This window comes from Coloeus monedula (assembly GCF_965178545.1).
Source record: "Coloeus monedula genome assembly, chromosome: 2".
In the NCBI taxonomy this organism is placed as follows: Eukaryota; Metazoa; Chordata; class Aves; order Passeriformes; family Corvidae; genus Coloeus; species Coloeus monedula.
In genome coordinates, this window is record NC_138782.1 from 73,436,791 (window position 1) to 73,571,116 (window position 134,326).

The 134,326-nt window shown below is 40.4% G+C and overlaps 2 protein-coding genes across 2 annotated transcripts; one reads left to right on the top strand and one right to left on the bottom strand.

Moving 5' to 3' along the window:
- Nucleotides 1–225: 225 nt before the first annotated feature.
- METTL24 (methyltransferase like 24) lies at nt 226–45,567 on the top strand (the record flags this gene model as incomplete). Its single annotated transcript, XM_082276979.1, has 5 exons — nt 226–519; nt 20,203–20,301; nt 23,988–24,127; nt 29,752–29,980; nt 45,253–45,567. The coding sequence occupies 5 exons, from the start codon at nt 226–228 to the stop codon at nt 45,565–45,567; spliced, it is 1,077 nt and encodes a 358-aa protein (XP_082133105.1).
- An 8,881-nt stretch (nt 45,568–54,448) lies between these two features.
- CDC40 (cell division cycle 40) lies at nt 54,449–91,895 on the bottom strand. Its single transcript, XM_082299498.1, has 15 exons — nt 91,700–91,895; nt 82,950–83,036; nt 81,553–81,682; nt 72,491–72,574; nt 70,386–70,525; nt 69,707–69,803; nt 67,892–68,031; nt 66,204–66,278; nt 65,506–65,551; nt 64,074–64,175; nt 62,709–62,824; nt 62,492–62,625; nt 57,763–57,839; nt 56,167–56,311; nt 54,449–55,416 (listed from the first exon to the last, which is right to left on the bottom strand). The coding sequence occupies exons 1-15, from the start codon at nt 91,892–91,894 to the stop codon at nt 55,239–55,241; spliced, it is 1,746 nt and encodes a 581-aa protein (XP_082155624.1). The 5' UTR covers nt 91,895; the 3' UTR covers nt 54,449–55,238.
- Between the last annotated feature and the right edge of the window lie 42,431 nt (nt 91,896–134,326).

Sequence of the window (134,326 nt, forward strand, 5' to 3'; positions counted from 1 at the left end):
GAGGCGCGGAGCACCCCTCGGGCCGCCTGCGGCCGAGCACCGCTACGTCCCGCAGCCCCCGCCGGGCCGGGACAGGGGCATCCCGGCCCCTCCCCGGCCGGCCCCGCTCGGGGCGGGGACTCCTAAGTTTCGACGGCGGCGGCCGCGGGGCCCGGCCCGCCGGCGGCATGAGCCCTGCGGCGGGGCGGGGGGGCGGCAGCACCGGGCAGGGCAGCCCCCGACGCCATGCCCAAGGAGCGGCCGCTCTGGCGGGGCGCCGCTTTCCGCCTCTGCCTTCTCTCCGCCGCGCTCTTCCTCTGCCTGCAGCTGGGCATGAGGCGAACCTGGTGTCCGGAGGAGAAGTCCCGGGACTCGGCGGCGGCGCGGGCGCCCGCCCCGTCCCGCGGCGCGGAGCAGCGCCCGGGCGCGGCGGCGGCGGGGGGCGGCCGTCGGAGGGTCACCTACGTGCGGAGCGGGCGGCGGGGCAGCGCCGCGCCCGCCTGCTGCGCCCCGCAGCCCCCGGGCGGCCGCCGCAGGAAGGTAGGGCGGGCTCGGAGGGAGCGGCCGCCGTGTCGCGACAGGCGACCCCGGCTCCCTGCGAAGGGCTGAGCGTGAGCGGGCACCCGGGGCGGAGATGGGGCTGGTACCTGAGAAGAGGCGGCCGGGTGTGCGCTGGTGAAGCGAGGTGGTGTGGTGTCATGACGACTTCTTGGGAAGTGGTCGAGCGACTTTTTGAGCAGTGCTGCTCCGCTGCAGGGAAGGGCGAATGTGCTGGAGCGGGGCTGGGCAAGGTGAGAGCTCGGTCTGAGAAGGTGGCAGTAAGCCCGAGTCACCAGGTGGGCTCCGCAGGCTGATGCATCCCCAACAGGATCAAACTTGGGCAAAGACCATGGCCTTTGGCGTTCTTGGCATCTGAGTGCCATTTCATTCTCAAAAGGCTATCAAGAAATGGTCCTAAGACCTGGTCTGCGTGAGAATTAGTGAGTTAGTGAATGAGCTGGTAAATGAACCTGTAACTAGGTTCCTATGTGACAATGACTGTAAAGCCTTTTGGGGAAGTGAGGACCATCATTAGGATCTGGAGTTCAGCAGGAGTGAGGAGTGCCAGTGCTATCTTTACCCCGCAGTCAGCTGCGTGTGTGGCCAGTAGTGGGATGTCGCCTTCTTCAATGATCTCCATGTTGTCCTTGGTTTTGGCAGATGCCACGCTCTCAGGAACCGCTTAGAGGTTCAAATATTTATTTTGCAGAGTTTTCTTTGCAGTCTTTCAGGGGGGGAAGAGCCAGCTTTGAGGGCAGTGAAGGAGTAGTTTGTCGTGGGTTTCTCAGTAGTTTTGGGGTCCTGCTGTCAGGGTGCAGTAGTGATGGTCTGTGCGGGTTCTTAAAGAAGCTGGAATGATCATGAGGAGGAGCACATGGGATTTTGCTAGAAATGAGACCACCTTCCTGGTCAAAGTAAATAACTGTTTCTGATCTTTGCCTCAACAAGAATAAAACCAGTTTTCTGCAGAATGGCTAAAGCTTGTCCTTACTCCCTTGATGAAAAGACTACTTGCTAACGTCCAAACCACCATCTGACCAGATGTTCTGTGATTGTGGGGTCTCAACTGCAAATCTGCTTTCTTCTCTTTGCCTGTTCCCCCCCAGTAATTAATTTTCTATTTCATGAGGAGATGACAATGAACTCATGTATAAATTGACTTCTAGGTTCAGCTCATCTGGGAAACCGATGGAAAAAAACTGCTACTTTCTGCCTCTGGGTTCCTGAAAGGTTTAGAAGAAATGACATAATCCCTTGCTTCCTTCACCACTGTGGCAGTGATGAGGAACAACATTGCCCCATATTTGTTCAGAATAATGACTGTGTGATGTTCTGTTGTGCTGTGGTATTGATACCACATTGAGGTACCTAGGTCTTGCAGTGTCAGTTTTTGTGATTTTTGTTGTCAATGCTCTGCTACTTGGCATTATCCTAAACCCCAGCTTTTAAATTATTCTAATTATTGAAGAATTTCAGCATTAATAGGGAAAAAAGCTATAATCCTGTGGATTCAAAGAGTTTCTTGAAAATATGCTAAGAATGGTGTCAAAAAACAAGAGGCAAAAGTAATGCACATCCTAATTTAGTTAATGATTTTTGAGGCAATCCTAGTGGGGAAGCAGAGGAGAGGCTGCTCATTTTACCTGAGAACTGGCAGCACCTTGCAGTGTTGGAGAGCTTGAGGCTCTGGAAAGCCCAAGTGTGTTTTGGTGCATCTCCAGGTGACGTGTGTGAAAGAAACATCACTGCTCTGGTTTGTGGTGCTGGCCATGTTGCTGCTGAGGTCTCATTTGAATCCCTCAGTTAAGTCAAGGGAAAAATATTAGTATATATAATAGAGGGTGGAGTTGTTGCCAGGTTAGGTTTGAGACCATGAAGTGCCTTCTGTGTTCAGCTATTTGACTTGAATATGTTGCTTCAGGCTAAGAAAAATCTGCTTAAAGATAGGGTTTTGGGGATAACAGGACTGAACTTCCAGGGATTTCTGGTCTTGAAATAGAGCTCTTAAATAAAAATATAGGGGGAAAAGTAATGGTAAAATAAAGTGAAAGTGGTCTGAGGTCTGTCATTTTTTCATGAGAAGAAGCACAATAGCTAAAATAAAATTTAATGGGTGATTTTTTTTTTTTTTTTTTTTTTTTTTTTTAGTATCAGGAAACATGGTATTTCACATCAGACTATTGTAAGACAAGATAGGAGCATTTACCAAAAACGTCTGCTTAAATTGGTGGTCTGTGGCTTCTACTAGCAGCTCTGGAGAAAGGCATCAGGGTGCAAGTGCTGTCAGTGTGCTGTGCTGCTGTGTGTAGATGCTGCCTGGAGGAGAGGGACAGGCTCCTTGCACAAATCTGTGCTATATCGGGGTGGGATTGCTTTTTGCTGTGTCTTTTATGTGTTTTCAATGTCTTCTGTCTGCCTGTAAACTACTGTCAGTCCATTTCTAAAGCCTGCAGAGGCTTTCAGGTATGGGAGTTTTTTCTCTCCTGGTGTTTATAGGGATGGTGTTGGACAATGTTGGGATGTGTGAGCCAGCAGGATGGCAGCAAGGAAAAATCAGCGAGGCCAGACTTTGCTCTGTTTGCCTCTAGTTATATACTGTTTGCCTAGTGCCTCTAGGTTATAACTCTGCCCACACTTACATCACTGAATTAATGCAGAAGACTGATGAACAGAGTGTTTCCATAGATGAAGTTGAATATCCTACTTTGTAGCTGTATAAAAAAATAAATTGCAAAAGCACACAAGGGAATTATTTGGTGCCTACTTTGAATCAACTTTAAAGTTTCCTGAAGCAGGGTTGTGTTATTTATTTCCCAAGCACAACTGCAGTCAAGCAACCAACACCACCAAAAGGGGAAAAAAAAAGACACAGACAGGATGGGAAAGATGGAGACTTGTCCATAAATGGCCCCTAAGTCTGCAGAAAACTGCCTGTGCTTTTCCTGACCACTGGTGAGGCTCTGTCAGCAGAGACCATGACTGTGCAGCCAATGGGAGCGTTTGACCACCGAGGTTCCAAGTGTCTGTGCCTAAGGATGCATACATAAAAAATGTTAACTGAAAGCAGCAGGGACTAAAGTAATTTAGCTATGTGACATCTCTGGGAGCTGCTGGAGCTGCCTGTTGTGGTGCTTCAGAGAGCTGTGCTGTTCCCAGCTGTTTTGCTCCTGGTTGAGCCTATGAAAGAGCAGATGCTGCTGCTCTTGCTGACGAATAACAAGCAAGATTTGACACTGACACGATATGATGGTTATCTGAAGAATGGGAAGAGTTTTGTTGTGCTGCAAGTGTAAAGCAAATGCAAGTTCATAATCCCACTTATATTTGGTGGAGCACTTAAAGCTGCATTGTTGCTAATAAAATTATGTTTATAAAGTGTGATTCTAAGCTCTGGTTGTGTTAAGCACTGACCTGGTAACACATGAAGCAGATAAAAACTCCAGCTACATGGAAACACACAGATTTTGCCCAGTGTACCTGCTCCTGCAATAGATATTAGCAGGGTGTGCACCCACAGAGCGTTGCGGACATGTGAGGTGTGTTTTAAAAGGTTATTCCAGGGTGCCATGGCAAAAGAAAAAAAATACTGCACTTGGAATTTGAAATAACAGCAAATTCTTGTCACAATAATTGCAATAACAAGGTTATGTTGGCTCTTGTGCACTGAATTTGGGAGGAGCCCTCTTCAGGAGTCTGGTTGAGAAAAGCTGGAATTTCTTGCCTTCTGGGCAGATTTATTTCCATGGAGGTGGGGAGTGTGGTATGCTGCCAAAGTTAACCTGATGTTATTTTGGATGCTCTTTCATGTCGTACCTAGGAATATAGAAGTATTTACCTTCAGTGATTAAAAGCAAAGAGTAAGATCTTGCTGCTGGGCCCATTTGTACTTTGCCTGGGATTATAACATCTTTTGTAACATGATGTATTATTGCCTAAAACCAAAAACTCTTTTGAGATTGTATGTTTTCAGGTGTTACTTACACTTGTATAAATTTGTCTTTTGGTTCATTATAAATGCAGACTAATTGTCTTTTGCTGTTTCTTGTTGGATTGAAGGTTTTGGTTTTCTTTAAATAGGAACTATTTCCAAGAGGTTACTGCTTCTCTGCAGTGATGACTGATAAGAGTCTCATCTTTAATTGTCTGCAAATTATTTTGGAGTTACAGCCTTGAAATTATGTGGAATAATTGTTTGGAATTTAGTAATACAGCAGGCTCATAATAACCTCATTTGATTTAGCATTACACTAGTGCTAAGATTTTACTTAAATTTACATTTGGGTTTTAACTTTGGAATGACAATGCCGTTTATATTTGTCAGTGCTTGTAAGTGTAGGGCTTATGCCAAGAGTCCTTTTTAATTCTTCTAGAAATCTGGTTAGAAAAATGTATCAGATGTTTTCATTGCCTAATTGCATCGTAGTGTTTTCAAGCTGGCTTCACATCTTTAAAAATATGGTGAGTTTTGAGTACTGCTTTTATAGGAAGTTACTCTGCCTCTTCATGAGGAAGAGCCAAAATTCTTGGAGGGAACTTGGTTATTCTGAAGTTAAATCGATCCGTCTGTCTTTCTGAAGTTAAATTTATCCATCTGTCTTTCCACATCCCGTGGTGTAATTGCTTGTCTGTTTTGGATCGAGACTTAACTTTTATAAGTTTATTCATTCTGTGTGCCTGGAGCAATGTTTTAAGATTACACCAGAGTTTGACAGGACAGGGCTTTGGGAGCTGTGTAGGGGGTCCCATCAGGCTGTGTTTGCAGGGGCGGATTTGCCCTGGCTGAGCCAAACCAAAGGAGCCACATGGGTTAAAGCGGCCTCTTGGATCTCCAAAGATTATTCCGGTTTCTCCACCTGTGTCCCAGGCGTGACGAGCTTTACAGCGCTCATTGCTGTTCCCTAAGTGCTGTGTTGAGGTGTGAATAACAGCCTGGCTTTGAGGGTTGCGAGTGGCACGTGGGATGCTGCTGCAGAGGAGTGCAAAGCTGAAGAGCTGGATATTGGTTATTCCTTGGAGTGTGTTAACTCTGGGCGCCTCCTTTAATAACAGGTAGACAAACTGGAGAGAGTCTCATTCAGAGGAAAAAGGTGCTAAGAGATGCAGGAAGGCAAGCCTGCAGGCAAAGCCTGAAGTACTGGTACTTGTTTTGAATGGGGAAAAGTAGGTTTTGAGGGAATGTGCCAAGACTCTCCAAATTAAAAAAAAAAAAAAGTTTTTTTAAGGACATAATGACCGATTGTTCCCTAGGTCCACTGGAAGTAGGACAAAAAGTAACTGGCTTTATTTTCAGGCAAGATATTAGGAAAATCTTTTAACTCTGCAGTTGGTAAGGAATGGAAAGACTCTATAGAAAAATGTGAACTGTGGGTATCCACACAGGGAAGGTCTAGGTATGTTTTTCATTGTGCTTCCGGGCAACCTCCCGAGGTCCCTCTGGCTACATTTACCTGCTTTGCAATTAGAGAAGCAGTCTGGCAGATACAATGTAATTAGCCAAACTGGAATTTAGCCTGAACAATGATCTAACATCCATGGGATAAGGAGAGGTAATGGGGTGTTCTAAGACTATAATAAGCAATATTTGCCATGGCTTAATACCTCCCTAGAGAGACCAGACCCCACCATAATTGTTCTGTGTGATGACTTAGTGGACCCCAGAGTAGGGGCCAATAGTTGACAACTTTTTTCCCCTCCAGCACTTGGAGGTCTCTTAGCAAATATAAACTGACCCAAAGTTGCTTATCTGGTAAGATTAACTCAATATAGGAGTTTATGGCTTCAATATGTTAGTACCTGGGGAACAGCCTTGGTCTGATTTTGCTCAAATATTCAGGCTAATAGCACAGACTGAGTGAGGTTATTGTCCTTGGAAGAAAAGAATAAACTTTTATTGAAAGCAGTTTTCATCAGCTGATAACCGAATCTGGGGAGCATCAGCCAGCTCTGCCTGTAAACAGTTGCAGCTGAGGTATCAGAAAGTACCCAAACACAAGAATCCTTCTCCAAGTAGTCAAGGAATAGCAATACTGGGCTTTCATTGTATTTTAACTGCAGATGAAATGCATTTATAGTATACCATAAAGAGGAGATGGTAATGTTTTTTCTGACAATGATGTCACTTGCAAACTTGTGAGGTAAATGACCACTAAGAATAACCTTGATTCTTACATACTTTTTATTACCTGAAATAGTTCTTCCTTTGTGAATTTTTGAGAAGCAGATGGGTAATATTATTCTTCAGAAAGTCATTACAGCATTATGAGACTTTATATCCAATACCATAGATTTCTTTCAAAATCTTTCAAATACCTGCTCATGGCTTTCTTTTGGCATATAAAGACAAGAGAAGTTCTTCTAAGTAGCTGTGGCATGGGAAAAAAAAAAAAAAAAAAGGGTGTTTAAGCATTCTTAAGGGACCCAAGGATCGAGGTGATAATTTATTCTGCAGATGCCTTGCTCTGTGGTGGCCATTACAGTTGTGCCATTGTTTCCTTGAACCCAGAGAGACAGTTCACAGGCCTTGTACAAAATGTGAATCTTTTATGACTGCAGTAGCAGGTTGGAAAAAAAACCATTCCTGTTTTCTGTTTTCAGCTCAAACTGTTTCATGGGGCTGCTCTGGGGGCCAAGTGACCTGAACTGCCCAGTAGCAGTGGCACAGTTAGTGCCAAAAATGGTCTTTTGTCACATTTCATGTTTTGAAATAAGAAGTGAGGACAGTTTTGAGGAGACACAGCTTTCCTTGCTCAAGCAGCAAGGAAGGTGGCCAATATTTCTATGTTCTTTTCTAAAATTTCCTTCTGTGGAGACAGAAGTGTCCAGAAAGAGAGATTTGAACAGGTAAAAATTCTCCTTGATAGCCCTAGGGTTTTGACTTTACATTGCCAACCTTTATCTGCCTTCTTATGAGACAAGTGTTTAACTTCATTGCTAGTAAGGTTTTCATCCCAGTTAGTCCAGTCAGTTCACATCAACATTTACTCAGCCAGCCAGGCAGCTAACAGAGACGTGTCTGCTTGGGGGCTGCATGGTAGGTGCCAGCATGCCAGATATCTCTCTCTTGCCACTTTTACTGAGCTATGGCCACGGTTCAGACTGAGGTGCAGCTGGGGGATCTTTGGTGTGAGCCCAGAGCAGAACTCTAGTGGCCCCTGACAAGGGGTGCAGAACTGAAATCCTGCGGTGAGGAACAAAACCCTCTCACAGCTGCCTTGCAGACTCGTGCAGACAGCGTGACGAGTGCATCATCACTTCTTACAAAACAGATGTAGAATTTGGAGATTTAGATAGCATTAGGGAGGGACCTCCAGCCTTTGCTCAAGCAGTCTGGTTTGGTTGTCAGGCTGTCCTCCAGCCTGGCAGTGATGGCTGCCACTCGTGGCACAGATTAGATAAAAGATTTGACATGTAAGTGAGAAAGTCTGTGTGAACCACCACTAATCTTTGATGGCATCTGCAGCACAGCCCACTCTTATCACTTGTTCTAATATTAACCTTGAGCTGAGTTTGTCTTGGATGGCTGTTCAATGCTCCAGATCTGTGTGCAGTGGACATGAGTCATTTAATCAACTTGAGTGTTTTTGTAGCTAGAAGATACGCACCAAGATACTTTTGTGCATGATGAAATGTTGTCCAGAGCCCTTCTGTGTTTGTAAGTCTAGGTCAAATGACCTGCAGTTCAGTGGAACAACTGAAAGAGGGGAAAAAGGTGTGAATCAATTTTTCTTTCAGTTGTGGTATATGGCATATGTATCATGCAATCTGTATGCATACACTCACCCTAATGCTGTTTATTTTAGTGGTTTTGCCTACAAAAGTGGCAGGGTGATGTGCTGCACTATTTTGAGTTGGCCAATCTCTCAGGGTAATAAAAGCCATGTGCACAAATGGACTGACGCCTAGGGTAACAGAGAGATGAAAGCCATGATTTTGAACTCACTCTCGTGGCAACAACTGGGTCAGTTTCAGGAGATGGCGGAAATGTTCCCAGCTGTTTATGCAGTGCTAAGTGGAAGGGCTTGGATTTTCAATGATGTGTTGTTTCCCCATCTGATCTTCTCTTCCATCTTCAGTAGTCTTGCTTTTGAATGTGCCATCAAGCTCAGGTGCCACCAGGAAAGGCTCTGTCTGTGATTGCTCATGAACTGCACTGTCAGAGAATGGGTGGATGGAGTATCCTGTGGTCACTGCTGACCCTTTGAAAAGCACAAGTCCTGAGTGTGGCTCTGGGGGAACCCCTGGGTGGTCATTTGGCTCTCTTATTAATTTTTTGCAACATTTAAAAACTAGTGCTGTAATTTATGTCCACGCTGTCACATGTATAAATGAAATAAATAAACCTTCCCTTGTGTCTTTGTGTAATGATAAATGTAGTGGTTCCAGCAGCTATTAGAAGACAGAAATCTTGCTTCTCACCAAAGTCTTCTCAGTTTGCTTTGCAGACTGAAATAAAATGGCTTTTCAGAGTTCTTTGAAAGTCAGAACAGAATTGTTCTGGCTTTGCAAATTGCAAATCTGGGGTACTTGTGAGAAACATCATTCCTGATGCCACCTCTCCCTGTCATGCAATGGAGGCTGCTCTTGTCTCTGGCAAAGGACGAGGAGGACTTTGCAGTGGATCATTGGCTTTTGAAGTCTCCTGGGACTGTCAGGCCAAGCCAACTGCTTCAGATTTTATATGAAGAACCTCTGGGTTTACATTCTTGTGGAAGAAAGAGCTAACCAACAGCTCATTTAAGAAGTGACCCACTGAAGTTTAGTTGGGGTTCCACTTTCTGATAGATTTCAGATGCAGCTTCAGGTGCAGGGCCGTGAGTTCTCCTGGAAGAGACAAAATTCTGTGTTCTTTCCAGGACTGACCTTGTGGCTTCTGCAAACTGAAGGAATTGAAACCTCTGCCCTTCTTTGTATGTGGAAGACAAACCTGTGGGCCTTGAGAGCTTAGCAAGGAAACATCTGCAAGACCCTGATAGGCAACTTGTCTGTCTTAGGGATATTGCTAAAATACATTCTTGCTATTAGTTTTGATGAGGTAGGGTCACTTTTTGTGTGTGTGTGACATGGTCTGCTGGGGAAAGTTAGCCAAGACAAAATTATGGCAGAGAAGCAAATATCAGTGATGTGCCAGGGGCTGGACCTGGTTGGGAAATGTGTGCATTTGAAAATGATGTTAGAACCAGCAAACATTAACATCACAGAGTTGCTGTCACTGCTTTGTCCTCCCGCTTTTTGCCTCATCCATCCCCAGCCCTCTTCCGCATTCCTCTCCTGGCAACTAGCTAAGTCAAATAATCAACTGGGAGCTTCAAAGTCAGTGCCCTTTATTTAGCATCCTCTTTCATATTTTACAAAGAGACACTGTTTGAAATGCTAGGGGGAAGAGATGGTAATGTCTATTGATATGGCATGTAATGTTAGAAAACATCTGCCACTTAGAAGCCTAAAAATTATAGGAATCAGTTCCAAATCTTTCTTGCTCCCTACAGAGTAGATGACAGCAGTGGGGGAGTGAGATTCATCCCATAGATAAACACCACGAGGTAGGAGCTGTCTGAAAAAGCCCCCAAATTTTTAGTACGGGTGCCGTGTCTCTTTTGGTGTTTTCCTCATGGTTGTTCTGCAGCACTGAAACTTTCAAAGAAGTGAACTTTGTTTCATCCTGAATAGGGTGAAGCAACAACATCATGTTCCTTTTCCCTCCCTCTTTTGAGAAAATTAAACAAGAAGCAATTATGTGTCAATTGGTTGCTGCTGAGCTGAAGTGTTTCTTCTTCGTTAGATGTCTTGATTAATGGTTTGATCTTGCAATTATTATTCATTATGAAATCTGTGGGAATTCTGGGTGCATCGTGAGTTCAGGGTCAAACCATGTAGTTTTTCAGTACTGTATCTGTATAATGCTCTGAATTAGTGATAAAATATTGGAAAATATCCTTGCTTAGAGAGGATGGTACATATTTGCCCAAGCCCATCCTCCATGGGCTTATGATGCTTGGGTCTATACTTGTTTTGAATAAAAAATATTTCAAATTTATGGGCTTTGAAATGAGCTTGATTTTCTTCTCTATAGACTGGAAAATAAATGTATCAGCTTGTACTTAAAATCCTAACAATTTGTAAGCCAGCTGTTGTTCCCTTTCTAGACAGAGTGAACTAATTGCCCAACATGCTGTTTTATTTTATTTGGAAGACTTTTACATAGCTCTAGACTAAGGGCACTAATCCATAGCCATATTAAAAAACAGGAAAGGGAGTATGTTTAAAGCTAGAATACGTTTCATTCTGTGAAACTGCATTATCTGGTTTTACTGACTAATGCTTTTATGAAATAAGGAATTAAAGAAGAAAAAAAGTTAAGTTTGGCTTTTTGAGTCTTCCCTGTCTATCCAGTAAAACCCAGTATGACGAAGTGAACTGATGGTGGGTTGAAGGAACAGTACCCTCAGTACCTGTTTTAAATACTCTCTGTCTTACCTTAGGGTTTTACACTCTGAAATCTAAATACCAGTAGAAGTTCCTCAGCCTTTTGCTTTACCCATGGATAAGAGATGATATTTACTTGCTTTATGAGATTATAGACGTCTAGTGACAAATACTGCCCTCTCTTGCTCCCCAGGCACAAAAGGTTGCCCTGGTACTTACCCAGGAGGGGAAGATGAAGAGGAAGGGGTTTTCTGATCCTTCATACCTCCCTTTAGTTTGGAAGGTGTGGTGGACCATTTCTGTTTATACATTTGCATTCCACTTGGATTAGAGAGACGGCTGCACAAGTGTGAAATGCTCCTATTTGTGTGAAAGCATTGGTTTTACTCTAAAGCACCTTCTTTTTCCCCAGTTCTTAGCCTCAGGCAGAGGCTCTGAAGTCAGTGGGTAGGCTGCCAGAGGCATCCCTATCTGTAAATCACAGTTTTGTGTTGGAACTTGCACAAAATAAACTCAGTTTATCTGGCTAGCTATGTATTTACTGATGAATTCTGTTTGTTGTATGCTGTGGTTTAAATATTGAAGTGAAGTCAACCTAGAGGAAAATAGCTTTATTCCCCTATTGTATGGATTATGACATCTCCATATTTCTCAGCCAGAGCACTTCAACTAGAGCAGTTATGAATACAGGCTGAAGCCACGGTCTTGCCTCTGCCTAGCAGAAACTGAATTTGACAAGCAGTGACCAGTAGTTGCTGTATCTGTTTCTTGCTGCTATCCTTAAGTGTTGGCAAAGGCATACGGGCACTGGAAAGAATTCAGCTGATTGAGCTGCTTAAGCAGTCTTGTGAATTTACTTCCATAAATTTCCATCTGTTCTGGCTCCTGGTTTTATCTCCATTAGATATATTATCATGCTGACAGCCTCTGGATAGCGCTGGAATGCTGCCGCCCGATTTATTCATTTTATTTTAGAACCATAGCAAAGAAATCTCATTTGGCTATTTTCAAAGCTGTATGTCTCTTAGAGTAAAATCAATCTCTCTTTTAATAAATGTCTATTTCTCCCATATGTTGCTGGGATTTCCAGTGGCAGAGCTGTTAGTCTTTGGTGACCTTTGAAGGTCTGAGGAGAGGTTCCCCAGTGCAATACCGCCCTTTCCTACCCCTGCAACCCCCAGATTCTTTGGCTGCAGTGGATTTATTCCTCAGAGTTAGTGAGGAGTGGTCGTTACGCTGTGTAAGTTATAAATTAGGTGTAAAGCTTCCTGAATACATAAATACCTACAAATTAATATTTTGGCAAGTCTTCTGAAACCCTGCTTCCTGTAAGTCCCAAACTGGCACTCAGGGTGATGGTGAATTTACAGGGATGTCCACAGTGGCTAATGTAAACCTGGCAAGTGAGTTACCAATACCCATTTCCTGTGGAGTTCAGGGTTGCGATTTGAATTCAATGGAGCATTAATCACCTAAATTCCTCTACAGATCTGGCTTCCTCATGCTAATTTTGGAAGGTGCTCTTAATTTTACCAAATCAATTTCTTGATTCTTAAAGTGATGTAAATTCTGTCACTTGAAGTCAATGGCAAGCATCCTTTTGTCCTGTGCATGCTTTTCTTATGAGACACTTTTTTAGGGGAAAAGACACAAACCTGCAAGAGGAGTTGGAGGAAGCTTGAGTGTGGGCTTTGTGTGTGAAACGCAGAACCTCCCAAGGCACCGAAGTTTTTGGTGTTCTGCACGGAGGTCGCTAGTGCAGCTCGCCTGCAGGTAAAGGCAGCAGTTCCCCCCAGAGCAGTAATTTGTATGCGTGTGGTCGATTTCATACCATCAGATGGGAAATGAGAAGCAAAAGGAGCAGAAAATAAACCTCAGTATTAACAAAAGGAAAGCAGAGGTGAGATGCTTGATGATTGCTGCCTTTCCAGGGGTTGTTACGTATTCATGTTCAGACTGATTTACTCTACAAAAGTAAAGACTCTTGGTTTCAGTTACCATGCAGTGACTCAAAGCTTGTCTAATGAGAATTGAAGTCAGAAAATAGTTTTCTTCATTTCAATGTAAAACTTTGCCTTTTTTTCCTTTTCCCTGCTAAGTTGAAGAGTTTTACTTACTGGTGCAAACTGCAGCCTTGTGAAGCAAGTGCTGATAAACTGCTTTTAAGTGGAGCCCTCGGCGTGATGTTTGGAGCTTCCTAAATTGACTCTTGCAGCACTCCCATCCTTCTCTCAGGCAGACAAATGTGTGCTGCACTGCAGAGACTTGGAAAAGATGATGCGCAGAGAGTGAGGAGCTGGGGGAGATTTAACTGCATCCTAGACGTTCCCTCTTCCATAAAATAAAAACACACACGACCAGACATAGAATTCTCCATACACAGATCATGCTGGAAACCCATTTAAATTGGAGATACACTCATTAATGTAGAAAGCACTCTTATCACGGGACTGGTTTCCATGGGCAGCATTTCCTTTCCTGAGCAGCCTTCCTGTGTGGGAAAGCCTGACTGTATGTGTGACACGTTGCTTGCTTTTCTTGGCACGAAGGTATTGTTCCTCAGCCTATTGTTCCAACATCAAATCTTTGGATAAGATCATGGAGTGGATCCTCCTAGAAGACATGTTAAAACATGCTGAAGACAGGGAACTGTTTAGGTACAGCCAATATCTGAACTGGAAAGATACGGATTTGATGGATGGACTGATAGATGGACAAGGAACTGGTTATAGTCAGTGGATCAATGTCTAAATGACAACCAGTAACAAGTGGTGTCCATCAGGGGTCTGTACTGGGGGTGATACTGTTTGCTTTGGGCCACCTGACCTACTGGAATGTGTGCCCCATGGAAGTGGGTTGTAGTAGGTGATATTTAAAGGTCCTTTCCAACCCAAACCATTCTGTGATTCTGTAACACACTGCAGATTTTTTAGCTCTGGAGTTTGCCTGTGGGAGAGACTCCCTTTGTGGCCTGCTCGTTGCACTGCACCCATGTGGTGCATGCAGAGGACAGAGCAATCCGCTGGTGACTGGGTGTGGAGAAGGCTGTGTGCGTGTGTGCAGTGGTGTCAGAGACATCTCTGCCTTAGATAAACTCAGGAAAGTAGAAACGTGGAGAAAGAGAAAGATTTCCTGTATTAATTCTTTTTTTTTTTTTTTCCAGTTCATCATGGACTTTGAGCAATGTGGAAGTTTCACTGTTGGAGTGGAAATTCCCAGTTTAGGTGACTGCAGGACTAGGTGTCAGCTGCTTTTCCCTGTGATTCCCTGTCCTGGGGTGACTTTATGATGTGTATCCCCTATTGCTGCTCTATGCCCAGAAATTAATAATAAATAAAAATTAAATAAAGCCTGATGCCTCAGAGGGAACTCACTGCTTTTCTCTTGATACTGGCATGCACATGCAGAGGAGGAGTGTATGTAGCAAGTTTTGCACTATGGTTTCTTAAGAGAAAACCTGATATGTTCAAGAAAGCCAAACTGCAAAGAAAAGTAGAAAATAATAGTAATATGAAAGAAAAAAAAAGGAAAGAAACAGTTCAGACATACATGGATGGAATATCTATAAAACCAGCTGTATTGGAAATTAATTCACTCAAAGCTTTAAATATGAGTCAGTCACTTTGTAGGCCTGTGTTTTAAATTACAGCATACTGAGCCTGTGTGTGTGTCCCTGCTACTCCTAAATTAATGATGTAAGGTAGCAGATTTTTACGAGTGTACGTCTTGTGAGCCCTTGTGGTGCTGGTTACATTTGGCTGAAGGGGACTGTATGAATTGACCTTTCTCAAGGAGGTCTTTGCCAAGGCTGAAGGCATACTTGTTCTTTCCTACTGATACCTCCGCTTTGAGGTGGAGTTTGTTTTACTTGTGCCACATACTGCTGCTCCAAACATAAAATATTTGGAATTACTCCACCTTGCTGAAGAATAAAGTGCAGCTGAATGTTGCTTTAGGCTCACAGCTAAGTAGTAGGTTCAGCCCTCTAAAATGCATGTTTTTCTGCAGCATGGGGTGTGTGAATGTCTGGTCTGGGGTTTCTCTTCGGTGATGTCAAGGGTCTGTGGCCTAAGTGTTCGTGAGCCCATCCTTCAGGCTTCCTTTGCAGGTCCTGGAGAGACATGGACTTTTCCAGTGCTTGACTCACCTTACTTATTTTAGATGTCTACTCTCTAGTGAGATGAATCATTCCCATAAAGAGCCTGTCTGCCTCATCGGTCCTGTCAAATAACTTAGCTTCCCAGCCCACTGTGGGAGCTTCCTCGATAGCTGTCTGCATGCAGGAGTGTTTCTTCCCTCCTGGCTCTCCCTTGGAGTAAACCAGCTAATTACCTCTGAAACTAAACGTGGGCGTTCATGAGGGATTCTTTGCTCCTGGAGTTGTCAGCAAGAGGAGCAGTGTGCCAGGTTTGGCTGCCTCCACCCTCAGCAGCCCTCCCACTCTCCTTAGCAGGCTTCGCGCTGGTCGCGTGTCCCTCATGAGGTGTCAACACGTGGCTGTTTGCATGTCCTGCAAAGCCAGGATTTGGTGTAAGCACCTTTCACTATGTAGGGTACTTTCGAATTGAGGGAAAAACCCCAACCAGTAAGACCACAACAAACCATTATGCTTAAGGCCACAGGTGCTTGAGAGGGACCACAAATAAAATTATGTCCAAGCTCTGTTAATCATATGGGATCAATCTATTCTCACAAAGGCAAGCCTTCTGTAGTACAATCTAATAAATTTGCCATCTAGATGTCTGAAGTTTTGCAATCTGAATCTGAATCCCATGCATTGCATTTCAAACTGATAAAACCCTGCAAAATTTCACCCATGAGCAGGTTCTGTTCTGCTGAGTGTGTGGTACACAGGATACAGACAGAATAATTGGAGATGAAGATGTGTATGTCATTTGTTTCTATGGATAGCAAATATTTATGGTTTCTGATGGAATTTATTGCCACAAATTATTTCCACTCACATTTGGTCCTGCCTCAGATGTAAAAAATTAAACTGTTGCATGATTTAATCAGAGATTTTCTTAAGACATCTGTGTATATATTGACAAGTCTTTTGTTTCTTTGGAAGCAACAGACTGTTTGGCAGGGTAATGGGATTCCCAAACTTTGTTTATAAAAATGGCTAATGTGTTTCTGTATTTTAATTGACTGTTAAAGAGGAAGGACATTAAATAGGGGGGAAAAACAGGTATTGAGTTTAAAAAAATGAAAATACAAAGAACTTTCTAATTCCCTTTCAAATGTAAGCAGAAGGGAAGGAAGGGTTTGGGCTTTTTGAGCTAGTGCACTGAAACTAGGATTGGTCTGGAAAGAATTTAATGATTTGTGTGTAAATTTAGGCTGGAAAACCCAAACATTTTGCAGACCTACAATTTTAGACCTGCTGGTTTGTGAGCCCTTTGCACATTTTGATTTAAATTTTATATTATGATTTCAGATTTTTAGGACAGATTTTAAATAACAGTCCTTTAAAAGTACATCACATATATACTACAGGTTATTAAGGGATTATCAAATGACTATCACAGATGGCTATGAGGGAGAAAAAATCTGGGATGAAGTGGTCTGCAGAGAGAAGTCTCTGCAGATGACGGTCAGGTTGGTCTGAAGGAAACATCAGTCCTTATCCTGAAGTGTGAAGTACCTGGAAAAAAATCAGACCTTCAAATGCAGCCTAGTTTTCCTAACAAAGCCGTGGCATCACTTTTAAGATTTTCTTTACTCTGTTGGTTATCTCATGTGGTGAAAATTTAGACATCACTCTGAAAAACAGTTCTGGATATCCATTACCCTTCAGGAGTAGCTGAAGTCAATGTCCAGCCAGTGTTTGTGATAAAGTCTTGCTGAAGATTGATTTTTCTTACAATGCTGATTTCAGTTAATGTAAGCATCTGTAAGTGAAGCTATATACAGAGGGATACTTTAGGATATTCAGTATGATATTTTTTAAGAGGCATTGTAACTTTCCAGGTACTGTCATCTCTTTGTATTGCGGAATATGGATATGTTGATGTTTGGGAAACACAGTCATGGTGTCTGGTTGGATGAGTCCTTCCCTAGGGAGAACACACCCATTGGTAATAGGCAAAAATGCAGATTGTCTAAACCCATTTTCTGGCTCGTCCTGGGCAGCCTTGGCGATGCCTGTCTGAATTTCATATCCGGAGCTGGATAATCTGGGCTGTAATAGCTCCTCTGCTCCTCTTGCTGTAAAGCCCACTGTGAAAGGAGCTGCTCCTCAGCCTCCTCAGTTTGTACAGCAGCCACAGGGACCTGCTCTCGGTCATTCTAGAGATTTCCACAGTACAGGTGAGAAAATCCAAATCACGATGCCACAGACAGGTTCACTCTGAGTAAGTAAAATTGCAAAGTCAAGAGGGGGAAAAACTTCTCAAATAAGGATCGTTTTTTATCAGGGATAATCCTGATTTTCACAAAGCACCTGTAGAGTTTTTTTGAGAAGGCTTACATGGAAACACTATGGAACAGACTGAAAATTACCTGAAAAACTATAAACAAAGGCTACCAATGTACCTATGGAACGGCTCCTTCAAGAGGATGTTTTGTATTCCTGAAAGTACCCAAAACGCATCACCGACATTTGTGAGTTACCCTCTGGGGGGGGTGCACCTGGTCCGAGAGATGTGTTGGATTTTCACCCCCATTCATTGTGAATCTAATTGTAAGGCAGCTATTGAGGCGCCCTGTAGGGGTGTTCGGGAGGTGTTAGGAGCAGGCCCCTCTAATGTGTTCGTTAGTGAATGGAAATAGGCTGTTGCTTCCTAAGGGGCCAGGGACTAAGTGTGAAGTTTGAGAAGCTATTCAAAAGCATTGTCGTCAAAAAGGAGCCTCGGGTCTGATATCTGTCACAAAAGTAGCATTTATGTAGTGCTGCTAAATTTAAAGAACTATATAAAAGTTTGATCTCTTTCTGTTTTTTCCTTCCCCCCCCCCCCCCCCCCGTACCCCCCCGCCATTTTTTAGTGAAACTGCATTAGTAAGTCACTGGGGTTTTTATTTCATTTTCATGTGTTTATCAATAGTTTGGAGTCAGTGGGAAGGCTAGTTTATCGTCTTTAAGATTTTAAGAACCCGAGTGTAAGCTGCAGTGGCTCTTGGATATTGCACTCTGCTGAAAAAGAACCTCATTCACGTGGTTCATTATGGAGATTTTTTTTCCTTCCCTGTCAACTCTGTGCAGAAGGAATTCTTGCTGAACAGTACCACAATGGCCACCCTGCCATTCCTCTACTTAATGAGCTACTTCTCACACAAATAGATTTCAAAATAACTGGGCATAGATGTGTAGGTCTCTGGGTGGCTTTTTTGGTTTGGTTTTTTTTTTTTTTTGTTTGGTTGGTTTTTGGTTTTTTTCTTTTTTTTCCCCCTGAAAACGATTGTCAGTCTTCATTTTCATTTCAGCTTTCAAGCCTGTTGAAACAGCAGCATTCCTGTCATTGCAAACGTTATTCAGCCGTGTGAAGTGTGACTCATTCTGAAAGATTACACGAATTTCCCTCCCTGGTGTGCACCTATCCTCCTGCTGTTCGTTGTTTGCAGGCTGCCTGCTGCAAGCAGAGGTCAGGGGGACATGCTGCTGCAGAGCTGGCTTGCTAGCTTGCTTCCAGGATCCTGCTGTGCAGGGTATAGGAGTCCAAGTTTGCTGCAGGCGGGAAGTCTCAGGGTGAGAAATGCTACTTTTGTCTGCTTCTGAGGGAGAAAAAAAAATCTCAATATCCTTTTCAGCATCTCTTTACAGTAAAAAACAAAAACAAAACCAAAACAAACAAAAAACCCACAACAAATCTGAAAAATAAACCCTAAAGGAACAATAAACCTCATACAAACCTGGCTTACACTCACTGTAGACTATATTTACTTAGGCTGCAAAAATATCAATTCGTGATATCAGCTCAACGCAAATGCCATCTGGTCTGGTGGTCCTCTTTAATAATCTTTCTTTTCTAATTTTACCTTCTCTTTCCTGCATTCCTCTCTGGCATCAGAGGATCCCTGCTGTCGCCGTGCTGGCTCTTCTGGTGCCACAGACCAGTCCTGTCTGGGGGCTCAGTGCCTCACCTCTCTGATCTGCCTCCATCCTCTCCAGCTAATTGCTATTTCCTACATGTTTTCCAGGGCTTTGTTTGAAATACAGCCCTGTGGGAATCCCAGGTGGGGTTTCTGATTGTATTTTATTGAATGTCAGCATAAGCCTTTGAGGAAGAAACCCCATCCTGTCCATCATGGAAACTCAGTTAATTGAGGATGATTAAAGGGAAGCTTGATACTACCTGCCCAACTGTAGAAGTGAGTTACAGAGCCTGAAGATGAAAAGCCATGAGGAATCAATCTTAATTTAGTACAACTTAACACTGTGCTTGTATTTTTATCTACTTGAGGGCAAGAGATGACAAGTCTAAACTTCCCAGCGTGACAGCGGGCAGAATTTGGAGAAGGTGGCACAGATGGGAGCACAGAGCCCCGTTGCTCTGCAAGCACGTGTCTGAAAGACCTTTTCTGTCCCACTCTATGTGGGAAGTGTTTCTGGAAAAGCTGACAGGATCCTCCAGGTTCAGAGCTGAGGGGCCTTGCAGGGAGTGCAGAAAGCACCCACCAAAGCTACGGCTATGAAAATACAGAGTGGTAGGGCTACAGGCAGCCACACTTATATTTTTCCAGGGAAACAAAGAATTCTTGTGTATCTGTCAGGCAAGCGTGGGAGAGGAAGAGGACTTTTCTCAAAGCCCACTAGAAACTTGTTTTTCATAAAATCTAGATCTTAAAAAAGAAAACAGGTTTCTTGCAGGGGTTTCCTTTCGTGATCAGTGTTTGCAATCCAAGTTCTTGTTTCAGTGGATGTTCAAGCAGAGATACTTGATAAATATGAAATTAAAATTATATCACCCTTTTCAGATGTTTTGCTAGAAGATTTGGTTACTCAGATCTTGTTTTTCTTCATGCATTTCTCACAGCATACTTAGGTGTCCTAAAATAACTGGGTTAACACGTGTGTCCTGGATGAGGAGCACTTTCTTTCTGAATTACCAACATCTGCTTTCAAAGCTGATCATTACAAACCATAGTTAGATGCTTTTTCACTGTAGCTGAAACCCTGCTTTATTCTGAAATGTTTTTCATGTGTAGACAAGCCCCCAGGAAACTCTTTTTGTTTGAAATTAAATCTCCTTAGTTTATTAGCTCTCGTAATCCATGCTTGCACTGCCTTTAAGGTGTTTTCTGGTTTGCTTTGTTTTACAGACAGTAAGATGGCACATTGAACTACAACCATGGGCAAGTCCAACCCCTTCCCTCAACTATGAGGCCTTGAGGTTCCTAAAGTACATTAGCACTTCTCAGGTAGGTTTTTTGTTTCAGTCTCCATTTAGAAAACACTTTTCCTGGCACAGATTTTTCCCTCATATCTGAGGAATTAACCTCACACCAAACTTTGTTTGAAACTGCTTTATTTCTAAAGTTGCTTAACTTAGCAGATGGTCAACATGAAGATAAAGGTCAAAACACAGGTTAGAAAGAATGCATTATTTCCATGCTATTTATTTCCAGATGGGTTTGTGTCCTGACAGGGGTATGGTATGACTGAAATTCTAGATGTGGTGTTTCTCTCTCTCCCCTTTCTCCCTCTCAGATGGAAAAATACAGAGCACTCTGTATCAAGAGAGTGTATTCAACCACTCCACCTCTCAATAATAATATGATAACCAGGTTCATTTTGCTTCAAAAGGAGGCATTCGAGGTTCCCAGTAAAATGAGAACAAGGCATCAGACCTTAACTTGGACAAGTTATATCAACAATACCAATAGAATCTTGATATTTTCAGGGCAAAAACAATGACTGTGAAAATTACTTTATGTGCTTCTTAAAATATGGCATTTCCGAATCCAGATTTTGTTGATGGATACTTCCAGCATTCAACATATATGGATATTGGGCCATCATGTCTTAACAGAGGCATCACTTATGCATAGCAGCATTTGCATGTGCATTTCGGGTAATAAAAAAATGGAAAAGATGCTGGATGCTCACAATTCCAACAGGGCAGCTGCTTTTGGTACCCAAGTCTATCAGCAATTGACCCTTGAATACAGAGTTAACAGCATCATTACTTGCACTGAAAAACAGCAAAAAGCCCCAGGTGCCAATATCACTGAAATGTCATTCATGTATGAAATTCTTTGTTAATGCAGTGCTTTTGAGGCTGAGATTAATTTGAAACACCTCTAAAAAAGAGGATAGCAGAATGTTCATGTATCCTCCAGCTTGTGGGTACCCCTGGCTAAATTCTCAATAAAATTACATCTCTGCTGCCACTCATGCCAGCACAGAGAGGGCAGGATGCAAGAAGATGCATGTGGGGACAGCAAGAGATGTGTGTAGAGCTGCTTGATTTGTTGTACAAAAGTTTAGACTGCGGCAGACATATTAAGCTGAAAACATCCTTCATCTCAGTGACTTAATAAACGGTGGCAGATGCTGCTAAACTCCACTAGTTGGGTCAAAGCCTACAAGGACATCAATTAACAGAGAGTTTATTGCTTTTGACACACTCAGCCAGAAGTTTCGTTCCCAGAGTAACTGACCCTGGTTGGGGGAATAAGCATAAGTGAAAACAAAAAATGAGAAGAATCCCTGTTCCTGACTTGGCAGATGTTACAAGATGAATAACTGATGGGATAACACCATGACTGGTATGAGCACTTCTGAAAATGGGAACCTGCTTATGTAGATGAGCATGGGATGTCATTTTCCTTATTTGCTGAGCAAGTGTCTACTAGTTACTGTGCCTGAGTTCAGCCCCATGCCATTAGCATAGAATGGCTCAAACTGCTGGAGCAGGAAGGTGCCATATCAGCAGGGTCAAGGTGTGGCCAGAAAAAGCTTTTTCAGTGCTGGTATTTGATGATCAGAAGAAGCATCTTGCTTTTGCTATTGTTTGTATGATAGGAGTGAGCAGAAGCCCAGAACAGGATGTGAGCTTGGTGCCTCAGTAAATCTTGCAACAGACTGGCAGGTTCAGGTTTTGGGGTTTTTTTGTTTGTTTTGGGGAGGGTTTTTTTTGATAGCAAGACCTATTAAGTAGCAAGAGCTGTTAAAATTGCTCCAAACTCTGGCTGTTGTAATTGCTCATAATGCCATGAGTCAATTAAGTGGCAGCATTTCAGAATCTTAGTTTTCTGTAGAGAGTACATTATTCTTCTGTGTCTTAAATTAGTGCTTATTACTGCAATGCCATTTATTCCTTGATTGTTATGTGACTGAAGGTAAATAGATAGAGGGGTGCAGTGCAAATCATTGCTTAAAACTTAGTGAATCCTGAGAACAGCATGAAGAGATGCTGTATTTGCTTTTATGAATTTTCCATGGGAATTACGAGCCAAGCAGGAGCAGGGAGGTGGTGATTTAGTGTGCAGCTCTTTGAATGTAATGCTCCAGGTAATTATCTTTCAGAGCATACACTTCTTAAAGAATGAGTGTTTTATTTACTTATTACAAGGTAAATGGTGGAGAGTGCCTACCACATTAAAGGCTGAGTTCCAGGTATTACTCTCACCTCTGTGTAAAACTGTTTCATTTTTGTGGTTCCAGGTGGGACCAGAGCTGTGCTTTTTAGTTTGGCTAAGACTGAGAACTGAACCTCTGCAGTCTGCTGTAGAGGAAGTCTCTACTACTGTCCTTTCCACCATTTCAGCTGTTGCCTTTCTGACAGTGCCAGCTCCCATTCCTGCAGCTAGGGCTGGCACTGGGCCCAAAGAACAACTTTTTATCATGATGGCTCAGCTGGGTTCCTGCAGCTCTTCTCGATCTTTGCTTTCTTACCTGCATGTTAGCAACCTGTGCCCTGCAACATCTGACTTTGATGGCTGGGCTGCATGGTTTGGAAAGCCCTTCAAGAACAAACTGTGGATGCTGATGCTGGTGTAGAGCAGTGCAGCCTTTCCTGGGCAGAAGTAGCCACAGCTTTGGTGCTTCCTTCTGCTTCCCCTTGCCTCCTATCACTGCTCTGGTGACAGCTGTACGAATTGTACCCGCTTCCATCGACTGCTGTGCTCCTGTGTTCTGGAAAGGGTGCAGCACTCTCCAGCCCTGTGCCTGCCTTTTCCAGAGTGGCTCTGGAGGAAGAAGGGGGGGTGGAATGTTGTGGCCTGGGGGTGAAATGCTGTCCTGAGCTGCTGGATGGACAGGCAGAGCTGGTGCTGCCGGCAGGGGCTCCTCCTTAGGGTGTCACTTACAGGGCCATGGCTTTGCTGGCTCAGTCACTGTGGGTTTGGCTGTCTCAGGCTGCTGCTCAGCTGCTGGCAAAGCTGACTTCACCCGTCAGTGATTTTTGACATGTCCAGGTTTCTGGCGAATCCAGTGCATTTTCAGTCTTTGCTTTCTTGGTCTGTACAAGGGCTTTGACTTACAGTGTTCCTCCCTGAAGGGTCACTATCTCTTCTTTTGCAGGGTTTTTATCCTGGCTTTAAACTCTAGATGTCTAAGCCAGCTCATCATAGACACACATGCTATGATTCCTCTGTTTAGTTAAGCACTTGCTTAAATCCCTTTGTAGTTGGAGAAGGCATTGGGGTAATGATTAAATCCCTTCTGGAGCTGAGATCCAGGACACTCTGGGTGAGGTACACATTGCAGAGACACTGCAACTCTGTAATTACAATCTTGATTTTAACATTATTCAGGATGCAGAATTCACTGCAAGGTTTAGAAAGAAAAAAAATTAAATATGTGAATGTTGAAACATCTTTTCCTCATGGAAAAATGAATCTGGGTACAGTACTAATGCTTAATTATCTGCTTTTCTAACTGCATTGCTCTCTGGGGAATCATGTAAGCCTCAAATTTCACCAAGCAGAACAGACAAACAAGGAAAAAAATAATCACATCTTTGTAGCCATGTATCAGATTGACAGTAAGATTTAAATTAAACCAATGAACATTTTTCTTTTTTCCACTTTTTCACCAAAAGGCAAATTACAAACAAATTAAAAGTCCTATCTTAAAATGATAAATCCTTTGGTTTCAACAGATTTCTTGTGAACACACGAACCTGAACAGCTTGAAAGGGTACTCCAAAACGGCAAAAAAGCCCTGGTCAATCTGTCTTGATGAGAGGTTTAGCCTCATCCATCGAATCAGAAGCAAGCAATGCCGTCTCTATTCACTTGGGTAAGTGCTCTGTTTAAAAGAAAGGAAATTGTTTCACAACAAATAGCTTCAAAAAGCCCTATACATACAACATGGGCTGCAGCAAGGTTGTCTTCCAAGGTATAAACTTAATTCAGGTGTTCTTATTATGTGTTGATGTGCTTCTGTAAACTTTATTTTTAGGGAAAAAACCTTTCTCCATGAGCGTCTTTTTTTTTCCTTTGCCTTTCTAATATTGGTATGAAAACAAATTGCTTAATGGTGAGTTGTGAGTGGTAGTTCATATAGAGGAAGATGGAAATCAAAGGGGTAAACTGAGAAGCCTACAGCATCTTACTTGAGCAGAGATTACTTGCATAATTGCCAGGTATTTCAGCAGCATTACTCATAAAACTTCATTAACTACCTCTGGGACAAAATAGTACATTTCCATGTGAGAGTGTTTTTGCTCAGCACTTCAGGGGTGACACGTGCCAAAGTGATAGTGATAAAGGCAGCTGTGGCTTTACTTTAAAATGTTTGCAGTGTTTATGATATTTACAACACTTGAGAGTGAAGTTTTCACTCTTCACAGAACAAGAGCTTTCACAGGTAGCAAAACCACACATGCAGCCTGTTTTCCTGCTAATAAATCATTCTGTTTCCCAGGAGGATGAAGGAAGTCTGTCCTCAGAGTGCATCAGGCCATCAGCACACCGGTGCAGTAGGAGAACCATCAGTGGGATCTGGAGCTCATTTCACACAGATCACCACACAGAGCTGCCTAACAAAACTGTACTTGCTGTCCTGGGAGGCAGCTTTAGGTTAGAGCTGTATTGTAAGGCTCCATCTCCCTTGAACCAGGGCAGTTTATTCCTGTGCTTTTGCTGCTGTGGGTTTACAAAGGGTGGATAGCAAGGAACTGCGCTGGGGTGGCATTCCTTAGCCTTGGTGTGTAACATGCACGTACATGGCAGGTAACACCTGCAGGCAGTGTGGAGGTGAGGCAGGGTGCCTTGTAGTCACAGAGAGTGGTTTTGCTTCATTTGGGTGCGTTTATATTTCGACTGAATTTATCTGAGCTGTAAAGACCAAGGTCCTCAGAGAGGGAGGTGCTCTCAGGTTTTGTTCAGCAGCACTGCTTTGTGGCAGAACAAGAGCACGCCCCTTAGAGACAAATCTCCCATACAGGAGAGAAGATTTCTCTTGACTACTGTTGCTTCTTGTTTTCTGAATGTTCTTTGCAATATATTTCAAGTTATACTTATGTGACATTAATGCAAGATATAGGGTTACATGATTTTTTTTCTTCTCAGCTTTTCATGTTCCTATAAAAGTTAGGAGAGATGCTGTGTTACCCCATGCTCAGTTCCAAACTTTAATTATTTGACTGTAGTACTGGGTTACTGCCTGAGGGCCCTTCCAGTAGTCAGTAGGGAGAGGCAGGCACATTCAGGTGGAAATCAGCTAAGCTAAATAGCATTCTGGAGGTAAGTATAGCTTTCCTTTGATTATAGTGGAAGCCTGGGATAACTTGGCTGCTGATTTTAGATGTCTTGGCAAAGTACTCAAAGTTCAGTGGAATTAACCTAGACCTTATCCTTCAAGCTGCATGATCATTACTATTCGACCTGAGGTCCTGTGTTAATGTCCTTTTTCCCTATTGTTAAGGATCAAATGTGGGTTGAGAATGGTATTTTTGTTGAATTGCCCAGTAGGCACAACGCAGAGTTGATTTCATCTGTGCTAGGAGGTGCAGATTAGGCATGAAGCTGACCAGCAATGAGATATTTTGCTAATGGTTTTGAATAAAACTGAGCTAGTGTGTGTATACCAGTGCTTTATATGTGGTACTGTTTTGTGTATGGTCCAGGGAGCATGAGTGCCAGATTTTCTGTAGTCATGGAACACTAGGGCTTAGCAGAGATTGAAACTGATGTCGGCTCTCCCATTCATCATAAGATAAACACATACAGGAAGTAACCAACGAGGATGCATCACATGAAGCAGCTAAAAAATAAAAGGGAAATATTTGAGGTTACAGAGAAGCAGTCTTCAATCCACCAGTTTACTTCTGCAACCTTTGGAGCTCATTACTGCATAATTCTCCCCCTCAGACTCACTTCCTTTAGTTTATGACAGACAGAAAAGTAATTTTGTTCTAAGGCAAAAATCCCCTTTAAACATTTTTGTTATCTCATATGTTTCATAAAGAGCAAATGGGGAGCAGCTACTTCCAATGAAGAGCATTCTCTGTGGAGAGGACGGATGGAGGACAAATGTGAAAGTTCAGTGGGAGTGTTACTGGGAATCCTGAATTAAATGCATATGTGATTAAAGCTGGAATAAAACATGCTGCTTAGGTTTTGCCTTCTTGAATGCTATAGAAGAGGTTGCTTGTGAATGGGAGTGAGCAGCATCTGGAACATCTGGGGATCTTTTTAGATTAATATTAGTTGCTTCCACTACTCGGAGACAGCAATGCTTGTGCTCGGGGGACAGGATTTCCCAGTGCAAAATATAATTGCAATATGCATTAGTGAGCTCTAGTTATTAGTGCTAAATCTGCTTAGATTAAGCTAAATCAGTTACAAACACCACAGGCAGGCACTCAGGCTGGGATAACATAAATGAATAGGATTTCAGAAACTTACCAGCAGAGGTTTAAAGAGTCTTGCCACAACACAGTGTAAATGCCATTTCAGGTGCATCCTAAAGTGTATGTAGGAGCTTTAGGATCCAGGCAGGGGTCCTTCTTTTTTTCCTGAGCTGCTTGAGCTCAGTTGTCTTCCTTTGAAAGAGAAGGGGAGGAGGGGGAACAGAAAGGGAAAGCTGGACCTTAACTCGCATGTGCTTATAGCTCTGTCCTGTGGTCGCTGTGGTCGCTGGAGCACCCGCAGCTTTCAGCTGGATCAGCTACAGGTGTCCACTAGAGCTGTGCTGGAGCAGACAAAGCAGCGTTTGTGCCGCTCGGCTCTCACTGTGCTCCCTCCCGGGTGATGCCGGGCCCGGTGTGATGCTTCATTCAGCGCAAGCTGCAGCGCAGTGTCTATTCTGAGTGCAAAGCTCTGTGCACCGTGACCCTCTGTGAACCCTGGGAGCAGGGCACAGCCAAGGGACACCGCTCCCCGCTGTGCTGCGCTCTGTCCCGGGTCAGCGTCGCTGCCCTGCTGCCGGCGGGGAGCGGTGCCAGCGAGCCCTTCCTTCCCTGCGCTCGCCCGCAGCCGGGGAGAGGCGGCCCCGCGGGGCTGCTGGTGCTGCTGTGAATGCCCACCTTACCCCCACCGCAGGGCACTGCGTGGAACTCTGTAACCGAGCTCTCTTCTTCTTTACGGGAAAAATGGGTCAGTTTCTTCGGCATGTTTTATTTTGCTGTTGATGGCGGCAGCAGCTGCTCTCCCCTGATGGTGAGGAAAGGCCTCGCTAGTCTTCCGTGACCTCCACACTTTTCTTTTAAAATCATGATCCCTTTTTAGGTAACTCATCTTTCTTTAAGTAACTAAATCTTTCTTAGGAGACCTAATTTGTTTATCTTTTTCGTGCTGCATTATCCCTTTATATGATCACATGCGGGCCAGGCATTTTTCAAACCAGTTCCTTTGGAGAAGACCTTATGTTCTCTCCTATATATTTGTTGTTGTCTAGATCTCTCTTCAGGCATAAATTTGAGCTGTTAACTAGAGTGCCAGAAGACACATCATCCCTTGTCTTTACCCTCATCTGTATTTTTTTTTTCCTGTTTTCCACCACTGTGAAGTTCCCTTTGCAGTCCACATGAGCAGCAATCTGTTGGGAGGCAGCCTGAGGTTAGTCTGCACCAAAAGCATCTGGCCCTCTGGATTGTACCAGCTGGTATGGTTAGAAGTGTGTCACGGACACACGTGGCCATCGGTCGCTGGTGGGCTCATCACTAATGCTGTAACTATCCTCAACAATTCCCATGCTGTTCACTTTCAGCTACCTTCTCATTCCCAAGGGATTACACTGGTCTTTGTCCATCACTGTCCCTTCTGTAGAAAGCCACATGCAAACAAACATGTTGATTCACTTGGTTAACTTCTGAACTTTTTTCCTAATGTGTGTTGAATGCATTAAAAGAAATCTCCTCTCTTTTCCTCCCACACAGCTGTATGGGTTGGAATCCTGTGAATTAGGGCTGCTCTTAAAAGCACACTAGGCTATTTTTGCACACCCTGTCTCCTGTTTTCCCAGGGAAAGGGAAGATGGTTGAGGAGAAGACAACCTCCTAGGGTATTGTAACCGTGTGCTTAGCCAGTGTTACAGCAAGTGTCATACCATATTGGTAACTTCCAAAACCAGTGCTCTTCCACACATTGTTTCACGAGTTGAATTCATTTTAGCCTACCTGTTTGACAACTATGTAGAACATAGTTTTTAGTTCTGGCCTAACGTTGTACCATTGTGTATGACATGATTTAAAATGTGTCATGTTTTACATATTGATGCAAATTGCCCAAATTATTTCAGACCCACACTGTTGCTAAGGATAACTGTGGTGTGGTGTAGCAGGTGCTCTGACAGTACATCTAAGAGTACTGTCCTGTCATGGTCTGTGCACAACAGATAAGTGCTGTGCTGTTAGTACAGAGTGAATAATCTCAGCTGTACAATTTACAGCACAACTGATTTAAAAAATCTTGATTCTCTTCTTAGTGCTACATGTGTGTATATCAAATTGCATAATTTTGTTTAAGTTGAATGTTTAGTGCATGATTTGAATCACATTTGGAACAAACTTGGAGGAGTAGGAATAAAGAGAACATCTTGTTTTACAGAGTAGGGAAAGCCTGTGGTTCAGATGTGTGATTTTAAGTGTAAATACCAGATATTTTTAGTTTTAGTGTACCCTGTGTGAACCACTGGACTGTAGGAGGTGGGAATATGGCACAGCCTTGTAAAATACATCTTCTCACAGAGGCAGGGACTGAGACAATACTTCTGTACAATGGGGCTATTATTTTTTCTTCTTCTTTGGGATCTTCACCGAATTAGCAGCAATCTTTCTCTCAAGTCAATATAACAATTTTGCTGCTGTAGAAAAGTGCTTATTTTTAAATATGCTTTTTTTATCTGTGTCTTCCTGTCTACAGAGAAAGAGAGGCATTTGCTTCTTGTGTCTTGTCTGTACTGGTGGTCACTGTGGGTCACGTTTGTAACACCAGGTGACAGACATGGTGTGAAATATGACAGATTTTTACAAAGTAGTATTGCATAAATTTTAAATGTATTTTCTCTTCTGCTTATGGCTTGGTTATTGGAAGTTTGCGCAGCAAGGACTAAGAAGAGTACCGTAAACTTGTCAAGAAAAAAGCAAATTGAAAATAGAGAAATATGTGTAAACATAAAAGATGAATAGGAATAAGGACAGCACAAATATTTCAATGTTCAATTTTACTTTCATATAAATTTTGTCAACTTCTGAATTAAGGGAGAAAAGGAAAACTTCTTTGGGAAAGTTATCAGCCTGACTAAAAGTGGTTTAGTTCTTGCCTAGAAAGGAGCCATTCCTTCTAATCATATTGCATTGAGCTTGAATTTTCTGGTTAAGTTAGCTCATCCTCAGAACATCCTACCCAGTAATAGTTCTTTTTGCTGCAGTAATAGTTACATCGCTTTTTTTTCCCTTTTTTTATTTTTTTACATAGGCTAGGCAACGATGACAACCAGTTTGAGCTCAGCATGGCCAACAGTGGATGTGAGGTGCATCGCTTTGACCCCAGCATCAAGTCAGCACACATTCAGGAGGGTCGGCACCTCTGGTACCATCGCCTCTCCATTGACTGGAGGGATCCCAACCCAGCCATTGCAGCTCATAAAGTTCACAGCAACACAAAGAAGCTGGGCACAGTATTGAATGAATTTGGGCATCAGAAGGTAAGGAAGGACTCGGGTGTCTGCTTTCTGACTGCAGGATTAGGTGTTGGGAAAGCTCCAGATCTCCCTTCTTGCTGCCTGAGGACATCATGCACTTTCCAAGGTTTTCTCCTGATAATGGGTTTTTCTTCAGCAGTACTTGTAATGCATTTCTTGTAGGGCTGCCTTTTCTGTCTTGCTTTTTCTGGGTGCTCATAACAGCCACCATAATTTTAAATCCCTAGCCGTATACCAAATACTCTCTTTCTCCTCCTCACTTCCTTTTCTCTTGAACTTACTGGTGACATTGGGTGGTAGCACATTTAGTCCTGTGGAAGTTCTGGTCTTTGCCTGAGCATGAAAACTAAACTACTCACACAGACAAGTTTATAAAGAGGAAACAATATTTGCAACATAAATTAGAAGAGAAGAGGTAATGGATGGTCTGTTTACATTTTCAAGGTCACTGTTCCTAATTACAGTCCTCAAAACCAAAAACATCCTGTTTTGAAATTGGCAGCAATCTGTGGGATGTTTTTTAGCATTTCCCAGCTTGTTTTTAAGGAACTATAAAGACATCATGAATTTTCAAATCTCAGATAAATGTTGCCATAATACATTTCAGGAAGTTCCTTAGGTTGCTTTTAAGAGAGTCTTTCCTTCAGAGGATATACAAACATGAATTCAAATGCTAATATACTTCATTGCCTGCAGCTAATTCTGCTTGTCTCTGTTTTTTCAGAAATAGGCTGCCTGGGCTAAGGAGGAGCTCTTCTGTACGATTTGCAAAACAAACAGTGCAATGTTTGTTTGGCTTGTTATTTAAAAATGCAAGATGTCCTTTTCAGTTCACTTTTTACTTTTTAAAAATATTTTCTTTTGGTTCAGCTCTACTGATTGGAACATTCTGAAGATAAGAGCAGAGAAAGGGAGCCTTTTTCTTCTTCCAATACATGCTGTAACTGTAGTAGGCTGTGCATTAGTGAAACATCTGGGGAGATAGAGAGATGGCTTTTCTTTGATGTGTGCCTTGCACTGTTTTGATTTTACAAGAATTAGTCACACAGCAAAAAATTGATGACCCTATCCAGAAAAAGTGTACAAGTCTTGTGATATATCAGACCTGCTGAGATCAGTCTCAGGTTATCATGGTAAAACAGAGTGGTGTAACACCTGTGAATGAGCAAGATGTCAGGGAGAATTCTGAGTGTGTAACTTTCTGACATGAAAACAGTAGGCTGGATGGCAGCCAAGAAAACATAATGCACACATAACACATGCAACCAGGCTTTCCTCTAGCTGTGTACATAGGACATGGGATTTGGTTAAGTGTTTTGGTGCATTAGGAACAGTGTACACAGCCTCTTGCTCTGGTAGCATTTGGGGAGCTCCCCTGTGCAAAGCTAGGGCTTAGTGAAGTCAGGAGCTGACTTTCTCCCAGTGAGGATAAAGGTGTTACACACTCTGCAACTTTCTGGTGCTTTATATTTGTGAAATACCTGAGTGGGCTGACTGTCCTCACACTGTTCTGTTTAGGTTTTCTTTAACTTAGAAGGAAGGCAGCCTGAGAAGTTGTGTATTGCGTGGAGACATCATTCTTCTGGTGAATGTGAGTGGAATGTTCCCTCAACTGAATAAATAAGTTAATTCAAAACAGTTTCACAGAATATTTTCCGAAGCACTTTCTTTCAATTAGAAAATGAAAACGTGCTCTTCATCCCATTTTTAATTTAAAAAACCCTTCCGCCTACCCTCAATGTTGTTGTGTTCCCACTTCAAGGCAGGAATTCCAGGCAGCTGCATTTGAAGTTAATGCCTCATTTTATCCATGCTTTTATTCTTTAAGATTTGGGACTTGATCCAAGACCCTACAAGTGACTGAAACTATTTCCACTGATGTTAGAAAATCAGGCTGATGAAGTCAGCATAGACAAGATCTCCTGGAGTTCTTGCTGTTGTATTATTGAAAAGAAAACTTGAAGTTTGGGGTTTTTGTGTGCAAGAGAATCAAAGAACTTGGATGGGCTTGTTTACACCCTGACTCAGATGAGAGCACACCTGCTGTTCTGTAGACAGTACTGGGACCTCATCCACACAAGGGAAACCCATCTCGATATTTTGGCAGGAAATACAAACACTTTTTGGTGTCAGAGAGGATGTGAGAAAAGATTAAAAGAACTTGATCTTTCTAACTGGCTATGTGGCAAAACAGCCCTCAGTTCTCTGAGTGTAAATATCCTGGAGGCAGAGGACTTATCCAGTACTATATTAGGATGTGGCTGACAAAGGAAACAGGTAGTCAGAATATATTTGGGAACTCTTAGAGTGTGAAATCTCTTAAGCTCTGGAATAATCTCCAAAGGATATCATGGGAGTCTTATTTCCTGGTATACAGATCGAAACTGAAAATTTACTGGTGTATCTTCTGAGAAGAGTAGTATTTTATCAGCCACAGGAAAGGATGAAGGTGTAAAAATTGATCTTGGTCATCCTGTGTTCCCCTCCCACTGCCCTCAATTCTTTTGCTGAGCATGCACACTCTGTAGTGCATTCTTGATGAACAGTGGGGAAAAAGGGAGAAAGCCACTGAGGGCCCAAGATTCTCTTTCTTATGGCAGTGGTGTTCAACTTCATGAAACCTTTCACTTTCCTATTCTCTAATTACCTACTGGGGTGAGGATGCTACAGTGCTGATGTTTCCCATGGATTAGTGATAGGTGAATGGTGCGCTTCCTTCCTACAGAGTTGTTGGATAATTAAGTCAGAAGGGACCTTGAATGGCTTGTGGTTCAGTCCTCTGCTCAAAGCAACGCCAGCTGTGAAGTCAGACCAGGTTGTTCAAGGATTTATCCATTCTGGTCTTGAAAAACACTGAGTTTTCTCCAGAATAGAGACTGCCCAGCTTCTCTGGGTCAGCTGTTGTCCTGCTGGACTGTTCTCATCATGAAAATGTTTCTCCTTATATCCAGTCTGAAAGTCCCTGATTTAAATTCATGCCTGTAGTCTCTTGTCCTACTTCTGTGTACTGCTGAAGAGCCTGTCCCCACTGTCTTGATGACTCTTTGTGATCTCTACAGGCTGATGTTTTTCCTCCCAACAAAGCATCTCCTGCCTAAGCTGAAAAAGCCCCATTCCCCCACTTTCTCCTTGCAGTCACCTTGGTGGCTCCCACCTGACCTCACCTCAGTTTATTATCATGTGTCTTGTGTTGTGGGAACAAAAACTAGATGTAGTATCTAGATGCACTCTTCCAAGTGCCAAGTTCAGCAAGATAATCACATTCCTTGGTCTGTGGACTGTGCTCCTGCTAGGATGCTGTTGGTCTTCTTTGCACCATGATCCCCAGGCCCTTTCTGCCGAGCTGCTCCCCAGGCAGGCAGGCAGGCAGTCCCCAGCTGGTATCACTGCAGGCAGTCCTTCCTCCCCAGGTGCAGGACTTTGAATTTCATCAGGTTCCTGTCAGCCCATCCTTCCAGCCTGTCTGGGTCCAGAGCAGGGGTCTAACGTGTCTTTATTGGCTGGTCCTGCCAAGGCAGCAGGAGTGCCAGGTGACACCTCCTCTAGTTGACGGTAAAGGTGTGGAACAAGATGAATCCTGGTGTAGGCCCTGTGGCACTCAGCCTGTAACTGACCTCCAGGCAGAGTACAATCCACTAACCACTGCTCATCCAGACTGTAATGTCCTGGCTGGGATGCAAGTTTCTGTGGGAGACAGTTTCAAGTATATATCCCAGTGCTCTTCTGGACCTGTCACAGCCAGTTCCATGGTCTTGCAAGGGGATCATCAGACTTAATTTCAGCTGCAGGAGGGCTAAGTTATCTGTCCAAATGAACCCTTCATCTAGTCTCAGTATAGACTGTTGTTGTTTATGGTATCATCCTCAGAAGGTTGCTATGTAGTCTAGATTTTAGTATAGAATAAAACCGTAAGGGAAAGACCGTATTGAAATGTGAGCTTACTCTTCCCACTCTATCTCCTCTTCAAAAAAACCTAACCCTTAACCAGAAATTCAAACCAAGCTACTATGTGTGTTCTGTATTCCAAAGATTGTGCTGTGAAGCACAATTAAAAACCTTTGACAGAAAGGCCCTGAGCAGCAGAAACAAGCAAGAGTTCATGCTGTCCCAAATGGGCATGTGTGGTCACACATGCAAATTCTTATTTCAGTAATAGTTTTCCTCCCTCTGGAGCTCTGTAGGACAAGTCCCTTGTTGTGCCCTCAGTAAGTGCTATGAGATTGCATTCCTTGGCAGTATGGCTCAGCAGTGGATGAAATTGTTTCTTGTAAAACAAATTAATCTGGAAAGGAGAATCTGAGAATGCAAAGTAAAACCTTAATTTAATCACGAGGTACTCACAGCTGTAACTTTCAGGGGACAGCAGAGCTGTGTTCAATTCCTGCTATTCAAGTTATCTCCAATTGTGTAAGAGACCAAACTGTGTCTTTGTTTGTTATGAAAATAAATGCAAAGCAATCTTTACATCCTGATTTTGATTTGAAGGCTTTAATTTACACTCTCTCTTCATGAACATTATTTTTTTCTTTAACAACTTGGCTAATTTTGCTTCGTTTTATTGAATAGGCTTCAATTTAGGATTTCAAAAGGAAAAACCTCCTTCCCTTCACCTGTTATTTAATACTCAACACAACTTCAAAACACTACACCCTGAAGTCATTTTGATTAATAACATCATCTCCTCCTAGGCAAGTAATTTATCACTTGCTTTTCTCCTCAAGTAGATACAATAGAATTTATTTCATGTTGCACTTCCAGTTTTGTGAAGGCTGATGTGAAAGGACAAGTATTAAAGAAAAGATTTACCATTTTTTGTTTAAAATCAGCTCTTTTGGAAGTACACAAATAGGTATAAAATAAAATTCCAGAGAAAATGTATAGCAGCTTAGTTGTGCATGGTGATTTTATTAACAAAACAAAAAATAAACTCTTCAGGTTGGGAAATGTCCATGCTCAAGTTTTTCAGCAATGAAATCCGTGTAATTACTCTTTACTATGCATACCTTAGGGCTGTAGGGGCCAGAATAGGCTTTTGAATTCTTGATCCTGCCTAGACAAAATCATTTAACTTTGGTTATCCCTTGCAAGGCTAGCCTTAGGTATTGCCCAGGGAGCCTGGGGGTTGCTTAGTGTGAGTTGTGTTCACTGAGGGGCTGCTGTGTCCTAGCTGGGTGTGTGGGAGCCACATTCAGCTCAGCTGTCATCTTAACTCACAGCAGGACCTCAGTACCAGCTGATGAGCACCTGCAGACTGGTCCTGATGTGGAATCCTGAGCTCAAGGTGAGAAGCCAGGAGCTCAGAGGCCCAGGAGCTCTTGCAGAGATATGAGTCCTTGTTGCTGTTGCTGCTGCAGCCAGGCAACAGCTGGAGTGGAGGCACAAGTTCAGATCTGCTCTGCTACATGTGGCTTAGTGTCAGAAAGAAAAAATGAGACCAGGTATTTTGAATTGTTGCATCACAAATCTTGAAGTAAAGGTTTGGGATTCTGTCTTGAAAGGCCTAATTTTTTCTTTGTTTTTTATGCTTATTTGGGGTTTTTCCAAAATCTCGGTTCTAGGAGGAAAAAACCCACCCGTCATCTGATTTTTAGCCTCATTATTTTCACATCCAATTTTTCTTGTGCAATCAATGGTCTTTAGGCTTAAGTGGCCCTTTTTCTGCAGCTGTTATTTACCATTCACATATAGCCGTGAAGAACAGCCTTTGCGTATGTAGGGTGATCATATTGGCCTTTCTAAGATTTCTCCAATGTGAGAGAGCCTCTATTTCCTGTAACATCTTATTTGTGTTGTGTTGCCCCTCCTGCAGCTGGAGCATCAGCAATCAGTGCTATTCAGAAGTCCCAATGGTGTCACTGCTAAGGCTCAGGCTGTGACTGCCTTCTTCCTGGAAATGTCCTGACTGTCCTTCCCTGCAAATGTCTGCACTGTTACTGCTTATCATCTTGTTTGCTTTTTTGTGACTCATCAGACTGTCTCCTTGTTATATCAGTTTCTGAATGGCACAGTAGAAAGAGTTTTGTCCCAGAACACAGATTTTTTTATACAGTGTAAATGGCTGGTCATGACCTATTTGCAGAAGGAGTAATTCTGCACAGAGAAGTCCCATTTTAGTACTGCACCCTTTTGCACCAGGCAGATGCAATACCATAGCATTTAGAGCTTATAGTCTAAATAAATGACCTGCCACAGGATGGAGGAGCATGAAACTCACCTCCATTAACTTAAATTTCTACATTTGAGATAGCTGTTGATGTCCTTATAGACTCAAGCTAAACTGTTATGGTGCAGTTTGTCTCATTCAAGGGCAGATATTGCTGCAGTTTGAGCACTAACTGGTGCCATGTGTGAACCTTTCGTTTGGGGATCTCTCAGAGAGCTGGCAAATCTTACTCCACTTGCTGAAAAGAGGCAATCAAACTAGTGCAGATGTTTCCAGGTGCAGTTGGAAATGCTGCCTTCTGTAGCCTTGTAATAGTTGCCCCTGAGTAATCTACAAGCTCTTGGCACACAGTGTTTCTTTCCTGGATGTCTATATTTTTTCATTTTAGGGATAATGAAATCAAGGTGGTGATAGCTCTGTATTTGCTTAGTCAGCTGGGGCTGCTGCTGCCTAAAGTATTTTAACTGTAAGTAGATTGAAGAGTTTGGCTGCAAGTGAAAATGGGCTTGACAACCTCATGTTTCTTGAAGCAAAGATCTTTGGACAGTGATTTACTGCTCACCACCTCTTGCTCTTGGTGTTGTGTGCACAAAGTGCCTCATGTACTTTCCTTTACAGGGTTTTGTCTTGGTCCCTTACATCTCCTTTTGCCTCATTTAAATTCTCTCCACCAGGAGCACTTCTCAAGACATTGTTAAGAATATTGGTATTTCTAGGGAGCGACCTGAAGGTGCTGTTTAGTATGCAATTGTCAGGCATGGAAGAAAGATCTTTTTAATGATGCCATTGGCTGAATATGGTGCAATCCATAGCCTTTTCTTCCCCTAGGAAAAGGCCTAGTGCAATGCCTGAATTGTAATGAAAGAGTTGAAGTATTGCACTGTTGAAGCAGAACTTATTCAGGTCATCTTTCAGAAAAAAATAAAGGCACTTTCAAAGCATATTATTGTCTGCTAAAAATTAGAAGGGAAGGACAATTCTTTTTAGGGTTTTATTTTCTTTTTTTTTGTTGCCTTTGTTGTGGTTGTTAAGACCTTTCAGAAAAAAAATCGGGTAATAAAAATCTGCTTTCCCCCAGCTTTGCTAGAGGGCTGTGCAAGCAGTGTTCAATTCCACCTTCCTATTTGACTATTTCAGTGTCAAAGAGTTGCATTCAGAGGAGCACGGCACTTGCTGCAGGCACCATGGAGTCAGCATTGCTGTGTTGCTGCTGTAAGAAACCAGTCAGTCTTGGTTCCCTCCTCCTGCCAAACCTGGAGCTCGGCAGGAGCCTGGGACACTTGCCCTGCTTCACAAGGTGGTACCAGATGCAGGACACCTGCTGAGCACAGACCTGTATGCACATTGCCCAGCTCCTCAAGCCACTAACACTGGCTTAAACACAGCAATGTGAATCTTACGGTTTTAATTTGGCTGAGGTTCTGAATATCTGATCAGGGTGGTGGTCCATAACATGGCATGGGTTTAATGAGAATTGAGATCAACCCCTTTCTATAAGCATCCTGGTTTTTCTCCACTAGCCATCTTTTTCAAAATTTCTCAGTGTTGTTGACATTAACAAGCTCTTTAGATAAATGCCCTATCCAGAGCACCTGACAGCTTTCTAAAAAGATGTACTTTTTTTTCTCCTCACATTTGTCTCTCCTTCTGTCATGGTTTACAAATTGTCATTGGAATTGGCCATATCTTGTTTAAATATTTTCACCTTAGTGTCTGTATCCTTTCTGGTCTTGCTTTTGATCTGACAGCAGTTTAAGGTATCCCTCCATTCTCAAAAATTTGAAATCCAGAGGTCAAAGATTTAGCAGCTCCTTCTGCCCCTCTTGAATGCTTGTCCCAGACGAAATCTGAGTTATGCAAGCATTTTGTGGTGTTTTTTATTAATGTTTTCAGGAATGTACATGCAGGTTTCTTCTTGTCATGGTTGCAGGCGAATAGCAGGGTGGACAAATAGTGAAGCAAAGGGTGGCAGGTTGGCACCTTGGACCAGAAATGGAAGGAAACAAATAGGTCCCCATGGAGGGCTGTAGTCTCAAAGGACTTTATTGTTTTGGCAAGTGCAGATGGGAACCAAGTCCTCCACCAGATTTAACTGGAGCTACTTGGATATAACAGGGCTGCAGATTCTCATCCTCCGAGAGATGTTCTTTCAGGTGTGGTGGACATGTTTTGAAATGAGACTCTGATCCCTTTCTTCAGTCACTCACATTTTCAAGGCCCCCACGGGCACTGTGTTAATAAACCATAGAAGGTCTTGCAGCCAAAATGCTCTTTACTCTGAATGACTATTTTACAGTAGCCTAAGCCCTCTGTCCCTTGCTCTGCATGCACACACTTGCAGGTCTTGCTCCTCAGGGCTTTGGAGTCAATTGCTGCTTCACCGTTTGCCTTCTATTGCAAGCCTCCTGTGCCAATGGCCCCCTCATCCCCCCTCAATGTGCTTGTCCTACCGCTGCTGGCTTTCACCTTTAGCCAGACTAGGATAATGTGGCTTTTTGCAAGCATGGAGCTGTGTCCCACCATCCACGCTTGGTGCTGGGGCAGCACAAACAGACTGCAAATGTTTGTTCCCCTCTAATGAAGAGACTTGAGGGTCTCGCTTACACCGTTTATTCTTTTGAGTAAATATCCGTTCCCACAGGCATCCAGCATCGTCTGGCAGAGAAGATCAAAAGAACAGAAATGAAAGGGTTTACCCCCCTTTGTGGGGGGAGTGGGCAGCAGGACATCTCCTGCAAGATTAGATGGCTGAATGTGCGTTTTGCAAAGTGACTCATGCACTCAGCCAGGGCTGTGCACTGAGTGGCTGCGCTTCCAGCTTGGCTGCTGGAGGAGTATATGCAGTATTTAAAATGTCTGTGTGCAGCATGGGCATTGGCAAGAAGAGCTTTTGCAGCTGATCAGGCTGTTAAATAATTTAAAGTCAGGGTTTCTGCAGATCCCTTGTGGGATTTTTCTACTTGGGCAGTTGTAGCCATTGCATTGAAGGGCCAGGTGAGGGGACGGGGTTGTTTTCATCTTTTAGTGTACAACAGGAGAGCCATGCAAACTGGAAAAGGTGACAGGGAGCACAGTGTTTCTGAGCAGAGATGCACACTTGTGAGCTGCTGCCACTCGGAGTAGGTGAGGAGGTCACTGTTTGAGGGCTTATGTCCTCACGGTGACTTCTACCATTTCCTCTGAGGAAGCGTCATATTGAGGCTTCAGCTGGTGGTGAGGTTCCTGTTGCCTGCTCTGGAGACTGGTCTCAGTTTAAAGAAATGGGGAACAAAGATCTTTGATGCTCAGTTTTTCTTGTGAGGGGAAGGTCTTCTCCCTCAGCCATGTCTATGTACAGTGTGTGCCTTCTCCATGTAGAACCTATTTTCTGGGTCACTGTACAGGAACCTTGGTCTTGCTGGGTAACAAGCTAGACAAGATGTCTGGCTTTAAGATCATTATAGTGTAGAGCTAGTTAAACCCATCAAACCTGTCTGAAAATCAATTCAGGCTTGGAGATCTGTATTATTTTATGACCAGAAGATGATTAACAAGTGAGCTGCTGTCTCTGACTAGTCCAGTGCCCAGCATGAGTTGGGATGGGAATGATGCCAAGTACTAGTCCCATGACAAAGAATGATGTTTGTGGTGACAGAAGCCTACAGGTGAAAACCTCTGACCTCCTGACCAAATGCAGCCAGGGAGAAAGGATTTCAGGCCATGCTGATCTTGTAAATCAGCTGAGGGTTGTTTGTCCAGAGATTACTTGTCCATTGGTAAAGTGTTGTTAAAAGGAGCCTTCTGCCAACTAAAAGGCCTCTTCTTCTCTGCCTGTCCACTGGAGTAAGAGGCATTGCTTAACTGGTCCAGTTAACTGGGCTGGAGGGGGTCTATGTATCTTTTATTCTGTAATGGGTCCTCAGAGAGAAATTGTTTCTAGATGGAGAGAGTACATGGGAGATGTCTCGGCATCAGAGACCAAAGGAAGAACTGGGGAAATAAAGTGCCAGGTTGCCCGCAGACCTGGGCTCTGAAGCTGTGGGAAGGAGATGCTTGGGGTGCCTGCATGGATCTTTCCTAGGAACAGTTCCCCATGGAAGAGCACAGGCAAAGTGCTCGTAGTGCTCCTGAGCACGCCGCTGAGATTGATGCCTCCTGCATGTGCTGGGTTTGCTTTCTGGATGGGTGCATTTGTCTGGGGCCATTACTGCATATGGCAAGCTGTTGCTGTACTGACAGTTGGCTGTGAGAAAGTTAAATAAGTTTTTTTTAATATGATTTTGAAACATTTTCTCTGATTTAAGTGGTAAACATAGTATTACTTAATATCCTGCTCCTGCTGTGTAATGCATTCATGGAAATACATCACCAGAACTGGGAGAAAAGACTGTCACTTGCAAGGCTGTGGAGAATCAGTGGTGAGAGCAGAGGAAGGAAGCTTGCCTGCCCTCACTGCAGGTTTTCTGTTTCAGTGATGTGTATATTGTATGAGTAACTTCAACTAGGCTGTTGCTTTACTGTAAAAAAAGACCAAAGACCCTGTGAGCACCCAACTGTGCAAATCGTCCTTGTGACTTGGATGCCTTAAGCAGATTCTTGAAGATGTGCCCGACCTGTCACATTGGGAGTGAATAATCTCAAATGACACATTTGTTCCAGAGCCAATTTGAAACTGGCTGTACAGACCACCACAGAGAGGTGTAAATGTGAGCAGGAAGGAAGGGAAGTAATTTGCAAGAGAAGTGCTGCCGATTGGAGCTGTACATCACTGATCTGTGGTGATTGACTTTTCTCCTGATTTCAGTGTCTGTGTTGCTCTGGCCAGGCCCCCAGCAATCCTGGTCTCCCCGGTGAATGGCTCAGAGAGAGGCAGGATATTTTCCCCTCCCACCGATCACAGGGAGCATGGGAAGAGACAGTCACAAGCTGCTGGGAGTGTAATTTGCTATTAGGCTATGTGGCATCCTGTCTGCCATCAATTACAGCCTTTGCTCAGAATAAGAGGCAATGAAAGGGACTTTATATCCAAGCCATCTCCTGCTGGTGAGGATGGGCTGTGGATGCATTTTGAGAGGAAAGAAAATGAGGAAAGTATCATGCTGAAAATCTGCATAGGAGAAAAGGATAAGAGGGAAGTTACATTTAGACAAAGCACACCCAAGAAGCTGCTGTTACCTGCAAAGACGTGCTATCAAAATGTAAATTAAACAACTTTTGCTAGAGTTTTGTTTTCTGAGAATAGAGAATTGTACTTAGGTGGAGAGGGGAAAACTGATGCACAAGTTGCAGATTTTTTCTTGCTTTACAGCTGATATCAAAATGGTAACCTGGTATCACAGGGAGCCAGAGCAGAGGAATATTTTTCTCTTGAAGTGTGAGAGCAGCCCTGCAGTTCAGGAGGCTGGGGTGGTTGTAAGCTCTGTCCCTGTTCCTGAAAGCTGTAACCAGCTCTCCTTCCTGCTCCCAAGCTTACACTGCAGACCTGCTCCCACAGAACTGGAGGGATCCTCTGTACCTGACCTGCATTTGCTGGTTTTGCCTTTCCTGGCTTCCACTTCCACATGCTGAGCTCATGCTGGAAGTAATACAGCTAAATTGCTTCCTCCAGCTACTCACTCTCAATTGACTCTTCTCCATGGGGAGCTTTAAATGATGCCCATGGGGCAGCACAGAGCCTGAAATCCCCATTAACCCTGGTATTTCAAAAGCGATCAAGGCAAACAGAGCTCAGATCTCTGCTTTAGGAAATGATGCACACTTGTAACAAGTCATTACCCTAAAAAGAAGAAATGAGCCTTCATACAGTATGTGCTGACCTTCACTAACTAAACCACAATTTCTTCAGCTGTTTTATATGCTTGGTTGTGCATGAGCATGGCCCCCTTTTTATTTTTTCTCCAAGTGTAAGTGGTACAATGCTGCAGTGCTTTTTCAAGGGAGCTAAGCTGAGAAAACATTCAAAAATCCACATTTTTTACTTTTCTGTGATAACCAGTTAGTTCATGGAGGATAAGAGGATTTGTGGAAGATAAGAGGAACCAGCCTTTGTGAGTGCTTAAAGCTCACTGCCATACTTTACCTTCAGGCACTGTAGATCTTTGCCCTCCAGGATTTATTCACAGCAGCAGATTCCAGCTGGGCTCCCAGGTCAATTAGAGCTCTAAATTTATAGATTTGTCCACTAATCCTTTCACTGGCACTTTGGATCAAGGCAACTGGAAGGGGGTAGTGCATTTCTTATTGGTAGCGCGCTGCTTATCACCGATGGTAAATATCTCCTGAGCTGTCTAATCATCACAAAACTTGCATTTGGTGTCAGTAGGATGCTTGTAAATTTGCTCAGATACTCTGAAACGGAGCTGTTCTGTCATTCATTTTGCACTATCCATGGAATGAAATGGAGACTGTGGGCAGAGAGGGACACCTTGCCTGGAAGGCAGTCACAAAGGTTGGTGGGTTGAGACAGGTACTTTCCTCCCTCCGGGCTTCTGAGCAGTGCAGGGCACTGAGAGCAACAAAGAGCCTCTCATTTGTGTATGCAGCACATCCCCACTATTTTCTGGTCATTTCATTGTGTGTTCAAGCTGTTATGATGGTAACTCATTTTCTGCTACTGAAACATTGGTTAGCAGCCACTTTTCAGATCAGTCTTGCAAATGCAGCACAGAGCATGCAGAGTGCCTGCTGAGCAGCCAGAGCAGCAGTTAGTGTCACAAGAGAAAAACAAACAAACCTGGAGGAGGACTGGAAACATTACCATGGAAAAAAGATGTCCTACTGATGCCATAAAGTAAGATCATGGGAAAACAAACACCTAGAAACATTTCTTCCCCTATCCATCCATCCCCTCCCCCCAAGAAAAAAAAAGGGTTTGAATAATTTGTCTGCTTTCAAAGTTATGTAAGTCTCCCAGAGATAAAAATCTGTGTTTTGTTAAGTGCAGTAGTGTGGTCCTGTGGCAATTGCACCTACGTAGAACCAACTGCCTGCAAAACTGCATTACAGGTAGAGATATGAGTTAGTATTTGCAAAATAAAAAACCCATTTAAATGTATGAAGGAAAACAAGTGCACTCTCCCATGATGTAGTTCTCCCCTGAAATGTCATGAGCTGCATCATTTACATTCAGCCTCCCCTTGAACCCAAAGGAGCGCTGTGTTCAACTGTTTCACTGACCCGCAGACGGACAGACTGACAGGCTCTTTGTTAGAGAGGCAAGTTAGGAAATACCAGAGCTAAGGTTGTCTGTGCAACCTTCCTTTCTGCTCCCCATGTGGACATACCACAATATGGGCTTTAATTCCATAATCCCTCAGTCATTTTCCACTGGCCCCCTGCCTCCTACAGTGTGAAGGAGGCACAATGCCTCCTTAATGAGCAGACAAGCGGTGGCTTGGCTTATTATGATTCAGTCTGTGACCATGGACCTCATTCAAGTCCTGCTCTGAAAATGCAGTGTTTTGTTTTCAGCTGTTTTACAGCTTGTTCCACCCAAGTCTCACTGGCCCTTCACGTGCTCAACCCCTGCACTCTGCAGAGGGTGTTCAGTGATTAGCACCCTTGTTTTACAGATGGAGACCAGAATGGGCAAGTGTCCAGCACCTACAGATTCCTGCCATGTCATGCCTGTCCATAGTGCTGGTGCACAGCCCCTGAGGAGGGCTGCAGCTCAGCACCTCAGTCCCTGGCATCTCCAGTCAGCCATCCATGGTACAGCAGAAGGTAGATGTGGCCACCCCTTGCCACGGCCCTGCGGTTTCTTGGCTGTGGGCCATGCAAAGCACAGCTCTGGTTGTACTGGAGACGTGCTCGCAGCACAACCCCTGCCCTGTGCCCAGGGCAGAGGGGTCTGTGAACCCCACGGATGGGGCATGGCATTACACCAGCCAGGCGCCCTGGGATGGGGCAGCTTAGGAGTGGCATTGGCAATGCTTTTACATTACCTGCCCAAATTTCTCTCCTGTACCTGCCCAGGTGCCTTTTTTGATACTGCCACAATGGTTAGGGCAGATTGCCAGAGAGAATCTGGGGGTTTTGTTGGTTGTGTTTTTTTTTTTTTTGCTTGGTTTGATTTTTAGGTTCTTGGGGTTTCTTTGGTTTTTTAAAGTATTTTTGACTAAACAAAGTCTTCAGTTTTCCACTTCAAACCCATCTTGAGTGTGAGCAGATGAGCAGAAGCATCAGCTCAGGTGGAACTGGCATAGGCAAACCCTACTCTCAGGGTGTGGGACTTTCCCCTGCCAGACTCAAAAACAAGCTGAGCTCTGCAGCTTGTGACCACTGCTGCACTGTGATCATTGCTTTCTACCAGATGTGAAATGGTGATGAAATGCTCTTTTTTTGGTTAAAACATACAGCTTGCCTCCCCCAGCTAATCTCCAAGTAAAGTCAACCCACCAAGCAAAGTTGTGTTGGGCTATGCGAAACTGGATTGCTGGATAGCTCACTACAAAATTAAACAATGGTCTAAAACTAAAACAGGGCACTTTTCTGTTAGATCTGTTATTCCCTTCAAATACCTTGATGTACTCTTTTCTGCTATGCCTTTTTCTTTGGAGAAGCTGCCCTTAAAATCCTGTAGACTCTTTGCATAATTATCTTTTGTTTTGGTCCTCTTCTCTCAGCATCTGTAGTGACGCCTGCAAAAGCTTCAGCCAGCAGCTTGGCCAAGGGCAGCTGGTGGCCTGAGCTGCTCAGTGTTCATTTTTTGCTTTTGGTCTTCTCTTGCACTTGTGTGGTGCATGTAGCATGTGGCTCACGAGCACCCCACTCAACTATGGTGCAGGTAATCACTGTTAATAGGTTTGGGTCTGTCGTTCGGATCTGTTTCTTTTTTCATAGCTGTGATGCCACCCAAGAATTGTGAAGGAACCAGTAACATGCTTTGGTTGTAGGAGGAGCTTGGAATATGTAGCTTTTCCAACCAGGAGTTGGAGGCAGGAGGAAAAGGGATGTGAAGAGTCAAGTGTGAAACATCATGTACTGCCTGTGTTAGTCCTCTGAGACTTTTTAATTTATTTTTTTAGTACAAAATGAATAATTATGTGTATTTAAAAATGGTCAACCTTGGCCTGAGATGTTACTATAATTGCAAAGTTTTCATTTTCACATAGTAATGGTGCTTTTGTTGCAGATCGATGTCCTCAAGGCAGACGTGGAGAGCGCCGAGTGGAAAATTTTGGAAAACCTGATCCTGGAAGATGTTGTTGAGCAGATAGGACAGCTGGTCTTTGAGGTGCACATCCACTGGCCTGGGTTTGAGGTCAGTGGCAATGACAGCACCGTGGTGCGGTACTGGTACAGTCTGCTCCGGGAACTGGAGCTGAAGGACTTCAGGCTTTTCCATACCTACAAAGACTTATCAAAACCACAGATGTTTCTGAAAAAGGAAGCTTTCAACGCCAGTAGCTGTTACACACTGAGCTGGGTAAATACAAGATGGAAATAGCAGAAAGGAATTTATGATGTGTGACTGTGAGCCATCTGGGCCCGTAGCGTTATTGAAGAGGATTTTGGCGTCACTGGCTAAAGTTGCTAAATATGCACGCAGTGACTGCTAGCAAAATGGACTGGCTTTTATATTTATATGTTGTCAAAAGAACTGGCACTAGGAGAAGATATATGGTGCAGATTTGTATAGCAATATATTTGCCAGTGGGTACATTGTCCCAGAGGACAGAGGCTTCTGTAAAGGTTTGTCTGGGGGAGATAAGAGCATGGTTTTTCCAGGCTGCCCCATGTTTGAGCATGCCAGCAAGGAGGGCATCCCTCTGGGGCTGCCCTGGGAAGCTCTGCTGGCTGAGCTGTGCCAGCCCTTGGGCAGGAGAGTGCTTGTGACAAGGTGTCTTTTTAAGAAAGTGTCAAGTGTTAATTCTCTGTAAAGTGATCATCTTTGATTTGTACCTTCTTTACTTTGGCCTTGTTTCCTACAGAACAAATTTTAGGCAAGAACAGTATATTCTTGAACCCACTGGCAAATTTCAGCTGAATTTGGCAGAGACAGAAATCACCACCAAACTAAATTTCTACCTACTTCTTTGAGCAGCTTCTGAGTGCCCTGACTTTGGTTTTTTAAGCTAGCACTCGCCCTCCTCACCCTCGAGAGCCTTCAGCCACAGAAGACAGGGCATCCCTAGTTCATCTGCTCAAAGAACAGCTTGGTTGAAATTATTCTTGCAATGGCTGCAGCAAGTGGTTTTTCATCTAGTGAGATACATGTAAGAGATGAAAGTGAAACCTGGTCTTTTTTGTTCCTTTTGGGGTTTTGTTGAACAATTCCTGGTGCCTTTTCCAGTGCTGTGCCTGGATGCCTGCCACCTCCTCACCACCTTGCCTCTCCCTGGCATGAGGAGGCGAAACACTGGATCTGCACTGATGCTGGCAGAGGTGGTGGTCCAGGCAGGTGCCCTGGACTGCAGCTGTGCTGGGGCTCAGCAGCCTGGAATGTGAATTGTCTGCAGTGCCCCTGGGAGCCTTTGACATTCCCCAAGGAGCTAAGGAATGGGGGGAGCTAAAAAACATATAGCAGGTAGGGTTTTTTCTTATCTTTAGATGAATTTTGACATTAAACTTTGCATTAAAATACAAGATGTCACCACTGTCATATCTTTGGTATGGGGACTTAACTGCCTTTGGTTTCCGACTTCTTCAAGTCTACAACTTCCTCAAGGGAGGTGGTGAAGGGGGAGATGCTGATCTCCTCTCTCCAGTGACCAGTGACAGGACATGAAAAAATTGAATGAAACTGTGTCAGGGGAGGTTCAGGTTGGGTTTTAGGAAAAGGTTCATCACCCAGAAGGTGGCCAGTCACTGGAACAGGCTTCCTAGGGAAGTGGTCATGGCACCAACCATGTCAGAGTTCAGGGAATCTCTGGATGGCTCTCCTAGTAACTTGGCTTAGTTTTAGGTCCTGTGAGGAGCAGTGAGTTGGTCTTGATGATCCTTACTGGGTCCCTTCCAATTTGAGATATTCTATGATTCTATAAAAGTAGCTCCTGTTTCTGCTCCTACATGTCCCACCTGGACCAGGGCTTTGCAGACACCCAGAGCAGGGCACTGAGAGTGCCCACCATGTCCTCAGCTCTGCATCAAAATCAAGATTACCTGATGCAGATGCATTGAATTCCCCATGTCCAAGACATTGGGCAAAGCACTTTCCTCAGGGCTGACCTACCTGTTGCCATCCCTGAGCCAGGTAATGCACAAACCAAGAGATCCACAACCTCTGAAAAATGAGTAAGAAATGCCTTCTCTGTGACAGCCACCTTGCTACAGCCCTCATACATGAAGTACTGAAGTTGTTTAATGATGCAGAGCCATGAGGTGATTCATCAAAATGCAAGAGGCTGCCAGGGTTTCCTAAACTAATATCTGGCATGTTGGAATGGCCACGCTCACTGCACTGCAGAATGGCTCAACTCCTATTTTTCAAATAATGGGGTGGCAAAAGTCCAGCTGCCAGTCCTGATTTATTAATAAAGTATAAATATATGGGCTCTAGCATTGTACAGGCTTTTTCTCCTAACTAGTCTTAGAGTAAGTAGCCTAGTAGCTTATTATCATTTGTTTAAGAAACCAACAGATAGAGGTTAAAAAATAAATTACATGGCCTCTCTCAAATGTTAGAATTCAAAAGGTATGTACATCTTCCATAATTTATTTCCCTGAAGTAAAAATGGTGATATGCAAATTACAGAAGTGGAGTAGAGGTCCATCCTGGTTCTTTGGTTAGTAAGGGAGTTTAATAAACCCTCAGCTAATCTCTTGCTTGGGATTGCCAGGTAGTGTCAAGAACACTTCAGGTTACAGCAAATACGTCTTTGGCAAAAAAGATTCCAATAACTATGGTAATTTTAAAGAAAACCTTATCTCTAATACAGGGAAGATAAAAGCCATTTATCATTCTGAAGGCAGTTATGTGATATTATAGGAAAAAATGAACAGTGCTTATTTAATGCACTCTCTGTGCCTTTCTACTTCACATCTCTTAGAGCAGAGTTACAACCTTCCTTTCTGAGGTCTTGCTTCTATGCCCTTGCCCCTTCTCTTTTATTGATCTCTTTTACCTAAGGGACAGACCTTTAAATGAATTCAGTTCCTGTCTCCTAATGACAGGAACTGAGCTGTTGGGTACATGCCCAGGGACACAAGCCAGGGCTGGCTGACTGCTGCAGTGGCCAGGCTGGTGCTGAGGGATGTGTGGCATCTGTGTCTACCCACTGCCATACTGAGGCACAGTTGCCACTGACCTGCTCAGAAATCATCTCCATGCAGTAACCACACGCCAGTGTTGCACTCCACAACTCTTCCCAGATCACACCTGCACAGAAAGCACCATAGCTTCCCCATTCTTCAAGGTCTAAGTACAGAGTGCACCACTAAAACCGGTGTGTACAGGGCATTCTGCCCTTGTAGCCACAGCCTGGAAACTGGTAACTGCATGGCTGTGGAGGGAAGCCAGACTCAGCTCCACATCTGCTCAGCATCACCATTATAGGCATTGCCCAGCTCTGCTCTCCCCCCATTCTCCTGGTCTGCTGTCCCCAGGTGCATTGGGCACTCCCTGCAGGCACGTGCATCAGCTCTCCAGAGCCCCCAGCCCATTGTTCCCAGCTCAGGAGCCTCGTTCCTGCCCCCACCTCAGGTTATTCATGGTGGCCACAACCAGTTCCAACCCCACCTAACAAAGACATAATGACAGCTCTTGTTCCTGATGGGGAGCCATTATTGCATCAGTTGGACAACTCCACCAGGAGATGTTTCAGCTTAGTCTAAAGTGGATCCTTGCAGAGATGACCCAGGGGTAGGGGCAATTCTACTTGCACAAATCCTTTTGTGGGGGTGAGGGCATTTCTCTTTCAGACAGGCTCACAGTGATTTATAAATCACACGTTTATGAATCAGAACTTACAGGTGCTGCCCATGACCTGGTGAAGAGCAGAAACAGATGTGAATCCCCTCAAACTATCACAGCTGATACCGCAACATGAGCTTTCCATGGCGAGCCCATGGCAGCTCAGAGGGGAATTTGTTAGAACACACTCTTCCAGGAAAACTGGGCCCTTTCTGAATGCCACATTGGCTTCCTTGGAGGTTCCAAAATTTGCCCAAAGAAAGGTCTGACCTCCTGCTGCACTCCAAAACCTGCCATTTATTGCATGCACTTCTGGCCCCAGGCTTTGATCCCATTGTGACTTGTGAAGGGTTGTTCTTCGAGCACCTCTCAACTGTGAAAGAACAAAGAAAGTGTAAAGGGAACATATGTCTGGCCTTTCTTGGCAGATGGCAAGAAGACATATCACCCAGTAGCACACCTGAAGAAATGGCACTCATTCTCTCTGGTGAATTATTCAACAGCTGAGACCATCTGGTTCATTACAAAACTTGGATTTCATGAGCTTCATTAGCTGCTCCCTTGTCCTTGGAAGGATACTCAAGGTTATTCAGTAGGAAATCACTCTCGATTTTTTCCTGCTTGTTAACACAATGTGACATTTAATTGCAGTCAGTAGAGACCTGGTTTAGTGGCAGTGGAAGTTCAGAGCTGACCTATATTCAGAGACATATTTATACCTGCCCCCATCCACTGGCTTTCAGGGGCAGCATCTGCAGAGCAAGCTTGGCTCTTGAAGGGAACAACCTGCAGTAATGAATGCCTCTTCCCTTAAACAGAAGTCCCTGCTCACAGTGCAGTTTGACCTGCCTCATGTAGAGTTTTACCTGGTTCTGAAGGAGACCTCTGCAGAGACAGCCTGTGTTACCTTATCCTGATAGGCAGCACCTTACACAGGGAAAACAGGAGCCTGCTTTGCGCTGCCTAGAAGTGATGACTCAAATGTGAATACCATGTCCCTGCTCTTTTTGGTGGATTACCAACACAGATCTTTGAGTTTAAGCAGTTTTCTGAAGGGAAGTGCAGTGGTATACACAGTACAAAACCTCTGCAAGTAATGAAAATGCTTCAGTGTCTCAGCTGGTATTTCCCCCTCTACATCTGAAATTCCATTTCTGAATCAATCACAAACAATGCGAATCCCACCCTTACATCCACCTGCAGATATCTAGAGTGGAGCCACCACCCAGGGTGCCACTACCCTTGCAGGCAGGTGGGGACAGGTGCCTGACTGGTGTCAGACCTCTGAGGCAGCAGCAGCAGCAGCTGTGCCCTAGGAGGTCCCATGTCCCTCACTGGTGTCTCTCCACAGATGCCAGCCACGAGCAGCCAAGACACAGGGAGTAGGACTTCACCAGACAACCCCACGCTGACCTCACGCTGACCTCTCAAACTGACTTGCCAGTCAGGAGAGGCCCTGAAATTACTTCCAACTTCTTCTTTATGAAAGAAAAATTGCTCCAAGAAACAGGAGAATCCAGGATCTGAAGAAATATTCCATAATGTTATTCCACTCATTTAATATTGGAGGAATAATGACAAAAAGCAAAAAAACCCCACTCGTTCTGCTGCCCCAAGGTACTCCCAAAGCATCAGCACCAGGGCAGAGAAAGGAGCTTGCTGCAGGGAAGCTCTTTCCACAAAACTCAGTGTGGTTTTGGATACTCCAGGGAATGGGCCTTCCTTCTTTATCCTGTAGATGTCTGGCCTGACAAATGATTTCAGAGTCTCAAGTTCCCTTTTTATCTCCAAGGAATATTGGAAGGGATTATGTTTGGCAGAGTACATGAGGAGGAGCTGAAGGAGCAAGATTGTATTGGGATGCCAAAGCAAAATATAAACAACACCATGGGCAAAGGCCCATGGGTGCTTGGGGAAATCAGCCTGGAGCAAGCTAAGGCGGGAGGTTAAATTGTTACAACTCTTCTAGGACGGGGCATTTTTCTTTTTTTTTCCTCTTAAAAGCATTTCACAAGAGTTTAAACTCCACCTAAAAGATAAAGACTTGTTACACAATTAAAGAGTTTAGCTGGGGAAGAGGAGCAAGACACCAACTGTGGGGCAATTATGCTGGGAGAATGGGAAAGATTTGCAGCTCCCATAACTATGTCTGGGTAACTGTCAGCGGTCTTGAAGCTCCATAAAGTTCCTATTACTGAAATGACTCCCCAGAGGATTTGTGTTGCTGTCTTCCTTTCCCAAACCAAAGAAGCAGGCTCAGTTAGCCTTGACATCTTCCAGATTGACCAAAAAAACCCCAAGGCCTAATGAGAACCTCTTACTCTACTGACCAATGCAGCAACGTTTCATTTGAGCAGCCCCCAGCGGCGTGAATCATAGCAGGGAAAAAGGAGGCTCAGCGCATTTAACATATTTTCAATATTCTGTCATACAAGATAACAAACAGGTCTGAGGACAAACTTCCAGTGCGCCTGGTGAATTTACAGGTCCATGGCCTGCTGAAAGTTATTGCAATTTGTTTCTGAAAGCTTTAAATTCTGCTAGCAGCTTCTGTAAACATAGCCCTGCCACAAGCAGTTTTCTCTGAGTGCTGCAAGAGAGCTGTGGTGTCTGTTTTGTTTATCAGCAAGCCTAACAGAAAAGCCGTATTTTACTGCAAAATATGAGGCTTAGAATTTTGAGTGTATGTTAGTGAAGTCAACCTACAGTAACAAGTCCCTTAAGTAGTCTCCAGAGGAACAACCTCCCTGGCAACTGATTTTTTCTGGTGTACAGGTTCAACTGTTTATAGAAGTCTTCCAAGCAAAACTCCCCTCCCTCCTCCGCGCTCCGCGTGTTCCCCCTCGTGCAGGCTGCTTGTCATATGGAGTCTTTCTAGTGAACGGGAGCAGGATTTTGTAATAACCAGCTGGTAGAAAGAAGGAAAGTAAAGTACATCGTGTTACTGGGCTGCGAGAGCTGCAAGGCTCCCTGTTTAAATCAGCTGTTAAAGACCACGGTGTTAAACGGCATACTGAACATCTGCCTGCTGCTAAAAAGCGGCTTTTTACAAGACAATCTTGGACTTTTCTGGATGTACAGTAATTTTGATGTTTGTTCTTCATAATGAGGGCAAAGACTGAGCAGCCCCATCTTACTGGGGACAATTATAAACTCTGAGCAAGACAGATGCCAAGACCATCTGCTTCAAGACAGCCAGCCTCCTTACCAGCGATGCACGAGGATATGTGGGCTATTCCCCCCTCTCACATATGAAAAAAGTCCAAGAAAAAGCTGGCAAAAGGTCAAAGAAACTATCAATTTTCCCAGACAGAACTCCAAGAATGATGGAGATAGTTGACTGACCTGTAAAACTTCCACTGCAAAAGCAACTGGTATTAATAAAGTCAGTAACATATTGGCATGGCACTTCTGAAAGTTACAGGTGCATGATCAAGGGGAACAAAATAATGATACTGTGACAGCAGCCCTGCAGCTCAGCTTGCCTGTGTTCCTTCCTGGCAGTGCAACACACTTGCCTCCAGCCCTCCCAAGATGCTCCTTTCAGCTCGAATCACTAAGCTGCATTCTCCACTAACATCAGAGGAAAATTAATCGGCTATCTCGAAAGGCACTCTTCCCTTTTCCCCCAATGCTGCCTTTTCCCTGGATCTGCCTGCTCATAGGCCAAGTTCAGCCTAGAGGTCTCAGACTAGACTTGCTCTGACCAACACCTGTAACAGACCAGTTTCTGGTGAAACATGAAATTGGGAATAGAAGGACATGATTTGAGGTGATTAGCCCAGAAAGAAATCTCTTCCCAGGTGGCTGCTGGAAAGACAAGTTTGGACCTGCACCACACTCACACACACATCTATCCATGTGCACAGCAAACTAACTGACAATGTAAGCTTTGCAGTCAGTTTGCTTATCAGCAAGCCTAACAGGGAATTACCCTCATAAAAATTCCCCCTGCAGGCTTCAATGCAGATATGAGAAATTCCACAAAAGATTAATGTGGTGACCAACTGTGAAGGACAAAAGATTTTATCTGAAAGTTTCTAGGGCAATTTTGACTCTGAGCTTGCTACAAACATTTAATCCCAATTCATCAACTCCAGCAGAATTGATTGAAACATTTCTTATTTTTTTTTCCTCCAACGGTAACACCCAATATATTACTACAAGAGTTTATACACTTATTTTTATATTTTGCATATACTATTTTACACATATATATCTAAAGTTCAGCCTGGTAGGTGACACATGAAAAAACACAGTACCAACAACAGAGTCAAGCATTTTGTGTATTATGATTCAAATGGTTTTAAGCATTTGGGAAAGGTGTTTCTTATTAAATGCCAGAATGTATTCCTAGTTTCTGTGTTCCAGATTTTCTATCTGCTCTATTCCTCCTTGCCTCCCTATTCCCCTGTACATATAAACTGTTAACAGTCAGGGCACACTGCCACATATCCATTTGGGAAATGTATTTGAAGGAAAAAATCCGTTCCAAATTACTCCAGCCCCCTTTCTCTTGAAGCAGCACCCGGCACACAACACACACCAGAGTTCAACTCCCAGCTCAGGAATCAAACCTTATGTATGAGAAGCACATCAGAAATTCATCCTCTGCAAGACAGCAGCAGCTCTTTCCCACCCACATTGTGAAGAGCAGAGAAGCAGGAACAGCCTCTTCTCTCCCAACAGAGGATCAGTCCTCAGGACATGCTGGACCAGCTCTTTCCTCTCTCTCCAGGCTCTACTGTTTCCTGTCTCAGTCCTTGTCTGGGAACAAGGCTGGGCAATACCCAGTTACAACCAGGATGGTGCTTGTGGAAACAGTGCATGGACTTTTTCAGGCACACAAGGCTACTGGGATGGGAAAGTAACCAGGAACATGTAAACTCAGTGCAGTTACACAACAGCATGGACTGACAGTGGAATGACTCTCAAGCTCAGCATTACAGAGTTGGTCTAAAAATGCCTAAGCTTCCTGTTCACTCACAAGGGCCTAACTTTAGTAACTCACTCTTTGAAAGACCAGAATTGTCTTGCAACCAGTCAAACAACCCAAACCCCACACAAAACAACCAACCCATTTCCTTCCATCTCAACAATGTGGGATTCTTTGCCTCAGCTTCTACCCTACTGTCAGTTAAGGCAATTATTCCTTTGCTATTCTTTATAATGGATGAGTAGTGATTGGATTCACAGTAAACAACATAGTGTAATTCAAAACTGTAATTAAAGACTGATCAATGGGGATAAAACTTGCTACATGCATTTATTTTTATGTGCCCAAAAAAGAGAGCAGACAGGGAGCCAAAAGGATTTTTTTTCTCTCCTGCTGCCAACTTGCCTTAGTTTTAAATGAACACTGCAAGAGAATGAGTTTATCTAAACACAGATATAACTGCACATTAAAATACCAGATGGTAGGAAATATTTTATATGGACACTGCAAGATAGAAAAATTGAACAAAGATAAGCAGACTTCTTATAAAAAGATTTATTAAAAATAAGTTCTTCAAAGAGAAAAAGTGTGACATGTATATACATTAAATTGTCAAAAACCTTCGCGGGGCTTATAATACAAACTATTCCAAACAGAACAAGAGACATTCAGGTTTTTTTTTTAATATGTCATGCTTAATGAAACAGAATAGCATATGGGAAGACACAAAACCAACACACTGCACACAACCATCACAAGGAAAACCCTGAAAATGAAGACTACTTGCAAAGGTGAAAGTGAGCGATCCTCATGATTCTACAGACAGAAACTACAACTATGAATGGCATCTTCAGTTGATAGAGCTCACCTGACAACTGCTAGCTTCCAATTAATTCTTCATTTCCACTGTGAATTAGCAAATCTCAGCAAGTGGATTTGTGCTTATCTTTTTCAGCTCTATTGCAGTAGGTATCAAAGGTTTCTTCTTAGGAATAAAGTTACACAATTGCTGGTTTTCTCCTTTAATTCTCTGACAGCCAGAACCACAAAAATAGTTTTTCTTAAAATTATTTTATTTTACAAGAGTGTTTTGCACAAGCAGTGGCAAGACAAACTGGCACATGATTCTGCATGCTTCAGATGACCTCAGCTTAGCTTCTCATTCCTAGATGCCATATTTAGAACTTTATCCTTTCACTTGAGTCTTCTGAATTTCCTGGTGTTTAGTGCATATATACAGTGAGCTGAGAACTGCAGTGTTACAAATGTCTACCCACCCTCACAGCAGAATGCACCCTAATCTCAGATGTATGCAGGACTTGCATCCTCTTTAGTCCCATAGTTTAATCAGACCATCCCAGCCACACGTAATGACTTTGGATGTTTCGTGTGGATGCCACACGGCACCGATGCAGACTTTGTCATGTGCTTTTAACCTGCTGTAGAGTTTTGTTGTCTTCCAGTCCCAGATGTTTAGTTTCCCATCTGCATCTCCAGATATTACATAGCTGTATTAACAGAATAAAATGGAAGTTGTATTATGTGTACAGACTGCTTGTATACTATTACAAGTAGCAACTGAGCAACAGAAAAGAGCTTCCCCCAGGGAGCTTCCCATCTGACACAGCCTGCAAACATACCTACCAAGGAATTAGCATTCATGCTGTGCTCTAAGAGCACACAAGTCCTGCAGAAGGTGATTTCTCAACTGTGAGGTAAATGTGCTAAGCAGTGTGATTATACCCTGCACTGTGTTACCAGAACCAAAGAAAAAGCGCCACAAGTTTCTCTAAAATTATAGATGCTTTTTCCTCTGGGTTTGCTGAGGTTCTTCCCCAGGTTTACAGTAACTGGTATATTATGTACACACAGTACTAAATGTATGGGCATATTACTAAGCCAACAGGAAGAAAGAGATTGTTCTTTGAACAGTAAGTGAGGATACCCAACCAGACCTACGAACTGGGGGAATGGGGTGAGTTCAAACCCCAGATACTCTAGAAAAGTGCACGTTGTGGGAATAGACCCTGCACTGCACACCACGTGCAGAAAGACAGATGGGAGTCAGATGTGGAAGCCTCTCTTAGTCTTATCAGATACTAAGAGTAAACTTTCTGTTCTGCTTGGCAAGAGAGCTCTGCCTGATGCTGAGCCAATAGGATGACTGTGCATTCATGAATGTTGCAGAGGATTCAAAAGGAAATTTAGTGTCCATACCTGCAAGTTTTAAGACGAAGTTAATTCCCACAAAAACTTACCTCATATCAGGTGAAAAATCCACTTGACAAGCATAGCCAGCTACCATGTGACCTTTAAAAATTTTCTTTTTGTTTAATCTGAATCTGTTCTGAGCTCCAAAAATCAAGATTTGGTTATCCATTGACTGGCAAGCCAACCATTTCCCTGTAAATGCAATAAACAAAGATGGTATCAGGGTGCTGCATCTGAGGAAACAGACCTAACTGGGATGTTTTTATAGACTTTTATAATTTTTCTTACACTATCTTAATCCAGATTTTCATTATGTAGCAGGGTTCTAGGTAACAGTTGATATTGCTTCTGCCTGGTACAACTGCCAAGAGTTGAAACCTTATGTTTGACAGGATTTGGGATGCCTATTCCTACAAAATGCACTCAGGACTCTACTAACGCTCTGGCTGCTCCAGCTATGTGCTGCATCAACCCCACTGACTTCCTGTTAAGTTTTTAAGATACAGTGTAATCTTGCTGCTGCACATAATCACGTAAGTCAGTGAGGGGAAAAAAATCCACCTAGCTGCAATCTACTTGATCACCTGTTTTGTGGGTACTCTAAGATAGTCACCCCCTCTTTCCTTTATGGGAAAAATAGGTCTAAGGTAGAAGAAGGAATTACATTTACATTACATTACATTTTTGCAAATATTTAGTATTCTCTGCCTTAATGGAATGCAATTAATAAAGATATTTTCATGAAAGAAAAATCAAGGCTTTTCTAATCAACCTTCTCATTTTGCATCTTGGCAGTGCACTAACTCCTGCCTGAGAATTCAGTGAAGAGGATGTGCTACACAACACCCAGAACAGAGACTTCTGTCCTGAACTCTGCATATTGTCACTGCCTTTAAAGTGTTTTATGCAGTGACAATGTAACATTAGCGGCGCAACAAGTTGATCAGCCTCTACTCAGCGTAATAGCACTGTTAACAGCAAATCTGGCAACACTGTAATAATGGTGACACTAAGGTATTTAAATTTGGCCAAAACAGATAACAGGATCTTTGTCCTGTTAGAAGGATTTTCACTGATTATGTGAGGCACTAAACAATTATCCTCCTTCAGCATTATTCTCATTGAAGAAAATAAACACCAGTGAAACATTAGCATAAAGAAACACTGAGATAATTTGGGATTTATCTTATGCAAGAGTTTTTTGGACTATATTCAGACCAGAAGGGGACAGGATCATGTACAACATCAGTTTCTGCTTTAACAGTGGCACCACAAGGACTGCTGAACTTGCTTAACTCTTTGCTGCCATTGTCAGTTCCCACCATTGTTTCTCTTAATATTTTAAATGCAGCAAACAGCACATGGTAGCTCTATGAAGAGTCCTTTTGCCTTGTCTGGATGAAGGCCTAATTTTAAACTGATAAGTCACCCTGATATAAACCCTCATTTTGACATACTTGTTCTTTATAATTTTAAATCAAAACAAGATCCAGTCCAATCTTGGAATAAGTGCACAGAGTGACTGGGAAGGGGGGTTAGATTGGGCTGAAAGGAGGATGCAACACAGCAACATCACAGAAATATAATCAGTAAGACATGCCTAAGTAAATTAGGTCTAAGAAGACAGTAAAGTGTTAACCTACCATTTGGAGACAAAGTCACGGCTGGCATGGAATGCATACTTGGCTCAGCTATGTACTTGAAGTCTACAGGAATGTCCCTGCAAAAGGAAGAAGTATGTGTTTTATGAAGATGTGGAGATGTTCCAGAGAGTTGCCTCAAGTCAGCTGAGGATTTACGTGGTGACTGAACCGTGGAAAATGTATGGTGGCATCCAAAGGAAGAATATGCAAAAGCTCAAAAATATTATGAATGTCCACCCGAGAGCTCCAGATGTGGAGCCATCTACAGCATAACCTCAGAGTGTGTGAATTTACCACAATCAAATGATCCAGAGTCTAAATTAGAGTCATCATTCTAATGGTTAAGAGTAAACTGTTAAACAAAGTTCCTTTATTGCCTCCAGTATAACTGCAGCTCTTACAAAGTTCCTATTTAGATAGCAAGAACATACTGACATTTGCATGGATCTTACTGGAATATCTCATTGACTTGAGTTTTGTTTTAACTCGAATTGTTCTGCCTTTTAAAAAATTCTTCTTTTTTTAAACTTTTTTTAAAGGAAAAGAAAACAGGATTCTCTCTCTCATCTCTCTGATAATGCCATTTTCCTCCTGATCTCCCCCAAACAGCATGCCAACCAATTCCAAATATTCACAGCTGAACTGAACGCTGAACTTCCCAGCTCAATGGCATAAAAGACTGTGCCAGAGCATGTCCTTAACATATACTGTCCTGTACAAAGGCCTAGGGAAAAAACAAGGACAGTCTAACCCTTACTTCGCAGAACTGCCATTTGGTTTTGACTATATAAATTGAATTACTAACGGTTTGTGCATATTCACAGTATTCCTAATATCCTGCACTGGAAGACTGGAAGAAAGGGAAGGCATGCACATGGCTTTCTCATTAAGCAAAAGAAACCTCCAGCAGAAAATAGATTCGATTAATGTATTCTGCAGAAAACACATGCAAAATGTTCTGTAGCAACATTAATTAATACAAAGGGGATGTTTATGACTTCATTGTCTAATTCACAGAGCAGAAGGGCTGCTGGGACACTCTCGGAGCGGAGAGCGTGGGTGGCTGCCTCGTCCCAGCTGCCCAAGCCTTGTTGGATGGCAATACGGTTGGCATTAGCAAGGTAATTACCATCCTGCTTTATTGTGGAGGAAGTTATTTCCCATCATCTTGAGTTAAGCAACACACACAGGGGCAGCAGGGTGAGAAGCTGCTCTGTTCTCAGGAAGTGACACAAATGCTCCTGTGAGTTAAATGTTAAAATAATTTATTCCTCAGAGTGAGAAGGACAACCCACTTAATACACTCCATGGATAAAAGCAGGTGCTTTAGGCCAGGGATAACCAGCTTCCAAACAGGCAGACCTAAGACTGCTGTTGGGCAGCAAATCTGTAAACAAGTAACAAAAAGTCCACATCATCTCTGAGGCCGATCAACCCAACAGTACAGGAAGTGCAGCCCCTGTGCCACATCCTACCCAAACAGGTTCCAGCTCCATTTGCAACAGGACACAAGGTTATTACTGCAGCAAGGCCAGGCCCTGATCCGCTCCCACCACCCAACACTCCTGCAGACCAACAATCTTCTCGAGTCCTCAATGCCAGGTAGAACCAATCCCACCAGAAGTCCCATTAAAGTCTCATCACAGAAGATGCATCTCCAATACTGAATTGTACTGCACTCAGAAATTTAAATGCAGCACAGGTTGTTCTGCCTTCTTCTCGTTTTACAAATGAGGGCTGGCTCATCTACTAGAATTTATTCACAATAGCTCTGCATTATGTTGATACCTACCAGGCACACTTAGGACAGCAGCAGAATATGCTGCATTAAACTATTAGGCAGAATAAAGACATGCATTTGTGTTTCACATTTGCTTCCAGTCGAATTGCTAAATAAGTAGTGTCAGCCTGCTCTCTTAAAAAAAACCTTAAAAAAATTGCCAACATAGATGCTATCCGGGTTGCCCAACCTCAAAACTCATATGATATTTTTTTTTGTGATGAATTTTTAATATTTAAATATTTCAAAGTCCTTTCCCCACTTCATAGCATTTCAAAGGCTGAAAAGTTTTAAATACCAGAAGTGATACCTGCTAGTCAAGATTTAGAAGTGTTATACTGGGGTTCTGATACAACTTCTTCCCCAGGCAACAGGAAGAAAAATCTTTTTAATGAAAGAAGGAAAAAACCCGAAGCCAACCCAAACCCTCGGTCCAACCCAATCCAGTTTTGGGACCTACACATCATGAAGACGTCTCTCAGAAGACTACACCATCTCTACCAGGAACCATGGGCAAAAAGGCCTGCTGAGGGGCATAGCTTTACAGAGATGACAAGCCTCCCAAGCCAGTCAGCATAATAGCTAAATTACCACTGCACAGTTCTTGCTTTGCTGGCTGACTTGGAGGTAAAAAGAAGTAACAGCCTCCAAAGTTAAAAGCCCAACTCATTTCACTGCTTACCCAAGCAGGATCAAATGCTCGGGTAAGCAGTAAAAAAAAAGACAAAGCAAAGACAAAGCAACATTTTGCATTTCTAGAAGAAAGAACACAGAATATGATACCCATGTCAACTTTAATATCCCAATCACATTAAAGGCAAAAGCAGACAAATTTTCAAGTACTCCCATTAATATTCCTATATAAACCATATAATCTAAAAGAGTCTGTGCTATACTTGAAGTCTGAACTTTCAGCAACCAACCAACTGCAATTCTAAGTACAGCCCAGTGAAATCTGTGCATGGGATGAATTCTTGGGGAAAGGAGATTTAAGTTCTCAGGAGTTCCTCACTGTGATGAAGTCAGACGTGCCATCCCAGTACCAGCTCTGGCCAAGTCAAAGTGTTTACAAAACACACTACAAAATTCCTCTAGACAATTGTAACTAAGCAATTAGACCAACTTTTAATTACTGGTTTTTAAGGCCATACTCAGGTCATAATTACTTCCACTTTGTTTCTGTAGGATACTGAAGGAACATTGTGCTGAAGAGCATATGAAGAAAAGTGCCAAAAGGTGCAGTAACCAAATCACTGCTAAGTAGCAAATAATTTTTCTTATCAATTTAGGAAAAGAAAATTTGAGAAATGATTTGCCATGGAAGTCTCTGAGCTCCAAAATCTTCCACAACAAATGTATTAACTTAGTTTTAAGGCATTTTAAAAATCTGGATCTTGAAATTATAGATATATGCTTACAGACCAATTAACATATATCATGGCAGGTTGTGGGGAAAGGTTTACAAGTCATGCCCAGGAAGATGGCATTACATTTGCTCTTTATAAAACCAAAGAATTTCCCAACAACTGCATCGCAGAGTATTGCCTAGAGTCGAGTTCCCAATCATTTAAACAAGGGAGCTCTTTCTTCAGCGTACAAGCAGCTATTACGTATTTTTTCTTCAGAAGGACAGAACTTCTGCTACTGGAACAATCAGGTTGTGATGTTCCCATGCCAGAACCTTTTTGCCTTTCCTGCTTTTCCCCACAGACTGACTAAATCCACCCACTTCACTATTTATTTCAGCCGTCACACAAAGTTCATAAAACAAGGGCAATCCAATCTCAGGGAAATAACAGATTTGTGCAAGCGAGATCATCCTCCCACTCACCAGAGATGAGACATTCCGTAGCAGACATGGTATTGTAAAGATTTTTCTTTAAGGAGCTCAGTAACTGCATGGGTCTACTTATGAAGTACTGAACAGAGGCTTTCTTGGAGTGGCATATGGTGACAGCATTTTATGTCTAGCCTAAGCCTGGGTTCCCAGACTTTGGTCATTCCCACTGCTACTGGCAATGATAGCAGCCGATCACAGACAAGCTGAGGATTTAGCTGGCTGCTTGGGTAGCATTCCAATACCACAGATTGGAGTCTCTTGTCTGGGCTACAGGGGAAAAAAAAAAAAAGAAAAAGAAAAAAGAAAAAGAAAAAAAAAAGGCAGCTAGGAAGGAACTGATTAGTCACAGAGCTGTCGAACTAGTGTCTGTATTATGCAACAGCTTTGCATGTGTGAACAGCAAAAGGAAATGAATACCTCAAGATATGGGACTGATTATTTAAAAAAAAAAATCTCAAATCCTAGAGGAATCTTAAAAGTCTAAAATTCAAGATCTTAGTACCTAGAACCTTGCAAAAAACATTTCAGGTAGGAATGATCTTTTTCTCCGCAGGTTAAATGTTAAAAACTGGAAGCCATTTAAAGTATTTTGTATTATTTTTTCTTGGACAGACTCTCCCTTGTCTGTCATCTATCGTATTCATACTGCGTGTATCAATGATTGCCGGAAGCCAGACTATCAGAAAACCAGAATAAAGCTACACTAAACTAGTTATTTCAAACATGGGCCAAGTACTATATAACACTATGGACATCCAAGTTCAAAGCATTCAAAACCAACACACACCAATTGTAATAGAGTAGATATTTCTTTAAGAGGTTAATTTAAAGACTAATACACCCTTGGGGAAAGGGGAGAGAGCAGAGACCATTAATAGAGTGCAGTGTGTTTCAGGCTGATAGGGCTGTCTTATGTTTTCTTTGGGGAAGAGGAAATCTATGAAGTGTCTCAAGCATTAAGTCAGAACAGGGTTTTAAAGCTTTTCCTGAGCTAGCTACAACTCAGTACACTCCAGTGGCCTATGTGCTATGTACACTTTTAAAAATAAACTCTCTTCTCAGTTTGCTCACAATACACTTTGAAGTAAAATTCAAAATTTTAAACTTACCATTCCCAGACTCTTAAACTCTTGTCATCAGATGTACTCACAAACCTTCTATTTTCATCCACAAACACAATGGTGTTGACAGCTCCCAAGTGCCTATCGTATTCCTGCACAATCTCACCACTTCGAATATCCCACTGCAATTAAAAGAGTCAGAATAAGAACCTGTTTTTTATTAAATAGCAGTATTTTTAGAGAAATAAATATTGAGTAGACATACCTGCACAATTTTCTTATCTGACATTCCTGCAACAAAGAGATTTTGTTTATCTTCATCAGGATTGAACTTGACACAATAAGGAACCTTCCTGTTGGTGAATCTTGAAATACATTGCCCTGCAACAGAAAACCCATTCATACTGTATCAGGTTGGAAGTGCTATGGGCTTGGTTGTTTGCAGATATTGAAAAAAAACACTTTACTAAGAGCAGATAATACTTCTTTTAAAGTCCTTGAGAGAATTAGAGGGTAGAATTCGCCCTGCTCTTTGATTAGACCTTCTTTCACATTTGTGTGCATGCACCTGCATAAACATGCACACATACAAACTGTTATGTAAGTTTGCTACAGCTTTCCAATCAATGCAAATGCTCAGTACCCTGCATGCCACCAGGACAGATCAAGAACATAAGGACTGGTTCAGGACATCACAAGCTGACCACTGTCTTTGCAAAACATCCCCTCCTTAGGATCAGAGGTCTTCTCAACAAGAGGAAACAAACTTGGGCAAGAACTCAAGACTAACCTTAGAAAAGGGTAACAGTAATGCAACTGCAAAATAAAGCCCTGACCTCCTCTCATAGCTTCAGCCACAAATACCCTGATTACATGTTATCCGTAACTTATGGGAGCCATGTTAATCCAAAAGCTCTGTCTAAACAACTGAGTTCAGACTCAAGACTGGAGAATTTGACTTTTCACCTTTCTGGCTACCACCTGTATAAGATTAGTGGCACTGCTAACCCGGAAAGCTAACATCTTTTTCAAACATGGGAACTTCTTGTCTTAGGAAGAGACCCCAGTTTAAAAGGACACCATCAAAATCTATCCTGTATTTTTTTAATTTAACAAACTATTTGTATCAGAATGTTACAGAGCATCTCCCAGGCATGAGAGCATCAGACCTACCCTTCAACTCCCTATATCAGCAGCCCAGTTATGACCACCTTTTTTTAATTGGAGTGCTCTTCAAGTTCGGATTGAGCAAAAGACCAAGTGAGCTAATTTTTCTAAATTAAGCATATTTAGGTGTAAAGAGTAATTTTACAGCTGTAAATGTAAATATGCAATTAAATGATTCGGCAAGATGTCTTTCTGCTGAAAAAATGTTCTAGCATTACAAATAACTATCAAATTTCTCAAATAAAAAGGTATATGAAATACAGGTAGTGTCAATTGCACCACCACAGATAACAACAAAACATATAAGGGAAAAAAACCTAATTATCCTGTAATGAAAGCCTAAACAGTGAACTACAAGACAATATGAAGGACAACCGGAAACAATTGGAATGATAAGATATCGTTCTAGTCCCTGTTACTTAAAAACAGTGCCAAATAACAGCACCTACAAACACAAGCCTACCTGTTTCAGTGTCCCAGAGTTTTAGATAGCGGTCATACGCAGCACTAAGGAACTGAGTGCCTGCATTGTTAAAACAGATGTCTCGAACAGCTTTACTGTGTCCTACAAAATAGAAAAAATGCAATGGTAAACTTGCATCCATTCACACTTAGAATTAATGTGTTGGGTTTTTAAAAAAAACCCAACTCATATTACTCCAGTTAAATGCTCTAACAATGCAAAGAGAAGAAGAAAACCACTTACTGAAGTTCCTCAAGAGAACTAATAAAGAATAATTTAAATGAGAAAGAAAAAGTAACTACTAAAGAATGGTGAGAATAAAACCCCATAACACCCTCACACCTCCAAGACACTAGAGAGAGAAACAAAAGCATTGCACAGAAACAAACAACATAAATTGAGCAGAACTTGAGAAGAAATTTTAAACACACTAATAAATGGCAACATCTAATGAAAAAGAGGAGAGACAAACACTACATGAGACACATTTAATGGAGAAACATTTATAATTAGAAAACAGGTACAAAATACGGGAAATATTAAATCAGAAAACTAAGAATGCTTTCATCTGATGTTAACCTTGCTGCTCCTCAGCCTCAATACTTTCATCTGACCACCACATCAGACTTGCAGTTCTTTTTAGTTAAAATATTAACACAGTAATTGAAATACAGCAAAATGGCAGGCAAATCTGGTCGACAATAAGAATCTTTTGGGAAAAACAGTCACACTGTTCAAAAAGAGCAGTCTATTGAGAGAGAACCTTTTTGAGCCATCATCTTTGCCACAGTGCTGTCACCAGAAATAACAGGTGAAAAAAGATTTCTTTATTGTTACTCAACATATATTCACTCAGTGTTCTAGAAATGTTCCTATTTCAATAGGAGAATCAGCTACTTTTGTTCTGCATTCAAGGCTGCTAAGAAGTTTGTATTTCTCTGCCTCTCAGCTATGTGCTTTAAAAAGCACCTGTTACATGAACAAAGACTGTACCTGAACCTAAAAAAGATTTCCCATGCTTTTGCACTAAAAACTCAGCACAGATGGAGTGACCTATTTAAGGTGAGACGCCCCCCCCCACCCCAGTTAAATACAGAGGGTTGCTGTTTTCAACATGAACATGGGGCAATTTAATGTCAAAATTTTGCCTTTCAAAAGGAGTCTTGCATAAAGTATTGATGACTGTAGTACACTAATGTTTTAAGGGTTGTAAGGTGTTACACATCAGTATTAAATTGCTTGGTATAATGACAAAGTTCTTAATGAAACGTGCGTCTTTTTCAATTCTTACTGTCAATATCATACCAAACACCCATTGCCTTGGATGCACACAAGTCTTCTCTACGAAAATAAGTTATTAATAAGCTAACCTAAATCATATTCTTCCAGGAAGTTGTTCTAGATGTAAATGAGTTTAAAAAAAGACTATTACCAATAAATGTTCGTAGACATCTTCGATCACCATATACTTCCCACAGCTTCAAAAAAAGGATGGGGGGAAACAAGTCAATTGTCAAACAATAATGGCTGAAATTAAGTGCAAACATACATGGCAACATTTTTAAAGAAATTAATTGCAAACATATACCATTTACTGATTAATCTATCCAGAAATTCACCAGAATGCTGTCACCTTCCTGTTAGCAAAATCCCCTTAGAATAACTAAAACTCCCATACCATATACCAACTTTAATGACTTAAGGTTTTGCTACTGAAAAAAACCCCCAAAACATAAGCTTTCTGATGTTATATGCTGGACTGAAGTGAGATTAGTTCACACCGCAAATGCCTCAGCAAAAGACTTCAGCAGAGACCTATTGTTAGTAGTTGTAAAACTATGCTTCACAGAAAATGAATTAATATAACAACAAAGGCAATAACGTGAGAAACTTGTGACCTTTTAAATGCTATTAATAAACAACTAACACTGTTCTAACAGCCTCAGTCTTATGTACTATTTCTGTCTTTGTTCCAATGAATTTGTAATTTAAAAATTAAGTGAGAAAAATAAAAGCAACACAGACAAAAGGTATTTGGTAGAAGTACCAAATGTTTATGTACCCTAAAATGCACTGTCTGTATTCCAGGATGGTATAAAACGTATACATGAAAACAGAAAAATAACTCACCTTGATTTTGCAATCCATAGAGCAAGACAACAATATATGCCCAGACAGAGGAAACAATCTGACTGCACTGACACCCTGTAAATAACAACATAAGTTAACAGTAAGTGAATCATCTAGATGTTTCCTCAGTTCATTTGCCCTCTTTTCCAAGCAAAAAGCTAAAGCTTATCTTCATAAAATACAGATACAGATACTGCATATTGAAAAGAAATAACCTGCCCACATCCTATTTTAGAAACAGTGATGTATTCTGAACAATTGTTATTGGAAAAAAATTGATTCACTTTAACAGCTGTATATATAATCTCCTTCAACATCCACACCATTACTGTGGTAAACATAGCAAATAAATACAAACTGAGGGTTGGGGGACTGTCTCTGTACAACAAGCCTTTCCAAGTAGGGCAGGTGAGGAATTAAAAAAAAAAAAAAAAAAAAATGTTTTGGCCAGCTCAATTTCTTACATATACTACCAGTGCCTTCTGCCCACTGAGCTCAGATTTCCTGAGCACAGCATCTTCACAGCTGTCTGTATTTCAGGTACTCCTTTCTGGGAACTCCAAAGAACCCCAAGTACTTGTGGTTTTAATGTTCCTCCTTTCCATTTCATATCAATTACTCTAGTCATATGCCATCGAGTTCCTCCCTCCCACCCCTGGTTGGAGCTGGGTATTTTATCCTCCCTATTATTATCTACTTATATCCCTCAGCTTTTCTAAATTTGTCAGCCCATTTTTCTTTTGCCTCTCTCATCGATATCATTATTCATTTTGTTTGAAGGAAAAAGCTATTTTACACATCAGTCTGTTGTAATAGGATAATAGGCAGAGAAGTGACTGGAGCTTTGGGGAGGAGATGTCATTCTGGAAAGCCCTGATAGTTTTGCAGCTATAAGCTCGTTGATGCAGCAATCGTTAAAGAAGAGCTCAGAGATATGACTCAACTAAAAAAATGGGTAAAAGCTAAAAACATTCTCTGTGTCCTCCCTTCTTCCATCTTTCAAATATTATTAAGGTGCTGTCCATTGCAGTGCAGCATATTCCCCCTCAAGCAATACTTAAAATTAGTGACAAAAGAAGCAGCAAATTGAGTTTATGCTACCCTGAGCAGTGAAACACTTTCTTAATACCAGAAGTGTGTATATAGTTTTGGTATCTGACACAAGAAGGAACTGTGGATGTTAATCAGCATCAAAAAAAAACCTCTTACCAAGACACACATGTCAAAGGTATTAGCTGTATTTGGGAAACCTGTAATACTGATGCACCACAATCACAAAAGCTATGTAACTTTTCCAAAGTTTGATACGAAACAGCCCTTAAGTACTTTTACTACAAAAAACCCTCAACCTCCAAACATTCTTAGGAATCTCTAGAATTAGCCTTACTGTTATTCACATGGTAGTTTAGGAAATCATTTCAAAACCTGCAGAAGTCACTGAATAATACTTTTCCCTTTAAGGTAGGTCAGGAAGTCACTATGTTAACACAAAAGTACATGCAGCTAGACAACTGCAACTGAGCAGGCAAACACCTTGTGTGAGAATGTAATGCAACCAATTACATGCAGAGTATGGTAAAGAGTAAAATACTCTTCCTTTCTACTGATTCTTCAGTTTTCTAGAAATTACTAGCTGCAGACCGAAAATTAAATGGGTTGTTATGCTGTACGCTCACAAACATTCCTACCTTTGTATGCCCAGACCACACATGGATTTGTTTCTTCGGAAGATAGCATTTCTCAGGTGGTACTGTAGAACGGAGATTAACTCCAACATCTTGAGGGACATGAAGATAAGATCTCCCCTGATAGTCATACATTTCTTTAACTGAAAAGGTAAACACAGAATTCTGAGAATCCATATTTTAAGAGGTTATAATCTTTGAAAGGCTCAACAACTCACACAGTTACAATTTTTCTCAACGGAGCTGCTCTGCTGTAGAGGGAGAGGTGAGAGAGCGGGTGTAAGAAAAAACAACTTCATAGGATACAGATGTGGAATCTTATTTGACATCAGTTAAACTCAAACTGTGTCATTTCAGCAAAGTCTGCCTGGAATCTGACAATCCAAACATTAAGAAAATCTTTCTCCTATACATGTTACTCATCATCAAACAGCAAGAGAGCTCCCTGACCAAAAAGACTTTGCTTAGATTCATAGATTAAAATGTGCAACTCTAACCCTGACATTTGCTTGCAACTCACGTTCTGGCCAGCTCTGTGCTGTGCCAGTCATGTCAACAGAATTACAAATCAAGGAAGAAAGGATTCATTTGGCCAGCACGAACCAATATTGGTCAGCAGCAGCCAACAGCTGCTCTTTAACTAGATTTAAGAAGCGACTGGACAGTCAGAAACACAGGGATGCATTGTGCATGAAAACGGATTATTTGAGAGTAGACGCACGCTGGGTAGCCATGACAATAAACTGTGCCCTGATTAAATTAATTTCTCAGTTTCTGGAATGTTGTTATGGCAGTTTTGGTTGTACACTTGCACAGTATCCATGCTTACACACATCTTCAAAATGGCGTATTTCTGGAACGTTTGTGTGTGAGGAGATCACAGTTTATATGGCAAGGTCTCTCACTGTGAAATTTCAGGTAGAGAGCACAAAAACATGGATACGAAATAATTAGTCCATAGGGGGCTCAGTGGCTAAAGTTTCATGTTTGCTATACTCACTGCTGTTCAATAAATACTGTCATGATCTACTACACATAAACAGAACAAAGTACTAGTGTCAGCAACGCGTATCTCACAGGCACCACTTCTTCTCAACGCACACTAGAGAGGATGCTCCCAGCTTGTGCGTGTGAGCCTGGCTGTAGAAACTGGTACACAAAGAGAGACCCTGTTTACCAAACTATATGCACCAAGCAGTGTAACACAGGGCTGTTTTGTATACAGACAGCTGAAGTAACAGTTTCAAAAAATTACTGCATTTTACTGACTTAGCAAACCATTTTCTTTGAAGGTGCCACATATTACCGGCTTCCGTAGGGTAATTAATTGATACACAATTATTCATGTATGATGGCAAGAACGTTTACATTAAAAATTGAGAAAATGTAAAGTCCAAGTGATTTTCTAAATTGTTCATAAACAATAACTCAGAACACTACCTGCTGATGAAAATACTGACATAAAAATACAGTAATTCTGAAGATGAAACTAAGCCAAACTTATAACTTCAATATGTTGCTCTGTGAAACAGGAAGGGGATATGTCCATCTAGTAACATTAAAAATAAATAAATAAAACCAGTACCCTGAAAAACAACATTTCCACACTGCTCTTCACGGTACAAAGTGGAATTAGTCCAAGTTTACCTCTTCCCCTGTCCTTTATGCTTATGCCTGTGAGTGCTGTTATCTCCAATACAGAAACATCAAGGTGCCTCAGCAAACTGCTGAGGCTGTCTGCCATCCTTACTAATTAACACAGCAGGCAAGAAAACACAGCGAGCTAGAAAATGAGAACAGCCAGGAAGATGCCATTACCATGTAATATAGTCTTCTCCTCTCCAGGTTTGTCATCTTCTAGTTTTCCTCTCTTCTGCCTCTTAGCTGTTATTTCATCCAACTCCTTCTGCTCTTCCTGGAAAAAATAAAATATGATCTCTTAAAAACTCAGCATTCAGAATCACATAACAAAATCCATAACCATACTACTGTTTACTCACTATCAGATGAGATTAGAAATATTTCTAAGCATCAATAAAGAGAATACACTTATCAAAACAAAAACTTGGAAAGTTATGCACACTGAAAAGAACTATTATCCTTTAATTCATAGACTAAAGCTAAGCACTGACTGGACAAGAAGGACATCTGTTGTTTGGATGGTTCAGGGTGTGTGTATTTGTCTGTGTGATAGTGGGGGTTTTTATTTGCCAGTTTCTTTCAAAAAAGTTTTACTTTCATTTTTTTTTTCCAAGCTGCTTCTTTTAATCAGACTCCATACACAGACTGAATTGATTTTATTTCCAAAAAGTGTTCCAAATAATTGAATGCAGAATATTTGGAACATCCTATTTGGACATACCACCCAAAATGTTTCTATTAGCCCAAAGCATAGCATGGATCTTCTGCTTGGACAAGCACTAGTGTAGCTGTATCTCTGTTGAAACCACTGCCATGTACTAACAATTTGTATCCATTTTGTTAAAGGAGTACTTACTTCTGATGGTTTGGCTACTTCTTTTTCATCAACATACTTTGCCCATGGTCCCAGAAAACCATCAATATTAGATGCATCATTCTCCTTGAATTTCTTCCTTTTTTCAATTTTCCTCTGTCCTGTTTCAAACACTGTTAAACCTGAAGAAGGAAACAATACACTGACTAACTGCTAACATAGAATACAACATCAGAGGTCACACCATAGTCACTTTAAAAGAAAAAGCCACCACTGTCGCCCCTTTCAGTATAAAGGACAACATGGAAAATGTATTTGAGCAAAATTGGCCAAAGCATTGCTCACTTTTCCATCTACGAACACTGCTAACTATGCACAGTAACAGAGGAACCACTTTAACTGTGTATCCTTGCCTGTTAGAGTATTTAACCATGCATGTATCCATGATTTTTTAACAGTAAGTCTGCAGATTGTATGAATACATCAATTTTCATACTTTAAGTAGTGTAGTTTTCGAAAGTAGAGTCTTCTTGGTTTCTGATCACTCTGACGCCTCTCCGTTTCAAAAAAAACTTGCCCCAAACCAAAAGAAAGACAAGTCTCCTAAAACCCCAAACACAACTGTGTATTTTAATTTAGTAAAAATTCATAGAATAATAGAATGGTTTGGGCTGAAAGTGACCTTTAAAGGTCACGTACTCCAACTACCTTGCAATAAGCAGCAACATCTTCAACCAGATCAGGCTGCTCAGAGCCCTGTCCAACCTGAACTTGAACGTTTCGAGGGACGGGGCACTCACTACATGTCTGGGCAACTTGTTCTAGTATTTCACCAACCACATTGTAAAACATTTCCTCCTTATAACTTAGTCTGAATCTATCCTCTTTTAGCTTAAAATCATTACCCTTGTCCTATTGCTACAGGCCCTATTAAAAAGACTGTCACTATTGACAGAGTCATCTCTCTCCAACCACTATTTTGTTCTTTCATAGAAATACTAGCTTTTCACAAATATTGTACCCTCAGAATTTCATGTGTCAAAACCACTATACAATACAGATATGGAGGAAAAAAAATGGTAGGTAATTATTTTAACATCTTTTGAGATTTCAAGCTTGTATACACAATTATGTTCAATTTTCAAACAATGTTTTCCTACAGCAGCAGTAATACCCATCTAGTGCAAAAGAGACAAAAGAAGCTTTACACAAACAAGAGGGAAATAGGCAATCTAAAAAGTTAAGTAGTGATCAGAAGGAATCACACATTAATCAAGGGTTTTCTTAAAATGAGGTACGAAATTCCGTTACAAAAAGGGTTTTTTTGAATTTTTTTTAATGGTTTAATCTTACTAATTTCCTTCTTTGGAAGGAAAGAGTGAAATAAGCGTGGATATATCCCGAGGAAGAGGACACAGAAATAAAGATCCTTTGTGTACCCACGTGAATAGGATGTTTGAAAAAGACATGCAAGGCAAAGCATAACCACGATGTTTATACAGGTACAGTTTTCCAATGCGAACTTTGAGTCCCCAAGTCCCTTTGAGTATTAAATATCTCATATCAAAGTATTAATTACAAACCCCATGCCTCTGGTAGTCAATCCTCCCAGTGGAACGCCACACTGTTACCATTTGGCAACCTTCCAGTGGTTTTTCTTTTCCAAACAACCCAAAGAGCTTAACTCTGCTAAGCAGAGATAACATACAGCTCCCAACAGGAGTGCCAGAGGCTGCACACAGAGTGATCAGTGTGCTCCTGAGAAGCAATTATGGTGATTAGCTCAACATACAGGTATCCTAATGCAGACACATGACAACGTTAGCTAAGACAGAATTTAGGAGGACCAAAAAGCTGTTTCAAATTGTACAGATAAATTGTATTCATGCAATGGCACATTGCAAATCCTATTTTGCAATTTGTCGTGACAGCCTGAAACATTTGCTACTTCAAGGAAACAAAACACTCCAATATCTCTCTTTCCCCTCTACATTAAAATTGCAACACATCTCTTTATTGTGTTTTTGGACATGGGTAAGTCTCCCATAATACCTTCCTTTGCTAATACCTATTCCATTTCTTAGTAAAGAAGAAATGAAAACAGTTAAGAGATGCAAGTAATTTATACAGGATTCTGAATTAATTACCTTGATTTTTTTCAGCTTCTTCTACAGAACCAATATATTTGGTGGCAGCTTCGGGGTTATCTACAGAGGGATCTAATGCATAACCTGAAACAAGAGGAAAAAAAAATACTGTTATTTCAAGCTTTTCAGTTTTGTACAAGTTTTACTATTCTGCCCCTATGTAAATTCTTTCCTGTTGACTCTGAATGAACTGGGGATGATGAAGGATTGAAACTTTGCAATCCCATTAACTTTTCACTTGGCCTGAGTATAAAGATTACTATGTAGTAGTACCATGAGGCCCATGAGTACATATTGCTATCAGAATGCTTAAATTTGCACAACACAGAGAAAAAAAAGAAATATAATAGGCAACAGTTAATAACACAAGATACATAACATAAGATACAAAGGGTGGGTAATCACAAGAAGCCAAGTCACAGAATCCAGTGGGAAGGGACTCCAGGATGCCCCTGCTCCAAGCAAGGACAACGCTGAATTCAGGCCAGTTTGCTGCAATGCAAACACTAGATTTTGAAATGCCACAGCAACCTCTTCTCGTTGTAACATGGCACAAGGAAAAGACTAGCTCAAAATCTTATGTCAGTGACACATGATGTTAAACAAATGCTGCTTTAGCACAGGGCACTGCTCCTTGGTTTGCAAAGCCAGTAAGTCACGTGGAAACCAGCCTGTGGCTGCTGCATACAGAGAGCCCTCTGGCTTCAGCAACAGCCTCCTGCTCTGCCCACTATTTCTGGTGGGTCAAAGAGAGTGCTACTCTTCTTTGGCAGTCCTGGGGTGGCAGCAGCTGGAAGGCAGAGGACAGAGGTGGGGGGAAAAAATAAAATCAAATTAAGTTTTCTAGGGCTTTGCGTGTATTGTGTCTCCCACAGCAAAAATTACTTTGTCCTCCTCCTGCCAGAATTGGGAAAGCTTGTTTCTTCAACTTGAAAGGAGTTGCTTTAACTAATGTGGATGGTACCAGAAGCAGCAGTCATGGCTTTTAATTTTTAAAAAAATTAAGTATTCACATCTTCTTTTTCCTGACTACCACTATTGAGCCTCATTAAAAACAAAAGAAAACAAAAAAACCCCAACCGCAACAAAATCTGCAGCATTTACTCTTATAAATGCTTTATAAAATGAACCACCATTTCATAGCTACTCAGGATATTTACAATTTTACTACATATATTTAACTTTTTTTCTCCATTTCTCCTGAAGTGGATAGCATGATCTTATAAGACAGACAAATAAATTCATTTGGTTTCCAAGGAACAGGTGGTGTACTGAACACTTACTGACCAGCATAGCTTTTTTTTCTGGGAAAGACTGCACCCTGGTGGACATAACACCAATTTTTATTAAATATTAAAGTGACAAAAAGTCTCTTGAGGACTCAATGAGAATTTCTCTGTATCAAGGATGGAAAACAAAAAAGAGAAAGAAAGATATTAAGCCACCAGTAAAAGCAATCACACACAAATAATTAATTAAATCCTACAGCATACAATCCAATTCCTGTATTTTGTTGATTCACAGAGACAATCATGAAGAGTGGGAGATTATCCAATCCATTCTGGAGACCAATGGCTCATAAAGGCACATACAAACGCATACAAGTTGAGGACCTATCAACTCCATTCCAACAGCCAAAGGAGATTGTCTCCCCAAACATTTTTCAGAAAGACTGCTCTCCTAGAACACTGTCCAGGTAATTTTTTTTTAGATGCTGGGAAAAATAACACTATTGAAACTAGTAGAAGAGCCATTCCAAGAACACAGCAGGTACTCCCCATCCAAATGCAGCAATCCACCTGCCGACCAGCCCTGTAGTTTCAAACCTGGTAAGACCCAGCTGTGGAACAACATATGTCCAGATGATCCATGAATAGGGAGAGAAGTAAACACCAATGTCATCTTAAGAAATATACATTCCCTCTATTCCTATGTTAAACCATAAAATAATTTATTCCAGACTCTTAGCAGGATTTACTTCTGTGGATAACCAAACTGAGCCAACACTGCAATCAGACTTCCCCTAATTTAGGTGCCTGCTTTTACTAAGCCACTATTTCTATGAGTTCTCTTCCAAGCTATAAGGTTTCTCTTAACAGCAGAGAGATATTACTTTGGATTTATGTCAAAATCAATACAGTGGTTTACTTGTCCTCCAACTGTATTGACACCATCTCCGGGACTCTATTTGCTTGGTACTTGTAAAAGAGGGACAGTATTCCCATGAATAGGGCCCCTGGGCCAAGCACAGCTTCCCGTGGAAGTGGAGACTTCTTACAGTTGAGTTGAATTTGGTCCAGCATCATTCTCATAGAAAAGCTCTGAACAATTTCTACTTTCTAGTGGATATGTGAAAGAGAATATTTTCTTTCTGGCTGGGACTCCTACACGCAGCTGCAAAAGACAGCTTGCTTTTATCCTACTCAGCTGGTATCCCACATAATGTGCCCTGACTTCTATGTCTCCTTCAGTTTTAGTTAGGAGGCAGATATTTCCAGCAACATTTTAGCAATGAAAGATACAATTCCACCTACAGCCCTAATTTCAGTGCACCTGAGAATGGTTGGCCAAATAATTAAGACTTTGATGTGCATTCCAGAAAGACAGCTAATTAAAGCCTGTTTACACCACACTCTGCAATACAGCACAGAGACCCAAGGTAGCTCAGGTATGCAGAAAAATACAGCTGGACTAACCCACTCTGCACTGGCATCTCTGCAGAATCAAAGTAATCAGAGAATAAAGTGCCTACAATTGTTACCAGGTAATACTGACTGTAGGTTTGCATGTAACATGAGTAGATTAAAAAAACCCCCCACAAGCGTTATTTCCAAGTCAGTTATTTTAGGCTCTTAAAATATCAGTGTTAGTGATTGTATAATCCTGCTATAACCAAGTTACCAAGTACTCATAAAGAGCTTTGAGATTCAGGGAGAGACTATTTCTTATTAAAAAGGACATTAATATCTTGTGAAGAAGAGATTTAAAAATACCAAATGTTGCATGAATGAAACAGTCCACTTTTAGGACAAGCACTGATGCTGAAATAGCTATAAAATGGCTAAAATATTAATGAAGAGCTTGTGTGCAGCATGTGAAACACAATCTGTAATTCTGCTTCTGAAAATGTATATATGCTCATATATTGATTTTTTAAACAATACTCAAAAGGGAATTTTCAAGAAAAGAGACTCCTTCAGCTGAGAGCACAAATACAGAAGAATAAACACATGCTGTATGTTAGGACTTCTTAGTTTTTTTGACATGCTCCAAGGAATACAACATTGAAAAAATAATGCTAGTTAAGCATTTTAAATCATAATGGCTTGTGAAGGGGAATTTTATTTTCTAGAGAGACAGCCTTCCCTTAATAGTTGAAATTAAAATAAGAAGACTGCCTTACATCAATGGAATCAAAACAGGGTAGATTACCTAGGACTGCAGATGCAAAACTGGTTACCAATTAAAATAAGTCAGACTCCCACAGAGCTATTATTAATGGTTTTCCATTAAATTGGGAGAGGACCTTTTAGAAGATTATAAAATGCCTACCTGGACTATTTTATTCAAAGTTTTTACGGATTATACCATCAGCATACTCCTTTCAGGTAGCTGTAAAGGGCAATAAGGTCTCCCCCTCAGGACTCCTTTTTCCCAAGCTAAACAGTCCCAGCTCTCTCAGCCACTGCAGATTTTAACCCTAATGTGGAAAAATCTCCAGTGCCTGTGAAAACTTCACTTCCCCAAACTCCTGGAATAAAGGGAACCTTACTGAAATGAGTAGGTTTCATTTAAATTAAAAAGCTGATGGCACTGAGAAGGTTCAAAGAATACTTTCTGATAAAATGGTTGGAGAATATACTTAAATAATACTTAAAGAAATATAATACTAAAAAAATACTTAAAGTAAGCAATTTGCAATGACACAGTCTTAAGAAACTCATATCCTCAAGGAAAAGGTAGCACAAAAATCTGCAACCTCAGGTAGCAGGGACAGTAATAAGCACAGAATCCTATTTAAACTGAGAGCAGGGAAATGGAAAACCCAAGCACACATGCAAAATGACAAAGGCTAAAAATAGTACACAGTAACATTGAAATATCTTGTTTTAAAATAATAAACTAACACAATTGGTAGGACAGTACTGACATAATTAGATTGAATGCATGCTTTACCAGGCAGAAAGAATACAGAAATAAGATGGTCACACTAGTGAGGAAAAACATACTCTATGCCATAGAAAGCTTAAAGACAAATCAGATTAACAAGTTAATAGTGTTAATGAGCATTACATGATCCTATGGAATGAAATTCCAGGTCTGAGTAGTGGTGAGTACAGTTGCCAGAACTCCCTGACTGACCATTAAGATAGAAAATGCAGTAACCATGAAATGGTAACAGAGATTAAACAACAGGTGCTAGGGAAAGAAGCACAGTAATAATGACATATTTTAGTCATCTCTTGTAGTAGACTGTGCAAGTCTCACACCAAGATGTGATGATTTTTACACAATGTATTTGTACCATGAAGCAGTCGTGCCAGAGATTCACATGAAAAAAAGCCAGTTTAGCAGTGCAGGAAACTTAATTTTAACATATTCTTTCCAAGGATACACCTTTTAACAATGACCATAATGGGGTACAAAACTAACATTGTTGACAAAGCAAAGGAAGATATAAAAACATTTACGACAATGATTACAATCTCAAAACAGAAGGGCTATATTAAGAAAATACTTTTAAAGGGAACAGAAAGCAAGCACCAAAGGGTAAAGCCTCTTTCAAATGCAGGGGCACTTCAAAGACACCATGTAGGAGAAAAAAAAAATAATGCCTTCCAGCTAATAAAAGACGACTTTAAAGCAACCAGAAGGAAGTGAGCACAGCTGAATAGTAAGTAGAGAAACTAATAGAAATAAGAAACTATTCTTCAAAGAGTTGAAGTTGCATCCAGATGTGGAAAATACAAAGACCAAACTTCAGCAGACAAAGTAAACATTACACTAAGGCAGCCCACCCCCAAAAGCAAGGGGAATCTTATAAGATATAAAAACTAACACTTGTCCTTTGTCAAAACTGCCAGGGACAGAAAGTGTACCTGACAATGTGTAGGCCAACAGATGATGAAGGACTGAAAAGAGCATCTGTGAGGGTTGTATTAAACACATGCTGATTATGGTGGAGCTTGGGTAGACTCTTGTGCCAGAACCTTTCTTTATGGGTAACATGACACTGTATCTACCTCAAAGTGAAATGTCCGGAGATTAAAGAGTCAAGTAAGTGGTAACAAAACACCAGAACCAGAGGCAGTCACCCAAGAGATCTAAAGTCAAACCACAGTGCAGAAACTCTCACCTAATATCACCTCAATATGACAGAAGAGGAAGATATCAAATACAATGCCATCTTTCAAAAGACGTTTCAAAGGAGATATGAAGAATTACAGATCAACCTGCCAGACATTTGTATGGTTAGAAGATTCAAGGAGTAGAAACTACAATAAAGAAAATGAGTATGCACTTGGATGAGCATTATATATTGCCGGAGAGTAGACACCACAGTTTTCTCTACAGGTAAATTACAATGACAAAACCTCCAGAATACTTCTGAGGTGACAATCCTGCAAATGAGTAAAGCTTAGTTCATCTTGGATACCTTTACAAAACCAAGTTAGACTGATTACAGGGTGCCTTAAAGACACTTTAAAAAACCCACAGGTCCTTACATGGTCAATTGATGAAAAATTATTAAAACACTGTCAAGAATAAATGGTTAGTTTGCACAGCACAGGAAAGTTGCTGGTGGATTCATGCTCAGGCCCTATGATGTTCAACATACTGATAAATGATCTGGAAAAATGCAGCAAGTAGCTTTGAGCCAGTTACTCACAGAACAAATTCACAGTGCGATTAACATGTAACCACTGTGCACAGCTTTGCTCTCCATCTTAGGAGCAATACAGTGGAACTAGAAGAGATACAGAAGAAAGACAAGGACAGCCATAGGCATGAAAAGGCTGCAAAACTGAGGAACAAGATTGATCAGATCTATTCAGGTGGAAAAAAAAAAAAAAAACAGACTGAGAAGAAGCTATGGCCAAGATCTATAAAATAAGGAATGACACATATGGTGAATAAGAAATGATTGCTCATTTTGTTTTCCAGCGTAAGAAACTAGGGGATATGAAGTCAAACCAGGAAGCTGTTAAGTTCCACAAGTTTGAAACAGAGATACTTCCTCACATAAGGAGCTGCTAAGCTGCAGAGCTGCCTGAAAGAGGTTACTGTGTACAAAGAAAAATGATATGGGTTCAAGAAGCAGCTGGACAAGTTTGTCAAAAAGAAAAAACAGAAAACCCCCAACAAATTGACTGAAAATTAATAAACATTTAAGCATTGCCCTTGGCTGACAGACTGAGTATTGAAAAGAAGTATTCAGATGTATCACTACTTTGCTTCCTCCTTCTACTCCTCACTAGGTACCCATTGCTGCCCACTTCTCTAATTGAATAAAGGGCTAGAAGGACCCTCAGTCAATGACAGCATGGATGTACTCCGCTATCCAAGCATCACAAGGAAAATGTACTTTTAAGAGTAAATATTTACTGCACAAGAAGTAGATAAGAAAGACAAGTTGCCAAAAAATACTTGGGTTTTGTTTGTGATTAATATATAAGTTTCTCAATGAATATGTATTAACTTTCAGGATTATATATAATATAAAGGTGTCTTTTTTTGGTGAAGGACAATGAGACAGTTGAGCTGTTTGGGATACATGATCTCATTTACTACCCTCGTCCTTCATTTACAGTCACTGCTTATCTACTTGCCAGCTATTGCAGATTTGTTCAAGACCTCCTGCCTTAGTGCAACGGTGCTAAACAGTAACAGAGACCAGAAGTCTCAAGATCTACAGCTTTTAAAAGAGAGGTTTACTCCTGTTCTTCTAATATGTTATGACTCAGTCTTGAAAAAGATATATGGCTTGGATTTATGCGTCAATTTTACTTGCATTTTTACACTTGGGGTTTTCTGAGAAGATATTTATTACATCCTTCCAAATGGAAAAAGAGCATATTGAAATTATCTACTAATAAGTTATATATTAAGAAGATAACTTTCTGACAACTAAAAGGAGTGCTGTTTTTAACAGATCTTCTACTGAGCCAGAGTATCATGCTCACTTACTGCATCTTCTAGCTTGAACTTCAGCTTCTCAATGCTGGTTCTTGCTGTTTAAATTGCCTACATCTCAGCCTTTTCATAGTTCCATTGTCACTGTATCCAGATCATTATCTACTGAACATTTCTAGAAAGCTGAATGATAGCTGCACAGTTGCCAATGTTACATGGCTTAAAAATACATTTTTATACTCGCTTGTAATACAGCTTTCAAGGCAGTTGCTATACAGGGATGACATAACCAACAGAAGTAGTTTTGAGTAGACTTACTAGCTTTATCTTTCTCCAAACTAAACTTTTCAAACAAAAAACCCCAAACCAAACACTATATGCCTACAGACACTTTCCCAGTATCTGTTTTACACACACAAAAATGTGTGTGTAATGTTTACACACAAAAAAATGCCCAACCCACAAAAGGTTATGTTTATTTTCACAGAACGAAATCGAATCTGTCTATTCAGATCTTGAAGAGAGGCTCCTATTTGCATTGTCTGTCAAATTCTAATATCAAAATTACAGTCAAGTAAGTTAAAATTATACTATGAAACTAGATACCCATTTCTTAATATTGTCATTTTGCTTATATTCCACATCCTAACAACTCAGTGAAAAGTACCTAATAGCTAAAACTATGTAAGAGAAAAACTGTCATTATTATATTTCAATTTTTAACATTTACAAGAAAGCTTCTAATAAAACTCAAATACAAAGAAAAATTGCGTATGTGATAATCTCTGATTAGGCATTTTTTTTCCACTGTAATACCTAGCTACCACAAATGTTAGCAATAAAGTCCCAATCTCATGCATCACAGAATGCAGTAAGTGAATTCAGGCATGCATAAAGCCCTAATGAAATTAAGGATACTTGTTCAGGAAAGTGATTTTTGAGGCAAAACAGTTTGCAAGAAGTAGTATTTTGAATGTAAACATGAATAAAGAAAGATGCACATCTGTTGTGCAAAAAGTTGAGTATTGTGACATTTTAAGTTAACACAGGAAGTATCAGATCTTGCCTAATAAACTGAATTTCAAGTATATAAAGGATACTTCATCTGAACAAGCACTTGCAATCAAACTTTAAACATAAATGAAAGCTTACAATGAAACACAGAAGAAAAAAATAGCCATTGTTATATGTAAACCCATGGCAGCTCTGTTCTTTCAGAACTGTCCAAAAGAATGTTTAGAATCCATAGTCTTTCCACACTTTTCCTATCTAAAAAAAAAAACCCATTTTTTCTTACAATTCATAAAAAGTCTGTTTGAACTTCAAGCTTCTCCAAGACTCAAATGTTTTATTTTTCAAACGCCACTATTTACAAGGGAAAAATGTTATTCAAGATAAGAAAGCAGTTACTACACTGACCACTAACACAGAGTTCTTCCGCTCTGTCTTTGCCAAGACTATTTTAGTGATGTATTCCCATTGTCTGCAAATCTGGTTCATTCAGTTTGTATCAAGAGGCAGCCACGGAAGAACCTGACAACTCAGCAAGGCTTCCTTTCAGTTTTGAGAGAGCCAGAATCACATGAAAGAATCTATTTGCATAACAGATCTACAGTTAGTCATGTGAAAAGTGCAAAATCTTGATTTGTGTTTTCTACACTTGATGCAACTAATTAAGAGTGGCTTGCTAGTAGATCATACACTAGATTACAGTTCAAAAGGGAATTACAAAATGAATTTTCCCAAACAAATACTATGATCTCTATTCATATGGATTCTCATTCAAAAGCCTTTTCCCATTTTATTAATTCTGAAAAAAAGCAATTTCTAGAAGTTACAGTCCTATTAATTGTTCTATGAAGACCAACATAATTTGTCCAGCCTGGGTGTAATAAAGATGGAGGTGAATTCCACTGTTAAGGACTTACCATAGGTTGCAAATGTTCTTCTTTGTTGCTCAAACATGAAATCATTGATGTGAGCTGGTTCTGCATATCCAGAAAGCATGTTTCTAGGTGCAGCCATTTGTTGCGTCCTAAATGGGTTTTCTGGTCCAAACTTCATCAAAAATGTTAAAACAAGGTGTAGCAGAATTAGTAATTTGTTATTTTTGTGTATTTACTTTTTCAAAAAAAAAATCCACAGAAAAAAGAGACCAGTCTTTCAAAAATGGTAATACAAAATTACTTCAAATTTCTTTGTGACTACTGAATAAGCTTCTTAATCTGTTATTTTACACAGTAAACACACAGTTGTTCTGAACAGTTGATTTCAGGATTGAACTTTCTAGTCTTTATTACTGGCACAGAGCTCAGATTGATATTGACTACTTGACTTGTTGATACTTGGCAGAACCAACACATGCTGTCATTCAGTATGTGACCAGTACAAGCATTCAGAAGACAAAACCCAAGGCTGTCCCACATTACTAAAACATTTTCGTTTCCCTAACTAAAACATTTACACACAGCAGTGCTGGAGTAAGTTTAAATCAGTACTTTTGCTTGCACACGTCATGGCTTTGATATGTCACAAAGTGCAAGCTCACTATGAAAAGACCAATTTATGTGGTTCCTCAAAAGGTTTTCTAAATATAAAGCATAACTAATGTAGAAATTTGAGATTGATGCACTATTTGTCTACCTAGAATGCTAACCCCTGGTTGAACAGAAGCCAAACTGTACAAAAGTTAAATACAGAAAAAAGTTAAATGTTTGAACAGCTATTTTTATCTTCAGATAGCCTATAGTAATAATAAAATGGAAAATGGTTCACATGGCACTAGGCAGTCTAAGTTCACTCTTAAATGGTTTTTCACTACACAAGTTTAGCATAGCTCAAGTTACTAAAATTCTTAATACTGATGTGAATAATTAAACTGAAAGTACTTTGATTTTAATGTTAAATCCTCCTCTTAAAAGTCTTGTATCTGCAAGTCTTACAAATGTTAATTCTGCTTTAATGAGCACAATGAGTAAATAGCAAAAATGTGAAAATAGTAGAGGACCACTTCAATGCAGTTCATGTTTAACTCAACATCTTTATAATGCTATTTTCCCAGCTTAGTTTTTAATTTCGTAGCTATAATTCTGATAAACACTTTAAGACTCTTCTTAGAAGAGCTTTATGCAGAATATGGAAATTCAGGCACTAAAAATACCAACCCACTTGTGTAGAATCTATTTTTTAGTTTGCCCAAACTATATTCCAAAATGCAGCAAGCATCCAAAGAAGTTGTCTTACAGGAAATGCACAGAAAATTTATAGAACCTCTGCCCTTTAAGCCAAAGCCATTTCTGCTCTAAAAACCAACATTGTTTCTTACCTCAGGTGCAAACATAGTTTCATAAGTGGGATTGTACTGAACTTCCTTGATAGCAGGATCAAGGTGGACTCCTGTTTCCACATCTTCCTGAAATAAAACAGGCATATTAATAACCCATTTTTCACACATAGATATTTAAATATATGACATAACCTTCTTTCAGTCCAAATCAGGGCTGTAGTTCAAGTTGACACTTTCAGCATTATGAAAGAGAAGAGCACCTCAGCCAAAGTTTCTATTTTTAAAAACTATTGATTGCAAAACCAATGTCAGGCAGTCACCAAGAAACTCATTTAAGACACGTGCAGATTTTTGCACATGAATAATTATTTCTTTTTTTTTCTTAAAGATTTCATGCACGCATTTTAAAAACAGCAGCAAGATTGAAGGAAAGCTTTTTCAGGATGTTTGAAAACCAGACTTGTAAAGACAAACTAATTAAAATGGTCAGGAATTTAATATAAAGGTATGAAAGCCAGAACTCTACAAAAGGCAGAAGGCAGAAATCACAAGTAACTGCTCTAAAAGTCAGTTGCAAAAAAAAAAAAAAAAATTACCTATCAGCACAAACATTAAGTACAACAACGTTTTTCACAGAATCCAACAAACCCTTATTTCCAAAAGGTACGTTTTTACACTGAAAGGCATAAATATAATTCAGCTTTAGTACTTAAACACATTTGCAAGCCTGTTGTGACAAAAATTTAACTTGATAGATGAAGGGACAAGAAAGAGGGATTAACCAAAATAATAACTTCAAGGAACTCATAGGGAAAAATTCAGAAGGGAACATGCAGATGAAACAGAAGACAGAGAAGAAAGAAAACAGCCGGTAAGGTAGCAGTGCCCAAAAAGACCTGGCTTCAGAGCTTTATGAAGGCTCTTCCACATCAACAGAACCTCTCCCCTCATCAAGACCTCAGTTAATGAAGGAGAATGTTACTTTGAAGAATTATTACTGTCATTGCTTCCTGTATCTTATTCTAGAAAAACAGCAATTGAAGAGGACACACAATGTGCTAGTATATTGACAAAACCCCTAATAATCATACTGAAAAAGCTATCTTAGCATCATTGCTTAATCAGTGCTTACCTACAACAGGATACAAAAGCATTTGCGACTCACAGAAAGTGGCACAACAGAGAATCAAACTTTAGCAGTTGCTTTATTAATAGAAAATTACCTCAAACAGACTCAATCTTGCTTTGTATTACAGTATCTTGAAAGCAAAATGGCACACTCAACTTGTTTAATATGTTAGCTAGTTCTTGGCCTGACCTCATTTTGCTTATCACACGACCTTTCCAATTCACTGGGCTTGGATGACAACAGCCATCCGTACGTTCACAGCCCTGACTTTCACACACCATGAACTTGTCTGGAAACAGCCCAGCAGGCCTAATCCAGTCATTCAGCAAAAAACCCACACATCCCCAGTTAGAAGAGGAGCATATCAAAATCACTTCCTAACCTGTGCTACCTGCAAACTTACACTTCCTTTCACAGCTCCATGATGTGAGGACATTTTCCACAGACAACTTTTTCAAGTCACATCATACAGCTTACTCTTCCAGTTACACCGCACATCTCATCCACAAAACTCAAAATTTGAGAAAATAACAACTAATGTAATTGATAACGCAAAATTTATCTGATCAATGGTTAGTGACATTTATACAGTGACCAGTTTACTTGAGATTAAGACAGTTTTTTTCTTGCTCCTTAATCTGAAAAAGCAAAAAAATCCACTTTTGCAAAAATGCCAAGAATTTTTCACTTCTGCTATTTTTCTTCCTCTTTTCTTCCTGTTAAGGTCTATTATATGCTGCTTGGTAATTGAGAAAAGAAACAGATTGTGCCATGAAAGCCGATCCTCTGCTGGAGGATTATAGCAATTCTGTTTCTACTTCACTGCTGGTGGAACAGTGCTGAGTCACTTGAAAGCCACACAGTATGTTCACTCCTAGACCACCACAGGCACGTTCTTTCTGTGTGAAAACCACCGAGCCTTGAAATTGAAGCACATGTTATATTTAACAGAGCTACGCTCCTCAGGACCTGCGTATTCACTCAGAACCAGTCTTATTCACGTTTTCATATATTAGGGTATCAAATAACAATCTCATGCTGCTGAAGCACATAATGGTTATCTTTTCATTACGTCACTTTGCTTTAAACTATATAATAATTTGAACATGGTCCAACTACCCACTTTACTTTATCAGTATTTTTAAAAGATGAAATCTTGATAGGAATATAAAGTACTGACACAACATATTGCCGAATGTTAGTCTACAGCAAGAGTTGAAATTGCAAGAGACAAATTATCCTCTGGTCAACATCTGGTAAGTGCCATTTTGTACAGCATTATGAGACTCTAGTAGGTGGCAGAAACATTAAAAATATTAACTTAGCCCATCATTCATTTCACCAACTTCCAAGCTATCTGCATTGGGGTGCTTTGGCTGTGGTTTTTCTTTTTTTTTTTTTTTTTCCTGGATGAGAGGAAAGAACTCATCAGCAACCTCTGCACAAGGTGAAAATCTCTGGGTACAACTCCATGCATTGAAGACCATTTCAGCAGAGCTCATCTTTTTAGGACCCCGAAAGCAAGAAAAGTTAATACAGGTCTCACAACTGTCCCTTTATGCTGGCAACAGCCGTAACTGCATGCATTCTAGATGCATTAGCCATAGCTCCAGCTAGCAGGGAAGGGATCAGAGGAGCAGCTGTCTGGCAGAGCTGTGACTGAGATAAGGTAATCTAAGAGATCTCCTCTCTGCTGTGCTGTAGCTTTTCCTTTGGTCACAGGAATGTCTTGATTTATCTAAAAGCCTAAGGTGAGCGATTCATCATGTAGCTTATGTGCCAAGTGTGACACAAGTGGCTCTGTGGGATGGGATATGATCAGTAGTTAAGCTGAAAGACGAGGGCATCTGCAATTTCAGTGAAGGTCTAAGTATTACCCTAAATTACTTCTACTCTCAAAGGCACAGGAATCATAAAAAGAGGGGTCAAAAAGCTCTCAAACAGATACAGTGTTCCTCCAGAGAAAAAGTTCAGATGTATGACTGGCAGAGAAGCAGCTGGTGTTTGCTGCAACTCAGAAATTGTATTAATATGGGCTTTATGGCATGCTGTAATACCATCAAAGGCTGTACACCCATACAACCTGGAACCGAAGAATTAAGATTCTAGGAAGTTATGTTTTACTGAATACATCTCTCTTGAAAAACATAATAGAAAGAAGCTGCAAACTTAGCTCTGTGTCACCTCTCTGCTTTTCTCAGCACCAGTAACAAGCACCCAACTGAAATACAGTGGCCACACTGGGCACCACACATCAGGTAAGACACATGCTACTGAAAAGGGTCCAAAAGAAAAACAATAATGATCAAAGGCCTAAGAAAATATGACCTGTATAGAAAAAGTGAGCAACCTAATTCAGCATAGGAAGAGATTCAGATTTTACAACTTTGCAGAAATAAGGACAACCAAAAACTGAAAATGCTCACTCCATAGATCCACTGAAGTTTGATAGGTTAAATGAGTGTCTGTCCAGAGAGATGCAAGAATCACTGCTGATACAAGGCAAAAAGAGGCAGATTTTTCTGTAATTTTTCACCAAACTACTTACTGTGTTGGTTGTGTTGCTTTGGCTTTTTTTAATAGATGTGGTGTCTACTTACTTGCAATATCAGGTTGCTTTACAGTTCAGAGATTATTTGCAGAGGTAAAAAAATTCTTTTGATAGTTAAACGCTGTCCTTTTGCACCTTTTGTTTAACAAAACATGATCACACTGTTATAGGGGAACGGCACTCAGAGCTGTCCTCTGGAGTATTAGCACTGCCTAAGGAATCTATCTTGAGACAGAAAGAAGCTTTTGATGCTAAGTGTAGACAAGGAGGCGCTTCATTATAACTCTCCAGAGACCACCGAACATCGGGTTCCTTCCAAGGCATGCTCCTTCAGTCCTACCATAAAGTTTGGCCACTTTAAAGCATAAGAAAGAGGACAGGAAATAGAAGGGATTTTAGACTACAGATACAGTAAATCAGATTAACTTTCCTCCTTAACGGGTTCCTTAAACATGCCACAGTCCTCTTTTGCTTCAAAAAAACTCCTACCCATATGCCATAAAACAATAGTGTTACTTTCTATGAAAATTACTTGATTTATAGAATAAAAAATAGTTCAATAATACAAAAATTATATTAAAAAAGCTTGCTAAAAGATTCTTTATGTGCATGCAAGACAAAAACATTTCTTTAATTAAACAGAGGCAAAATGCCTGTAACAGGCAACAAAGCAAAGCCTTAAATAAAAAGACCAAGGTGCAGCATGTACTGCAACACTGGATGGCAATTCCACTCCTTAGAAAGAATATAATCTGTCTTATGTTTTCCAGCTTCATCTCAAGCAGGCAGCGAGTTTTGATGTCTATATGTTGGGTGTTCTTCTTTTTTTTTCCTGGACATTTCAGATAATAAACCTACAACATTCCATTTCCCCAGGTAAATTCATTACTAGTTAGTCAAATAGCTAAAAATGCCAGGCTGCTTTGCTTAACTTTTAATTAGTTTTAATTATCAATCACATTAAAATGTGGTAAATTAAGACCGCATCCCATGAGCCACTGAGACTTAAGCAGTTTGTCACTTATCAATTCCTTCCTAAACCACTTGAGCTGTCAAATGCACATTATCTCATTCTAAAGATTTACAAATCTATTACCAAGAGATAAATAGCATTTTCAGTGAAGCTCCAACATTAAGACATGGCTGTTATAAGCTTCTACTCCTTCTACCCATTCAGGCACTCCTAACAGTAAGTGACCGCCTCACTAACTTCAACAGAATAAAAATAAACCAGCAAGAAAAGCACATGCTAAATGGTTTTGTTGAACTAGGCTAGATTCCCAGGATCTTGCAGGATGACAAGTTCTAAATACCTACTCATCTACATTTTGTGTCAAAGAAAGCTGGAAAACCCACCACGTCAAAAAAGACAAACATTCCTAACAAGTAACACCTTCCAAGTCTACAATTGTTCAGTCACTGCTACAGAATTGTCACATGCCACCTTGTATCTTCTCTCCACAACCGGCAGGATTAGGTTTTAAAAAACATTAAGAAGTGCAACTGAAGTCTATTTCTTCCCCTTACGTAAAACTTTTTCTGGAAACCTGCATAGTGCCAAAGGTAAACTGACACATACAACCCCTTCTCACATTAAAGGCAACACAGATCCTCCAGCTCCTGTACTGGGCTGGGCCAGCGTAGTTATTTCAACCCAGTTAAATGTCCTCTCTTCAAGACCACTGAAGGACACACTATAGAGAAGTAGCATAAAATCTGCTCTGATCTGAGTCTTACCCTGGACAGAGATCAAACAATAAATGTTCTCTCAAAGGCAAAGCTTATAGCTGCAACACTTCCTGTGGAGTGAGTTCTTCACAGAAAGTGTAATTTCCTGATTTTCCTTCTACATTTATAATTCAAAAGCGAAGGTAAAACTCTGTCAGCAATGTTAGGGTGATATTTTCAAAGAAGAAAAAATTTAGGAAAATTAACTATAACTGGGTTTGACAATGACCTGGTTGTGGGCAACTGGGCTCCCTTCCCTTGCTTGAACTGCCTCTATTTACAACAATGTCATGCTTACCTACTACTTGATGATGTATTTGGAGAAAGAAAATATCTTGATTAACCTATCCACTTTTCCTACAAAAGAAAACATCAGCCTTATGAAAACTTGGCACCTAGGAGAGAGTAAGGGCAGGGCAAGCATATTTGATGATACTTCTGCACTCTCCCAACAGCCAATAATTTTCAGGTCTTGATGAGACTTGAGGAAATCTGTGTATTTCTTGACACCTCATCCTTCAATGGATCTCTTCCAAGTACTTGTCCCGATTCTCCTTGTAACAATGCAAAATTCTTCAACATGCAGTATTTCTTGGCATGACAATAACCCCTACTACACCTTGCATGAAGAGCTGCATCCTTTTATTTGCTTTGAACCTAACTCCTACTAGACAGCTTATAGTTGTTGTACTGGAAGAGACAGAGAGTACTTAACTCCCTCTCTGTGCCATTTAATGATTTTGTGCACCTCAGCCATCTCCTTTGGCCTTCTCAATACTTCCTCATACAGAAGCGGAACCCTTCTTCAGCCCTGCTGTCCCTCTCTGAATGTCCTGCAGTTACAACTTATCCTTTTCTCCATTAAGGGACCAGAAGCACTAACTTTCATCCTCTGTTGTCTTCCCTCAGGTGATTTTAGTGGTGCTAAAAACAGTAACAGAAACACGCAACTTTCATCCAGTGGGCTTTCCAATTCAGAATGAGAGTAGAAGTATTACTGGACTGGAGTCACCAATAATTATAGCTGTTATCTATTATGAGTAATTTAACTTCAAGATCAGCAATAGGCCTATTTCAACAAGCAGACTGTAAGAAGAGGGTCTAAAAAAAGCCATCCCCTCAAACTTTTAAAATGGTTACAAACCATTAGTACAGCTTTCAATTTCAGAATAATTATTTTCACAGAAATGTGATTTTATATAACTATGATGTACTTTGAAACAAGGACTCAGCGGATTTCTATAGAAAGATGAAATACATATTGGAGTAACATCTTAGGGCTGTATTTGATATGCACACTTCAGTAGCCCAAATGCTGTCAGCTGAATGTGCTAACAATGATGCCTGCATTGAGAGATTGAGGACCCATTCCTCTTTAAAGTGTACATAAGTCTAAGGTCTACGCCAGTTAACAGGCCAATATTCTGAACCAGAAACAGGTACAACAGTTAGAATGCAGAATACCAACCATTTCAGATTTGCATTCTCAACTGCCAAAAATGCAAGCTGTCATTTATATTTATTGTATGACCAACCCTTCTAACCACCATCCTTTCCTACCCATTCTGGTCCTTTGTACAATAAACATCTATGCACTTAAGAGTACTTGATCCTTATTCACATCAAAACAACATTTGCACAAGTGAAGTGATATTAATGAACTGTAACTTTGCTTTCCTAATTACTCAGCTTCCTGTTTTCCAGGCTTGTACTTAGAGAAGACTTGTGATTTACACTCAAAACATCATGTCTTTTACAGTTGTTCAGTAAGGGCTTTCTAATTTTAAAGAATCAGGGTAAATGCCTGAGGGGTGTCTGGCAAGCTTCCACTGCTGACCAGTGGGACACTACCATTTTTAGCCATGGAAGGTGTTGAGAACATGCAGCATATGAGACCTGCAGTTATTTCTTGAACACTAAAAGTCCAAAAAGAAAGCCTGATCTAGTTCTACAAAGAAATGACCTGTTGCTCCTCAGAGTAGGTTGTGGTGCTAAAAGAAGCTCCAGTATGCTGTGTTCTGAAAGCCTCAGCTTGAAGTTGTTGCTCTTTTCAGTTATATGTACCTCATCTGTGTTCTCAAATGAAAGTTATAGACAACATTATAATCAAACATATTGATACTGAGAAGCCTCACACTCTTTTCATCTTAGTTAGCATCGTGTCTGAGGCAGAGGCAGTCCTAGATGTGGACAGCCCTCCCAGGGGACAGCCCGGCAAACAGCTTTGAACTGAACGTGCTGTTGACACCTAACTCTTTTCTCCAGCCGCTTGTTTCTGCACTGGCACTGAAGATTTATCTGCACCAGCACAGCATTTGTGCAAACCAGATCAAGGAACGCATCCAAGGACAAATAACTTCACCAGAGTTCTATTTTTTCAAACTTCAGATCAGCTCCCTGATGTCAGTCCCTAAGCAACTAAATAAACCTTTGTGCTGGTGTGGCAAAAGGAAAACTTGTTGTTACAGGCCTCAGAGTGGTGGAAAGCACATCCAGTGCTACTTGTCACTTATCATTAACACTCAGGAAATATTATATTTAATTAGTTAATTAGCGTTTCTTTTGAAACCTGCACAAGACAGTCTGCTGGCTGCTGCAACTGAAGAAGCCAGATTTCTAAGCCTCTAAGAGATAAACAAATGCAGTCACTACATAAAACATCTACACAAAAATATGATAAATTGTGATAGAATATGAATCAACTAGTGACAACAAAGTGAAAGAGTCCATCCACGTCTTGGTCACAAGGCAAGAAACTTTTCTGAGCAAGTGGCAGCAGGACAGTAACAGTGACAGTTATCACAGCAAGATGCCTGCTTTTGATTAGAAATTTGTTGCCTGTACAAAAAATCCCAAAGCTAAACCAGCACCCTCCCCCCTCCCTTTCTGGTATCACAAAAGCGAGCCAATGTGATAATGAACTTAGAAAATAAAGGTTCCCCAAGCAATAAAGAAATTGAAACACCAATCAGTTTTCAAGCTACCCTTAAGAACAGGATTCAGTCACCCTGTCAAGTATCGACTTCACCCCACCACCCGGGAAAACCACACAGGAAAACACTTTACACAGGGAACAGCAAACAAGTATCTAAGGAACTACAATCAAGGCACGCTCTAAGATAGAGCTAACACTCTTTAATAAACTTAACCCCCGCAGCTGGAATCCACGGGAGCTCCCCAACACACACCCTCCCCCTCCACAGCTCCGACCCCCACACCCCAAGGCAAGGTAGCGCAGGTGGCCCTGCCGCCACCACGCCCTTTCCGCCCCGCTTCCCCAGCCTGGGGCTGCTCCAGGGCTGTCCCAGCACTGTGCCGAGGCCGGCGGTGCGGACACAACGCGGGGCAGGCAGGCGGCCCGGGCCCTGGAGGGATGCCTACCTTCACGGCTACTTCCGGGGCCGCATCGACGGGCAGAGCCGGGGGCGCGGCGGGTGGCGCCCGGAGGTGCAGCACGGCATCGCGGCTGGCGAGCACTGCGGCGGAGCACTGGGAGCTGCCCTCGGTCTCGGGCTCCGAGTCAGGCTCCGAGTCGGAGCCGCCGTAGGAGGCGAGCGCGGCGATCGCCGCCGACATCTTGACGCGAGGGATGACGGGACGGGCAGGTCCTGGCAGCTCCGCCGGGGCTCGAGTGGTCCCTTCCCCCGCAGAACGAGCAGCGTAGGGCTGCCTCTTAAAATTGTTGCTCGTTAAAAGAGAAAACGCACTCTAAAGGATAAATTATGGTCTGTTGCTGGATATAAAGGCGTTTGAGGCGGGATCATCCCCCTTGGCTGTTGATGGTGCTTAACCTTTCAGGACTCTCCAGCAGGACTACAAGCTCCAGCATGCAACGCGGCACCGTGCTTGGAAATTCCCCCCCCCGCCCTCGCCTGTGCTTTGCGTGGCGGTAAGAGAAAATATTTAACAGCCTGGGGAGAGGTCCCAGCCGCCCACTTCTTCCCGCACACGAAGCGTCTTCGCCATCTTTTCGACAGAGGCCAGCGGAGCGGGGAACCTGTCCCGCAGGGCACTCTGTTGTCACCCTCGAGCTCCCAACGCCCCGCCGCCGCGCCGTGCCGCGGTAGCCCCGCCCCCTCACGCTGATTGGCAGTCGGCACAGCCGGCTTCGGCAACGTCACAGCGGCGGGGCCCCGCCCCGCCGGCGCCGGGGAGAGGGAGCCCGGCGGGCCGGACTGTACCACCTGCCCGCCCGCGGGGTGGGGGGCGGCGGCGCATGGACCAGCCCGAGCATCGGGCGGTGGTGGGGGGGCGGCCGGGTTCGGCCGCCGGGTAAACAGCGCTTCCCCCCGCTGCCTCCCGCCCGGCTCGGCGCGCCGGGAGAGGCCCCGCCCCCCGCGCGCGCACACACGCGCACACACACAGAGACACGCGCGCGCTGCCCGGTGTCTATTGTGAAGCCGCCGGGGACGCTCCGCGCCCGCCGCCGCCCCCCGAAACACGGAGCCGCCAGCTGGGAATGGCCGGCGCCGCCTGAACTTCCAGCGCCCCGGCGGCCACGGAGGGAGGGGCTGAGGCTAAGGGCGAGCGGCGTGAAGGTGCGCGGCGAGGGCAGGCGAGTAAGTGCCCCCCACTCCCGTACCTTCCTTCCCTCGCGATCCCCGGGGCGGGCGGGAGGAACCAGCCCCCGCTCCCTATCGCCCGCGGGGCTGCGGGACGCGCCTGCCCCACAAAGGGACCGGCGCTCGCCAGGTGTTGGTCCCCTCCCCTTTGTCCGCGCCCGCGAGGGGGGCGGCGGCGGGAGGGAGGGAGGGATGGAGGGAAGCACGCCGCGGAGCCGTTTTCCCCCGTCTCCCCGTCGCCCCCGCGGGTAGAGGCGTGAGGGGGGCGTGTTGCGAGGCGGAGGAGGGGAGGGGGCCGCACTTGTGCCGGAGCACGGCGCTTCCCTCTCCTTCTCCCTCTCCCGGCCGCCCCGTGTGCCCGCGGCCGGCGCGGCGGCGGGATCGGCCGGCGGGGAAGGTGCGGCGGAGCGGGGCCGGGGTCAGCGCGCGGGCGGGCGGGGGGCGGCGGGGTGACGTCACCGCCGCCAGGTGCGGGGAGAGGCGCCCCCTCCCCTGCCCGCCGCGGGGACCGGGGCTGGCGAGGGCAGAGGTGCGGACTGGCGGCGGGATTGACGGTCGGAGCGCAGGGGGATTCGGTCCGATTCCAGGGCAGTGCTGCCCGCTGGAACACTGCTACCATTGTTAGGAAGGCTTGGAGATCGCGGGGGATGGCCGGGAGCGAGGAGAAGCACGTAGGTTCCAACTTCTCCCAGCCCGCTCCCGAACGCCTTCCTGCGCGCCCGCCGCGCCCGCGGACAGGATAAATGCGAAGTACGGAGCGCTGGCCAAGGGCTGGCTGTAACGCCAGGTGCGTGCATTGCACGCGCTTGCACCTGGAGCGGTATAGTGCCATGACTTCCCTTCGAGCTGCATGTGCTTTCAGAATTAAAGTGAGCACACAGTGACATCTAATTGTGACACAGTGACATTTAATCTGATTAAATGCTCTAGTTTGAATTTTCCACCCTTTTCAGCAGTCACGGTTTGAAACATTTGTTTTCTTAGCTTGAGAAGGTATCACTTGGATTCATTTGCTTTTAAAAAAAGGATAGAATGAACGTAGAGGGCATACATAAAGCGTTGATGGCGTGGAGTGGAGCAAGGTGCTGCGTTTGGACCTGTTCTGTTAGACACAGGGGTGCTATGTCTTTGTACGATAGAATGAGGATTTTAAGTAAAAGTCCCACACATTTCAACACCAAGACCTTTTGTTTGCATCAACAACAGCTGAAATATGCTACACTGAACTAGCATTTCATATGGTAATGAGCTGACTTTTTCATCTTAAATCTATGGATGATGAATCCATAAGTAAGGAAAGCTATATGATGTTTCACATGAATCACTACTTATTAATATCAAAAGTGGTTCTACCACTGCAGTCAATTGGTTTACTGGCAGTAATTGTTAACTGATTCCATATGACTGCATTCCTTTTTCTCTTGGCATCCAGATTGTAGGTGTTGTCTAAAGCTGAAAGGTGTCCTTCCTGAAAAGTGAAACATTTCAAGGTCTTTTTGTGCAACCAGTCTGTGATATTCTATCGGGAGAACTGTGTTGAAAATCGTTAAAGTAGTTCTGCCTTGTTATCCTTGAATTTTAAATGTTTGATTCATAAAGCTTTGGTAGTTGGCTTAAGTATGTTCAGCTTTGTTGTGTCCAAGCATCAGCGTTTGCTTGCCAGTGAAATGTAATCATCTGGCATTCTAGATGCTTTCATTGTAGAACCTACGAAAATCACTTACAGGTTTAAATTAGCTGCCTTTCTGGTACCAGCAGTAGTAGATAAGCAAACACATGAGAAGGAATTCAGGGGAATACTGTCTCAAGATTCTTGTTGCTTAAACAGTAGCGAAGATTAATTTTCAGCAAGCAAGCCGATGCCACTTCTGGGTATGAAAAACTGACTTGACTATGCTCTAAAAGTGTAGATGGCTAATATACACCATTATCTAAAATCTGGTTTTTCAAAAAAGCTGAGGAGTTGCTGCTGGTCATTTGTGTTGACCTAATATACTAGCTCATCCTGATTATTAACTGTATATTTGTAATTTCAAGAAGGTGTTGATCGGTGTAAAACAAACTGAAAGAATGATACAGCTTTTCTAAAATGCTCTGCTGATTAATTACTGTGTGCTGTATGTTCTCTTTTAACTGAGTTCCACAAAATGTGTTATGTTACGCATTGGATACTGCTGGTTCTGACGGCAGACTGAAGTAGTGGGTGGAAGGTGGTTTGGGTTGCTTGGCTTTGCTTTCCATCCAGCTTTTTCACTGCTGCTTTTCCTTGCAGTCATTTTGCTTCTCTTGCTTTAGTATTCCAAAGGAAGATAAAACTGTCTGCCTTTGTACAGTGCTTTTGCATATCAACAGGACCTCTTAACACCTGTTTGTTATTATAGTGGTAAATACTATACCAAGTATTACCATGTCTTTTCCCCTGGTGAAAGGAAAGATGAAGAAATATTAAAAAGTGGTTCCTTGAGCAGTAGAAGCCTGGCTTTCACCTTTTTTTCTTCTTTTCTTTGTATGTGGGTTTGTTTGGGGTTTTTTTTAAGTCTTGAGAGTGGTTGTAAGCTCTAATGGAATTTTTTTTGGTACAGTCTCATTCTTCTGTGGATCGTCTAATGTCCGAGAAGCTCTTAATGCATTCTGAATCCTTTCCCTTGGTTGGGACACTCACAGCATTTTGATTTCATGAACTTAGTGTTTTACAGGTATCTTTGGGAATTTTACACCTCTTGACAAATTTAGTTGGATTCAGTCAGCCAGTTTCCAAGTGGAGGAGCACCCATCAAACACTCCCCACCAACACCTCCTGTATGAGACTGATTTGCTTCACAATTTGGGGTATAATATATCAAATTTTAAGTCAACATTTCACAAATTTTCCTCCACATCAGTCTTTTTCTTCCCTATAGTTGATAACAAAATCTGTTTCCCTCTGCTTTTAATGTATTCTATCCTACTTTCTTTTCCCTTTACTTGCTCTTTCATAGTTCTTTATTTGTTGCTTTCCATGACAGATGTGCTTTATCTCACACCCTCTGTTTTTGGTTGGTTTTTCTTCCCCACAGAAAATGATACCTATAATTCTGCTTATTCTATATTTTCCCTATGTTTTTTAATACTCTTAAATTGCTTTCAGCCCGCTTGCATATACACTCACTTCTCATCAACCAAGATCTGTAAGTCTGCAGTTTGGAGGAAAGGGAAAAAAAATAAAAGCATGATACTTATCGGACAGAGGATTGAACTAAAATATGAAGGTCTATTGTCTGTGGGAGTTACAGCATTTGAAAGAAAATTAGGTTTTTTACCTTTGTTCATATGCTTTTGGCTGCTGAGGAAAGGTATCATGATGGAAGTCTTATCAGATTTCTCCTACTGCATTTGTATTGGGCCCTTTTATATGCACCTGCTTGTGTGTCTGATGCATCTCAGTGTACTCTAATTTAGCTGCTTGGAGAGTGAAGCATATTTTATAACTCCCGCTCTGCTATTTCTACCACCTTGGAGCCTCTGACTGCTGCAAGGGTGATAATACCTCTTTTCTAGTTTTTGTTTTTTTGGACTATGTCCCGGATTCTGAAAGATATAAAGGCGCCAGATTGCAAAAAAGAGTTCTCTGTTCCAGTACATCTGTGAATCAGTCTCTTTAAGTATTTTGGAAGGGATCTTGAGGTTGTCTGACACAGATTACATACTATATATTTCTTGTTTACAAGGTGTAGTTTCAAAGAAAGAATGATATGGGATAAGACTGGAGCAACTTAGACTATTGCACTTATTTCAAATGACTTTGCAAACTAAGTAATATTTGTTGCAGAGCCACCTCTTCCCTAGAGGATGGGAGCTGTGCAGCTTCTTTGAACTACTCAGCTGCATATGCAGTGCTGTGAACTGTGTCTTATAGCACAAGCTGAATGAGTACTGTGTCGGAAAGGCAGCAAAACTAATTATAGACTTCCAGGAATACACACTTAATTAGCATAATTACAAATTTATATTGGATTTCTTAATTCTCTGAATTTTTTTTAAAAATCTGTTAAAGGACAGAAAATGTCATCAAAAGTGTATGCATTTCTGAAAATACGTGCCTGGTTTTTTGGGAGAAGCTAGATTGACAGCTTGCTTATACTAGTCTGTTGGTGTAATAAATTACCTTATGCATTCAAAGAACTACAGAATAACAAACAAATATGGTTACATTTTAGCAAAGCACTTAACAAAGAGGAGAAATAATGGATAATTTTCACTGAGTTGATACCTTTTTGTTGGTTGACTTTTCAGTTAGATGCTATGGTTGCGACATGAATTTAGTCTTCTTACAACTGACTCCATGCAGAAGTAAAATATTATAAATGCCCTAGCAATATGACATTTAAAACTTATTAGAAAACAGGAATCTAAACTAAAGCTAGGTGTGTTTTTTGGCATACAATAAAAGGCATTAAATTCTGTTGAAGTGGGTTTTTTTTTTTGTAGCCAAGGCATTTGTACTGTCTTTCCCTCTTTTTTCCTGCTCTGTGGTAAGCTGTATTCATTTTCTGCAAGTATTAATAGAGTGTCTGTTCTCTATTTGTCTCTTGTTTTCACAAATTTGAAGAAAAAATTTGGTAGAAAATTGGTCAATCGATTTTAAATTACTGAAGGAGAGTTTCTGACAAATACTCTGCAAGTGATCTCGTAAAGTTTGTGTAGGTAACACATCTGGAAATTGTTGGATGCTCTTAATGAAAAAATATGCACCCATAATTCTCATGCTTTACAATCACAACTGCCTGTAGATAGACGTATGTGATGACGACAAAGACTGGTGGTAGACTCAGTAGTACTAACTGAAATTACTGATGTAGTTGGTACTGCTTCTGCAATGACAAATGTGCCTTGCTAATCTACCAGGGGTTTTGATTGCAATAGTGGCGTAGCAGATTAAATTTTAATAGAGTTCTAATTTGCATACACTTTTTAAAGGTGTAATTCAAGGTTCCTCACACCAGCCTATTAAATGAAAAAGCCATGATATGAGAAGCAAAATATTTTAATGGATCCCAAAAATCTCTGAGAGGAAATAACAGAAATATTAACTTGTAAGAGGTTTAATTTTTTCTCTTAAATATTAAACAGGAGCTGTCCAATATCTTTTATTAGTCATCTGTAGAATTTGATTAATAAAGTAGAATTATTTACTAAGGATTTAAAACTGTTTAATCAAATTCACAAATACTGGAAAGGTCACCTGAGAAGTCTAAGCAAGCTTTGTGAAAGGACAGCAGGATGACACGTAAAACTGCTTGTTGGTATATGCAAACCAGTGTGTTTTGGAAGCAGAAATAAGATTCCATTTATATGTCTAAAGAGTTTCTAAATTAACAGTATTAATATAACAAAAAATTTGAGCACTATTACAATTTGATAAGGTATTGTTGCCCAAATTGTAGCTATAATCAGAAGTGGGCAAAAAAACAGAGAAGGAACTACCATTGTATACAAATTCATTAATTCTTATCTGCTATTCAAAGGGCATTAACAACTGTCAATTAGTTTAAAAGAGATAAATGACAGTATTGTAAAGAGTTTGATACGGCAGATATGGCAGAGTTTTTCAAGGCAATGAAAAGATTGGAATTATTTACCCCAGGAAGTGAAAGACCAAAAAAGTGAGGAGTGGGCTGTAAAGTACATGTGAATTTATGCTCTCCAACAGCAGATGTAAAAGCAAAAAAAACTTCAATCAGTAAAAAGCAATTTATTGAAGCCATACATTTTTTGTGAGGAGAAGGGAATTGATACTTTTTCCCCGTGTCCACGAAATGTGGCTGTATTTTTCTTGATAAATGTGTGTATGTGTATATCTGTCATTCACTGTTAGACTAATTCTCTTGAACGCACAGAACCAGCTTAAACTCCTTGCTTTATTTGCTTCAACCCAATAATTTGAACTTTGTTCTTATCAGAGAAAACTGCTCAAATAAATTAATGTTCATTGCAGTGAGGCATTCTCAGTTTTCTGTAGCTGAAATAAATGTTGTAATTTCTGGGTTTTGTAGTAATTTTCTGGCTGTTTGATGTAATGAACTATTTTACACTAAGTGAAGCAGTCCAAAACAGAGGGATAATGAGTAAAACTCCTGCATTGATAGATCAAATATGGAAATGGCTTGTAGCATGGAGATAGGAAGTTTGAAAAATCATGAATGAAAATTGACGTATGAAGGGAAGTTTAGACCAGTCCAGCAAGCTTATGAGGACCCTTTTGGGGTATGGAGTCTTCTTTCAGACTAACTCTTTTGCTTGGTATCTGCAGTGCATAATAGATGCATAGGTTATAGAAAACTGAAAGAGTGATTGACACTAAGATACTTTACTGGTGGGGTTTATGCTAAATACTGCATTGAAGAGGCTTGTCCAGCAGCTCCCAGTTGCCACTTCTGATGTAATGGCTATGGAGTGGCCAAAGTCAGAGTTTTTAGATACATTTCTCATGACGCTGTTCATGGTTTGAGAGTCTTTTGCCTTCCAGGCATATTCAGGTTCACATAGATTGTCTGACAGATCAGCTGTACCAGATAAGTAGTTTTCTACAAAAAGTTCTCATTATCATAGAACAAAACAGCACCCTCCATAGTGATTTTGGAACAGTACTTAAAGTAATTAAAAAATATATATTTAGGAGAATTCACAAGTCATTTGTAACTTGATAATATGTGAGAACTTAAGTAGTTCAACCAGCTCTTGTAAAAGTGGCATGCAGAGTCAGCTCTCAGTAAAAAAAGGAAATGCTTAACTTGTTAAATCTTGTTCGGCCACTAGCCACTGAATGTGTGTGTGCAGAAATGCTTAGAGAGATCTTTTAACTCTCAACTGATTCAGCCTTTTATTGATATTAAAGGAGAAGGCTGTGATTGTCAAACTCTCCCAACTGTGTTTCCATGTGCAGTTGTGAAACTTAGCAGGCTTGAGAGCACAACTAAAAGTACAAGTTGAGTTTGTTGTAGGTACTCCCTCTTCGGAAGCTTCCCTTCAGGAACTAGGACTTTACAAAAATTGTCTAATTTGTGGGGAAGGAAATTTCACTTCTATGCCACCCAGCTATCCAGTATGGCAAATGTTAGTTTCTGCTGGTAATACAAGACAGTGGTATTTGTTACGTCTTAATACTCTGAGCAAACTGCTCTGGCTGATCCTGTTTTGGGCAACCTTGAGTGTCCTGTGTCTTCACAGCAGGAGGAAAAATTATCTTACAGTTAGTTCAGGAGAAGTGATAGGTGGCTTAGACTGCTGTAGAGATGGTAATGAAAGTTTCTGGCATTGCAGTTTTATCTGAATTTGCTCTTGTGAAAACAGATCAAACCCTATACAACACATATTTGGTGTTGCAGGGCCCTACACTGCAGGTGAAGAATGGCATTGTATGGCACAGTACAGACACGTATCAGTCATATGCAGAGTGAGCTGATGTTACTCTGCAGTCTTGATGAGTCAAGACTGTTGTGCTGCAGAGACTTCCAATGTGGCTACCCACTGGAAGCAATGCTGTCTGCGTCCCCAGGCAAGACAACGGGATGCATTCTGTGACTCCGGCTAGCATGAGTGGTCTACTAAAAAAAAATCCCTGAATTAAAAAGGAGTTAACAGTTTTTGTTTCCTATGGAAATGAACTTCAAGCAAATCTGCCTTCAGCAAGTCCCATGCTGCAGGAAGAGGTTCTGTACAATTCAGTCCAAAAAGAATATATTGTCTACCAGCTATGATGTTTCCAGTAATGGAAATCAGATATTAGGAATTATCTGTGTCTAGCCAATTTATCTAGACTTCTATCCATTCCACTTCTAACTATAAAGAGTTTTTTTCTTTGTCTAGAAGATGGAAGAATTTTTATTAGCAAGAAGAAATATTTTTGTTTATACTATTGGTCTAAAAGAGGTCCAGTTTTTGTGGGAGGAAAGTTGGACCTCTCTTCCATACCTGTCACTACTCAGCTGATCAACACATTATTTAATTCCAGAGTGACAAGTTAAGTACATGTCTTTAAGCTCTGGACAGGTTTGTATTCCTCCTATATGGTAATCTGTCCTATCTGCAGGAAAGTTCAGAGTGGTGCTTCATGGCTCAAATCTTTACAAGTACTGGCAGTATTCATAAAAAAATTGGTAGTAGTGATACTACATCAAAGAGGAAAAGAAACCAATTGAGGTAGATGGGATTGATTCTTAAGATCTATCATATTAGATAGATTCTTAAAGCACTAACATATTTATAGGCAGTCTTCTAGTAAGCTGTAGATTCCTCACAAGTTTATTATCTCTTTATTCATTAGAGATCTGATTTGCAAAAAGTTCAAAACCTGTGGACCGTTCGTATGAGTGTCTGATGATTCGCTTCATACAGCATAGCATGAAATACTTGGAATGACCTTCTTGTGGTGGATTGCTGTGGCCCAGTGATGGGACATCTTAATAAATGTATGTAAATTTGTGACCTAAAATTTTTCTTAATTCTGAACTTCTGACACCATGCTCTCTGCCTAGATATTAGAGAGTTTGCATGGGAAGTAGCTGCTTCATGATCAGTGTTGTCCTAAAGTAATACTTGGTAAGAAGTTTCATGTAGAATAACTTACTGGTAGAGAAAAATCTTTGCTACTTTAAATATTTTCAGTCTCTTGCCCTGTCTCATAAAACAGCCCCTTAATTCTTTCTTTCATTGTTCCTGGGAATACATTGAAAAGCAAAGCCATTTTTATATAGAAACAATCTAAATGGGTCATCTTCTGTGTCTGAACATTGTCAGAAATATAAGTGCTTTCCAGTAGCTCAGTGCTTGCATATGGAGCACTGGCTACCAAGGCTGATTTTTGAGCCTGAATGTGGTAAGAAGCAAGTGTTTCAGATTTTTGGAATCCTAAACCATGTGCTGATTATAGATATTCTAGTCCATCCTTGATTATAATGAGCTTCTTTGCTAATAGTAATTTTTTCTTTGAAACTGTGTCACTACAGAAAGAGTCTTTTTAGAAAAAGATATTAACTTTAGTAAACAAAGAGATAAGGATGTGGTTTTAAAATAGAGACAGTTGGGAAAAAAGCCTTAAGAGCTGTATAATGCAGTCATAAAGCATGTTGGATATTGAGGTACTGTTCTGTTTTTTGGTCAGTTTTTGTTTTGATGCATGTTTGCTAGAGATCTAAGGACTCTGCTTGATGGTAACCTTTTAGAAGGCTGAGACGCTTTTAAGTGCAGATTCTCCTCTACCTGTTTTATGTCACCTTTTTTCTGGAATTCATGAGATCATGTTGCAACACTTTGAAACGTGCACGATAAGACCTCTTAACTTTGATTTCCCACCTTCCTCAGAAGTCTGACTTCCAGCATGAAGCTTTTAGTATTTAGGGTTTTTTTCTTGCAGCTTGCGTGTATGCCATTTTTTGCAGGTTAGCAGTTTAGGTTAATTTTCAAGACATTATGTCCATTTAGATCCCAAGACACATCTGTTAGCTGTATTTTTAGAGTGCTCAGCTACCTCTTAGCTAGAGTTGCTGACAAAATTATAGATGGTTTTGATTTCATGTTGAAACAAGAGCAACTATTTGGACATTGTTGTTGAAAGGATTGTAGAGAAGCCTGATTCACCTGTACTTGGGAACAGTACTTTGATTCGAAAGAAACACTTCAGAAAATATGTATCGTGTGTGACTGTTAATGTTGAAATATCTGGAGCCCTATAGAAAGAAAATGCATGTAAAGTACACAGAATTATGGCTCTTCAAAAAGTGGAGATATTTTCAAATGCTTAAAACAGACAATGAAACACTTCGATATAATTATAATTATATTGTTGTTCAGATTGGCATGGAGTTTTTTCCTAACTTTCTTAAAGAAAATTTATACCTGGTATGTGGTGGTCTCACTGTAGTGCATGTATTAATTTTGACTAGAATTATGCAAGCCTTGGAGATAAGATTTAGTAAGTGACATGCAGGTCTATTTTAAAAATATAAGATCTGGAGGGTTTATTGTGTCCTAACTGCTGATTCATACTCTAATGTTTGATCTTTTTCTGCTCTTGTGAATCTTGAATGGTTTTGTGCTTAGTGGAACTACGGCAAAGGGAAGGCAAGTAGTGTTCCACTTTGTGTCTAATGTATTTTTAATATATATATTCTCCCCCACAGGAAGTAGCAGATATGCTTTTGAACTCCCAGAAAGCCAAGGAAGATGCTCCTACTTTGTAGGGGACAGACCTAATATCAAAGATGGATACCCTGTTTCCTGGCCACATTTTGTAAGAGAAAATAAGGACAGTTGCTTCATTTTTTTTTAAGGAACGAATGTAAGCAACTGTGTTCATCTTCAGTGCATAGAAAAGGTTGCCTATAGGTTTAAATCTGACAGATGAAAACTAGAAAAGGGATGGAATATAAAGTTTACCTGTCTTTACTGTCATTCATAGATTTTTAGATTCATATCATACTGTATGTCAGTAGTCTGGAAGAGGTTAAAAGAGGTTTCTTCTCTGAAAGGCAGTCCATACTGTTGTGGGCAATATGATGGGGGTGAGGCAGTGCTGGCTCATTTCCAGACATGAACAGATAGATGTCTTCAGCTGTCCAAGTAGGTGTACTGTGAATGTTGTATTAGATCTAGGCTTTAACAGTATGGTCACATTTGACCAAACTGAATGTAATGAGAGTTGCTTGGCACAACATGTAAATAAAAGCAAGTTGGAGTGAGGTTTTTTATTTGTTTGTTTTGGTGCTTTGTTGTTGGTTGGGGTCTTTGTAAAAATAAAGCTTTCTATGGGGTACTGAAAAAATGTATCTTTTAAATAAAAGCTGATGCACTTAGGTTTGTGGAAATGAAGTCAGTGTCTCTTAGTGTATTTATTAGAAAAATTAAGTATGCCTCCAACTAAACACTGCTGGTGATTTGGGTTTTTTTTTATACCTCCCTTCCTCCTAATATTTCAGTATGGAGTGAAGTGGTTAGATGCATTTTGGGTAATTAAAATTTTTTTATAGCATATTAGTAGTCTTGAATGCTGTTTGGGGACAGACAAAAGTAAGCTGACCAGTAACTGTCATATCATGGCTTGGTAAGGAAATGAGAATTGATAGACTGTGCAACCATGTTTCATTGTCATTACAAACTTCTCTCCTTCACCCAAAGTCCAGTCTCAGAAAGATCATGTTCTTTCCTGTATGTATTAAGCTTAAAGTCACAGTATTTTCCTCTCACTCTTCTAAATACGGCGCCTCCATAACTGCTGATTTACTGTCAGCTTTTTTATTGCAATTGAGCATGAATTTATAAAGGTGATCTATTCCTACAGGCAGCAGAGAGACTTTGAGCAAAAAATTCAACACCTATCAGTATTGCTCCCCCATTTTCAGTGCCTGATATGCTTAAGCATCTCTTCCTGAATCTGGTGGTGCTGCAAACCTTCACTGCTGTGATGCAGCTAATAGGAGTGTATAGAGAACTTTTTATAAAACAAGTAGTTTTCAAACCTTTTTCCTTGAAGCTGCTGAGCATCTGTTTACTGCAGTTTGAGAAACACTGTCTTGGTTTGACTATCCCTGCTCAGTTATACCTCTGTGGGTACCCACAAAATAGAGCTGAGAAAGAGGAATGCAGAGATGCAATGGGTTCACTGTCTTTCAGTGGAGAAAGGGAGGTACCCAAAACTGCTGCTTTTCTAAAGGACAGTGATGACCTTCCCTTAGAGAATGCCGTCTAGTGCCTTTCTTCTCACCTCAGTGTTTGCCATCCATGGTCTGTCACACCTACCCAAAATAGCCTCAGAGAGAGCCTCATCTGTAAGGGGACATTATGCTTCAGTGCAACATTAAAATCCCCTCAGATTGACAGCTGCTGTCATGGAGAAAGAGATTTCTGCAGATGTTGTGTGACTGCTGCTTTTAAGTAGCTGAAGAGCCTTAAGTCACTTTAACATTCTGTTGTGACATGTATATAATGGATATTTCATGGAATTCATAAGTTACTCTTTGTCAGAACATTTTGAACTTCAGGTATTAGAAACTAATTGAAGTGAACATTTCATTTCAGCCCTTGCTGACCTCTGCAATCCACATTACTGCTTGAAATAGTAGTTGCATTCACTCAGCCATTAAACAATTTCTAGAGCTGTACTCTGATCTCAAGAGTGTAGTTCTCTTAATGTTTTGGTTTTTTTTTTTTAAGTTGGCCGTAAAAGAAAGACAACAGCTACTTCAGAAGTATTAAGCAGTAGTGTGCAATGTGAACAGGCTAGTTTAACTCACTCCTAAATATAATTCTTCTGAAAATAACTGTACTCCAAACAATAAAAATTGACAAAAGTTGACAGCATATTTTAGCAGATGTTGACAAAATGTTGACTTCTAATTTTTGAGGTTTTAGATAAAATAGTAAGCAAAAAATAACTGAAAAAATAATTTAAAAAATAATTTAAAAAATAAACTCTTCTCAGTAGATGTTCTTACTTTTTACACTGTCCTTGTCTGGTTTTTGTGTCAGGTAAACACTAAAAAGAAGCATTTAATTAGTCTTCTGATTTTTTTTTTTTTCCCATCATCTCCCCATTGTCTTCTCTTGTTTTCTATAAAATGGTGATGCTTGCTGAGGCTCTAGTTTGAGCAAGAGAAAACAGCCTCAGTTGTGGACTAAGTTACTGTTCACAGTTCTTACCTTTTTGCTCCTTGCTAAGTGAGGCAGTAAATAAAATGCTTCGTTCTCTTTTTGCGGTAGAAGTAAGTCTTGTCTGCATGATAAAGTCGAATGATGCAGGACTTGCTTTAATGTGTAGCTATCATACACAAGGCTAGGCAAGTAAATGTATTACAGAATGTTAGAGCTGATATCAAGCTATGCTTGCTTAAATTGGTAGGTCACTTCAATGGATGTGGAAGGCTTAATCATTTTAACAGCCTAAATAATGAGTTGTAAATTAAAGTCATTGCTTGAAATTTTTTTCTAGTTACTCTAAATAGTAATAAAGAATTTCTGTCCATTGTTATTCTAGTTGTGAGGCTTATCACTCTTTCAAATATTTTAGAGCCTGTACTGCTAAAATGATGTGTTATACCGTGCTTATTTTCACAAGTTCAACATTATATATCTAAGGAAAAAACTGCATTTAATAGGAGTTGAATTTTAAACTGATAGCTAGAAATTTGTATCAAGATAAAGAAGATAGCAAAGGAATAATGTTTGGCCAGTAAATTCTAGGATGTAAAGACTATAAACACTTTGGTTTATTTGTAATAACTAGTATAATTTAAAGAGCTACTGATAAGGCACATGTTGTGATTCTTGGGGCTGCCCTGTGCAGGGCCAGGAGTTGGACTTTGATGATCCTAGTGGGTCCCTTCCAACTCAAAATATTCTGTTATCTATGACTTGGTGATATGAAAAGAAGGTAAAATTTGCTGTCGGACTTTTGAAATCTTATGTCATATGTTTTTTGGTTTGTTTGTTTGTTTGAATTATTAACAATGCTGATATGTATGGGGATTTTTTTGGGGAGTGTTTTTACATCATGATATATAAAGCTTGCTCATGAAAGAAATTTTTAGCTAACTCAATTCATTTGTTTATACTTAAGACATGAAAAAATATAATTCTAACCAAAACTTTGCAGTTACTGTTTAAAATATTTGTTTATGCTTTCATTGTAGACACAACTGTATTTAGAGACAACAAAATAAAACCATAATCCTGAGTGTTTTTTTTTTTTTTTTTTATTGTAACAGTTTTATTAAAATAAAGACACACGAGGTCAGACAAGTAATCTTCGGTGATAGGTGATTTGTATGTGAAATCCCAAAGGATTGCTGTGTGACCATTCACAACTGTAGTAAATATAAATATCATATAACAGCTCATAGCATTTATAATTGTTATAATGAAAGCCAAACAGAACTTTCAGAGCTTCTCTGCTCTCTTTAACACCTGGGCAGCAGTGTTATTAAGGAGGAATATGTGGTTTCCTATTTGGTTTCATTTTATTATTGTCTCAAGACTGGAAGGAACCAATAACTACAAATGAGGTTTAACGGGTGAAAAATAGAATTTGGAAAAGTGTAGGAAATTACTAACAAGAACAGTAAGCAGCCTCAGCATCACATTGGCAGTTACGTTCTGAAAGAAATTTTCTCAGGTTCCCAACTGAGTCTTAAAAATTCTGTCACCAAATTAAAGGACACCTCAAGTGTTGTTTGCAATAATAGTCTCATTTCTGGATATTGCTAAATCACCATTATAACACAATTTATGTGGACATCTCAGGAAACCATTTTTTAAAGTATTACAGGTTTTTGTAATGAGCCAGATTTAGCAAAATAAAATACAGTCTTGAAATCTGCTAAGATGGTGTGCAAAATAACCTTTTACTTGGTTTGCTCTTTTCTTGTATGTGAGTTGCCATGTTCAAGTAAAATCCTGTCTGTCTTTCAATAAACTTGTGCTTTTTATGTAGAATACATAATTTTCCTGAAACAGGAAGCTTAATAGTTGTCTGCTTGTCAATGAATTTGGTTTTTTCCCATTGGTAGCTATTAGAAAACATCAAAGTGGAAAGTCAGAATCTAAACCTGGTCATATTCCCTTCCTTTCCAGTTACAGATGATGGATAGAGCAGTTTTGCCACAAAAAGAAAAAGTTTGGTTTAAAGGTCTCTTGTGTTAATGCAACTACTCAGATGGGCTGTGGGTGGGGATGAGATGGGGAGATTTCGAAGTTCTTTTCCCAAGCCTGATCTTTGGGAAGAAACCAGATGAGTACCATGAAGAAAAAAACAAACCACTAAGTAAGAGGTGAGTGAAAACTTGTAGCTAAAAAGGCATTAGCAAAATGCCCCCTCTCTTTCACCTAGAAGGCTGAAACAAGAACACACACTAGTCAGTCATAGTTTGAATCCACTAACTTGACATTTTGTTTTGTTTTCAAAGTACTTAATCTACTTAATTTCTGTCCCTCCTTGGAAAAAAGCTAAACCTGACAAATGATGAGGAGGGGATGACAATAGTTCTGCAAACATGAGGAAACCCCTGTTATGGTCAGTCTGCCATGAAGAAGAAAAAGATTTTTTTTTTTTTTTTTGGTTCCTTTCAGCATGGAGTGAGAATGATGATGTCCATAGTTGTCTGTGATCACATCCTGGTGTGATGAAGCTGCAAGACATGTGGACGAGCGGAATCAATATATGGCATTATCTGTGAAGGCACTGAAGTTTATCATCAAGTTAAGATGGTGCAGCAGTACAGCAAGAAACTGTAGGGAGGAGTCAGATGGAATAGAAAAAAAAAAGCATTAGTGATTTTTTCCGAATACCTACTGAATTTGTAGGGCATTGGAGGCTTCTGTGTGATTTCTCCCCTAGGAAAATTAACTTTTAAAACTTCCAATTTTTCTCTTAAATTATTTGAAATCCCGCACCCCTTTGAAATTGGTAGTAAAATTCTCAAGGTTTTCTTTAATGATGTATTGAATGTTGATAGCTTTATATATAGCTACATATAGATGGTATGCACTGTGAAGGAAGTTGAAAGAGTGGAGAGAGATTGAAGGATAGAATATACTCTATAAGGAGGAAATGAATCTGGGAGCTGGAAAAGGGAGAAAGGAAGATCAATCTGGTGTGTAGATAAACAATTCAGGAAAAAGAGGAGGTGAAGGAGCTTTGGAAGAAAGCTCAAGCATGCAGATGAAATAGAGAGTAGCAGTTAGGGAAAGGAAAATAGGCTTCCTTCTGGGAAACAAAATCCTATATACAAGTATAATCAGTGGAAAATATGATTGAAAACAAAGTGGAAGGAGAAAAGCAAGCTGAGAAAGGTAACTAAAATACTAAGGATGCAGAGGATCAAAATGCAGATCCTTCCTAAATCAGGGTCTTATTTAAGAAAGTAAAACCACCTGAATTTACAATCTTAGAAAAATTTGAGGGAAGGAGGGGGGTTATGGGATACGAAACTAGATTATACTGCAACTTGAGGCTTGAAACCCTATGCAGAACTGAAAGGCCTGTAGGTATTAGTAGAACTTATTTATGGGCAATATTTGTTCTATTTGAAGACCTTCTAGACAGTCAGTCTAATATCTTTTTAACTATTGTCATTCATCCAACAATCTTAGAATATCAGTTAGGTTTTCATCTTACCCTCTGACAGTGCTTTTTTCCTTAAAGAAAGCAACACAAGGGTTTGCAGAGCCAGTTATTTAAGTGTGGGTATGAGGCTTCAGTGCCTTATGCTAACAATCTACACAAAGCCTCAGCAGTGCCTGGTTTTAAGAACATAATGCAATCTGAAACTTTATGACTAACTTAGGCTGATATGTTGTATAAGATTCTTGCACTGTGGACACTGAACTTGAGGCAGAAAAACTGTCTCTGTTTCTATGTCTGTATTTCAGAAAAATTATGGATTTTATATGGATATAATATTTTAATTGTAATATGTAAGTTACATATAAAATTTATTTTAATATCTGTAAGGCTCATTGAGTTTCAGAAATGTGTTAGAATGTAGATTGTCAAGAAATTCTTGTGGTACCAATTTCATTAAGCAGTCCCTGCTGATGGTTCTTGCATTCAAGGCACCATGCAGTTGTGTGGTCTTACAGTAAGTAGGATTGGGTACTCATCCAAGGTCTTTTTGGTTTGGTTTTTTTCTTTTTTTCTGGATTATATTTTGCTTGGAATAACATTCTGTTCTTTTCAGAAAATGTTACCTGCATACTTGAAGTAGAAACGGCAGGATTTCTATCTTTACTGCTTAAAAAGTGGTTACTAAATTATTACCAAAGTATTCATCACAGATTTATGCAAAACTTTCCCAAGAATTCTTGTCAAATCTATTTCTGCACTTGTGAAATCAAGGAGGCTTTGTAATTGATTTCAATAGAATCAGGCTCCTTATAAAAAGAAGTAGACTGGGAAAGCTGAGTGGCTGCAGGGAATTCCTGAAGTTTCTCTTTCAAGACAGAAGCTGTCTTCTTCATTCTCATCACATTATGCTTAATTTTAAACTAGAGGAGTAATAAAATAAGGCATCTATGTAGATTTGGAACTGGACTTTACAGCTGGGCTTTTGTCAGAAATAATTGCAATGAGTATTCTACACAGAACATTCTTTCTAAGATCTCAGCTGTAACTGGTCCTTATTCTTCTTAAACTTGGACAGTTTTTCAGAGGAAAATAATTCTTTTAAATATGTTATTTCAAACTGGAGACACCCTATTCTGTAAATACTTGCAATTCTTAATTGTAAATGTGACATTATTGATAGGGAAGCTTTATTAATGAACTTGAGGATGAGGGAGTTGGAAATAAAATAGGCAATAAAATGCCTATTTTATTTAAAAAAAATAAGAGTTAAAATGAAATAAGATTTTATGCTGTCAGCTCTGTAAGATCGTAGAAAGAGATTATTCTAAAATCTAATAAGTAGTTTGCATGCACAAGTTAGTTATCAGTAATCTGATGCTGTGACAGAGAGACATCTGTAATGGTTTATTTTTCCAGAAGAATTAAATGCATAGTTTAAAATAAAATGTTAAAGTTGTGCTGGGGGGAGGAGGGAGGGCAGGGAGTTTGTTTTGCATTACATTCTTCTCAGAAAGTAATCCTTTAGTACATCATCAGTAGTCATTTAATTCAGACCATTTCTTTGTATGTTATATGCCTCAGCTGATGGGACATGTTTTATTTTAGTAGTAATTCCAGTCTTCCTTCCTGTTTAATTTTGTATTGAAACAACTTCTGTAAGGGGAGATAGTCCTACAGTTCTTAGATAATTACCATAACACTAGGAAAATTTCGTTAATTTTTCCATATATGCCTTTCCCCATTCTTTTAATACCTTAGCAGTTTCAGAGTCTTTTCATAAGACAAAACCACAGTTGTGATGAGTAGGGAGCTTTGCTTTATGTAGTCCAGACACCTGCTGAACTGAGAACTATGTCATTTGCTGTTATTAAATTGCCTCTGAGTCATTTTGGCAGAAGTGATCTGGCTTGCCTAGTCTTCTTGGAGGCTGAGTTCTCAGCCCTTTATCACCCAGGAGGGCCCTGTCCAATTTCCTAATAGTCTTTTTGAAGCTGGAACCCCAAAACCAGTATTCTAGGTTTTCCCTTACTAGTGTTGAGTTAGAGGCAGAATGGTAACTTTTCTTCTGTTTGTTCTTGTTTCTGGCTTATTTTTCTTCCTAATACAGCCCAGTGTGCCATTTGCCTTATTTGTGATAAAAAGGCATTGTTGGCTTGTCTTCAGCTTAGGGTCTGTTGCAACGCTCAGGTCCTTCTCAGTGGGGCTGCCACTTGCCCAGTCAGCTGCCAGCTGTCAGCCTTATCTCCTTGTACGTACACAGTTTGAGATGACTCATTCCTCAAGTTTCTCCATGTCATTCCTTCCTCTATCATACAGTGAGTTTGGGTATGGGATTTTGTTTGGGTTTTGTTTGTCTAGGGTTTTGTGGCTTTTTTTTTTTTTTCCATGTCAAAACAGGATCAGAATTAGATGTTCTGTACAACTCTTCTTACAATCTGTGATAATTTAAAGATGACTCAGGAATCAATGACTTGGCAAAGTGAAAGAAAAATGGTACTGAACATCTTAAAGGCCCGGTCTCCAAATGACTTCCTTAGGTTTATATCTTAGAGGAGAAGGCTAAATTTCAAAACTTGTAAATTAACAAGAAAAGGAATGTGTCTCTTTTATTTTTCATCTTTCCAGTGATGAGAAGTTATTTCTATTGAACAGTTGTACAGTGTTGAAAATTCTGGAATTTCTTAGTAGTAGTCCCAGCAGTGGTTATACAATCACTTCAACTCAGTGTAATTCTCTGTTGGCTTTTGAGGATGTCATCCTAGTGGAGACTGTCCATCCATATACTACACGTTGAATCTTTTTTATAGACAAATAAATACTTCCTTTTTGGGGATGTGAATACCAGCAGCTTTCAGATGAGGAAAAATGAACATATATCAAAAATGACATTACAGTCACATTGTGAATATTTGCAATAAAACCTGCTTTATACCCATGTATTTCAAATATATGTGTCATCATAATTTGTTTTAATGTAGTTAATATAGGGATTATTTTACATAAATAATGAGATCAAACTAAACCTCTTCAGTATTTCTTTTGAAGATATAATTTGAACAGAGAGTGGAGGAATGAGGTCTGATAGATTTGTGTCTGAAGAAATTAATTTTTGTTAATCTTTTGTTCATGAAAATTTTAAAAGACATTTTCTGACAACCTAATGCAGTAGTTTATTTTTCTTTAATATTGCAGCTGAAATTAAAGGCATCCGTCATAATGATGGGGATAAATAAAGAAAATATTCCTCACAAAGTTGTTACTGCAGGCCAATGTTCATCTAGTAATGACATAGATAATAAAGAATAATTTGAATAATGTGTGCACAGAAAGTTACTGTGGCTGAGATAAAAAATGCAAGGGTATTTTGGTCTCAAAAACAGACACTAAGATGTATACAAATAAAATTTTCCTGTGATTCTGATGGTTTCGTTACTGTTTTACCAATTAATACTGCAAGATTAGGACCAAAAGTGCTTATATTTGGTAGATGTATGACAAACACTGGTAGTAACAAAGCAAGCCTCCTGCCCACACACCAAATGCTGTTACTTGCTTTCAATTCACATTTAACATAGTCACTTAAAGGATGTGAAAGGAAGCTGGTTTCCTTCTCCAAACTCAAAGGTTATTTTCCATCTTTAACAGTACTTTATTTTGTGTTTTAAATTGAAGGTGCATAGATATGAACAGTCTCTTGCCTTCTCAGAAACTTTCTGATGCTTATGAAGTTCAGCAAGGCCAAGTGCAAGGTCTTGCACCTGGATTGGGGCAATCCCAATCCACACAGTCTGGACAGAGCTTGGATCAAGTGCAGCCCTGAGGAGAAGGACTTGGGAGTGTTGGTGGATGAGAAGCCAAACATGATCTGGCATTGTGCAGTCAGAGCCCAGAAAGCCAACTCTGTCCTGGGCTCATCCAAAGCAGCATGGCCAGGGAGGTGATTCTGCCCCTCTGCTCTGCTCTTGTGAGACCCCACCTGGAGTGTTGCATCCAGCTCTGGGGCCCCCAACATAGGAAGGATGTGGACCTATTGGAGCAAGTCCAGAGGAGGCCATGAAGATAATCAAAGGAGACTGGAGCACCTCTCCTGTGGAGATAGGCTGAGAGAGCTGGGGTTGTTCAGTCTGGAGAAGAGGAGGTGCCAGAGAGACCTTACAGCACCTTCCAGTACCTAAATGGGGCTGCAAGAGAGCTGGAGAGGGACTGTTTTACAAGGGCATGTAGTGAGAGAAAAGGGGGAATGATTTTCAAACTGAAAGAGGGTGGATTTAGATTACTTATTAGGAAGAAACTGTTCACTGTGAAAGTGGTGAGACACTGGTACAGGTTTTCTGGAGAAGGTGTGTATGCCTCATCCTTGGGAATTTTCAAGGCCAGGTTGGATGGGGCTTTGAGCAGCCTGGTCTAGTGACAAGTGTACCTTTCCCTAAAAAGGCAGGGGGGTTGGACAAGGTGATCTTTAGAGGTCTCTTCCAACCCAACCCATTCTGTGATTCTATGAATTTATGGTGCATATAAATGGGAAAACAAAGGTCTTTTGTGATTTTACTGGAACTCCACGTCAATTTTTTTTCTCTGTGTGCTTTGTTATGCTAGTAGCATATTAGAATAAAAAGACTAATGTTGTGCTTCTGGTTTCTGAGCAGGGGGTATTTTTGATGGATACTAAACTTGGTTTTGTTTAGTTGACTTTCTCAGCTGGAAATGTAGCATCCACGTATGTAAAATCTCAGAATGGAGTGCTGAATTCCCAGTAAACTAGTTGATATCAAACAGAGACCCCCCCAGGTGGAGTTACTTATCCATCTTATGTTTGTCTTACCTATTATTTTGCCATGAGCTGGCTAATTTAGGCAAAATTGTAATCCCTGTAGGTATGATGACAATATTGTTTGCAATAGTGACTCTGGAAATAGATTGTAGGACATTATGTTCTCAGTGTTTCTTCATTTCTACTGCAGGACAAGCAAATATATATTCTTTGGCTCACAATGAGTACACCTGCTGAAATATAAGACCTTTGCTCAAGGCTATTGCTCTGTGCCAACAGCATTATTATAACTGTATTTTTTCAGTCAGAAAAGCAGTAGGAGGAATAATGCATTTAAATATTCCAAATCATATTTAATTTGTTGCTTAGCAGCCAAAGCAAATTATGGAAATCTCTGAGACAGATCAAAGATTGCTGTAGAATAGGGATTTCAGATCATCTTGCCCCTTTTTTTGTTGTTATTTAATACTCCACTAAAGTTTAGAGTCTGGGGGAGAGAGGTCTCTTTTTCTAGTTACTAATGTTCTCAGCCAAAATAATTTTGATGAAACCTGAAATGGCATCAGGAGAAGGGCAAAAGTAACCATAAAAAGAAAAAAAAAACCCACAGTGGGGCTCAGAGTAGAGGCAAAAAGAAAAACAATTCTGCCTTTTGATATGTCACTAGATGAGCACTTCAGATAGATGAGAAAATGTGACATATCCCTAGTCTGGGTGTTGAGGAAATTCCCTGAATGCCAAATTAATTTACAAGCTTTTTCACTGTGTAAGTTCCAGTGTGTGGAAAGTACACTAACTAGTCAGTGCTATTGTGAAGATACAGGTGATTCACTTTCACATTGTGCATAGGGGAAGCTATGTTATGTGTGAAATCTCAGTTGTTTGGTATTAATTTAGTTTTACTCTCTAGTTGGATATGAAATGTAGTAATTACCACAGAAAAAGGAAACAAAAGCTTTGAGCACATACAATTCTTTCTATACTGTTCTGTCTCCAATATTTTGCACAAGAAGGAATTGCTAAGAATTGATGTTTGAGGGTTAGGAATGTGGAACATAAAATCTATTTAAAAATAAAAGTACTTTCAGATACATTCAAAAGTAAGATATGCATATAAATACACACAAAATTAAAAGAAAAAAAGAGATAATTGAAATGTATAGGTAAACATTAAGGAGTGTGCAAATAGAGCCAAACTGCTCTCAGTTGTCTGAGGAGCGGACTGAGGGGATGCTCATATATGAGTAGTGAGAGATCATCTGAGGGACTGGTATAGCTCTATAAAAAACCTGCCAAAGCTCATGCAGTGGAGAAGGGTGTAGATTGGGAAATACTTTTTTTTTTTTTTTTTTTTGGTGCACAAAGGAAACAACTGCTGCAGTGCATGACAGCTGGGCATTGTAATGGGAGATGTGCATGCATGTATGAATTGAAATTTTTAAGCTTAAAGCATGAAAATGAACTAATTTTGAGTCAAATGTTTTGTGATCGCAAATCTGTTGTGTCACAAATTATTCTTCAGAGAAACTCAAAACCTTTTGAAACAGGAAAATCGTTTTGGTGGGAAACCTGATGTACACTAATATCTTTGGTACCCAGTGCACAAGCACACAGGCCACAGTCCATTTTCTTTGATGGTCAGTTAGGAAATAGAAACTGAAATTCCCTGGCTGTGACCACAAGTGTGATTTTTAACTTTAACTCTTTGGGGTTTTTGCTTTCAATTTCTTTTGGTATAAAGATAATGCTTACCCTTATTTTAAAGTTTCTCTTTCTGGTTTAAATGAGTAATCATTATGTGTGGGCAGCATCATTTTGAGGGTAGCTTTTGATGCATAAGCAGCTGCTGCAGAGAGATACTGGTTATTTATGGAAGTTGGGTTCCAGGGTTTGGGGGTTTTTGTGTATGTAAAGGAGCAGAGTATTTTTTATCCTAACATAGAGAAAGAAATATATACTTTTCAAAATAAGATGGAGAAAGTGTCAACAACTTATATATCACAAATATTTTATAAAGAAAAACTCAAACACAGTACAACCTGAGTGTTTACTTTGTTCTTTGCTGTGAGATAATTCTGCAGTTTGTATAGCAGAAAATATTGCTGTTTGGTCTTCTAAGAATTCTGTTTATGCAGCATCTTTTGTTTAAAAGTATTTATGTACTTCAAGGCTTAATTGGATTTAGTAAAACATGTGAGAAACATTGGAAGTATATGTTTTCTTTCATAAACAAAAGCTGAAGGAATGGAGAATCTTTGTGGACTGCTTAAAATTAACACAATGTGAGAAGCTTGGAATTAGAGCCAACTCTGCAGACTCCTTATACCCTAATCTCGAAATTCTTGTTTTTAATTTTTTGGCATTCAGAATTTAATTTCAAAATTTAATTTTAAACAGTTTCAAAATTGTAGCTTACAGAACAGTGCTGACATAAACATCATATATCTCAAAAAATTCTTGGATACTAAACCTGAAATTTTACAACCTAGTTTAGTTGTAATTGAGGGAAGGGGCTCTTACTCTCTTGTGTTTGCAGTGTGGTTTGGTTGGTTCTTTTTCCTGACAGAAACATGCAGTGTTATTATAGTCTACAGTTTCAATGGAAAAAGAAAAAAAAGAGACTGAAAAGCATGCGGGGAGCATCATTTTGGCGTTTCACTAATGAAAATCAAAGATGATGTTACCAGTCAACAGTGGGCATCTAATGGACAGTTTGCTTACTGACAAAAGCCTTAAAGTGAGGTAGGCTACAAATTAGAAATGAAATCATCAGAAGTGATCTCTTTCTGTAAGATACAGCTTTTAGTTCGAATTGTAAGACAAATTCCTTTAGGTCTGCAGGACCTCTGTTTTTCTCAAAACTTATCATGGACAGGCTTTTCTCCATGTTTTCCATATAGCTTGAACTATAGGGAATGTTTCTCACAGCCCCCTTCTTGTCATGTGCTCACTTTTAGAACATGAGATCTGTATATTTCTTACAGAACTGTTGCTAATTGTACATGTGTGGTACAGCATAAGCACCAACAGAGATTCCTTGCATCTGTCAGAAAGGCAGCAACCAGAAATGGCCCCAAAACAATTTATGTAGTATGCTCCTAGTTGTAATCATTCCTCAGAACCATCAACACTATGCTGATGTTAGGCAGCCAATCTATTTCTGTCTTCTGGATGTGCATCTCTTGTATGGAGGGAGGGAGAGACGGGTGTCAGTAAGGGGCAGACTGCAGCTGCAGAGCACTTTGGTTATCTGCAGCCCCTTTTCCCCTGCCATGTTTGAAAGTCCTAAACAGAGTGTGGACTACATGTCAAGTGAATTGGGATAGTAGTTTGCATGTGTGTCTTGAATTACCTCATTCAGGAAGTGGTGGTGCTCCAGAGAGGCTGAAAGCATTCTGGTGATCCCTGCTTTTCTCTCAGTATTTGGATCTAACCAACCACATACTATGTAGAGTTGAAAATTATTGGCAAGAACAATGTTGAATCCTGTTTCCTAGCCTGCAATCTTGCAGGCAGGGCAGAGAATTAGGATTTTTGAGGGTTTTGTGTCCCTGGGATGATATTTAGAAAATAAACTTGTGAGGAATTGTTTTATCTTGATTTGCATTGAAATGCATTTGGAGATTACATAATCTTGCAGGATTGGATCATTAATCCTTATTGCTAAATTTCTTCATTTATGAGTTGGAATAGCATCTATATCCCTGAAGCAAACAGAGTGAATTTGTGTGCCTGCTTGCATTTATATTCTTAGCATAATAAATTCTAAGCCAGCAGAAGATACCACTATGGTCGATGTTATTCAGAACTGCAAATATGTGAAATTGTGTAGTTTGTGCAGAGAGATGTTGTGCTTACAGAATAGAAAAGTGCACACATTTTGTATGTTTTGTGATCTCAGGTAATTTTTTTCCTCTAATGCATAGTTGAAGTTTACTTGAAATTACTAAAGGTACATTTCTTTCCTAGCTTTTCTGGTGAAATGAATTCTAACTGCTTTTCAGGAATGTAAAAAAATTACTGAAGACTTTCTGTGGAATTATAAAGCATGCACTATGCTTGCTTGGTGAATGCACTATGCTTGCTTGGTGAATGCACTATTAAGAGTCGTTACTCAATGAGCACTAGGTTAGCGCTGTGATACAATTAAAAGTCTTTGAATATTGTATTAAGATGTTCATTTAATTCTAATGTCAATAAAAGTTTTTGGAAATTTGAATTCTGTGAGGGTGACAAATTTTGGTGGATTTTTTCCTTCTGTAATCGTCTGGATGCCTTTTTTAATGGTTTTATTTATTTTAACTTTTGGGTATAGAAAAGAGTGTACTAGTCACAATGAGGTGTTTGGAAGAGACGGAGACGTACTGGAGTGAAAGGCCACAAAAGGGTTTAAGGGGTTGGAGCATCTGTAACATGGGGATTGTCTTGAGGAGCTGAGGTTGTTTAACCTAGAGGAGAGAAGGCTCAGAGGAACCTCATTAATGTGTATAAATACCTGATAGAAAACAGTAAAGAAGATGGAGCTAGGCTCTTCTCAGTGGTGCCCAGTGACGTGATGAGGCAATGGGCACAAACTCAAACACAGGAAATTCCATTTAAACATAAGAAAAACTTTATGGGTCTGGTTAAACACTGGAGGAGGCTGTCAAGACATTGTGGACTTTCTATTAGTGAGATACTCAAAATGTGACTGGAAAGGCCTGGAGCAACATAACTTGGTCTAGATGATCTTCAGAGGTCTTTTTGACCTGCATGGGTTCTATGATTTATTGGCCAAAGTTCTTCTGACTTGCTTTTCTATGGAACAGAGCTTTTAAATCTTCAAACGTGGTCTTTCTTAGACCTTCTAGAAACATTCTAGCAGGAATGGAGCAGCGCTGGAACAGTTTGCTCAGACAGATTGTAATCTTCATACTTTCAGATTTCTAGACCATGATGGATCAAAACCAAGGCTGTCCTGCTTTAATGCTGGTAGTAATCTCCACTTGAATGGGAGCTTAGCCTAGATGATCTCTGGTGGTCCCTCCAAAGAAATGTCTCTGTGATTCTGTGTCTCCCTGTGAATTTTAGATCCATGTGCTCATCAAACATGAGGTAAAACGAGTAAGGATTCTTGCTAATTGCTGTGAATGAGTTCAGAATGATGAAGTGATCCAAGCAACTTAACTTCCTGTAACTGCAGTACTTTGAGGGGCTGTCATAATGCATGTGGTGACCTACCTTCTATCCCTGCTGTTTGGAATTTCTGCAGCTGAGGATTCCTGCCACTGTACATGTATAAAGAACAACTTCGTTGTATCTGCAGGTATCGTAACATGGAGACAGTACAGCAAAAGAAGATATTTCTGGTTAAAAAGCTTGAGTTTACCTGGGTGCTTGCAGACCAACAGTGAAAAGTCTGTGGTCAACGCATATAAAATAACTTCTAGATTAGTAACTCTTTTCTGTTTATAAAACAGATGGAAGTTTATGCAACAAGAGTACCTAAGTTCCACTGCTCTCTCTTTTCCTCAGCAACAATGTGGAGAGGTTGTCATTGGGGTAAGGATCATTTACCTCTGTGCTGATCCATTTTCATGATTCTGTGCAGTGAATGAGCTGTAATGAGTAATCAAATCCCTTCATGTTATCTGCTAACTTGGTTTTGCTGTAGCTAGTGTCACATTGACTGTATCATGAGATAATGATACATTTTCATGGCTTTTCATATCTCTGAAAAGTTATAGCATATGGGCTTCTTTTGCTTGTTTTTGATGCTGATTATCATGGAAGATTGTCCTTGCTCCTCTGTTCTGTATTTTTTGCTCCCTTAGAAAATGGGCGGGAGGTGGGGGAAGGAGGAAGAATGAGGCAACACTGAAAATCATGTTGCAGCACATAATCTTCTGGAATGGTGGGTGGCTTCAGGTTGTGTGCATTTTAGGATTCTATGTTTTCAGAAGCTGACATAAAACCATGAAGCTGATGAAATTATAATTACTTCACTGAGTGACCCAGTGTGTAGTTACGCACACAGTTGCACATAGGTCTAAATTGACTTGTTTTTCTATAATTAATGTATCATATTAGCATATATAGTTTTGAAGTGAAAGACTTGAAAAATGTTATTCACATTTACGACCAATTATAGATATGCCTACTTTAGTTTCAGACAATTATTGTCAGTGGCTTGATTGAAATCTGGAAAAGCACGATTTGTATGTCTTGGCACGTGTTCCTCTATATATCGCATATAGTTCTGTTTTCTGTATGATATGTAATAGCAGTAGCAGTTGCTAAAATACATTTGAAATGTCAGAAATTATGTAGAATTCTGTCAGGTTATGTAAATTCAAGACTTATTCTCCCCATCCCAGTAATTTAAAGTATTTAGGAATTACTCATCTTTTTATCTCAATATACAAAAGAGGTATCATAAAGTACAGTGAAAATGAATATATAAATAACTTTGGTAAATGCAACTTTAGTCAATTTACATTGTGCCCAATATTTGTTAATCTTAAAGTTTTGAGCCTAGTTTAAACAGAGAACATGGGGAAAAATTGAGTGGTTTAGAAAGTTATGATCTACAAATATATACAGAGAAAATGTTGCCAGTAGGAAAGCAACAGGTGTCTTGAAAAAAATGATACCATTTTCCTCTCCACTTTTTGTCTTAGTTCTAATGTTGGCTGCAGGAGCTCTTACAACAGATCACAGACCTATCCCTCTTTTCTGTGCCTCTGGCACTCTGGGTGAAGTAATGCATTCTCTTCACCCAGCAACACATAGCTTTTTGGTGACTGGAAGAAGGAAGAGTCAGAGATCCAATCTGCCAAAACAGAACTGAAATGCAGAGAAGAAACAGTTACTCAACTGAAAAAAAGAAGAAGAAGAAGAAAAAAAAAGAGGGAATACATGAGGAAATAAGATCAAGAGGGAAATATGGATGTAGTGCGTTGACCCTGGCTGGATGCCAGGCACCCACCAAAGCCTCTCTCTCACTCCCCTCTGCAACTGAACAGGGGAAAGAAAATATAACAAAGGGTTCATGACTTAGGAACTGGAAGAGATCACTCACCAAATATTGTCATGGGCAAAACAGGCTAGAGTTAGAGATATTAATTTAATTTATTACTGACAAACCCAAAACAATGGGTTATAAGGATATAGACAATAGCAAATTAAATAATTTTATCTTTTCTCACATTTATTGTTCTCAAGACAGATGAACAGAAGCTGTTGGAATAAAAAAAAAGGTAAAACCCCCCAAAACAAACCAACAAAAAACACTCCCAACAAATAATACCCTTCTTTCCTTCTCATTTTCTGTCCCCACCAAAGATGTTGCTGAAACTTCTCATTCTAATCATGGGTTACATAACTCTAAAAAATGAAAAGGAAGATGAAAAACCATCATCCTAAACTGTTGTTTAAACAGATTGTAAATATATTCTCTCCCTTTTAATAATATCAAGTAAAATACTTAGGTACTGGTTTGGCATCATCGGGGCCATAAAGAAGCAAAACTTACCAGCTGCTTGAGAATACAGTTTATGCTCTAGTAAAGGTGGTTTCACTTTCATCTTCATTAAATATAGTAATGGAGGAGTCAAAAAAGTACATTAATTTTTAAATCAGTGTTTTCTGAGTTATTTTGAAAATCAGTAAATTAGTTGAAGACCTGAAGTGGGCAAAATTGCATGTACAAGGAAACTATTGTTTTGTGTTGCACAAAGCACTTCAGTTGCATTTATACGCAATGGGAGAATTGGAAGGCAGAGGAAGAGTAGGATGTACATACTTCAGCACACAAAATGGGAATAGTTATATGTAATTTACCTGCAAATCAGGGGGGTTTCTCAGTTTTTCTAGACCAACACAGATACAGAAACTTAATAATTTTTATAGTGCCCCTGTACTGACAGTGTTTTAGGTTTCTAAGGAGAAGTAATCTACTATGAAAAAGCCGAACTCCTGCGTAGTCCAAAGGCAATAGTTGTGTTTCTGATTTTCATACTCACAGAATAGTAGAATTAAAACCCATACTGTTCACCCTGAATGAGGTATTTAATTCTAGATGAATGGCTGGATTTTTAGTTGATTGAAAACCCTTAGAGAAGCATAATGATTTGAAATACATGGATTTTGTCTTTCTGTACAGAGGTGTTTTATTTGTGGGTTGGTTTGGCTTTTCTTTCAGTTCTGATTTTCAATTTACTGTGCTCAAAGACTGGAAAAAGAAGGAGAGATGAGCAGCTGAGAGCTATGCATAATAGGAAGAAGATGGCATTGTTCCCTGTAAGAAATACCCATGATGTGGCTGGGACCACTCGTGGAAATGACAGCATGGTTTTGTTTGATCTTGCTTCCAGGGCTTTAATAAATTTACGTGTTATGTACTGAAATGTACAGGCTCACTGAGGTATGAAGTATGAATGGTCCTTCAGCACCTTCCCAACCCTCTCGCTCCCCATGCAGTATTTTAGTGGGGGAAAAAAGGGATCCTGAGCTCAATATTTTGAGAGCATGTGATTGTTTTTCTGCAAAAGACCTAAAAATAACGTAAAGAAGAGTTCTACACAACAAACAGTGATGTTAAAATGCTTTTTTTGGAGGGGGACAAAGTCCCAAAAAACAGACAAACTAAAGTGGACAAGAAAAAACTAAATGGACAAGAAAACCCCAAATAACCAACAAAACCAAAACCCCCAAACAATCTCTACTCCCCCCCCACCCAAAAGCGCATGAAACAAAACAAAAACAACCCCCAATGGACCTAACTATGGAGGCTTGTGATAATTGCGATAAAATACAGCAAAATTGTGGAGTAGTCATCCTTCAGGTAGAAGGTAAAAATTAGAGTGAGAACTAGTGCTACCTAGGAACTCAGGAGCTCTCAATACAATCTTCCCCCCCCCCCCCCCCCTTTTTTTTAATACCGAACCAAAACCTGTTGTCATTAATGTCTTGTACATAGGCTATTTATTACAGGATTATTTTTTAAAATTTCTTCTGTCTTTAATATGTGTACATCCATTTGACTTTTGATCTCGTTACTACAAATTATTTTGGCAGAGTAGAACTACAAAAGCATTTTTTTAAGATTACTTTGTAGGATTGGGATTTCCACAGGCTAGGAATCTGTGAGCTCTTATTTCTAATTGAGAGGCTTCTTTTCAGACATTGTAATAGAGCATGAGATTTTATTTTAATATGATAGTTGGGATCTCGCATCATATTAATTTTCTTTATATTTAAATAATTCCTGTTTTGGCTATCTGAAGTTTCCAGCTCTCCTAAAAAGGAGAGCAGGGAGAAAAAGGTAATTAATCGTCTATAAAGGTACCAAAAACAAACTTCAGCATTTATTTTCTGGAATGCATATATCATATTTTTAGGTGATATGGTAAATGTATCTTATTTCATAGAGTGGGACTTAAAAAGATGTACATTATAGATTTTTCTTTCCTGATTTTCATCTTGATATTATGTTAATGGAATTGAGCTGATAACCGCATCCTAAACCAGTTTAGGGACTGTATTGCAATATTGAGTAAGTGCATTACATAATAACTTAAAAAAAGACATGCAGCCTTCTCTCTTTCATTATCTGTGTAGCATATTCTATGGCAAGCTTATTATTTAAATTGATTTTTCTTTAAAGTAGCAATTTTAAAAGCTGGCTTATATCTGCTAATTTAGCTGTGACATTTGAAACTTTTTTTTCTTTTTAACAAAATCGTTGTGTATTTCCTTGGCTTTAAAAAAATGCTGTATAACTATTTTACTTGCTTTTATGCAGCCTGCTTAGCATGATCACAGTAATCACACTAAGAATTCTGTACATATTTATGACTACAGTTCTGGTGTCTGTGCCTTTTTAAAAGATTTGGTTAGCAGAATTGGCACCTAGGCTGTGAAGCAATCCATTAGCCTACCCTCCAAGTTATGCTGGTAAATACTAGTGTATTAGAAAAATCTTAGGTAAGCATCAATATCAGCAACAGAAGAGAGTAACTGGGGTGTGACTGATGCTGGTGCCTTTTACTGATGGGAACAGCCTTTAGAGGAAAAAAATATTACTTTTCTAAAGTCTATTCATTTCAGGAAGGCTTAAAAATGGTCGTGTTTTGTTTACTTCACAAATTCTATTCTTTCTTTGCTTTTAAGAATGTGTAAATACAACTCAGTTCTTTAGTCTTGGCTTGAAATAATTTTTTATCTTGGTAACATCACCCAAGGAAAGTGATGGCCTTTTATAATTAGGTACATTATATGATCTACGTGGAAGAAAAAAGAAACGTGAACCTTTTTCTATTGGTGCATCTGTCTATAGTCAAACTAATTAAGGTAGGTGACAGTGATCTTTCTGTATAAGTGTTCAGAATCTACCATTTAAGATCCAGTTTCCTGAGCTGTTTTGTTGTAGTGTTGGTTGGGGTTTTTCCATGTTAAGTAGACCACTGACAATGGAAACCGTAGTCTAACACTTCAGCTCTGTGTTGGGCTAAGTACAACTTGGGGACTGTACTCAAGAAGGTACTGTAAGGTACGTGTACCATTAATTGTGAGTCCTTGTTCCTTCCACTGGAGTCGGGTTGAAGAGTACCGTCAAAAATCAAGAGAGATACATTGTTTGTGTTGGAAAAAAATCTACTATCATTGCTAGTTCACTATGTATTCTGGTCTTGATATTATATAGTACCATAATAATTCTATTATTAGTTGATAGTGAGAGGTATATGATTGAGTCCAGAATTTCTGCAGAACTCTTCCCAAATACATATGTTGCCCAGGATTGTTGGAATGGTTTGATTAAAAATTCCGAGCTTGTCTGAAATAAAGATAAATTAATCTAATTTAGGATATTTTATTGTAATAAAGATAACACTTCTTGTGTTAGGCATGAGATCATCCTGTGTTCTCAGCTGTTCAAATATATGACCAAATGGTGGTTCTGTAGCCTTAAAATATGAGTTCTTTGGCAAACTGTGTCCCTTGGATCTTGCTTCCAGGGGAGATCATCCTCATAATGTCCTTTTTCTTTCCTCCTCAAAGTCAGCCCATGTTTCTTTGCCAGAACTATTTGGAAAGTTGCTCTACAGAAACCTCCCAGGATGTTTGTGGAAGGAGTAGCACCACTTCCTAGACAGAGGTTAACTTTATCTGTAGAAACAGCTTATCAGATGCAAACTTTTATTCCTTTTTCATGAATCTTGTAGATATACAGAGAATACTGAGGACAGATTGGTTGAAATGTTCATTGCATAGTGCTGCTTTCACTGCTAATGCAGTTTAAAGTTATTAAAGAGACTGCATTTTTAAAGTGCTTGGAAAGAACTTTCAGATTTTTTCAGGCAAGAGGATTAAGGCAGATTTATTTTCACAGGGTATGCTTGCGCAAGTCACAAATCAAAAATATTTTCTCTGTGCCTTGATCTACACTTGGTTGGTCGTTTGTTTGGTTTTTTGTTTCAAATCCAGTACTACCACTGAGAAATGGTGTTAATAGATGGAGTGATAAAAGTGAATGATAGAAGCTGGTTTTGCTTCCTACCAGAAAAGTGTATTGGCACTCACCTGTAAAGAAACCTAAGCACTAACAGAAATGAACTTTGGGAAGTGAAGTGAATAATAGTTTAGGGGTTGCTTGTTTTGGGTGTGTGGCTTTGTTTGGATTTTTTTTTATAATTCAAATGTAGGCAAAGCTCTAGAATTCTGGAAAAGTGTGAGTGGCAGAAAACTGACCACAAGATTCTCCTGCCTATCTTGTATTTTAAGGGCCTCAATTCACAAGCATATTCCTGTGTTGTGACATGAAATCTGTCCTTCAGCTGTTTTTTCTTGTGTGTGTGTACACTTGAGTTTCTATGACTATATACATGTTGCAGAACTGGAGAATGCCCTATAGTTGTAACAGAACAGCTTTTATTATCCTGCGTTATTTTGTTTTCATAAGCTTTAAAAATTCATTTATGGTGAAAAGTTGCTTTTGCCTGTCATAGTAAGCTCCATATGTTTCTCTTCACGATGAGGAAGAGAGGTGGTAGAAATCTTTTTATATACAATTCTGCATACAGTATATGTACAACCTTGACTTAAGGTAGAAGTAAGCACAGAAATTGTCAGAAGTCTTGAAAGCGTATGATTCTGTTGAGATATCCCTTCCTGTGGGATAATGCACTAGGGCAGGGGAGATTAGAGAGTAAGTGTATTAAAAATAAATGGAACTTTAAAATTTTAGAGACTGATTGAGCACAAGTATATAATGATCTTTATGTTCATCATAAGTTAAAAAGTATTTAAGAAAGTATTGGGCTAAAGAAATTCTTATTGACATTTCCTATCATCACTGCATTACACATATAATTAAGTATCATGACAAATGACATAGTTTTTGACGTGATAGATTTATATTTTATACTGGAAATGTTTTCTGAACTAGAAAATGGCTTTCCAGACAAAGCATTAACTTTGAGGTTGTTAATGTAGAGTAACATTAATGTTAGGGAAAAAAAATCACTAATGTTAGGAAAAATACATGTAAAATATCCAACTTAATTAAATTAACAGAACGAAAGAGTGAATTTCCAGAAAAACAGATATGTGAAGGGCTGCTTAAGAGCTGTGCAGAGCCAAGCCAAAACGGAGGGAAAAACATCTCATACTCCGTCTATGGAGCTGGTTAAGAGTAAGAACAGGGAAGGCATATATACAGCTATTCTACTCTGAAATACCTTGCCAGCTTTGACTTTGTGTGGGATTCAGATTTCCAAAGTCAAGAGAGTGATCTGAATAACTGAAAAATCTAGTTAGCTGCCACTAGTGTCTAAAAGTTTCTAGTAAAAACTTCCATAATCTTTGAAGACTGTGCCCATTCCAGGCCTGGAGATAGCGCCATCATCATGCTTAGGTGTCCAGCTTCCAGCAAGGGCTGTTTAGAAACCATGGCTGGACATTTGTGCTACTTCATTCTGCCAGGAATGTAAACCAGGGGGAATTAAGTGAACACATTTGATGCAAGGAGACGGTAGGGTGTTAAACCCAAACCACAGCTTTTTTTTCTTTGCCAAATTTCAGAAACAATGCTTGTATCCAGGTGCTTAAGGCATTCTCCTAGAAAGGAGGATCTCCTGGAAGGATGGATCTGAGTAGATGGGGATTTGAATCTGTGTTTCCTGATAGTGCATCAGATGTTATGTGAGATATGGGCAATAGCATCCATTAATCCAGTTGTCGGAACACAGACAATATGCTTGAAAAAACTAAATGTTGAAAATGTTTGACATAATTGGAGGTGCTTACTTCTAGTGTAGTTTGGGTATCTAAATAGATAAAAGAGGTAAAATTTCAGAAACACATTTTTCTTGCACATTTCATTTTGGTAGTTGTTGGTATTTCCTCTACTCAGGATACTGAGCATTGTGAATACTATTTTTCTATACCTTAGGCTGTGTCTAGAAAATTATGGTGCCTACTAGAGCCTGTGCGTTCGATCTCTAGAACCAGCCAGCTATTTTCCTTTGCTCTGTCCTTTAGTGCAGGGCTTTTTATTTTGCATCTGACTCTTGGATACACTTTAACAAGAGCAGTTGAAACTGGTACAGTTAATTCAGTGAGATACTTAAGGCACATTTGTTATTTTTCATAGTTCTGTATAGAGAGAATAAAATATTCCATTTTTTCAGTTGTATAAAAAATTAATGTAAACATTCTGAAAGCAGCCCAATCTTTGATTCCTAATGAGTGTATCTTTAATGGAAAAGAAACACAAACAATGAAAAAAAAAGCCCTTTAAAAATGTTTTCAGTGCACGGTATATTACCATATGGGCCGTGCATGTGTAAAGAACACTTTCCAGGTGCAATTTGCATGCACAGTCATACAGAACTGTGCTGCTTTTCACATTGCTGTTAATCATTAATCTGTAAAACTACTTCATTATTGTCCATCAAAACTCTTCTTGTAACTTGTTGTCCAATACCTACCTAAACAGTCACCAGAAATACTAATGCATGAATGTGTGCCTCTGTTTTTCTGTATTATTTACTTATCTCCTGTTGCAAGTCTCTTGGAGATACCAGTCTTAATCAGTAGACAGAAAATGGGAAGTTGTTGATGTTCTCATCTGTAGATGAGAAAATGAAAAGCCTCATTAAATGGTGAAAGACTGAATTGATTAGGGTGAAATGGTATAGAAAGTGTAAATGTCAAAAGGAGCAATTTTTACGTTTATCCATAGAAGAGTGCATGAGAAAACCTGTGAAGCCCTGACTGACCTAGATAATAATTGCCAAGTGAAAATGGGTCTGAATTCTGTAAAAGGCAAATTTGCTATTAGGCTGTATCAGATGAAGTATTTCTGAAATATCTAGAAATAAAATAGTGACATTTTACAAAACAGTGGAAAGATCTAATGTAAAATTTTGTATTCAGAAATTATGTATTATTCTATATTATTATTTATTATAATATAATATATTATATATTGTTAAATAATTTTGATTATATGACTGTAATACATGCAGCTAAGGAGTAGGATTGTGGTTTATTTGATGTACACAAGTTAAAGTTTTAAGGAGTTGTGACACACCCCCCCCATATAAATACATCAGAGCATAAACAATGGAGGAAGAAGAGTTACTTTAGATAAATGATGGTTTTGGCAAAAGAACAAATATCTATAAGGGTGGGCATGAATAAACTTAGGTTGGAAACTGGAAGGAGTGTTTAACCATACAGAATTGTGTGGTTCTGAAATAGCTTTCCATTAAAGTTTTATTGCCCTGCAGTAGATACCAAATGGAACTTGGTTAAAGAAAAATGATATGACAGGATTGACCATATTGGACTTACTTGCCTAAGTCTGGCTGTATGTTGCTGGCTGAGCAACGCAGAGCAAGAAACACAGGAAAATACCTAAAAGAGAAAAGATTAGTTTAAGTAAAGGAAAACTACTTTGTGTAGATCGTACCTAGCTTTCATAGGTTCAATGACTAAGTTGCAAGAAGGGTTTGAACTTTTAAAGGTGGGAACTTCCACCTCAACATGAGTTCAAGGACAGCAGAATGCAATTTGAGTGCTTATCTTTTGAATATTTCAGCTACTGCAAAGTTATTAGATATGATTGTACTCCCTTAACTCAGCCTTTGTGATGTGATTGTGTGCTAGTTTGCAGGAAAATTGCCCCAAAATATCTAACCAGAAAATGAATTCTGCACCAATCTATCTTGCTCAGTATTTGTTCTCCAACAGTCACCACCAGCAGATTCTTGGAGAAGAGTAAGGATTAGCCCATATGATACTTCCTTCATATATTCTCTCAGCTTCTGGGCATTTTCAGCTTGAAGGTTTTGTAAACTCTTGGGAGTTAGTTTGTTTAGGTATCTGCAGTGAACACACAGGTGCTTGTCTGTTCTTCCCTTGACTTTATCACGTGAACTTACATTCAGTGTCCCCTGCATGGAGTCCATGGTGCTGCTGCTCGTTGTTTGAAGTCCAACCACAGGTTTGCCTTGAACCTGGCTTCTCTTACCTTTTCGTGCTATCCATTTGTTTGCTTTATTGGAAGAAAACATGAATACCTAATCTTTATGTAAGATATTTCCACTAAAGATTTTGTAGGTCTTGTCATAGCAGCTCCCAAACTGACATTTTTTTGCACACAGAAGCGTTCCATGCATTTGAGCATTCCATGTATGGAGACAGGTCATACCATAAATCCTTCTTGCCTGCTTGGAACCTTTTCCACTCTCTGTTGAGAGGAACAGGCAGAAGCCTCATGCAATATTTAAACTTTGGAACAAGCATAATTTTATAGAATTATATAGAATTTTTTTTTCTGTTTGATACTCTTTCTTTCTTAAGATTTCCTAATTTTCATAATGCTTCTTGAATTTCTTAATTAGCTTTTTTAGGATGGCCAAGCACCAAACTGATGCTTTCATGGAATTACCTCTTCTGCTCCTTAGTGTTAGTGGTCCACTCAGAGCCTCTTGTTTTATATATGAAGCCAGGATTAGGTTTCCATACGTGTATTGTTTTACATGACTCTAAATTGAATTTCCTCAGCCGTTTTATTACCTGGACACTCAGACCGATAAGCATTTTTACTGGTCTTTAAGGTGCTCCTCTTTACTACCTTGTAATATGTACCATCAGCAGATTTTCTCACCTCACTGAAGTTCAGCCATCCCTTTCTCCTTCTCCCTTGCCAGGTTACTTATGAATGTGTTAAACAAGACAATTCCCAGTACAGCCCCCTGTGCAAGTGACTCCCCTCCACTGTGAGAGCTGTCTGAACTCTGATCTTCTGATTCTTCTGTTTTAATTAGTTATTTTTCCGCAACCTTTGCTTTTATGTTCCAGCAGCTTATTTTCCTGAAAAAATGTCAGTGAGGAATTTTGTTTACAGCCTTTTTAAAAAAGTGAGTAGGCCGCATGAGCTGGATCACCCTTGTGCATGAGAGTGCAACCCCTGCAGAGAACTTCAGCTCTTGTGAGACTTGCCTTTACAGAAGCTATATTGACTCCTCACTGATGGATTGTATTTAGTGAAATGTTCGCTAATTCTGTTCTTTATTATACATTCTATTATCTAATCTCATGCTTACCTAAATGTACTCCCCAGAACTTCCTTGTTACTCAAGCTTGGCCCTGCATTTGTCAGCTCCAGTGTTTAGTTACCAAAGAAGTTGTAGTAAGTTGGCTGTTTCATCCTGTATTTCATTAGAACCATTGTGCAGATACCATGGAGCCTGGGCGATATGTTAATTTTTGTGTTTGTACTGTAGATTGTTCCATAGTTACTTTCACTTTTAAACCTTTGCTTATTGATTTAATGATTTAGTTAATGTTTTAGTTGTTATTTCAGCTGATTGATTACACTTTACCCTGTACCAGCATTTGCTTTATTAAGTGTGTTCTCTGGCACTGCACTTCTGATGTGATATCCTTCAGTAGTCTCTACTTCTGCCTAGAATAGGTCAGTTGTTTTAGGAGCCCCTTCTAGCTTTTTGACAGCCATCCTCATTCTTACACAACTTTCAATTTCTGGAAGTACTACTTCAGGAAGTTGCTTTTCTGTTCCCAGGGGTCAGTACTGGGGCCAGTTCTGTTCAATATCTTTATTGAAGATCTGGATGAGGGGATCAAGGGCTCTCTCAAGTCAGTTGGCACATGACACCAAGCTGGGTGGGAGTGTTGATCAGCTGGAGGGCAGGAAGGCTCTACAGCAGGATCTGGACAGGCTGGATGGAGAGGCCAAGGCCAATTGTACGAGGTTCAACAGGGTGAAGTGCTGACTCCTACACTTGGGTCACAACACTACAGGCTGTGGCAGAGTGGCTGGAAAGCTGTCCAGTGGAAAAGGACCTAGAGGTGCTGGTCAGCAGGGGCTGAACATGACCCAACATGTGCCCAGATGACCACTCTGGCCTGTATCAGAAATAGTGTGGCCAGCAGGATTAGGGCAGGGGTTGTCCACTTGTATTCAGCACGAGGGAGGTCACATGCCAATGGTTGCTTGTTTTGTCATGCTAACCATGAAACAACCTCTGATCTGAAAGACCTAAAAAATGTCATATTTGTTTTGCTTTTTTCCATCTGCATAATTGTCTAAGGCACTTGAATGCTCTGCCATTGCTACATCTCTAATGTCTGTTAGCAAGTGATGCTTCTGTTATAATTGGTGTCACTATCATGGTTGGCAGGTAGCAATATGCAGCAAAACCTTTTATTCCTGTCTAAAATTTCAATCCAGCTTGTTTGCTAGTCACTGAAATGCTAGTTTGTTACTTAGATTTGACTTCAAACTCTCTATTTATTACATAATTCTGTTATCACTGTTTGTATTTTTTGTCCCCAGTCTTCCTTCCACAAAGTTTTTGATATGCCTGGTATATTAATGTTTTTATTTAGGACAAGAAATTGATATAAAATGGTCCTTTGAATTTTCAATTCCTGTTCTAATGCTGAAACTATAAATAAGGTATTCTGAATTATTAATGCATTCCATAAATATTGAAACACAGGCATTAATAATTTGATAAAATTAAGCATTTTAAACACATTTAAAAATGTAATTGTATATAAAATGTAAGTTAGAAAATAAAAAATGGCAAGGAGAAGTACAAAATTATATGTCTTCGGTGCTATGCAGTGGAAGTATGAGCTGTATAGTACATGCTGTTAATGTGGAAACACTGGTAATGTAGAAATATGCAAATGTGTACTTTTTCCAGCTCTTCTGTTGAAAGCTCAGAATAGTAAAATGGAACAAATAGCTGAACAGATCAGCCAGAATAGTAACATTAGAATGATATACTTGACAGAACGTGTTTGTTTTAAATGTATATCCCCGTCATTACAAGGGAAAAAGAATTTTTTTGTTCAAAAAAAGGAAATGGCATTTTACCTTTAATTAGGAAAAAAACCCAAAAAACAACCGAGTTGCATAATAAGCATTTCTTCCTTCTGATCTCCAGTATTAAGTGAGTACAGTGCCAGTAGGTCAGGATTCCACTGTTATTTGAGATTTAACCTCTGAAACTAAATGAGATTTTTCAGGGCAGGAGTTGTGTAATTCCCCATCTAATACTAAATAGAGTCTCAACATGATACTGCAGGAAAAATAATAAGCAAAAAAAGAAAAACTTCACAATTTTCAACATTGCTTCTTTACTCTTTGTTCTGTGTGCTCTATTAGAAGAACCTGCACAAATAATTCGGCCTTTTTTGGATTAATTCTATCCAGTTTTAACGCCCTGAACACTTTAGAGTTATCCTAGCAGGATTTGCAGAGTGTGGTCTCTACCTATACGGACTTAGTGCATGGTGTTTTGAAGCAGTTAGCCCATGCATAAACTAGGGATGCCTTGTGAAAGTGCTTTAATCCATGCCTCAGAAGACTTTTCAGCTGATCTGTGGAATTTACTGAATACTTAAGATTAACCATCCTCATTTCAGTGAACAAGCTCCAGGAAGCTTGTAGTTTAAATAATGAGAATAACATAAGTACTCTCTGTGTTCCCTCCCCCACCCACTAAGTTCTTTGTCTGAAATTCAGCCAGCTCTTCAGAGCTCTGTGATAAAGTCCTCCCCTCTTCTTTGTATTTTTGTATTGTCACTTTCTAATTGTCTTATTTTATACATATGTTCCATTAATGCGTGAGGAAATCTGTAGTACAGAGGAGCAAGCAGTAACTTCATGCTTAATTTGTATAGCATCTCTAAAGAGTGTTTTTTAATACTAAAAGAAGTGTGAGGGTTTCTTTAACATAGTATGCACCAAGCCAAAGATGATAATTTAAAACTTGTTGAATACTGAATATAGTGTTTGCTTCCTCTTTTCAATAGGGAAATGTAAGTGAATAATCCAGTAGCATTACCAGTTAAGAATTTAATTTCTATGTGTACAATATTTGTAACAATTGGAATTTTCCTCTTGGGTAGCAGACATTTACTGTTAGCTCAGTACATCAGCAGATACCACTGATAGGTTAAGCTAAATTTGCCAGAGCTTGTGTGATTGAAGCTTTGAGTCAGGCACAAAACCAAGGCACCTGTTTCTGGAGGTTAGATTGTTTCCCTAGATGAGCTATTTTTTGTTGTGATAACTCCCTCCCACACGCACCCCTCCATCGTTTCTCCTGTGTTTTCCCAGTATTTTTTATTCGTGGCAATAATATTTATTCACAGGTATAATGAAATATACTTGTTCTCAAGTATGCAGACGACCTGTAGTTTTTGTGAGATGTTGCAACAACTTTGTTTGGGGAAGTTTGCCAGACTTCTTAAGACACCTGTGGATGTTTCTAAGGACAGGTTAACTGAGCATTTGCTGGCAATAACTTGAGCATAATTGATCCTCCCTTGTGGTGGAAGAACGGACTGTAGATGACCTGAAACTGTCCCTCTCTTTTACTCGGGTCTATGATTGAGTCTTTTAAAGCTCTCACAGGAGCACTTGTGATTTGCTCCTTGTGGGTTCTTGCAGGCTTCAGTCTCCTGAGCATCTGGATGTGTTCAACACAGAGACAGATCTTGTTCAGTGACCTCTTCAGGGTAGCAGGCTGAAGGGAGGAGTGGCAGAAGTTGCCTTTCCTTGCTGCTTGCCTCTTTTCCCCTCAAAAAGGGGAAAAAAGAAAGCCTGGAGGGGAAAGCAAAAATGGGATTCAAAATGTGCTCTGATGAACATGGCTGATTAAAGAGTTCAGCTCCCAGGTTGGGGTCTCTCCAAAGTGACTCAAACCAGCAAGAAATTCTGCCAGCTGTCCCTAGGCAATTCTCCTTTGAGAAGTCCTGGCAGAGCTTCTTGTGGTTTTTTTGCACAGAAGTGCAAAGTGGAGTGACTTTGTCTTGAAGGAAATGTCAGGGCTTCCTGAAGTGGAGGTGGAGTCTCTGGGTAAGAGCGCTTTCATGCCGAGGAACTCACCCTGTGGAGCAATTTCAGCAGGCTTCATGCTCTTTGTACTTGCCTGATGTCCAGGGGTGCCCTCCTTAATGTGTTCAGTACTACTTCAGTGACCCTGACCAGAAGCTGAAAGGAGATTTTTAAAATTGGTGTTCTCATCTACAGGTTTTTTTAGGAAAACAGGTGA

Excerpts from the sequence above, each read along its gene's own strand:
- CDC40 (XM_082299498.1), bottom strand. The coding sequence starts at position 91,894 with ATGTCGGCGGCGATCGCCGCGCTCGCCTCCTACGGCGGCTCCGACTCG. Across the intron at positions 72,575-81,552 it reads AAGAACATTTGCAACCTATG|GTTATGCATTAGATCCCTCT; the intron begins GTAAGTCCTTAA and ends CTCTTGTTTCAG. Across the intron at positions 56,312-57,762 it reads CGTGACTTTGTCTCCAAATG|GGAAATGGTTGGCTTGCCAG; the intron begins GTAGGTTAACAC and ends TTGCATTTACAG.